A 143,821-nucleotide genomic window follows, 5' to 3' on the forward strand; every position below is an offset into this window, starting at 1 on the left:
AGCATTCCTTGTTTTCTAGATTGAAAAGGCCCGTGATGACGGACTGCCAGATTATATTTATAATAAAGAAAAAAGATAAAATCCTGTCAACTCTTGAACCCCAATGGCCATGGTGATTAAATTTTGGAAAAGTCGGGTGAGGTGTCCAGCGAGGCCATTCTTAACATCAAGGCCAGAATATTCCTTTTTCAACTAAGTGTTAGCCTTTGAGATGAGATTCTCACTAGTAAGCGTGGCGGACCTATTGGCATGGGTTGTCACTCATTTAGCAGCCTTATTACTGTTTCATCTTACCTCCTCAATATCAGTCTCCTATTCTACCACCCATTGGTTAGAAGCTAAATACCAAGAATTCCTGAAGTCAGGATAGTTTCCTAACGACTCCAGCTCATCTCACATTTCTCCAACCTCTATCTTGGACACCTGGCACCAGCATCTGAGGACATGTTCCATGGGTAATGATTACATTTGTCCCACTAGTATTTGATATGTACCTGCCTCACTGTACCATCATGGCACATCTGATCTTTATGCAGTAGATTTCTGCACTTCAATACTGAACATTGGAGTGATGGACAACCCTCATTGCAATCCAGCTGCAAGGATAGTTTGCACACACTGACTGGCATCCAGTTTACCCACTGGACTAAAGTGCATCTCTATTCTGCTCTCTTGGTTTCTAAAACACTCGTGTAGTCAACTTGGTGCCTACTTAGATGCTCACAGCAGCCTTGCCTTGTCATGTCCTGCCTTCTGTGCTTTAGCCTTTCAGCCAGGACTAACATGCTACTATCTTGCCTTGTCTTTAAGCAGAGACACAAAGTTAGACAGCTTGCCATGGTTTGTTAGCAGTTATCTGTGAAGGAGATGGCCCTGTTGCTTCACAGCGCCATTCTACATCAGTGTTACATACACCATGTGCCACTATATACACACATGTACTTCCACCAAATGACCATGTTTCAAAGTCTGTGAAGAGCTGTCTGCTGCCAAGTCCAGGAAGGCATAGTAAGGCTAGGACAGCCTCTAATATCAGTGCAGGGGCTTGGACACATTCAGTTAACCACTTGGGTCCAGTCACAGGCAGGAGATTGCTACACCTACAGTCTCGGGTGGAGTTGTGGGACAAGGGTCTGGGACTTGTACGGATATCAGTCAGGTTCAGATTACTCATTGTTCAGGGATGTCTGCCTAAGTCACTCGAGGGTCAGGGTCATTCTCTGGGATCCATCCACTAAATGTTGATGGCAGTGTCTTAGGGACCACTGCTACTGAAAAGAAGCTGTTAAGCTTAATTGTAGGGATTGGAGACAATTCTGGGATAGAGGGGATGACAATTGTGAATGGATTAACTTTTATATAAAAGGGGTGGAGACAGTAAACCATTGAAGGGGAGAAGGTAATGCAGACATTAGAGTCATTGGGTGGTAAAGCTTAATATCAAGAATGTTCTGATGAGTTGGATAAAGGAATTTCCTTGTCTTTTGAAGGATATATGGGCATGAGATGAGAGAATCTCTTTAAGAGAACATATGACCCAAACCTCACCCATTCCCAACTTGTGTCAAATTTCTGAATAGCTAACTAAGCTGTTTTATTGGCCAAAATGTACTTTAAAACTGCTCAACAACCAATTAAATCTAGACCAGATGACAAGGTCAAAGCACAATATTGATGGAGACAAAGGTGTTAGTATGTTATACAGTCTATTGTAAAAACATAAGTTGATATGTGTAGAAAGGGCAGGGAAAAATGACTTTGGTTATTTTAATCTTAATGAAGAAAATATGTTGCCCTAAATAACATCTTTACAGGTTTAGTTATTGATGAGTCAAAATACAATCAGTTATTGTAACACCAGCCAGACTTTATTAGTGTAAAGTCATGCAGTTTGGAATGAAAATGTACTAAAAACATTTCAATGATTAACCAACAGTCATTGAAAGATTATGGAGCTGTGTTCTATACATTCATTTGGTTGCGTTCAGCAAACCTGAGAGGAACATTTAAATAATTATAATGAATAGTTTGATCATGTACAAAAAGCCCATATGGGCTTCCATTTGTCTGTAAGTGGATTTGCCAAAGCAAAAGTGATATACTTAGGCCATGCTGTAGGACAAAGCTAAATTTCACCTAGAGAATCTACAATAAGCCTTTCTTGGATTTTCGCATGCCTGAGAGAAAATGTGAAATTCTGCAGTGTGCAGGTTTTATCAGAAATCCATTCCAAATCTCAACACTGCCCCTGGTCCCCTGATTAATTTACTAAAGAAGGGCAAAACGTTTTGGTGAACAAAAGAACATTAGAGTTCTTTAACAATTTGAAACCTGTGCTGACAACTACATGAGTTTTACCAGTGCTGAATTCAGAGGCTCTTATTGTCAGAGACATTGATTTTGATGCAATGTACTTACAGGAGGATGAGTTGGGAATGACCAGCCAATTTTATATCCAGTAAATTCAATACTGAAACATTCAATGGTAGAGAAAGAGATACTGAGCCAAATGTTGGCATTGGTTCAGTATGTAGGTTAGGTATCCAACAATTCCATATTTTTATACAGACCAGAGATTTTTGTTTTTTTTTGGACCTCCCACATTCTGTGACAAAAATCCAAAACTGTTGCAATGGAATTTACTACAACATGCATGCAGTTTAAAAAGATCATTAATGTATAAAACAATGGCATGGCTTACATTTATCAAGAGTAAATATGAGAAAACCAACATCTGATCAAAATTGACTTGTTAAAATATGGTTGTTATAAAAATCATTGTATCTTTTGTGTAAGTAAATTATCATTGTCAATGCAAAATAAAATTAATAATGAGAAATTTTGGTTAGGTATCTTAAGGATAACTGTTCATATTTTGTTTGAGAACAGTTGTGATAAAGGTATGTAATATATAATAATAATTATGGAATTTGGAATTTTAATATAAAGAATTCAGTTTTGTGAAGGCAACTGTTTAGTTTGAGATGTCAGGAAGCCATTTGGAGCAGTGAGCTAAATATTTTTCTTTTAACATGAGAATATGTGACTTAAGTGCTGAGCAAGACACCAGTGGAATTAATTGATGAAGTGTTTTTAAGTTAAACGTTTATGACAGACAGACAAACAAGCTAGGGGCCACTAATGGTTTGAGTTCAGTTTAGAATAATAGTTTCATACCAGCAGAAGAACAGACTAATTTGTGAAGTCTCTATGCTGTGAGGGTTTGGGTTGATTGTTTTCAAGCTGTTAGAACTGGAATAAGTTTGAGGCCATCGCAACTGGAAAGAGTCAGTGAAGTAAATATGTAAGAACTGATTTCTCACTGGTGTGTTGAGCATTGGTAAAGGATACTGCTGGGAAATGTTAAATCTTCATTTTGCTGTTTATTTTAAGATCTTTCTAAATTGTCTTAAAGATATTGTCTTTTGTATTTTTTTTGCAATAAACTTAAAGAAAACAATGTAAGAGTGAATACAGGATACGTTCAGTGACTGAACCATCATGGCAATCAATTGCAAAAGTTAAACTTATAATTTACCACTCCGGATGCGACTTTGGGATTTGGTTTCTTCAGTATTCCTATCAACTGGGAACATAAAACATCCAAGACATCTCTTATCCAGATGGCTTCTGTTTGTAAAGGCTTCCAAAATTCTCAACAGTTAATACCGTAACAAAATAAACTCTCTTAAATGTTTGGCAGGTGAACTGACAAAGCTGTTGTAAAAACAGAGCATTAATTAAAATCAGATTACCTTGAGGTGTTAAGGCCCCACAAAGTGCATCCAAAATGCTCCTTTATTCCTCTGGGCAGTTTCCTGAGCCTCAATGAGCCCGTGCTGAGGGTATTAAGTCCAAAAGGAAGGTATGTTCCCGTACAAATACTTTCATTTACATCCAATTATCAACTTAAACCATAAATACCTAACCAAATAAAAACTGAAAGAATTGTGCTTCCCTGCACTAATCATACCATCTGCTTACTCTCAGGCAGCTAAATACTCCTCTGTGAAACCTGAAATTCAGGATGTTGGAGCAGGATTGTGGCCAGGATTATTTGTTTTCTCATTAAGCTCTGGGCCCAACCCCAATTCACCTGCTCATACCTGTTCGAATTTACCAGTGGTCGTCAGTCAGGCATTTAGGTAGAATCCTGCAGAGTTAAGTTTAAGGTTTTAAGCCTTAAATGTTCAGTATATGGTGGAGCAGTTATTATTTTTGCAGAGATTGGTTCCAAATAATCTTTCTGTGCTGGATATGGCCTTCTCCCAGAGTTGATATATATTCTCGCTTACTCCACACACACAGCTCCTTCAGTGTCTGTGTTAATTTGTTTTCCCTCCCACCTAGGGACTTGGCTAGTGTTACAAATTCTGTGACCGAGCTCAAGCAAGCTTTTAAAATCAATTTGAGACCAAACAAATGTCCAGGGTATTCTGTTGGTCTAAAGTGGCCACAAACAGTAATAATTTCAGATCAGGTCTCAAATGTCCCTGGACTACTGAATTCCCTGGGAGCTGCCCATCTTTGAGTGGCTTCTTCTTTAAATTTAGCATGAAACTTTACAAATTAAAAATGATCAACTCCAACAAGAAAGCATCTAGCCATCACCTCTGGGCATTCAATGGCACTACGGTCACTAAATTCTCCTCTATTAATATCTTGGGGGTGACCATTGACCAGAAACTAAACTGGGAGAGCCATTTAAAACAATGGATCCAAGACCCGGTCAGAGGCCAGGAATACTGCAATGAGTAACTCACCTCCTCACTCCCCAAAGCCTGTCCATCATCTGCAAGGCATAAGTCAGGACTGTGATGGAATGCTCCCCACTTGCTTGGATGGGTGCAGCTCCAACAACACTCAAGAAACTTGACACTATCCAGGACAAAGCAGCCCACTTGATTGGCGCCCTACCCACAAAAAGTTCTCCATCAGCAATGCTCAGGTATTTGGGGGTACCATTTAAAAGATGCACTACAGCAATTAACTGCAGCTCCTCAGACAGCACCTTCTAAACCCATGACCTCTACCATTTAGAAGGACAAGGGCAACATGTGAACATTGCCACCTACAACTTCCCCTCCAAGCCACTCACCACCCTGACTTGGAAATATAAATAGGTCAGCAGCAAGCCTCCAAACGTCTACAGTAATATCCATTGCACAGTGAGCAATTTCTGCTTCCATACCTGGACCCAAATGATAATTGCACTTTCAGTAATACTGTTATCCAGCCTCCCCTTAGGGAGGGGATAAATGTAACTAAGTGAGGACTTACTTGTGTACCTCCTTCCCAAGATGAAGTAAATGTCAAAATTGCTAAAATGTCAATGAAGACAGAGGCCCATACAACAATGAAGCAATATTACTGAATCCAAGATGAAGTTAAGCAGCTTGGAGAAGACATGGAATCAGAACTGAAAAATATATTTCCCGGGACACTGATGGCATTTTTACGGCTGCTAGAATGGGAATTAAAGCCTTTAGAAGTGGGAGGCCACCTCTCCTGGTTGCTGTGAAGGTGATAGCCACTTTGAACATCACTGCAACTAGTTCCTTCTAAGTATTGATGGGTGATCTGCACGGTATCTCTCAGTTGCTCAACCACAAAATATATCGGAATGGTAACCAAAGCCATTGTGCTAGAGCACACCCATTCATTTTGCTTCCCCATGATGGGGGTCACTGCTGCAGCCCGGGCAGTAGGATTTGGGTCGTAGCTTCCCTCAGGTGCCGTGTGCCATCAACTGAGAGACCCATATCACAACACTGAGGAATTCATTCCATTGATGTTCAGGTGAGTTGTGATCACTGTTACTGCTTTCTGCCACTACACGACTCCTACCTCCTATAGCACCTGCTATGTACCTGCTGTATCCATGGACCTTGCAAAAGCTGGTCCCAGGGGATAAGGATTATCCCCTGTGCACATAGTCAGCAGACATTGGCATAAAACAAAGCCTTTTTCCCATTTTGACTCCCAGTGGTCTCAGAGTTGCATGTCACTTGATAGCACTATTTGTAACAATACAAGAATATTTTTGCTAGAAATGTCCTGAACTTCAGTGTAGCAACTTCGTATTTTAAAAATAATCATTTGCCTGTGTAAATAGCAGTCACAGGCCTGCAATCATCTGGATGGCAAATATTTCCTTAATCCAACACCCCGCTTTCCCTAAAATGTTGATGGATATGAATAGAAGATAACAAAGTGTAAAGCTGGATGAACACAGCAGGCCAAGCAGCATCTCAAGAGCACAAAAGCTGACGTTTTGGGCCTAGACCCTTCATCAGGCTCATCTAGGCCTGAAACGTCAGCTTTTGTGCTCCTGAGATGCTGCTGGGCCTGCTGTGTTCATCCAGCTCCACACTTTGTTATCTTGGATTCTCCAGCATCTGCAGTTCCCATTATCACTGATGGATATGAATGGCATGTTTTTATGATTAGATGTATCAGTTTTCTGCTCCAGATGGGCACTAACCTATAATGATTTGGGTTTTTGGTGCCTTCTAATAGCTCAAAAAATGCCACAATTTATATGTGAAATAAGACAGCCAATTAGTGGCCACTTCAAGCATGGGACTAAAAATATGAGCCTAGACAGCTTCTCATCAATGCAAGAAAATATTTTCACCGTGCTACACACTTTTTAACAAAGACCACGAGATGGCAATCAGAAGGTGCAACCTTGGTTATTTCTTTGACTTCCTCACACGGATGGCTGAGTAACCCGACTACCAAACTAGGCTGAGATGGCCATGTAAGTCTGAGAGTTAAAACTGAGGCCATCAGTATGTGTTGTTCCAGAAAGACACTGTCTTAAATAAATAAATCAATCAAAAATTTAATTTAAGAAGCAAATAGTTAACATAAATGAATCTGGGTGTGAGTTTGCTCGCTGAGCTGGAAGGTTAGTTTTCAGACGTTTCGCCACCTTTTTTTTGTTTTTTTGAAAAAATATACTTTATTCATAGAATGTACAAAAAATAAAACATTTATACACCTACCCAGTCATGCAAGCCACTCCGGGTTACCCGGGGGTACGTACACCAACTAAAGGAAAAAAAAACAAAACAGAGAAAAAAAAACAAAGCAAAGAAACCACCCCGGCAGTCGTCACCCCGCACAGTCCCAGTTGGTCCCCTGACCAGTTGGGGAAGGCACCAGCTGGGCCCAGTTACCAGATAGGATTCTTTTCCCTTTTCTGGACGAGGGGGCTCATACGGTGGTCTTTCCCCACCGCGCCTTGGCGGCGGCTGCCCCAAGCTTTAGCGCGTCCCTCAGCACGTGGTCCTGGACCTTGGAGTGCCCCAGTCTGCAACACTCGGTCGGGGTCAGTTCTTTCAGCTGGCAGACCAGCAAGTTGCGGGCAGGCCAAAGAGCATCTTTCACCGCATTGATGGTCCTCCAGGCGCAGTTGATGTTGGTCTCGGTGTGCGTCCCCGGAAACAGCCTGTAGAGCACGGAGTCCCGCATCACGGAGCTGCTCGGGACGAACCTCGACAAATACCACTGCATCCCCCTCGAGACCTCCTGCGCACAGGCACACTCCAGAAGGAGGTGATCAACAGTCTCGTCCCCCCCGCAGCCACCTCGAGGGCAGCGTGCGGTGGTGCAGAGATTCCGGGCATGCATAAAGGATCTCACTGGCAGAGCCCCTCTCACCGCCAGCCAAGCAACGTCCTTGTGCTTGTTTGAAAGTTCTGGCGATGAGGCATTCTGCCAAACGACTTTGGCAGTCTGCGTGGGGAACCACACGACGGGATCCACCCTCTCCTTTTCCCGAAGGGTCCTGAGGATACTACGTGCTGACCATTGCCTGACGGCCTTGTGGTCAAAGGTGTTTCCTTTCAAAAATTTCTCCACGAAGGACAGGTGGTACGGAACGGTCCAACTACTCGGAGCGTTCCGCGGCAACGAGGCCAGGCCCATCCTTCGCAACACCGGGGACAGGTAGAACCTCAGTAAGTAGTAACACTTGGTGTTTGCGTACTGAGGATCTACGCACAGCTTGATGCAGCCGTACACAAAGGTAGCCGTCAGGGCGAGGGTGGCGTTCGGTACGCCCTTTCCCCCATTTCCCAGGTCTTTGTACATGGTGTCTCTGCGGACCCGGTCCATCCTCGACCCCCAAATGAAGTGGAAGATGGCCCGGGTGACCGCAGCGGCGCAGGTCGAGGTAATAGGCCAGGCCTGTGCCACATACAACTGTACCGAAAGCCCCTCGCACCTGACAACGAGGTTCTTACCCGCGATGGAGAGGGACCGGAGCATCCACCTGCCCAGCTTCTGCTTAAATTTGGCGATACGCTCCTCCCAAGTCTTAGTGCATGCCCCAGGTCCACCAAACCAAACACCCAGCACCTTCAGGTAGTCTGTCCTGACGGTGAAGGGGATGAAGGAGCGGTCGTCCCAGTTCCCGAAGAACATGACCTCGCTCTTACCCCTATTGACTTTGGCACCCGAGGCCAGTTCAAACTGGCCACAGATGTCCAACAGCCTACTCACCGACCGACGATCGGTGCAGAAGATGGCGACATCATCCATGTACAGGGAGGTCTTGACCTGAAGGCCTCCGCTGCCTGGGATAGTCACGCCCTTCAGGCTCACGTCCTTCCTGATGGAGGCGGCGAAGGGCTCCACACAGCACACGAACAAGGCAGGAGAGAGCGGGCAGCCCTGCCTGACTCCAGAACTAACAGGAAAACTATCTGATTCCCACCCGTTGATCGAGACTGCGCTAATGATGTTGGCGTAGAGCAGCTGGATCCAATTGCGGATGCCCTCCCCGAACCCCAATTTGGAGAGGACGTCCCTCATGTAAGCATGAGAGACCCTGTCGAAGGCCTTCTCCTGGTCCAGGCTGACAAGGCAGGTGTCCACCCGCCTGTCCTGTACGTAGGCGATCGTATCCCTGATGAGCGCGAGGCTCTCAGCGATCTTCCTGCCCGGCACAGCACAGGTTTGGTCAGGGTGAATCACTGACTCCAGGACAGACCTGACCCGGTTGGCAATGACCTTGGCCAGGATTTTGTAGTCCACGTTCAAAAGTGAAATGGGACACCAATTCTTAATTTCTTCCCTCTCCCCCTTCCTCTTGTAAATGAGGGTGATGATGCCCTTCCTCATGGACTTGCACATTTCCCCTGCCCGAAGCGCACTATCGTACACCTCCAGCAGGTCCTGGCCGACCAGGCCCCACAGAGCAGAATACAGCTCGACCGGTAAGCCGTCGCTTCCGGGAGTCCTATTCCTCTGCAAGGACTTGAGGGCTCTGGCCAGCTCGTCCAGGGATATCGGCCAGTCCAGCTACTCCCTCGTGCCGTCGTCTAAGACCTCCGTGATAGACGACAGGAACGACTCGGAGGCCGTGCTGTCCATGGGCTTCATGTCGTACAGTCCGGCATAGAAGGATCTGCTGACCCTCAAAACGTCGGGCCGAGACGACGTCACCGAGCCGTCGTCCTCCTTCAGCCGGCTAAGCACAGAGCACTCTTTGTGCACCTTCTGAAAGAAGAAACGTGAGCATGTCTCGTCCTGCTCCACGGAGCGGACCCTGGACCGGAAGATTATCCTGGAGGCCTCCGCGGCAGAGAGCGAGGCTTGCTGGCCCCTCACCTCGCGGAGGTCCTCCGTGACATCGACCCCCATCAACTGCAGAAGGAGCAGGTTCTGCACCCTTTTCTGGAGTCGCGACAGCTTTCCCCGCCTCTCTCTTGCCTTCTGAACACCCTTGAGGACAAAGAACCTCTTGATGTTCTCCTTCACCGTCTCCCACCAGTCGCCTGGAGACTCAAAGAGGGGTTTCACGGTTCTCCAACTGGCGTACTCCCTCTTAAGCTCCTCGACGTTCTCTGGGGTCAACAGAGTCGTGTTGAGCTTCCACGTCCCCTTGCCGGCCGGCTGGTCGTCCTGTAAGTGACAGTCGGCCAACAGGAGGCAGTGGTCAGAGAAGAACACCGGCTCGACACCGGTGGATCTGACCGAGAACGTCCGTGACACAAACAGGAAGTCTATCCTTGAGCGGATAGACCCGTCTGGCCGCGACCAGGTGTACCTCTGCTGCGCTCCGTCTGCAGGGGTGCTGAAGACATCGAGCAGCTTGGCGTCCTTCACCGTGCCCATCAGGAATCTGGACGTGACGTCCAGTTGAATCCCCCCACCCGCTGTCCCCACGCCACATCTTCCATCTGCATCAATGATGCAGTTGAAGTCTCCGCCTAGGATGACCGGCCTGGACGTAGCCAGCAGGGGTGGAAGCCGCTGCAGGACGTCCAACCGCTCACTCCGTACCGCTGGGGCGTACACGTTGATCAGCCTCAGGGGAGCATTCCTGTAGGTGATGTCAGCCACTAGGAGGCGCCCCCCCACCACCTCCTGAACTTGAGACATGGTGAAGTTGTGCCCCCGCAGCAGAATAGCCAGGCCCGAGGAGCGACAGTCGTTACCCCCCGACCAGATCGAAGGCCCACAGGTCCAGGCGCCGGACCATTTCCCGTACCTGCCGAGGTGCGGTATCCCGCACTCCTGCAGAAACAGGAGGTCCGCCTTGATGGTGGTCAGGTAGGCCAACGTGGACACACATCTCGCGGTTGACTTGACGCTGCGCACATTAATGCTCGCAATTCGTACCCCCATTGTGGGCAGTGACCGCAGTACCCTCCCCAAGTCCAAGGTCCAGCCCCTCCATCTGTCCCTTCATGCCCATTGCCCGGGCTAACTGCTGGGTGCTCTCTGGGCTCAGGAAACCGTCCGTGCTGCCTTCCGGGTGGCATCCCCCCGTCAGGGGTGCGGAGGCAGGAGGGTCCAGCTCCGGGTCAGGCTGGGGACGTGCTGTTTCCTCCTTCCCGCCTGGAAGTTCCGGGGGGCCCTCCAGTGCTCCAGCGGCACTTGACTGGGTGTCGGAGTGAGCCTCAGGACGCCTCCCATCACCTGGAAGCGGGGTGCTGCTTTCCTTCCCCCTCGAGACCTTTAACTTCTGCTTCGGGTGCGCCCTCTCCGAATCCTCCTCGTCAGAGGAGCTCTTATAGCCCCGCTGTAGCTGCATCTTCCCGCCTGATTGTTGCGGTTCCTGGGCCCGTCGACGCACCTTCCTCCTCGCTTTCCGGACTGTTGTCCACTCCCCTGGGTCGCCTGTCGCCGCCTCCATTGGCTCCGGGTTGTCGGGGGGGATCGGAGCCTGCAGGGGTGCTTTGCTGGCCTTGGGCCCATCCTGCAGGGCTGGGCCCTCCTGCACGGCCTGGCCCTCCTGCACATTAGTGGGGTTCTTGCTGGGCCCTGGTGCCTTCCTCTCCTCCGGGGGGGCTGGCCCCGCATTTCCCCTGCTGGCGACCTGGGCGTAGGTGGTACCCCGCCGCGGGCATGCCCTATAGAAGTGGCCCGCTTCCCCGCAAAGGTTGCATCTTCTCTCTCGTGGGCAATCCTTTGCAAGGTGTCCCTCCTCCCTGCAGTTCCTGCAGATGGTGGCTTTGCAGTCGGCCGCCATGTGACCTGACCTACCACAGGCATGGCAGACTTTAGGTTGCCCTGCATAGGTCAGGTAGCCCCTGCTCCCGCCGATCGCGAAGCTGGACGGTGGGTGTGCGACATTCCCGTCTGCGCCCATCCTCAGCGTCACCTTGACCTGCCTCTTACTCGTCCAGATGCCAAAGGGGTCCACGATGTCAGTTAGGTCCCCTTCCACCTTCACATACCTTCCGAGGAAGGTCAGGACATCAACTGCTGGCACATGCGGGTTGTGCATGTGTACAGTCACCATATGGCTCCTCTGTGCTGGCATCACAAACAGTGGGACAGCGGTCAATACAGAGAGGGGGCCCTCACCTCTTCTCTCCTTGAAAGCCTCCAGGAAGCGCTCGCAAAGCTTGGCACTCCGGAAGGTAACGTCGTAAAAACCTCCTCCGGGGAAATCCTACAGGCAGTAAATGTCCGCAGCAGCAAACCCACAACAGTCCAACAGGACCCTCTTCACGAAGAAGGTGCGGTCCACAGGTGCACCTTCATCCACCTTCTTTACAGAAACACGGATGGTGTTCCGGACCCCCTGACCTGGGGCACGAGCACTTGCCGCAGCCATCGTTGCAGGTTGGCTGCTCCCCTGAACCAGCATTAGGCCAAAGCCAGCATTAAGATCCACTGGTCGCAAGGGTGCACAGCCAACCCGACGTCCTCCTTTCACCTCCAAGACAGCACTCTCGTCCTCTCGGTCCACAAGAGAGAGGGTCTTTATTGTGTTCGAGATGTAAGCTAGTTCACTGAGCTTGCCGGTTTGTTCCCAGATGTTTCGCCACCATTCTAGGTAACATCATCAGTGAGCCTCCAACAAAGCACTGGTGTTATGTCCCGCTTTCTATTTATCTGGTTAGGTTTCCTTGCGTTGGTGATGTCATTTCCTGCATTGGCGATGTCATTTCCTGTTCTTTTTCTCAGGGGATGGTAGATTGGCTCCAAATCAATGTGTTTGTTGATGGAATTCCGGTTGGAATGCCATGCTTCTAGGAATTCTCGTGCGTGTCTCTGTATGGCTTGCCCTAGGATGGATGTGTTGTCCCAATCAAAGTGGTGTCCTTCCTCATCTGTATGTAAGGATACGAGTGATAGTGGGTCATGTCGTTTTGTGGCTAGTTGATGTTCATGTATCCTGGTGGCTAGCTTTCTGCCTGTGTGTCCAATGTAGTGTTTGTCACAGTTCTTGCAAGGTATTTTGTAGATGACGTTTGTTTTATTTGTTGTCTGTGTAGGGTCTTTTAAGTTCATTAGTTGCTGTTTTAGTGTGTTGGTGGGTTTGTGGGCTACCCTGATGCCAAGAGGTCCGAGTAGTCTGGTAGTCATTTCGGAAATGTCTTCGATGTAGGGGAGAGTGGTTATGGTTTCTGGGCCCGTTTTGTCTGTTTGTTTGGGTTTGTTGCTGAGGGATCGGCGGACTGTGTTCATTGGGTACCCATTCTTTTTGAATATGCTGTATAGGTGATTTTCCTCTGCTCTGTGTAGTTCCTCTGTGCTGCAGTGTGTGGTGGCTCGTTGGAATAATGTTCTAATGCAGCTTCGTTTGTGGGTGTTGGGATGGTTGCTCCTGTAGTTCAGTATTTGGTCCGTATGTGTTGTTTTCCTGTAGATGCTGGTTTGAAGTTCCCCATTGGCTGTTCGCTCTACTGTGACATTTGGGAATGGCAGTTTGTTGTTGTTTTCCTCCTCTTTTGTGAATGTTATGCCAGTAAAGGGTAGTATTGATGGTCCTGAAGGTTTCCTCTAGTTTGTTTTGTTTAGTGATGACAAAGGTGTCATCCACATAGTGGACCCAAAGTTTGGGTTGGATGATTGGCAGAGCTGTTTTTACTGGCATAACATTCACAAAAGAGGAGGAAAACAACAACAAACTGCCATTCCCAAATGTCACAGTAGAGCGAACAGCCAATGGGGAACTTCAAACCAGCATCTACAGGAAAACAACACATACGGACCAAATACTGAACTACAGGAGCAACCATCCCAACACCCACAAACGAAGCTGCATTAGAACATTATTCCAACGAGCCACCACACACTGCAGCACAGAGGAACTACACAGAGCAGAGGAAAATCACCTATACAGCGTATTCAAAAAGAATGGGTACCCTATGAACACAGTCCGCCGATCCCTCAGCAATAAACCCAAACAAACTGACAAAACGGGCTCAGAAACCATAACCACTCTCCCCTACATCAAAGACATTTCCGAAATGACTGCCAGACTACTCGGACCTCTTGGCATCAGGGTAGCCCACAAACCCACCAATGCACTAAAACAGCAGCTCATGAACTTAAAAGACCCTACACAGACAACAAATAAAACAAACGTCATCTACAAAATACCTTGCAAGAACTGTGACAAACACTACATTGGACAAACTGGCAGAAAGCTAGCCACCAGGATACATGAACATCAACTAGCCCCAAAACGACATGACCCACTATCACTCGTATCCTTACATACAGATGAGGAAGGACACCACTTCGATTGGGACAACACATCCATCCTAGGACAAGCCAAACAGAGACAAGCACGAGAATTCCTAGAAGCATGGCATTCCAACCGGAATTCCATCAACAAACACATTGATTTGGAGCCAATCTACCATCCCCTGAGAAAAAGAACAGGAAATGGCACCACCAACGCAGGAAATGACATCACCAACGCAAGAAAACCTAACCAGATAAATAGAAAGCGGGACATAACACCAGCGCTTCGTCAGAGGCTCACTGATGATGTTACCTAGAATGGTGACGAAACGTCTGAAAACTAACCTTCCAGCTCAGCAAGCAAACTCACATCCAGAACATCAACCTGAGCTACAAATCTTCTCATAAATTAATCTTGAGAAGTAATTACATTACTACTAAATATCATCAAGATTGAATTGGCAAAATGCAAAAAAAAAACTTGCCTTGAACTGTTTACCCTCTTATTTCTTGATCTATTGCCTGCTCCCAATTGTGGGGGGGAACAAACACAATTGTTAATCATAATGAAGAGAAAAGGTCTGGATGATACAGTTGGTTGCAAAGCGCTATGTAACTTTTAGAACCTGGGCTTGAATCCAATGCAAGAAAATATCTTCAAGGCCCTTCTCTCTGATTGTTGTTAATCGCATTTATTAATTGAGATGGAGCTATCTCAATCCAGTGACTAAATTATATGAACACACAGAACTTAGCATAATTTGAAAAAGCTGGCCCTTATTTAAGAATCCTGTTGGAATACTGATATCAGGGATCAGACAGGAAAATAAATAATTGTGCTGTTTGTAATGGGTACAGATAGAGACTGAAGTACACAATGGTGATGAAGTAAAGGAGAATTTGTCAATGGTCAGATCCATTAATGAACTGTTAATAAATCATGATGCCAATAAAGCGCAAGAGAATGGAAAGGTTCATTAATAATTTGCAGATGAATTACGGGAATCTGTAATTTGATTAAGTGCCAAATCGTTTGAAGCATAGGTTTGTCAGGAAATTGGCCCAATTCCTGGCCTGTTTTCTAGAATTATCTTCATTTGCTAGAGAATAGTTTATCTAAACATTAATGTTTCTGACCATTCCTTTGGTGTTATTGAGGTAGTGTTTTAGAATGGAGCAGTGCATGTTAAATTGTTCCCATTCCCTATTTTAATGCTTGAATTAGAGGCTTGGGCATTAACATATTCGAATCCCAGAACTCCTGATTATTTTTAACTCAGAGGCTTCTCTGATTCCCCGCACCCATCTATAAGGTTAGAGGTTTCACTCTCAGCCAATGCCCCCTCTCACGGAATACCTAAAATCAGGAGACTCCATATGGTCTCCATCATTTAATAATGTGTTACATCAGACACAATAACAATGTGTAAATGCCATTTATTAGATTTATGGGTTATATACTAACCAGGGATGATATTCTTGCATCAGATTCTAGATATGTATTTCTGTAAAATATCTTTATATTTTCCTATATTTATCAAGAGGAACTCATGATTGATACTAGATCTGTGTCAAATTAGATAATTGCTCAGGCCAATGAGTTTAGGAGTTGGGACATCATGTTGAGGTTGTACACGATGTTGGTGCGACCACTTTTGGAATACTATGTATAGTTATGAGGAGAGGCAGGATAGGCTGGGATGTTTATCACTGGAGCATAAGAGATTGAGGGGTGACCTTATACAGGTTTATAACATCATGAGGGACATTGATGTGGTGAATAGCAAAGGTCTTTTCCCTAGGGTGGGCAAGTTCAAAGTGAGGGTGCTTATTTTTAAGGTGAGAGGAGTAAAGTTTAAAATGGACCTGAGGGGCAATTTCTTCAGAGAATGGTTCATATGTGGAATGAATGCCAGAAGAAGTGGTAACTAACATTTAAAAGACATTTTGACAGCTATATGAATAGGCAAGGTTTAGAAGGATATGGGACAAACATAGGCAAGTGGGATTAGTTTAGTTTGAGAAACTTGGTCAGCTTGAACTAGTTGGACTGAAAGGTATGTTTTTGTGCTGCATGACTCAACAGTTGTTGTAGCTCTTCAACTGACCACACAATTGACCTCAGTTGATTCTTGTTCATTTCCACGTGTATCTGTAATCCACAAACCAGTTAGAAGTGTGAGAAATGTGTTATTTGGGTGAAGAGAAGGTTGCATTCAGCAGTGTCTTGCTCACAGTCAAATAGCCTATTGTTAAGACTTGCTGCTGAAACCCCACCTGCAAATTGTGATTACTAATATGTGTAAGATATTAGAGAGCATGAGGTATTGTGGGTGTGTAGCATTCGAACAAAGTTACTAGATTAACAATCCAAAGGATTGATGCTGTTAGTTCAAATCTCACCATGGAATTCAAATTCAGTTTGTTGCATCTGAAATTAGTATCAGTAATGATGGCTATAAATGTGTCAGATTATCATGGCAAATGATCTGATTTACTAAATTCAGAGAATTTACTGTCCTAAAAATAATACCAGGAAAGAAAATGAAACATCCAGTCCAGTCTCTGTGATGGCATCCTAACTAGTACTCTGCAAACATCAAGAGAGTTTTTGTACAGGTTCATCAATAGTATGATGTAGTCAAGCCTTTCATTGTTGCTCCAAATCCCTACATCCCTAATACCCAACTTGTTGTGACTCATTGGTAAGATTATCACAATATCAGGAGGCGTGAATCTTAGAGACCTCAATAATGGCCCTGGAGCTGTGAATTCTTAAGGCATCAGGTCAAATATGGAGAAGGCTTATAACCACCTACCACCTTCTGTCAGCTGCTGAATCATTATTTCCTTATGTTGCACAACAAAGAGAGGAAGTACTGAAGGTAATAATGAATGTATTCACGTTGGGGGGTTTCAACGTCCATCACTGGGAGTGGTTTGGTAACACTACTACTTACAAATGTGGCTATGTCCTGAATAACATATTTACCAGCGTAACATCATGCTGAGATTAAAAAAAAAGTGCCCTCACCAATCTACGAGCCACAGTTCATTTTAACAATGATGGAAGTGACCACCGCACACTGAGGATACTTTTCACTTTGTCGTGTGGCACCTCCATTGTGTTAAATATGGATAAATTCAGATCAGATGTAATAGTTTAAACTAGGCAGTGAGGCTCCTTGGACCGTCAGCAGCTGGAGCAGAATTGTATTCAACTGCGGCCTGTCGTCTCATGCCTAGCATATTCCCCATCAAGTTCCACATTTTACCTACTTGTTCTCACTGGGAAAAATGTCACTCTTCCTTCAATGTTATTGAATCAAAATGCTCAGCTGTATACCTAACAGCACTGGAGACATTGGCTCTTTACCAACTTCCCTTAGGTAGTTAGGGGTGGGCAATAAATGCTACCTTGCCAGTGATATCAGCATCTCAGAAGTGAATAATAAAACTTGGAAGCATCATCACCAAATGATTAAATGCAATGTGGATAGAAGAGACCAGAGTTGTGAAATTGATACATCAGCAAATTTGGCTGCTGTTGCACCTCACTGTCTTTGAATTAATCTTGGCCTGAGTACCAGCTTAAATATTTTTCTTGTCTCCTTTCCTGAAGGTGTTGACTCATGATGCGATACAGATTTACATGCGTCAGGTAGTCTCTGTTACTACAAAGTAGATATTGGGTAAGTGTTGGTAGATTATAAACCACATTAAAGCTGAACTTTAGCGAGCAGAGATTCCGTTTTCTACCAGGAGTTGCTATTTAATGCCAAGAAATAGAAACATTAATGGATAATTTTTCATCTCTTGCCCAGAGAGATTGAGGCTAACCATATTTTGCTACTCTGACACCACAAACCCAATGGTCTCATGTGTGACATGTCTTGCAAGGTTAAAACATCTTCTAAATAAGGAAAAACTTCAGAAATCTGAAGCACAAAGGAACTGGGGGTCCTAGTTCAGGATTATCTTAAGGTTAACATGCAGCTTCAGTTGGCAGTTAGGAAGGCAAATGCAATATCAGCATTCATTTCAAGAGAGTTAGAATACAAGAGGAGGAATGTACTGTTGATGCTGTAGGTCAGACTGTATTTGGAATGTAATGAGCAGTGTTGGGCCCCATCTCTAAGGAAGGATGTGCTTGGGTTGTAGGGGGTCCAGAGGAAGTTTACAAGTCCTCCTGAGGATGAAGGGCTTGTCATATAAGGAGCAGTTAAGGATCCTGTTCTGTATTCGATGGAGTTTAGAAGGATGAGAGGTCATGTAATGGAAACTTACAGAACACCAAGAAGCCTGGATTGACTGGACATGGTGAAGATGTTTCCACTAGTAGGAGAGGTTGGGGTCCCAAGGGCACAGCCTCAGGGAGAAGAGAAAACCCTTTAGAACTGAGAGAAGGACCGATTTCTTTAGCCAGAGGGTGATTAATATGTGGAACTTGTTGAGCTTGTAAATAGGTTCTGATTAGATTAGATTCCCTACAGTGTGGAAACAGGCCCTTCGGCCCAACAAGTCCACACCACCCCTTGAAGCATCCCATCCAGACCCATTTCCCTATAACCCACACAGCCCTGAACACTATGGGCAATTTAGCATGGCCGATCCACATAGCCTGCACATCTTTGGGCTGTGGGAGGAAACCGGAGCACCCAGAGGAAACGCACGCAGATATGGGGAGAATGTGCAAACTCCACACAGACAGTTGCCTGAGGCTGGAATTGAACCCAGGTCCCTGGCGCTGTGAGGCTGCAGTGCTAACCACTGAGCCACCGTGCTGGGGGAGAACGACAGTTACAGGGAGAAGTCAGGAGAATGGGGTTGAGAAACATATTAACAATGATGGCCAGACTAAATGGGCCAAATGGCCTAATTCTGTTCCTATATCTTTATGGTCTGAAACACATTGTCATCTCATAATGATACAATTCTATTAGAATTTCATTAACAAAAGTCACATTGGATGTGAATAATCTTCTAAAAAATTAGCGGTGTTAATAGATTCGAAACACCATGTGGGGAAGTGTTTTGATGAACGCACCTACAACTAGATAATGATATAAGAAAAAAATCAGACTATTAATCTTACCTTTGAAATATCACTGGAAAAGAATTTTGATTAGTAGCATTCATTTGTTTGTTTTGGTTTGAGAAATTTGGTGCTATCATCAAGAGAATACTACACTGACATGATGGCCTGATTGTGGTTTGAAAGTTTTATTGAATTTAATCAGGCGCCAGTGCTTCACAGTACCATGGGTGTTCAGATAGAATCAATGCTGTCACAGACTTGTTGAAATTTTTGGTTGAATATGTCACATGGCCCACTAGTGCAACATCATAAACATTTCATATTCTATATACACATCCATACTTAATCTTCAAAAATCACTGTTTCTTGTACTAATAGAAAAGAATTGTGCTTTGAGGCTTTTGACTTTATTAGCTAGGACCTGATATCCCAAGGACTGCATCAATACTCAGGAAATTCTCCACATAGAACGATTTGAATTATTATTCTCTAGTTGACTGCGGCATTAAAGTTCCCCATGGATAAAATGTGTTGAGTGCACAATGATATGAAAGACTTGATACTAATTTGAGGAAACACATTTTGGAGGCATACTTATAGAAAGTTATTGAGTGGCTTAACTTGTTGTGATGGTTGCTGCATGGTACCAGTGCTGTTTACAGTGGCTGCAAGGTGGATAACCCAGTTTATAGCTCTAGCAAGGCATCCCAATAGATCAGTACTTTAGTGATAATGGGAACTGCAGATGCTGGAGAATCAAACATAACAAAGTGTGAAGCTGGATGAACACAGCAGGCCAAGAAGCCTCTCAGGAGCACTGTGAGCACTGATGAAGGGTCTAGGCCCGAAACGTCAGCTTTTGTGCTCCCAAGATGCTGCTTGGCCTGCTGTGTTCATCCAGCTTCACACTTTGTTATCTTAGATCAGCACTTTAGCCCGCTAGGAAAGAACTTGAGACAGGCTTTTGGCCTTAACCATTTGTGTCACCAGGCTTGGAGGCCTACAGTGCATGTGAACTTCCGGTATCTATGGATTAGCTGGCACAGCTCCACGGTTGTCTTTTCTGATGGATTGAGAACCTGTAAAACTACTCCGTTTCGTTGTTGCTCTCGGATCAGGTAGTTTGGATGAGGTGGTGGTATTCCCCCAGATGCTGCCAATCGGACAATGCTAGCAAGTGACGTTTGCCTATTACACCCCTACTTCTTCCTGGGTGGGAAGAGGGATTGAAAAAGCAGCAGCCATGTAATAATGTCCACAAAGCCAATAAAAGGTCAAACTGCATACCAGAGAGCTGTGAAAGCTGGAAATCTGAAACACGTTCTTTCTAGTCTGGCGTCTTCTTACCTACAGATGTCAGAGTCATGTGATCAGTTACATCATTGTGATGTATGTAAATCCCAGTATTAGACATGTACCATCATGTGTTACTCTGAAAATAGGGTATAAGATTTTAAGCGCACTTTAAAGCTTCTCATAGCCACATAAATACCCTACCACCTCTACATTACAAAGGCCCAACAGCTGAGGATAATGTGGAGGCACTGCATTTTCTCTGCTTAATATTCACCAAAAGTTAAACATTTCTCCCAGTGCTGCTCACATAGAGCCATATTAGGCTCTCCATGTTTTACTTTCAAATTCAGTAGTAATCTCCATACAGGTTATTTCTGAACTACGTTCCTCGAAGAAGGGATGACCTGCTGTGATTTACTTTTAAGAACATAAAACAGACTATTACTGTCACATGAAAGGTTTTCCCCAGATCTACAATACAAACTCCGGTGATGAAGCCAAAATAGCTGACTGAACAATTGCGTACATTTTGTTACAAAAGCTTAAAACGTAAAGACTAAAAGAGACCATTTCAGTTCAACTAGAGTTCTGAAATGGAAACGTGTTCACCAGCTTCTTGCAAGGAAGAAGCCAAAGCAATTATGTTTACCATTATCTTCACTGCTTCCCTGGAATCTCCAGAATGATGTACCAAAACATACATATTTACCCAAGCAAATCTACCAGGTTGATTGGCTACTTGGTGGGCAGTAGGAGAATTTAGCATTAAGTAGTTGGTTTCAGTTCAACTGCACTTCAACACAAATCGTTAAATGTGTGTGGCTTCATACAAAGTGCAAGTAGGATATTATATAAAATTCTTAATGGGGATGTTGTTCAAACTGCTATTTACGCTGTTATAAATATGAGAGACTTAGTTATTATTGAGAACATCTAAGTGTTGTGGAAATAATTCGCAAGTGCAAAACAAAAATGGGTGAATAATGATCTCTCAGTCAATACATCACACAAATTAATTCAAATGAAATTGCATATTATGAAAAGAACTGCCTTACGAATCATTTAAATATAGCTGCCATGGATTTGTTACCCATAATATAAGTGAATGATGTAACCACCAAATTGTTGCAAGGAAGAAGTGCCTAATTATTTTACTGCTTTGAGTAACACGTCAACATAAGTAACACATGAACTCACACATCCACTTGGATATTTACGTTATGAGACTGCATCACTCATTGAAAGAATCATCTTGTTCAATGTGCCTTTTAAATATTTTCACTATGGATTGATATTTCATATGAATGAATAAAATTGGATCATTATTATTCTTGTCCTTGATGTTAATAATTGATAAAGTGTGAGAAAAACGTTATTGTATCTGTGGACAATCAAGTTGCCTTTATGTGAATGCCCTCTACTGGAACTAGTGAGTGAGACAGACATATACTGCATATTCAAAGCAGGCCTAGTTTAAATAGAAATAATAAGCCATCAGTCCACTCAGACTCTCTCTGTTCAAAGGGATTGCTGATCATTGCACATTTTTGGGTTGGAATAAAGATGCACCACCCATGATATGGTGTTCATTTTATGCCTCTTGGCTAACTTATTTATTTTTAAAAGTAGTAGAGGATTGCTTAGGGTAGTATGGTTGATATTATGTATGTGAATTGTCGAAAGGTGTTTGATAAGTGCCATACTACACCAGAAAAGCTGAAGCCTTGGAATAAAAAGATTGATTGCAGCATGATTATGAAACTGATTAAGTGATAGGAAACACTGAATAATGGTGGATGGTTGCTTCTATGACTCGAAGCAGGTATAGAAGCACAGTATCACAGAATCCCTACGGTGCAGATAAAGGCCATTCAGCCCATCAAGTCAGCACCGACCTTTCAAAGAGCATTTCATCCAGACCCAGGCCCCCACCCCAAAATCACTGTGGCTAATCTACCGAGTTTGTACATCCCTGGACACTACCAAAAATTTAGCATGGCCTGGAACGTGGTTCCTCAGGGATTGATATAAGGACACTGCAGTAGAGATTTACTAGAATAGTTCCAGGGATGATGATAGATTGACAAAGTTCAGGTTAATCTCCTCAGGAACAAGAAGGTTGAGCAGAGATTTCATAGAGATATTCAAAAGCATGTCAGCTCTGGGCAGAGTAGATAGGGAAAAATTGTTATCATTGAAGGACACTTCAAGAATCAGACAACATTAATTTAAAGTGATTGGCAAACAAACCAGAGCTAAATGAGGGAAAAAAAGAAGGTAGATTCAATAACACTGTGGAACTGGAGGAACACAGCAGGCCATGCAGCATCAGAAAACCTGAGGTAACAAAGTGTAGAGCTAGATGATGTTGCTTGGCCTGCTGTGTTCATCCAGCTCTACATTTTGTTATCTCCGATTCTCCAGCATCTGAAGATCACATTAACTCTGATCAGAAAACGTGATACTGTGTTATCTCTGACTGCAGAATTGGCAGTTCTTATTATCTCCACGATAGATTCAATGGTGGCTTTCAATAGGGGATTGGATAAGCACTTAACTGAAAAACAATTCAGGGTAACAGGGAAAAGGCAGAGTGATAATGGGAACTGCAGATGCTGGAGAATCCAAGATAATAAAATGTGAGGCTGGATGAACACAGCAGGCCAAGCAGCATCTCAGGAGCACAAAAGCTGACGTTTCGGGCCTAGACCCTTCATCAGAGAGGGCTCTGATGAAGGGTCTAGGCCCGAAACGTCAGCCTTTGTGCTCCTGAGATGCTGCTTGGCCTGCTGTGTTCATCCAGCTTCACACTTTATTATTTTAAAAGGCAGAGTGGGACTAGTTGAGTTTCTCTCACAAAGGGGCAGCACCTGCAATAGGCTTAATGGCCTGGTCTGTGCTTTAGCCATTCTCTGATTCTACAAAGTGGTATCAACAAGATTAGGACAAGCTGTACCAAGATTGTGTCTCTAACAGAAATGATGGTGCACACATTTCAAAAGGATTCCCTCAGGCAACTTCACTGCAACATTTCTACTAAGAGACTGTTGACAGAAGGATTACAATGCATGAATGTATTCTTGGCCTGTTGTGAAACCAGTCTGGTCTGTTTAAAAATAGCTGTAATTTGTTCAAGTCTTCATCAGGACTATTTGTACATGGTTGTCTCTTCACCATCTGCCTTATCAAATAATATGCAGAATAATTGGAAGGGTTTATTAAATGTACAGTTTCCATATTGAATTTAAGCAGGGTGTTGCTGTCAGTGAAATTCCAAAGCTTGTCTCTTCCTAAATTTGAGGATTTCAGTCAAGGAAGCAATTGAATTGCCACATTTTGATTAAATGAGGGTAAAACTAGCCAGGACTTCAACTCCTGATCCCTATCCGATAATCCTGTCTGGAAACATGTGTATGCATTACAGATTTGGCTTGGTCAAATTACCTGCTGATTAACAAATAAATAACCAACCTTTGGTATTTCTGTATAGACCAGCATTCATTGCCCATCTGACGGTTAAGGGTCAACCACATTGCTATGGGTCTATATAAGCCAGACCATGTAACGATGGCAGATTTCCTTCCCTAAACGAATTTTTACAAAATTGGCAATGGATGCAACATTACCATTAGGCTGTGTTTTTATTCTGTGCATTTACTGAATTCAAACTTCACCACCTGGGATTTGAAACTCTGACCCTAGAACACATTCTCAAGCAAAGGCGTCACTGACTCAAAACATTAATTCTGTTTTCTTTCTACTGACGATACCAGGTCTGCTGAGTTTCTCCAGGAACTTCTGATTTTATTTCCTAGGCACTAGGCTGAGACTCTTGAATATTAATCTAGTAATATTACCACTATATTATCACCATCCACCTGTCTAGAATAGTACACACAGCTTTGGTCTCTTTATCTGAAAAAAAAATTTAACATTAGATGCCATTCAGAGAAGGTTCACTCAACTCATTCCTGCGATGAGGGATTTCATAGAATACCTACAGAGTGGAAACAGGCCGTTCAGTCCAATAAGTCCACACTGACCCTCAGTACATCCTACCCAGACGCAATACCCTAATCTACACATCCCTGAATACTATGGCCAATCCACCTAACCTGTACATCTTTGGACTGTGGGAGGAAACCCACACAGACACAGGGAGAATGTGCAAACTCCACACAGACAGTCACCCAAAGGTGGGATTGAACCCAGGTTCCTAGTGTTGTGAGGCAGCAGTGCTAACCACTGAGCCACCATGCCACCCAATCTTATGAATAAATGTTGATCAGCTTGAGCTTGTAGCCATTGGCGTTTAGAAGAACGAGGGGTATTCCTATTGACATGTACAAGATCCTAGTGGTACTGCATTGAACAAAGTATCTCCTTATAAGTTTGATGCACTTATGAGAGAAAAAAAATCATCTATCTGCAGAATTTTCTTACTCAGAAAGCAGTAGGGACTGGATCCATGAATTTGCTCCAGACTGATTGTTAAAATAAGAGAGTCAAGAGTTATGGGGTTCAAGTAAGGAAGGTAGAGTGAGGCCATAACAAACTCAACCACGATCTTACCAAATGGTGGAGCAGGTTTGAGGAGCTAATTGGCCTATTCATACTCCGTAGTCCAATGCTCTTGTACTAGATTTAACAGCCCTATTAAGTGCCAGAGTGCCTCGTGGATGGAGGATACAATGCTCCCACCCCTTTTCCAAAAGAGGGACACCCATCACTGAAACTGCGTTCTGCTCATTGTCTTCTGCCTTCACATTATTCTATGTTCCAAACCACTGAACATAGCTTTGTGATCTTGACACAAATACTGTAACGATTTCCATCTGCTATTTTCAACAGACTCCAATTAACCTAATGGGGAGGCAATGGCCTGGTATTAGCACTAGGCTATTAATCTAGAGACCCACATAATGTTTTGGGGGAGCTGGGTTCAAATCCTGCCATGGCAGAGACTGGAATTTGAATTTAATAAAAATCTAGAGTTAAGACTCTAATGATGATTATGAAACAGTTGCTGATCGTTGGGAAAAACCGATATAGCTCATAAATACCCTTTAAGGAGGGGAACTACTGTCCTCACCTGGTCTGGTCTACATGTGACTCCAGAGCCACAGCAATATGAATGAATGAATGAATGAATGATCGATCTTGTTGTTACATGTATTATAGTGAGAAACACAGCAAAATAGCATGATAAGTTTTACCACTGTCACAACTTCTGGCACTATTTTAAATAGTTTTAAGAATAAGTAAAAAAAAAGATATAACTTAAAGAGAGTTCATCAGCCTTGCCTGTGGCACCATCCCTCCTCTGCTGTCTACAGTGGACCCACCAACATCAAGAGTCAATGTCAATGTGGTTGTCTCTTAACTGCTTTCTGGGAAAGTTCTACAGAAAAAGCACAGAAGATTGAAGGTTTGGAGAATGGAAGAATAAAAGCATGTGGCAAACCAGTTGTCATGTGGAATACAGTGAAGAACTCTTTCAGAGGACCAGTCTTTGGAAAGCATGTTGAAGGAGATTGTAAACATAAACTGGAATAAGTTTAGGAAGAAGTCCAGGACAAAGATGTTACATTTTTAAGGAGTGAAGAGTCAATACAGATAAGAAGGATTGGGGAATTGCCCTGTAATTTTACTAGTCATAATGCCTCTAATGGAACATTGTTATTGTCATTCACAGGATGCGGGTGGCACTGGCTAGGCCAGCATTTATTATTCATCGCTAATAACAGTTGAGGTGGTGCTGGTGGTGAGCTGCCCTCTTGAACTGCTGTAGTCCACATGCTGTATTTTGATCCAAAATGCCATTGGGGAGGGTATTCCAAGATTTTGATCCAGTAACCACGAAAGAAGGGCGATATATTTCCAAGTGGATGGCGAGTGCCTAGGAGGGGAACTTACAGGTGGTGGTGCTCTCATGTAACTGTCACCTTTGTCCCTCTAGATGGAAGTTGTTGTGGGTTTGGAAGGTGCTGTCTGAGGATCTTCTGTGGATTTCTGCAGTGCATCTTGTAGATATTATACACTGTTGCTACTGAGCTGTGGTGGTGGAAGGTGTGGATGTTAATGGATGTGGTGCTAATCAAGTGGGCGGCTTTGTTCTGGATAGAAGCAAACGTATTAATTATTGCTGCAGCTGCACTCATCCAAGCAAGTGGGGAGTATTCCATCACATTCCTAACTTGTGTGTTGCAGATGGTGAATAGGCTTTGGGGAGCCAGGAGGTGAGTTATTCATTGCAGCATTCCTGGCCTCTGAACTGCTCTTGTAGACAGTGTGTATGTGGTGAGTCCACTCGAGTTTCTGGGTAATGGTAATCCCCAGGCCAGTCATAGTGGGAGAGTCCAATGACTTTACTTCAGAATGTTTCAAAATCAATTTTCAATTATGTTGTTTAAAAAAACCTTTCCAACATCTACTGAAAGAGGGATGCAGACTCAAAGCTGGTAAATGAATGAGTATTTGGTTGATTTAGCACAAATCCTGTATTCGCATAATATCTTAGCAATGAATGTTAACAATATGAGTATGAGACAATATCTCCAAATCATTGCTTCCCATGGAGTAATGAGCAGAGCAGGGACACATGGCACATACTGCTGAAAAATTACAGTTGGAATTGATTACACATGATTTTCAAGAATCACATCTTGTGACACTGGCACTAATGCTGTAACAGAAGCCTGGAGAATGGCTAATATTGTGCCATTGTTTAAGACAGGCTGTAAGGAGAAACCTGGAAACTACAGACCTGTGAGTCTGACATTGGTGGTGGTAGGTTGTTGGAGGTGATTCTGAAAAATAGGATTTATATGTATTTGGAGAAGTAAGGATTGATTGATGATACTCAACATGATTTTGTGCGAGGGAAATAGTGTCTCACAAACTTGAGTATTTTAATGACGTAACCAAAATGATTGATGAACATGGAGTGGTAGACATTGCTTACTTGGACATTACGAAAGTCTGTAATAAGATTCTGCATGTTAGACTAATTGGTAAAGTTAGATCAGATGGGATACAGGATGAACTTGCCAATTGGACACAGAATTGGCTTTATGGTAGGTAACAGAGTGCGGTGGTGGAGGGTTGTTTTCTGACTGGAGGACTGTGATCAGCAGTGTTCCGCAGAGTTTGGTATGCAGTGCACTTCTGTTTGTCAATTATATAAATGATTTGGATGAGAATATAGGAGGCATGATTAGAACGTTTGCAGGTGACACCAAAATTGGTGTATAGTGGACAGTGAAGAGGAACAACGAGAGCGAGAGAGACTTACAACTAATGTTTTAAGAGAATGGCATTTGATAGCCTATTCTTTTATTAATACTTTACAAAGAACATGTCTTATCAACTGCAATACTGAAAGGGGAGAAGTTTCGGTAACAATGTCATAGAAACATTAAAGTTGACAAATAAACAAGGTGGCAGATTATCTCTTGCTGTAGGAGTGAGCAAACCCTTGCATCAGAAAGACTGATCATATTTCTTCCAAGGAAATCATAATTTGATCTTACATTGGGTCTAAATATTGCATTGCACTGTATTAATATATTCAGTAAAATAATACGACTGATGAATAATTACAATTGCCAGCGAAGTCAGATCAGTTTGAGTCAAAAGTAACTGGTCTGGCAGTGACTTCAACTGCTCTTGTATCATCCACTGGTTTCCTTCGATGTTCAGCAGGAGGCCTTGGTGGGGGATTTGTGGGTGGCTGATGGATACTTTTTCCAACATGTCCTTTCTGAGACTGCAACGCCTGTATGGGTCTCCACTCCTCTTTTCGGAAGGCAGCCTAGATTGAGATATACAAGCCATTGTATTCTTTGAAAAATGATGCCATCATTGTCATTAGATTATCTCTCAAGCCAGATTTATGTAACCTGTTCTCATAATGTAACCCTTTACAGCCCTAGTATAATTCTGCTGAATTAGTATCTGCTCCCCAAGGCTAATATATTCTTTTGAGGTGTAGTGTCCAAAACTGAATGCACGAGTCACAAATCAGGATGCACTATTTCAAACAATATGCCTTTATAGAACACCTTTAGTACAACCAACAACCCCAAGGCAACTTTCAGGGACAACACCAACAAATGATTTTGGCACCAAGCTGCAAAAGATGATATCCAGAAGGATGACTAAGAGGTTGGTGAGAGTCATAGGTTAAGAAGAATTTTAAAAAGGGGAGAGAGAGAAGGCAGAGAGAGCGTGCGCACACGTGTGTGTGGGGCAAAAGAGGGAGAGAGAGAGAAAAAGAAAGAAAAATAAAGAAGAAGAAAACATTTAGGGGACACATTCAAATGTACAGAACAGAGGCAGCTGAAAATTACAGCCACCGATTGTGGGGAAATTTAAAACAGAATCCAAAGTTGGAGTACATAAAGGTTACAGAGATAGGAAGGGACAAGGCATAGAAGGACATGGAGGAGGAGTTTCAAATGAGATGGTCAAACTAGTATCCATTATTTCTGCACCGAGTAGAATGAAAAACTAGAATTCTCCCTCCCACAAGGGTTGTGAATAATAAATAAGAAGATACACAGACTTCACTGCACAAGGATATGAAGATTGATAAAAACAGAAACAGAATTGAGTGACATATCAATCATGCTCTGACTGCATGCTGGCAGGGTTCAGAGGCTGAACATCCTGTCCACACTCTTGTGAACACAAGTCAAAATTATTTTCTTTTATGAGGATTCCTTTTAAGATTCTTTCAAGGGATACTTTTTGACATTTTGCTAAGGGTACATTTTCCGTTCTCAGTAACTAATTTGCTGGTGATGCTGTGATGTAGTAACAATATGTTCCACATGCCTGTTGATACACGGTTTTTTGGACTCCCACAGAAACAGAATTTAAAAAATACATTCAATGTCCTCAATAATGGTCAACTCTCCATTAAACTTGAAAGCCATTATACACAATAAAACATGAAAATTCCTGAACACCACAGTGTTTAAACTGGCATAAGACAAAAGGCATAAAAGTTAACAAAAGTATTTTTTGTAAAGCTAATTGACGCACACTCTAATGCATGAAAAGCTATTGCCCTAAAGACATCTTCCATACACCGGTGACGGTCATAGCCAATGTTTTCCCATCACAGAAAGTGCCAAAACCTGAAACATTTTATCCAGGTCATTATAACTCTATTGACTGCATCTCAGAACTAGATCTCAGATTTAAATTTAACAATAGACAGTATTCATTTCATAGGATTGATTAGATTTTTTCCAAAAATATGAGCTGCTGAACTTATGCAGTCCTACAGAGTCCTTTTTTTTGCAAGGTATTAATTACTTCAATGATTTGAATTTTTCTTTGATTCCAGTTAGCTACTTCTTTCTGACAGATTTAAAGCTGTTTTCTCTGCTTGACAGTCACCCTGTTCCCCCAATACTTGGAACATCCCTCTCCTACATACCGCTCTTGCCGTCTCCTTCCAGCCAGCCACTTTATCCACCCACCCGTGCCCTCTCTGGCTGACTCTGAGGCCAAACCCAATGGATGGAATAGTTGGACTCAATAAAAAGCCTCCCCACCCTCAGCAAAAAGCCCAGTACCCTGGCATTCATCTCCCACTGCTTCTTGTCACACTGCTCCCAGACCTCACTATCTACCCCACCATTCCCCCCCAGTTTGCATGCTCTGTCCCCAGCCTCAGCCTTCAGCCCTTAAACCCTGGCCTGCAGCTTGGGCCCGCTCCCTCCCTGCAGGTACTGCCTTTCTTAACTGCTCACTGCTCCACCAGACATTAGCATGTGCTGCTGATCAGCTCAAACAACTTTTATTTGACAGGTCACACATTGCACCAGCGCCACCACTCATCCTCACCCCAACCCAAATATGAACTTTCCCAGGATTTGGGGACTTCCAGGGTTCGATCCCTCTGCTGTCCCCATGTTGCTTGAGCACTCACTGCGTCCTTTTTCACACTATGCACAGAGGTCTGCAATGAGGCATTGGACAGACATTCTCTGCAGCTCATACAAGTAGATTGTAGTTACTAACTTTATAATTGTATACAATTTGTGTAAACCAAACTTGTAAACCTAAGGTTATAACCTTAAATAATGACCAAACACAAATCTAATAAATACCACAATGTTTAATCTCATGTCTAGTTCTAAAGAAAAATGTTATTTAACAAAAAAGGTTTCTAACAGAAAACCAGCAAGGGGCTCTGGTCATGAAGATACTGCCCCCTACTGTTGCTTGTCTGCATGTGAAATTGTGGTCAGTCAAAACAAAAACTCCACGCATTAATTTTTGTCAAATTTCAGCATCTGCCTTGCTGTTTGATATTAGCATGCTATTTCAGAAAGACAATCAGACTATTACAATGAAACAGCGGCATGGTGTGCAACAGACCATGCCTGTATGCATTAAACCTCAGAATATATTTTTCTACCAGTTTCCAAGCAACAGGGGTGTAGTACAACTCAAGACATAAGGCAAACTAATTTCTCCCAAAGATAATGGGAACTGCAGATGCTGAAGAATTCCAAGATAATAAAATGTGAGGCTGGATGAACACAGCAGGCCAAGCAGCCTCTCAGGAGCACAAAAGCTGACGTTTCGGGCCTAGACCCTTCATCAGAGAGGGGGATGGGGTGAGGGTTCTGGAATAAATAGGGAGAGAGGGGGAGGCGGACCGAAGATGGAGAGTAAAGAAGATAGGTGGAGAGAGTATAGGTGGGGAGGTAGGGAGGGGATAGGTCAGTCCAGGGAAGACGGACAGGTCAAGGAGGTGGGAGGAGGTTAGTAGGTAGATGGGGGTGCGGCTTGGGGTGGGAGGAAGGGATGGGTGAGAGGAAGAACCGGTTAGGGAGGCAGAGACAGGTTGGACTGGTTTTGGGATGCAGTGGGTGGGGGGGAAGAGCTGGGCTGGTTGTGTGGTGCAGTGGGGGGAGGGGACGAACTGGGCTGGTTTAGGGATGCAGTAGGGGAAGGGGAGATTTTGAAACTGGTGAAGTCCACATTGATACCATATGGCTGCAGGGTTCCCAGGCGGAATATGAGTTGCTGCTCCTGCAACCTTCGGGTGGCATCATTGTGGCAGTGCAGGAGGCCCATGATGGACATGTCATCTAGAGAATGGGAGGGGGAGTGGAAATGGTTTGCGACTGGGAGGTGCAGTTGTTTGTTGCGAACTGAGCGGAGGTGTTCTGCAAAGCGGTCCCCAAGCCTCCGCTTGGTTTCCCCAATGTAGAAGAAGCCGCACCGGGTACAGTGGATGCAGTATACCACATTGGCAGATGTGCAGGTGAACCTCTGCTTAATGTGGAATGTCATCTTGGGGCCTGGGATAGGGGTGAGGGAGGAGGTGTGGGGGCAAGTGTAGCATTTCCTGCGGTTGCAGGGGAAGGTGCCGGGTGTGGTGGGGTTGGAGGGCAGTGTGGAGCGAACAAGCGAGTCACGGAGAGAGTGGTCTCTCCGGAAAGCAGACAGGGGTGGGGATAGAAAAATGTCTTGGGTGGTGGGGTCGGATTGTAAATGGCGGAAGTGTCGGAGGATGATGCGTTGTATCCGGAGGTTGGTAGGGTGGTGTGTGAGAATGAGGGGGATCCTCTTAGGGCGGTTGTGGCGGGGGCGGGGTGTGGTCGGGGTCATGTTCGGCCATGTTCGGTCCGCCTCCCCCTCTCTCCCTATTTATTCCAGTTCCCTCTCCCCATCCCCCTCTCTGATGAACGGTCTAGGCCCGAAACGTCAGCTTTTGTGCTCCTGAGATGCTGCTCGGCCTGCTGTGTTCATCCAGCCTCACATTTTATTATCTTCTAATTTCTCCCAAAATCTGGCCTATTGTACAAGAAAAGAAACTTCGATCTGACAGATCTGTTAATCATTCAGTTGAGTGACTGTTTGCAGCTCTTTATCAAATGTAGAGTGTATTTAATCAAATGTTTAGTCAGAGGTCCCAAAAATAGCTTAGTATCACAGTAAAACCCTACAAAAATATGCAACAGACTTAAATGAAAAAAATCTTCATGCCCATTATCAAGGTGTTCCATACATAGAAGCTAATCTCTGTTAACACTATCATTCGCAGTACTTTTATAAACCTTTCTGTTTATACTGGTGAAACTGGTAACAGAAATTCAAGAAACATTTGGTGACATTTTGCAGCCGAAAGGTAGTATTTACTGTAGGCATGAAATTCCCTCTCAAACACAGCTACCCTACACCTCTCAGCACAGATACAAAGCCAGTATCTATCGCCATCCATTGGTGGCCCTCACAGAACAATAGTCACTGGTAATTATAGTTAGAACATAGAACAGAGAACAACACAGCACAGAACAAGCCCTTCGGCCCTCGATGTTGCGCTGACCTGTGAACTAATCTAAGCCCATCCCCCTACACTATCCCATCATCATCCATATGCTTATCCAAGGACTGTTTAAATGCCCCTAACATGACTGAGTTAACTACATTGGCAGGCAAGGCATTCCATGCCCTTATGGCTCTATCCATATATTGGTCATCTCTGAAAACTACAGCTACTTTCATTTATTAGTGAACTAAAACTACCAAGCCAATATCTCAACATTATATTTGTGAACCTTTACACCTGAGTCTTTCTCGTTCAGCTATTCATTCCATGGTGTCTTGCTGAAGAGGCTAATATTCACACATGACCCCAAACAGTGTATATCAGCAGGTGATCTGATCTTGTTCTGAACTGAGGCTAATAAAGCATTAACTTTTAACAAATGCTTTCAAATAGGGCAAGACATTCAGTCTCTAACTCAGAGGTGTGGAAGAAAATGTCAGTGTACCCAATGCTACTCTGAGTGAGTTCAGCTATCTCAGCACAGGAACTAGATATTTTTCTGGCTAATGCCTCATCTACTAATTTGATTAAAGAACATACAAAAATACAGCACAGTACAGGCTCTTCATCCCACGATGTTCTGCCAACATATTATCCTACTAAAATCAATCTACCCTGCATTCCCTACAGTTTACTATCCTCCCTGTGCCTATCCAAGAGTCATTTAAAAGTCTCTAAAGTATCCGCCTCCACTGCCACTGCCGGCAGCGCATTTCGCACGCTCACCACTGTGTGAAGAACCTACCTCTGATATCTCCCCTACACCTTCCTCCAATCACCTTAAAATTATATCCCCTCGTAACAGTCATTTCCACCTTGGGAAAAAGTCTCTGACTATCCACTCTATCTGTGCCTCTCATCATTTTGCACACCTCTATCAAGTCACCTCTCATCCTTCTTCGCTCCAATGAAAAAAACCCTAGCTCCCTCAACATTTTCTCATAAGACCTGCCCTCCAGTCCAGGCAGAATCCTGGTAAATCTCTTCTGCCCCGTCTCCAAAGCTTCCACATTTTCCTGTAAGAGGTGACTAGAACTGAACACAATATTTCAAGTGTGGTCTAACCAGAGTTTTATAGAGCTGCAGCATAACCTTACGGCTCTTAAACTCAATATCCCTGCTAATGAAAGCCAACACACCATACACCTTCTTGACAACCCTATCAAGTTGGGTCACAACTTTGAGGGATCTACAGACGTGGGTCCCAAGATCCCTCTGTTCCTCCACACTGTCCAGAATCCTGCCATTAACCCTGTATTCTGCATTCAAATTTGACCTTCCAAAATGAATCACTTCACACTTTTCTGGGTTGAATTCCATCTGCCACTTCTTTGCCCAGCTCTGCATCCTGTCAATGTCCCAGTTGAATCAGCAGAAATAAAAACTTGTATTTGTATAGTGCCACTCATGAGCTCATTCAATAGTATTTTACAGCCAAATCAATAGTTTTCATCTGCACTCTCTATTTTGGTGTGGGACGGTGGCAAGGTCATACAAACAGTATGTCCTTAACAGCAGATGATTTGTTTCTGTGATGCTGATTGGAGAATAAATATTGGCTAGGTCATGGAGAAAAGATCCCCTCCTTTTTCCAAAAGTGATATCTTTTACAGCCATCTCAGAAACCCTACATGGTTTTGCTTTAATATCTCATCTAAAGAACAGTATCTCTCACAACGCAGCACTTCTTCAGTGTGCACTGGAGTATCAGCTGAGATTTAATGTGCCCTGATCTCTGGAGTTAGTCAGTAAAATCTCCCATTAGAATTTTAAAGAAAGACATTTAGTAAAATGAATCATTAATTATAGCTACTATACAAATATGCAGGGTTAACACCACAGCCTTATCTTTCTATTGCTAAGTAATGTACTTGAAAATGTATACCTATTGTGTATGGCTTCAGTTGCATGGTCACAGTTGTCTTTTTATTTATTTGGCAATCTCAAATACAAACAACAATCACTTTTGAACCCTATAAACAAATGGTTACTGTAAGAAATCGGCCAGTCTTACCCAGTTTGATCTACTTGTGACTCTAGACCCACTGCAATGTGACTGACTCTTAACTGCCCTCTTCCCTCGCAAGCAACACCCACATTCCACAATCAAATTTTTTTAAAAATTACATTTCTCATTTTATAAGAAAAAATTATTTTGAAGAGTACCATTTAGTATAATTAATCATTTAATGCATTAAGTCACAAAATAACCTCAATTAAAAAGGTTATGGTTCAGAGTATTTATACTCCAAATTCTATAAGAATAGGAACATACACTTACAAGTAGGTAGATGAGACTGGCAATGCCAAGGTTGACAGTGCCCAGGACTGTGGGCAATATAAAGCCTCCAGGTACTGCAAGGCTGGAGAGATTTAAAGTAAAACACCAAAATCCATTAGACAAACACCGGGCTGCAGCAACATCACCCAGACACAGTGAATTCATAAATACCTGAAGTTTGTATAAAATATCAATATTTTACATAAGTAAAGATGAAGTAGACTGAACACCAGCAAATAAATATATGAACTTACAAGAACAAAGATGCAAAAGCAAATTCATCCAATATCCCCTTCAGGAAAGCAACTGGGAATCTTTATAAATCTGAGTGTTCCTTATTATTTAATTAAATAGACTATGAGTAATTCAAGCCATTCATGTCCTCTCTATTCATTAAGTCCTCAGCTATTCTTTCTTTAAAAATCAATGAATGTTTCGTTATGTCTGAAATTTTGAATTCTTACGAAGAATCTGTATCTGCAATGTTAGCCATGTTTGCCTTTTACAGATACTGACAGACCTGCTGTTACTATAATTCACATTTTTACACTGCTATTATTGTTTTGGTTCTGCTGTGGCTGCTCAACTGTCACACTGAAGTAGATGGACAGTGACTGAAGAGCTCAGTTCAGTTATAGCTGAAGTTCAACTCACACTGCAAGTAACAAACTGTTGCATTAAACTAGACATGGCACTGTTCTTAGCAGCAGAATTCCTCAGTAAGTAGGTATAGCAAACAAATGAAACGGGCCAGGGCTGCATTTTTGGAATTGCTGGTGGTTACAAGGTGCATTTGGAGGAAAGGGATGGGTATATCCAACCCTCAGAATCTTTGTGGCACAGTTGGTACTTAGTTTTAGCTTCAAATTTTCATTTGTGATTATTAGTAAAGAAGAACATCAGTCAAAGCTTTCACTGAGATAAAGAATTCAAACGACAGGTTCAAATTCAAGTAATGATTATTTTGACGACAAAAATATGAAATATGAATCCTACCATGCATGTAGAATAGCACGGACATAGTAATTTCGCGTTAAAGGTCCAAACAATTTCACAATGGCTGCAAAAAAGCGCTGACCCCTAGGATAAAGCATGGGGATGAAATTAGCAGCAAATTGAAACAAAATATTGAAAATGCTCTTCAATACAATACTCTCTTCCTATTAAACAAAATAACAATTTGCTTCTTTTAGTTATTTCTCCTTCCCTTTATTCCGCAGTTTTATCCTTCTTTGTACCAACTGTACTCTGTTAAAACGAATAACGCATTTATAGGTAATCAACCACTTTTAAATCCAATACAACTTCTTTATCACACTCCGTTATCCATAATTACTTACGGTCTCTCCATTGTTGTTCCCTTTCGCCTTTTCCCTCTGGGATATTCCAACAACATCACAAAGACACCTGCAGCACTGAATATTTCAAGTTAAAGGAAAAGCAACAATTTAACGTCAGTATGAGTCAGCTTCAGCCAAATGTCTATGGGGCCAGTTCTTCAACTTCATAACCTGCTTCCATAACCTTCAAAAGTTATCAAGCTATAAACATTACTTTCATTACGGCCACTACAGTCTAAACAGCTGCCCGAACCCCAGCACGAATGTCAGTCACAAAGTGCACTCCACCAACCTACTGTAACTTTACATTTTATTCAGTGATTCCTTCCAGAAAGAAGAAAAATACTTCCGTCCCACCATAGGTTCAGATAAACTGATCAGTTGCTTCTTGTTAGTAAGATGATGACAATAAACCTATAAGTTGTTAAGCATTTTACCTTTTGAAATCTTCATCAGTTTAATTTCCACTCACTCCACATGCCACAAAAATAGATCAAATGAAAAACTAAACATCTGCTTCCAAAGCCTGAATATGATCCAAAGCTTCACCAAAGTTATGAATACATTGTCATAAAAAACATCTTCTGTTCTTATTAAGTCTATTCAATTAAAACAGATATGATCCAGACATTACATGCAGGTTCTTTACCATACATAGTATTGCCCATCAAGTAAAGAACTGCTGATATAACTGAAACTAGAGAATTAATAATGACTAATATATTCATCTTTGTCTCTGTATTGCCTCCCAGTTTTAACCAAGAACTCTGGATTCAGAAACCATCATATGGAAGAACTATTTCAAATATTTGAGCAAATATTTGGCTCATGGTTTAATATAGTATTGAGGGAGTTATGTATTGCTTCTCAGTGAAATATTAAATTGAAACTTAAATTTTTTAAAGAAAAGCATGTGAATTTTCCCCCCAATATTCTGCTTAGAATTTCACCCTCAACTCGTCTTAGAGTCTCTGGAATAGTATATCCAGTTTTGGTCTTCCTGTTATAGGAAGGATATTATAAAGCTGGAGAGGGTTCAGAAAAGATACAAAAACAAAGTTGCTGGAAAAGCTCAGCAGGTTGGCAGCATCTATGAAGAAAAAAGTCAGAGTTAACATTTCGGGCCTGTTGACCCTTCCTCAGAACTGCTCTGAGGATGGGTCATTGGGCCCGAAACATTAACTCTGATTTCTTCTTCACAGACGTCGCCAGACCTGCTGAGCTTTTCCAGCAACTTTGTTTTTATTCCTGATTTACAGCATCAGCAGTTCTTCCGGTTTTTATTTAGAAAAGATATACCAGGATATTGCTGGGAATGGAATGTTTGAGTTATAGGGAGAGGCTGGATAGGCTGGGACTTTTTTCACTGAGTGTAGGAGGCCGAGAGATGACCTTGAGATTTTTAAAATCATGAATGGTTTAGAGAAGGTGAATAGCAGGCATCTTTTCCATGAGGTGTAAGATTTCAAGACAAGAGGGCATACTTTTAAGGTGAGTGGAGAAAGATTTAAAGAGGACATGAGGGGCAACTTTTTTTTTTGCATGAGTGGCTCACATGTGTAGAGAACTTCCATTGGAATTTGTGGTTGCAGGTGCAGTTACAACATTTAAAAGACATTTGAATAAGTCCATGAATGGGAAAGGGGAATGTGGGCCAAGCTTAGGCAGGTGGGACTAGTTTAGTCTGGGATTATAGTCATGGACCGGTTGGATCAAAGGGTCTGTTTCCATGCTGTATAACTCTTTGATTTTATAACAACAAAAACACTGATCCGGTAATTGATCTCAGTGCCGTTTGCATGTGCAAATTGGAGGTTGTATTTCCTACATGGCAATAGTGCCTTGAAAATATCTCACTTGGCTGGGTTACGCCAAGTTATTTTCAGGTTGTAAACTCAAGTTTTATACAGATTAGAAATTAGTGTACAGACATAAAGCAGAGTGCAAAGGTAAAAGGTCTGAACTCCAATTGTGATTTACATGTTATGCTCTTCAGAGATCTGTAATGGGACTCAGCTTTGAGGAACTGTATGATAGGAAGCAGAGAGTAAATGGGTATTTTCATGCTAGATGAAGGTTTGTCTTGGAGTTCCCAGGAGTTAATGTTGGTTTTGACCCAGTGACAGTGAAGGAAGAGTGACATATTTTGAAGACAGGATGGTGAGTGGTTTAGAGGGAAACTTGCAGGTGATGATGCTCCCATGTATCTGTTGCCCTGACGTTCCGTTGCTCATCTGCCCTGAGATTTATATTTGACTTGATATTAAATTATTTTTGATAAAGCTTGTAAAAAGCAACCTAGGACACCACTACATTAAAAAGGACTGTATAAATGTTGAGTGCTGTTGCAATCAAAATAGCAATTTATGTACATTTTAGGCTCTGATTTACACAGATTAATGACCTTCCCACCTAAATCAGGTAAACATCCTGGCGAGCATGTTCTTGAAGGTACTGAGCAAAGTGTAAATGGGGCAGTAAATCCATCGCTGCCATTCTAACTGTCCTTCTATCCAGTTTCCATCAAACAGGTAATTCAACTCCTTCCCAACCTTCCTCCAGTCTTCAAATGAAGATGTATCTTCTGGACATCATCATTGTCATTTGAGGAAGGTTACCATTTCTTTAACCCTCTGTAGCTTGTTGTCACATAAAAGAACTCCACCCAAGAATGAACCCATTCCAAATTTGGAATTCTGAATTATCGCTAGGGTATCTGTGCACCTCACTCTCTGGAAGATACGATCAGAAACCAATTTCCTATATAGGTCCCTGATCTGAACTGACAATATTACTATTTTTTTAAATGAATGTATTTTCACTACATTTAAATATATTTATGAACATTTGCAACTGCTTCTTAGTCAAACAATTTGCCTTTAATATTGAAGCAATGGCATGTTAATGCAAGTTTTTAAGACTGGAAGTGGTGACTACAAGTTTGATCAAGGGAATAGGGAAACTGGCCGTAGAGAATGATGCTCATTTGAAGAGCTGGTGTAGACACGATGGGCCGTATGACTTCCTCCTGGGCCAGAACATTTCAGAGCAGATAAATTCACGGCACAAAAAGGACCATTCGGCCCGTCTAGTCCTGCTGTCAGCCATTGTTGTGGTTTACAATTATCTAGAGTAGAGCATTTTAGTTTCAAAACGTGTACAGAAAATATATTTTTCTAAAGACTTGAAGTTCTTCTTAAACCAGGAGTAATATTTTAGGAGCTCTCCACGCTGAAAAGGATACATGCCATAAGCAGCAAATTGCCAATCTCGGAATTGTCCAGCCACTCCAACCACGCCTCCAATAAGCAGAACTAAAAGGAGGAAATACAAGTGAAGAAATCAGCGGCAAATACTGCGGCAGCTCTAAATCATCGAAACTATAAAACCCCCCAAATGACAGGGGATGGCACGGTTTTCAAAAAGCATAAAAAGATACAACTTGAGGTTTCTGTACTACAGTCGATGCAGATTGGTTTTGAAAGCCAACAAAAATCAGTTTTACGGTCTAAAATTACGATCCTAGATGTCGTTTGTTATTCAAAAGAAATTCAAGCAGTAAGTGTACAATCGAGGCGATGGTGAGCAGGGAAAAGAAAAGCTCTTCCATCAGTTCCCAAGCGAAAAGTCTGATCCCCGAGAGTTGGCATTTACAGAAGTTTCACTAGTGCACCAGGAGGGAAGGATACATGGGGAGGTTTGGCAGTAGTTTGAAGGGTCTTTGTGTTACTCACTGAGCCCCGACGCCAGAGCTTGCTCATTTGCCCACATCGCCCACTCGATCTGGCCCATGATGTACACACCCTCCGCTCTGCTCTTCCCTCAATGCTCCGAATCTCTGAAACTCAAGAATTTCTTTTTCGGCTGAAAGTAAATCCGATAGACGTCACTTCCTCTTTTTCACTGACTACGTGACCATTGGCGCAGCTTCTGGGTCTCGATAGTTTCGACGACTGCAGAAAGAGGAAGTTCGGACGGAAGATGTTGCTAGAAGCATTAAGCAGAGTTGGCAGTACTAGTGGTAATAGGGACGGTTACTGTTTCCTCTCAGAGCTGGTAAAAGATAGATATGCAGCAGGTTTTGAGTAGGGGGAGAACAATGAAGATCTGTGATGGGGGAATATGAGAGATGAAACGACTGAACAGATAATGATAATGATGTTAGGTTAAAGGAGGTGATCAGGAGACGGGTAAAGACACACAGGAGTCTGGATGTAGGCGAGAAAGCTGAATTGTTGCCATTAGCTGCCAGTGGAAGTAATAGCAGCATTGTCTATGATCTTAAATTGTTGAGCAAAACATTGAGTTCGGAAGAATTGCTCAACCAAAATATGAGGCACTTGAACTTCGGTTGAGCTTCATTGAAACAACGCAGAAAGCTGAAGACAGGTCAGAGTTGGAGTAAGGTGGGGACAAAGAGTGACAGATAATCAGAAAAGCTCATCGACTGAATGGCAATATTCCATTAAGCAGTATCTCAAATGTAAATGATAAGGCATCTTGAACAGCAAATACAGTACACCAAATTGAAAGAAGTATGTGTAAATTATTGTTTCACCTAGAAACGTGCTCTGAATCTTTGGCGGTGGCAGCAAGGAACATAGAAGGACAAGAGATATATCTCCTGTGTGAGGTGTGATTGAGCTATGGTGGATAGTCCCTTTAGAGTTATGAAAGGAGAGGGAAGGCAAAGATGTGTTTGATGTGACTTAGTGCCAGAGTTGGCAGAAATGTAAAAATTGTATTTGCAGGCTTCTGAGCTGAATGTTAAGGAGAAGAACAACTCATTACTGGATTTGCGAGGAAGTGGAAATGTTGAAAGGAGAAGCACTGACAATAGAATGGACAGGGTCAAGACCCTGTCCTATTTGGGGAGAATCTGTTGAGGAAAGAGGAAGATATATTAGAAGCATGGGTATGAAATGTCTCAGAACTGATGTGATGGAAACTGAGTAACTGGCAGAATGGAGACGATTCCAAACAGGAAATGGTATGGCTAACACAGACTAGATGGACGAAATAGCCTACTCATGTTTCTATGTAGGCAAGATAGCTATTGGTGTTAGTGGGCTTATAGTGGTCATTTGTCATTGGCCGGTTGTTAGAAACGGAGTTAAATAATTTGAGAAAGCGAAGAGTCGGAGATCGAACATGTACAGGAGAGGGAAGGGTAGGAATTGGAAGCAAAGTTGACACATCCAGGTCAAGCTGAGAGCAGGAAATGGTATTGAAACAGTCATTGATGTATTGAAAAGATGTGAGGGTGGGGCCCGAGTAAAAGAGCAACAAATGTTGCATATATCACTCAAAAAGGCAAGCATAGCCTGCCATTGATTTATACAGCATTTTTTTAGAGGAAGTGAGTGGAGTCAAAAGGGCAAGGTGTTCAATATGAGAACAAATAGAGCTTGGCAAAATATTTCAGCCAAGGTGAAGGTCAGGTTTGGAAGCAACAATGAACCTGAACACAGATCATATCCGCTTTGGGCACAGCACATCTTACAAAATCAACTGTTGTATCCTACATTCTGACCACATCCGGAAGAAAATTATTTGTATTTGCTTCCTTGTTTTACTTATCACAAATCTAATTATGACTGACAGGTAACAATGCACTGCATCTGGTTTGACGATTATAGAAAGGCAAGGGTAAATCTCTAAGATTGCAAAATTTTCAGCATAGTGTGAAGTGATTCATTTTGGTGGAGGCAATATAAATAAAATGCAACAATTTAAAAGGGCTGCAGGAAACTGAAGCTCTGTGTACATAACTCATTGAAAATGGTAGAAGAAGTTGAAAGGACTTGTTAAAAAATCATAATAGCTCTTTTACTTCATCATTCAATGAATAAAACCGAAGAAGTTATATCACATAGAATATAGAACAGTACAGGCCCTTCAGCCCACGCTGTTGTGCTGTACTTTGTGCTGACATCTTTATAAAAATTTGCTATCCCTCAGCTGAAGTATCAGGTTCAGTTTTGGTCACCGCCCTTTGGAAGAATGTAAACATCTCAAGAGAGGGTGCAGAAAAAAAATACTAAAATTAAGTCAGGATGAGGAACCTCAATTATACATAAAGACTGGAGAAACTGGCATTGTTCTCCACAGAACAAGGAGAGTTAAAGAGGAGATTTAATAAAGGTATTCAAAGACATGAATTGTTTTGATAGAATAAATAAGGAGTAAAGGTCCAGATGGCAGAATGGTAGGTAATCAGAGGACTCATTGAAGATTATTGACATAGAACCAGAGGTATCATGTGGAAATTAAAAATAAACAGCTAACCTTGAACATGTCTTGCAAAGAGTCATAGTGTCATGCAGCATGGAAACAAACCATTCAGCCCAACTAGTCCATGCCATGTTCCCAAACTAAACTAGACCCACCTGGCTACATTTGGCCCATATCTCCCCAAGGCTTTCCTATTCATGTACTCATTAAACAGTGTAACTGTACCTGCATCCACCACATCCTATGGCAGTTCATTCCACTTACAAACCACTCTGACCAAAAAAATTCCCCCTCATGTCCTTTTTAAATTTTTCTCCTCCTGCCTTAAAAATATGTCCCCTAGTTTTGAACGCCCCTCAGGAAAAAGCACCTTGCTAATCACCTTGTCTTTGCCCCTCATGATCTGGTGAATTGCTATAAGGTCATTACTCAACCTCCTACACTCCAGTCAAAAAGGTCCCAGTCTATTTTTATAACTCAAATTCTCCATTCCCGCAATATCTTAGTAAGTCTTTTCTGAACCCTCTCCAGTTTAATAATATCCTTCCTATTACGGGGCAACCAGAACTGCACATAGTACTCAAGAAAGGCCTCACCAACATCTTGTACAATCTCAACATGACATTTCCAACTCCTACACTCAAAGGTCTGAGCAATGAAGGCAAGTGTGCTAAACATCTTCTTAACCACCCTGTCTACCTGTGATGCTAATTTCACAAGAATAATGTACCTGAACCCCGAGGTCTCTCTGTTCACTACCAATCCCCAGGGCCCAAGCATTTGTTGTATAAGTGCTGCCCTTGTTTGTTTGAGCAAAATGCAATACCTCACATTTATACAATTTAAATTCCATCTGCCATTCCTCAGCTCGTTGACTCAATTGATCAAGATCTCTTTGAGATCTTAGATAACCTCTTCACTGTTCACTTTACTCATTTTTGGTGTAATCTTCAAACTTACTAAGCAAGCCTCCTGTACTCTCAAATCATTTATATAAATGACAAACAAAAGTGGACCCAGTATTGATCCCAGATAACAAGGTGTAGAGGTGGATGAACACAGCAGGCCAAACAGCAACAGAGGAGCAGGAAAGCTGACATTTCGGGCCTAGACCTTTCTTCAGAAATGACCCTATTATCTCTGAAACAATTATAACCCCAGCATTGATCCCTGTGGAACACTGCTGGTCACAGGCCTTCAGTCCGAAAAACAACCCTCTACCACCAGCCTCTGTCTCATATCGTAAAGCCAATTTTGTATCCAATTAGCAATCTCACCCTGAATCTCTTGAGATATAACTTTACTAATTAGTCTACCATGTGGAACCTTATCAAAGGTTTTACTAAAGTTCAAGTAAACAACATTTACTGATCTGCCGTCATCAATCTTTATGATTACTTTCTCAAAAAAAATCAAGATTGTGAGACACGATTTCCCTCACACAAAATGTTGCTGACTATCCCTATTCATTCCTAGACTGTCCAAATGCATGTAAATCCAAATTTTCAGAAGCACCTCCAACAAATTACGCACCAGCAACATCTGACTCACCGATCTATAACTTCCAAGCTTCTCCTACGGTCTTTCCTAAATAAAGGCACAACACTAGCCACCCTCCTGTCCTCCGGCACCTCATCTGTACTTTTAGATGATACAAATATTTTTGCCAGAGGTCCTGCAATTTCCTCCCTAATTTTCCACAACATCCTGGGATACAGTTCATAAGATCCCAGAGATTTATCCACCTTTATGTTTTCTAAGACCTCCAGCACTTCCTCTTCTGTGAATTGTTTTCCAAACATCAGTATTTATTTCTCTGAGTTCTCTAACCTCCATTTCTCTCTCCACAGTAAAAAATAGCACATTCATTCAATATCTCTCCCATCACCTGAGGTTCAATACAAAGATGGCCTTTCTGATCTATAAAGGGCTCTACTCTCTTTAGTTGCTCTTAATGTGCTTGTAGAAACTCTTTGAATTATCCTTAACCTTATGGTGAAGGGTATCCCATGCCCCCTCTTTGCCTTCCTGATGTGCCTTTTAAGAATGTCCCTATACCGCTTATAGAGTCATAAAGATGTACAGCACAGAAATAGACCCTTCAGTCCAACTCGTCCATGCCAACCAGATAACCTAGATAAATCTAATCCCATTTGTCAGCATTTGGTCCATATCCCTCTAAACCCTTCCTATTCATATACTATCCAGGTGCCTTTTTAATGTTGTACTTGTAACAGCCTCCACCACTTTCTCTCATTCCATATACACGCCACCCTCTGCATGAAAAAGTTGCCCCTTATGTCCCTTTTAAATCTTTCCCCTCCCCCTTAAACCTATGCCCTCAAGTTCTGGACTCGCCCATCCCAGGGATAAGACCTTGTCTATTTCCCTATCCATGCCCCTCATGATTTTATAAACTTCTATAAAGTCACCCCTCAGCCTTTAATGATCCAAGGAAAAAAGCACCAGCCTATTCACCCTTTCTTTTATCGCTCCAATCCTGGCAATGTCCTTGTAAATCTTTTCTGAGCCCTATCAGGTTTCATAACATCCTACCTACAGCAGGGAGACCAGAATTGAATGCAGTATTCCAAAAGTGGCCTAACCAATGTCCTCTACAGCCACAACATGATCTCCCAACTCTTATACTCAATGTACTGTCCAATAAATGCAAGTACACCAAATGCCTTCTTCACTATCCTAAGTAGCTGTGACTCCACTTTCAAGGAACTATGAAGCTGCATTCCAAGGTCTTTTTTGTTCAGCAACACTCCCCAGGACCTTAGTATTAAGTGTATAAGTCCTGCCCTAATTCACCTTTCCAAAAATGCAACACCTCACATTTATCTAAATTAAACTCCATCTGTCACTCCTTGGCCTATTGGCCCATCTGATCAAGATCCTTTTGTACTTTGTCCGCTACACCTCCAATTTTAGTGTCATCTGCAAATTTACTAACCATACCTCCCACATTCACCACATCATTAATATAAATGACAAAAAACAGTAGACCCAGCACTGATCCCTGGCCACCAGCTTCGTCTGAGAAGCAACCCTTCACCATCGTCCTTTGTCTTCTACCTTTGAGCCAGTTCTGTACCCAAATGGCTAATTCTCCCTGTGTTCCATCCTTGCTAACCAGTCTACCATGCAGAACCTTGTTGAATGTCTTACTGAAATCCATACAGATCACATCCACTGTTCTGACCTCATCAGTCCTCTTCTCTCCTTCAAAAACTCAAGAGATTTATTTGATCCCAGTTGTCTATATCTAATATATGATTCTTCTTTATCCTGGACTAGAACCTCAATACCTTTATTCATCCAGTATTCACTAATCTTACCAGCCTTACCTTTCACTCTAACAGAAACTAGTGCCTCTGAACACTTCACCTGAACGGGCAATGCTCTTTGCTAGTGATTTCAAATAAACCTGTTGGACTATAACCTGGTGTCGTCTGACTTCTGAACTTATCCAGTCCAGTCCAACACTGGCACCTCCACATCTGAACTCTCATTATCACATTTTTGAAGGCCTCCCACTTATCAGTTGTCTCTTTACCTGCAAACAGTAGACTTTTGAAAGCCTTGACTCATATCAAAATTTGCCTTGCTCCAATTAACAACTTTAACTTTCATGGAAGATTTATTTTACAGCTCATTGAATTATGGTCACCAGTATTCCCCTACTAACATTTCAGTCACTTTCCTAGCCTTATTTCCGAAGAGAAGGTCAATTCTTGCTTCTTCTCTAATGGGAACATTTACATATTGAGAACTAGTTTTATGATTCTGTGAATAAATACATGTAGAAAAACAATGCAGGTCAAGGTGAAAGAACAAAGCAATGGGACCAATTGAATAGCTCTTAACTAAAAGGCATTAAATAAATTATCTTGAGAAAAAAGATGTACGGGTTTTAGGAAAATTCAGGAAAACAGGACTGGCTGATTTAATTTTGTCGAGAACTGCCCGCACATGACACCCAGAGTTGTATTCTACTGTGTTATAACCAATCTATAATTCCAAGCGCTACCGCAGTAAATGGCCTCCTTTTGTGCTCTACAATAGATGGAGAGGATGATTAAGGATGGAGAGATAATGGGAACTGCAGATGCTGGAGAATCCAAGATAACGAAATGTGAGGCTGGATGAACACAGCAGGCCCAGCAGCATCTCAGGAGCACAAAAGCTGACGTTTCAGGCCTAGACCCTTCATCAGAGAGGATGCTCTCTGATGAAGGGTCTAGGCCCGAAACGTCAGCTTCTGTGCTCCTAAGATGCTGCTTGGCCTGCTGTGTTCATCCAGCTTCACACTTTGTTATCGCGATTAAGGATGGAATTGTTTCAATAAGAAAAGACAAAAAGATAAACTGGCAGTGAAGAATTGAAGGGTAGCACGATAGAAATAGGAAAAGAATTAAGACTGCAATGAACGTTGTGCATATGTGCCCTGTCAATAGTTGTGAAGTGGTGGATTGTAGAAATGAAGATATTGGATAAAGATGCAGTGAGGCAGAATAGTTTTAATGGGTTTCTAGTCTTCATATAAACTGCAGTAATATTCCTAAAACAAGGAAAAGGGCATATCATGTTAAATCTAGTACAGTAACTTAACAAAAAGCCTAACAATGCATGCACATTTATTTAGAAGTCATTATAATTGATTTACAAAAGCATCGAGAATAAAGTGATGAACAACTTTTTCACTCAGCAAGTAGATAGGGTACGAAATGCACTGCCTGAAGGTGTAGCGGAGGCAGGTTCAATTGAACATTCTAAACAGATTGGACAATTATTTGGATAAAAAGAATGTGCAAGGCCATGGGGAAAAAGCAGATATTAGCATAAGGTAATGATGATAATGAGCTGGTGCAGACCCAATGGGCCTGATGGCCTTCTCTGTGCCATAATATTTCCGAGATACAAACCTCCCCCACAGAAACTTCTGGAAACACTCAGAGCAGCAGTGACCATAAGGAAACAGAAATCACATTTCATGCATACAGACTTTATTGGAATGCTGGAGTTTTGATGAAGCAGCTTCTTATTCCTTCTTTATACAGATGTAGACTGATGTCCTGTGTATCCCCATCAGCTTCTGGATTTCCTCTGGGTAACATATGCCTGTGAAAATACCAATAAAGCCAAGATTGTGCCAAAAAGCACACTCACTATTGAGGTAAACAGATAGGAATTTTCTATGCAAGATGCTGGAGTCTCTCTCTTCAGGGAAGGGTGAAGGAAGAGGGAGAGTTTGTAAATAAAACAGTTATTTGCTGTCTTCCCAGTAGCTGCACTGTTTTAAATTTAAAATAAATTGGACATACATCTTATATAAGCACTTGTGAAAAATTGAGCATTGCTGAAAAAATGGCATATTTGTCGTAGCTTTCTACATTGTCTTCTCCAGGACATTCACAAGAACACCTGTGTAAAGGGGAACAATATATAATGTATGTGAAGAGAGTCGATATATGTTAAAAAAAGGTTAGTCATTAACACATATAAAGCAGAATTCTTATTTTTCATGTTGAAGATGCTAATATAACAGGAGCCTTCAAATGTCCTATTCTTCATTTTTCCTGCAATTCCACCTTCATCTCTGGCTTCATAGAAGTTCTGAGAATGAAAGTTGACTAATATAGAATCCCCACAGTGAAGATAAAGGCCATTTGAATCTGCAGGAACCCTCCAAAAAGCATCCCAGCCAACCCACACCCCACCTTATCTCCATAACCCAACATTTCCCATGGCTAATCTACCTAGCCTCACATCCTTGGACACTGTGGGCAATTTAGCTTGGCCAATTCACCAAGCCTGCACATCTTTGGACTGTGGGAGGAAACTGCAGTACTTGTCAGAAGACCATGCAGACACTGGGAAAATGTGCAAACTCCACACAGTCACCCAAGGTTGGACTTAAACTCAGGTCCGTGTCATTGTGAGGCAGCAGTGCTATCCACTGTGTCACTCTTTATTGACTAAATGCACACTGTGTGCATTGTGAAGTCCCACAGTAAGCATTATATAGCTCAATGTATCCTAAAATTTCATTTAAAATGCTACTTTTGCAGTTTTATAAGTGGGTGTGACATTAGTGCCTTGCTTTAATTTAGTAGCTGGCCCTTTAAAATATAAAAAATGACATTCAAAATTAAGATGGACCGAAATTCATCTTGAGCACAAATGTAAAATAGGTATTGATAGATAAGCAACCCCATTATATTTCCCTCCTAACAATCTCACGAAGAATAAAAATTCAGCACGGCGTAAAACAGATGACCTTCATCAGGAAGATAACAAATTGGAAAACATAAGACAAAACCAGATATATGTATATTTAGAATAATTCAGATTCTCCCGTTGTGGCCAAGATTATTGTTATGTGTGCATGTTAATTCATTGGCTGACATTCTTTAGTTTTCAGGTTGTACTGGTTCTACCTTATGTAGTCCCGTCATCATGATCACATTCTGTGTTAAATAATCTGGATAGTTATTTTTCTGATCATATAGTGCTGATGGTAGACAGACTGTTAATGTTAGGACTATAGAGATATTTATTGATGGAAACTAAAAATCCATAGGATATAGGTACAAATTCCAGTCCAATACTAATATGAAACCAGTTTGATAAAATAAAATTAAACGTATGCAGATTATGAGTAACAATTTATTTTTCAAGAAAATGTCACACATAGCACTGTTTTAAATTAAAAATAAATTGGACATACATCTTATATAAGCACTTGTCAAAAATTGAGTATTGCTGAAAAAATGGCATATTTGTCATAGCTTTCTACCTTGTCTTCTCCAGGACATTCACAAGAACACTTGTGTAAAGGGGAACAATATATAACATATGTGAAGAGAGTTGATATTTGTTAAAAAAGTTTCATCATTAATACATTGATCAAGCAGTAGTAGTTTGTAAAAAAAAATTAATACCAAGAATTTATTCAATTCTGCTGCATAATGTCTGCGTCTCCTACATTTTATCAAAATTTACATACTGTTTGGGACAAATCTAAGGTTAGAAACATGTCACAGAGTCATGCATCAACAAAAGAGAATACAGAATCAGGGAAAAATGGAAGAAATTAGAATGAGGTTCAACAGGATGATCTGCAGTTAACGTGCACCAACTGAAGGGAGTATCTGGGTTCATAACCATGAATCCTCAGTTATAAATCTGAAATGAGCTGCACACAAAGTGGAGGGAACCAACTATCCACTAATGGTGTGATGGCATGGTACCTAATTCCATTTATTCTGCCATCCCAGTCTGGCCCCAATCCCAGCAAGATCAAAGTGACAATGTCAAACCTCCGAGATCAGGATGACTGATAGTGAGGAAAGAATTCAATGAACAAGGTACTTATATGATACCATAATTAGGAAGGTGATAATTCAAAATGCATTAAAAATTAAGCCAATATACAATAAAACTATGTAAAGATTTCCAGTTCCCAAATCAGATTAGAAAACATGCAAATACAATATATACTTCCACTCCAACGATAAGCCAACTAGCTTATATGTTCTGACAGTATTTGGTTATCCCATGTGAAAAATATAAAATGCTCATAGACCACCTTAATGTTATCTAATTATCTGAGATGCTGTGATTGGAAACATGTTTCTAACATGTAAACACAAAATGTTAGTATGCAGGTGCAGCAAGTAATTAAAAAGACAATGGGAATTTTGGCCTTTATTGCTAGGAGTTGAAGTTTAAAAATAAGGAAGTCCTGTTACCAACTGTTAATTACTGTACAGGTTGTTGGTAAATCTAGCCATACCTGGAATACTGTACACAGTCTGTACTCAAGAAATTATATACTAGCTTTGGAGATAGTTCAAAAGAGATTCACTAGGTTAATTCCTGGGATGAAGAGGTTTGACTTATGAAGAATGACTTCAGGCCTTTATTCATTAGCATTTAGAAGAATGAGGGGTCATCTTATTAAAACATAAGATTTTGAGGGGGTTGACTGTGTAATTGATGAGAAGATGTTTCCATTCATGGAGGAATATCAAAATAAGGGACATAGTTACCAAAAATGGGGACACTCATTCAAAGCTGAGGTGAAAAGGTATTTCGTTTTCCAAAGGCTAATGAATGTCAGGAATTCTCTACCCAAGAGAGTTTGAGGCTAGATCACTGAAAGCATTTTTAGAGCTAGACATATCTTTGAAAAACAGAAATTGATGGCTGTAAGGAACTTGTATGCAAGAGGAATTGAGATCTGAGAAGATCAGTTATGATCTTACCAAATAATGGGGCAGACTTGAGGGATATCATGTCCCACTCCTTCTTTCTTATGATACTTCTAACTTAGAATGGATCCCATATTTGAGGAAATGTAGTGTAATAATTAGTAGAATTATAGCAAGGTTCAGTGATAACATTCGAAAAAAATTACAAATCTATGGTATTTACAATTCAAAGATGCAAACTCCATATGCATTTGGTATCCACCACTGATATCAATGACACGTATTCAAATATACAAGGATGATATAGGATTTATAGGAATATTCTGTATACTAGTTTATTAAAACTTAAGAAAACTTCCACGTACTTCCAAACAACTTTGTTACTTAGTGACTTATATCTGGATGTAGCACCTTGTTTGTGAAAATTATGAGCTCTAGATTCAAATCTAAATCTGCACAACATTCAGGTTTTGATATCGAAATTTAAATGGAATATTATGAGAAGTTAAATTATGTTAAGCGATATAGGTAAATGGTAAATGTTGGTGAATAAACACTAGTACATATTACTGTACAGTGCAAGATTTTTTTTCCTTTTATACACAAAACTATACTACTAAGTCAATATCCAGGAACACATGAAATTGTATTATTAGGTCAGTTATACTGGTCAGTATAATTAAGTAGACAGCAGAGTCCAAACTATTCTGCAAATTTCTGCATTTACATGGCTTTAGCTCTTTATTCAGAATTCAGGCATCTTACGTGCCAAAAGCTGAAAACATGAACCTTTGCTGCTACAAACTGAAACCAGAGATGTCTGCATGTACAAATATAACTGATATAAACAAATGCCAAACTTTATTACAATCAGTATAAAGATCTTATAGCTCTCCCTCCAACTGCAGAAAGGCTTCTTTCAAGCACTATAGCTTGGGAAATCCATCCTCTCCAAGTTGGTGAAGGGTGGCGTCTTGTATCGACTGTGGGCCCGGTCCTATCTTTGGAAAGGAAATCCAGACTTTTAAAACAAATACTAAATTCTCAAAAGAACGTAAAGTGTAGAATGGAACAAAAAGCAAAATTGGCCATCAATTTTTTTTCCTAACAAAGCAATTTTTTAATCAGAACTTTCAAGCGCTTATTTCAATTCATGTAATCTCTAAGGGAAGGTAAATAACCACAATCTATCCAAGAACAGAAAACACCTAAATATTCCTTCCAATCCCACAGCAAAAGCAAACTAGCTCATGTATGCAATTTTAACATCATCCTGTTCGACTGGTTGTGTTTTATAAGAGGGCTAAAACAGGAATTAGAGTACATTAATGACAGGAAACAGTTTGTTTGGGAATAAAGCTGATAAATGTGTCAATGTCCAGGAAGAAAGCTGAAAATTAGTCAGGAAGCAATAAACACATTATATCCACAGGAGCTGTATCTGATTATACACCACTATTCAAATTAGAGGCAGTAGAGTTGGGGAGCAATGTTGATCCATTAATTTGACTACTAAAAAAGTGAATATTCATAAGGCATAGGCCAATTATGGAGAAATAGTGATGTTGCACGGAGGTTCCAGGTACGCCAATTAGCATAATAGCATTGCTGCCTGCATTGATTTACAGTCTTGAAAGCCGCTGCTGCATACAGACTTTGGATGCCTCTACAGCAGTGAAATAATTATAGCAAATAATGACACTGACGTAGTGGTTAAGTTAAAGGACTATCTATCCAGAGGCCCAGATCTAAGGATGTCAAGTTTCATAATGACAGCTGATAGAGTTTAAGTTCAAACAGTAAATATGGAATATAAGGCTGATGTCAGTAATGGTGATCATGACAACTATCAAAACCATGTCATTAAAATCCATCTGGTTCACTAATGTCCTTTGGAGAAAGAAATCTGTCATCCTAAACTGGTCTAGACTATATGACTCCAAAAATAGGAACAAGGTGGTTTATTGAAATGGCAAACAATTGGAAGATCCAGGTCATTTCTACAGACAGAGGAGAGTATTCTGCAAAGTGGTCTCCCAGTCTGCATTTGATCTTGCCAACGTAAAGGAAGAGCACATTGTGAGCAGTGAATGCAGTAGACTGGATTGAAAGAAGTACAAGTAAAACACTGCTTTGCTTGGAAGGTGTGTTTACAGCTTGAATGGTGGGTAGGGAGGAAATGAACGGGCTAATGTTGCACCTTCTCCAATTGCATGGAAAGGTAACGTAGGGGATTGAGGAAGTGTTAGGTGTGAAGGAAGAAATGGTACCTGCAGAATGCTGAAAGTGAAGGGCAAAGCAAGATGAGTTTGGTCATGGTATCCTGCTAAAGGTGGCAGAAATCAATCATGATTCTTTGAATGCAGAGACTGATGGATGGAAAATGAGGGCAAGGGGAACACTATCATTCTAGGTGAATAGGGAAGGGGTGAGGGCAGAAGTGCGAATGACGATTGAACATGGTTGGCAGGGCTATCAACCTCAGTGGCAGGAATCCTCAGGTGAGGAAAAGAAGAGGATGTTGAAGACAATATTCTAATGATAGCAATGCGGGAGAAGCACAACAACGAGCTAGAAAAAAAATGTAAGAGGCAGCAGAAGGGCAAATAAATCTGGAAGAATAGGCTGGTAGGTGGTGGATGTATTTTGACATGTAAAACAAATTACACTTTTGAAATAAAATATATATTAAATAGCAAAATTTATTAATGTAGTAAGGAAGCAAATAGGGACAAAATATAAAAAGTGAGTACACATCTTAAGAAAAACAAGATTAATGGGATTTTGGGGATTATAACAAGAGACATGGCATACAAGATCAAAAAGATCATGTGCAATCTTGTGCTTCTCGCTAAGGAAAGAGTAGGTGTGGAACAAGTGTAATCTTAGGGTTGTAGCAAAAAAAATACAATCTGAGTGACAAGCACAAAATTAAGGCAATTTGGGATTGGATTTTACCCTCCTCCGCTAATGGTTTGAAGGCGGGTATGTGTTAAATGCAGCAGAATCACTTACTGCCAATCCTACATTGCCCCCTACCAGAGTGGGAAAGGCTGTGAAAAGTTGCCAGCATGGCAGGATTCCTGTGAAGGGGGACAGGGGTGATGGTGAAGCTGGTGTGTAATTCAGCCCTGGAAGCAGGCAACTGAAAAATTGGTCAAAATGATGAAAGGAAAAGATGAGCTAAATATATATCTATAAATTTTCATTGGTGGGTAAGTCATCAACAAGGCCACAATCTCGAGATAAACAACAGGGAAGATTTTCATGCAAAGAATGGCATCATTAAGCAACACAGTTTTAAAAAAAGCCAATTTTCGGAAGTTATACGGAGATACTGTATTGAACATTTACCCGAGTGCTGATGATGTATTGAATTCCAGACTTAATTGAATCCATCTGGATGCTAGACTTCAGATGCTCTGACACAGATACTGTATTTACAGGCAAGCCTTTCAGGAACCTGGAAAAAAATACTAGACTGTTACAGAACAAAGAGAAATACGTGCAGTTTCTTAAACTTTTTTGTTCCCTCTTTCGTAATTATAAAGACTTCAACCATTTTTTAAGCACTCTCATCAGAATCAGTCATATTTTCTAAAATGAAATATCTAAAGAGAAGAATCAAAGCTTGAAGGAAGGTAAAAGCTGAATAAAAACATTTAAAAAAAGAGATCTTGATTTTATTTGTGAGAGGACAGCTTTGCAGGCATCCCAAGTATTGTAGCAACTAACATGCACACACCCCATCTTCCCTACCTCCCCATATGTAATGAGGCTAAGCTTATAAGACAATGGGTCTTTTGTTGAATGAATATATCAAGAACATCAAACAAAAGGCATTCTCAAAACAACATTCTTTCCTTAAGCCTCAAGTTAGTAATAGTTTAAGTGCTCTGTTATGAACATATTTATTAGTTTGCTGATGCTGTCAACCCTTTTTTGTATTAACTTCCACTCTGCCCTTAGCAACATGTAAGCTTAAATTCACGTTAAATCTAGAATCTAATGTTCATAGGATCTCCACAGTGTGGAAGCAGGCCATTCAACCCATTGAGTCCATACCGACCCTCTGAAGAGCATCCCACCTAGACCTTCCCACCCTATCCCCATAACCCTGAATTTCCCATGGCCAATCCCCCAGCCTGCACATACCTGGATAATTTAGCATGGCCAATCCACCCAACTTGCGCATTTTTGGACTCTGGAAAGAAACCCATGCAGATTTGGGGAGAATGTCTGTGTGAAGTTTCCACAGTCACCCGAGGGTAGAATTGAACCCTGGACCCTATGCTGTGGGGCAGCAGTGCTCACCAATGAGCCACTGTGCCACCCAATGTTCTAGGTTCTATAGTTTATTGAAGGGTGATAGACCTGAAATATTAACTCTTATCTCTCCACAGATACTGCCAGATCTGTTGAGCATTTCCAGCACTTCCTAGTTGAGTTTTAATTTATAAGTTAAAATTTAATTCCAGTGTTTGAACTATAGTTAGCACATCATCTTGTTTAATACAGCCCTCTACAGACACTCATCATCATCGGAACACTGTGTGCACAATGCCAAGAACATTCAAAGACAGAATGTGCCCACTACGTGCTGCTTCTCAAAGCATATCTTGCCTCCTCCTGCTATTTAATACATAAGAACAGTAGACCATCAAGCCCCTCAAGCCTGTTCCACCGTTCAATGAGATCATGGCAATATGTGGTCTGAATCCACGTACCTGCCTTTGGTCAATATCCCCTAATACCTTTGTTTAACCAAAAATTTTCTACCTCTGATTTAAAAGTTACAATTGATCTTGCATTCACCAACATTTATGGAAGAGAGTTCCGAACATCCACCACCCTGTCTGTAGATGTGCTTCATAACATCTCTCATGAATTGTCAGACCCTAATTCTCAGGTCCACAAGTGATGGAAACAGTTTATCTACTGTATTTTCCTGTAAATACCTTGCTTTGCTTTGGCCAGATCACCCCTTAAACCTCGAAATTCTAGAGAAAGCAGGCCTAATTCATATTGTCTCTCCTCATAACTTAACCCCTTAAGTCCAGGTATCATTCCTGTAAACCTATGCAGTTCTCGGTCCAAAGGTCAATATATCTTCAGTAAGATGTGATACCCAGATCTGCTCACTATACTCCAAGTGGGGTCTAACCAGGGTTTGGTATAACTGCAGCATAATTCCTGCATTCCTGTACTCCAGTCATCCAGATATAAAAGCCACTATTCCATTACCATTTTTGATTTTAGTTTCCGCACCTGTTCATGACATTTTAAAAATCTATGCATCTGAAGCTTTGGACACCTGTGTGTAACTTCATATCATCTGAAACATATCCTGAACTATTCTTTTTGATCTAAAATGGATAATTTCACACTTGCTTACATTGAACTCCATCTGCCACAGTTTTACCCGTTCACTTAGTCTATCAATTTTATCTTTGTAATTTTATGGTATTACCTTGACTATTTGTAATGCTGCCCTTGTGTCATCAAATTTGAACACGTGGCTTTCTATGTTTATTAGTAATTTTGATAACGGCAATGTGAATAATTGAGGCCCTAACTCTGATCCTGTTGAGGTTAATTTGAATACCGCCTCATTATGCCTATTTTCCATATTGGCATGAAGTGAAAGCTACAGATGGTGTGATCATGGGTCTCTTGCTTTTCACCCACTCGTTTCCACTTCTGCACTTATAACTTCAGGTACATATGAACCTCTGCATAGCCAGCCACTGCAGCCTAATGAGGAAAGATGAGAATGCTACACATCCCAGGACAAAGCACCATCATATGATTTGAATATCAAAGCCACCATCTCAGGTTCTAATACTGAACATTAAGCCTGAAGCCACACCCAGATTGTAAATATACCAACAGGAGACTTCATAGGCCTGTTCCCCAGCTCTGCTGCAGAGAGCTCAGATAAGAATTTTCCTGGACAGGGTACTGGAGAGCTGATAAGCACACATACTGTGGTGGTTGGTAGATGTGCAAGCCCAGCAAGCAGTGTGTTGTTTTTATCACGGAGAGACCATGATCCTGAGGCGCACGTACCTCATGCTATCCCTGTTCCCACCATTGTCACTACAATGCCTTTTCTGCTTCCTCCACAGTACAAGATGAAATTGAAAACACGTTGGTGAATGCTAGAGGGCATTTCCCAAAGCAAATCAGGCAGCAAAAGTTTTTACAGGCTGCCAATGGTTTTCTCCTTAATGTTCCTTGCAGCTGCATGGCACCTGTTATGGGTGTGTTGTCCTTGCATAGCTGGGTGATGGACAGGGGCCATTAATCAGATGTGAGGTAAGTTGGCCTTTTCACCAAACACTTCTGCTTCATCACAGGGCCCTAAAAGATGGTGAAAACGGCTGTGGGCCTGACAGTGAAGACAGCAAGACATCTGATGGTGCGCACTCAAACATGATCTGGCATTGTCACATATCAATGACTATTTGATGCAACAGTAGTTCTTGCAGTTCTGGTATATTTTCATGTTCACGTGTAGCTCACAATTCCTCAAACAAATTCCCATTCCTCATCCCTAAAATAACTTGTCTTGTTCAGATCTTCACTGCCCCTCACTTTAATTCTATAATCCAAAGTCAATTACTCATCAAGAATGAGCAATATTCTCCTTGTCGCTGCACACTCAGCATACTTTCCCAGTATAATTACTGTCATACCCTTCACAAATCCTCACAAACAAAATCATCTTCATCTGGGAACATCAAGTGACATCAACACAGAAAATGTTGCATGTACTCAACAGATCTAGCATCATCTGTGAAGGGAGAAACAGAGTTTAATTTCAAGTAACTTTCTTCAGAACCTGTCTTGAAACAGTGGACTGAGTTGTACCAGAATTCTCCCATTTTTTTTTTGGTAAATATTGGTGAGTCAGATGGAGAGATTCTGTCAATAAGCCCTGGTGAGATTTCTCATACTACTCTCTGAAACTCACCTCATCAGCTATGCACCATACCTCAATGGTACCCTGTTTATCCTAGCTTCTCTCTCACCAGAGGAGGGAATACTTGCCATTGCTGGAATTTCTTTGGATTCCTCATGCCTGCACCATTTTCAAACCCTAGCCGTACAGCAAGTCAAGTGATACCAGGCAGGAGTGTTCCTTAGTGCACTGAGTGGGAGGGAACTGAAAACAATAGTTGCTCAGGGCATACAGCTAACATCTCGCTGCAAATACAAATGCACATTCTCAGATCTATTGCTATTTAAGAACAGGCTTTCCAGCTAACCACTCCTTAGCCTCGTCCCATCTTCGAACCCGTCCTCAGAATCCTGAGGGAACCTCTAGCTGTGGCCTCATCAGCATGGTGCAAGTGTGAGACTGATGTGGAAAAGTGCCATACAGCAACATGTCTACCCCCTACTTTTATCCCCCAATGGCCTGTGTAGCCTAACATATTGTCATTGTTCAATGTAGGGCCATCAAGTACTGGAAAGCCTACTGATGGTTGAAATCTTTCTGTTTTATTCGTAACAGTCAATGTGAAGAATAAACAAACAAGCAGAAGCTGCAATTTCATCAGGGAACGAACAGGGGCTGCTTGCGAGTAGCAACAAATTTATCATGGATCCTCATCGCACCCAGCTCATCTCGTGGAAATGGGTGTCAATTACATCCCACCTGACTTGTTGCTTTTGATGATGTATTGCGCCACGTAGGTGATATTGGTCCTGCTCAATGTCTTTACCTTCCTCCTCAGAAGACAGCTGCCACTCTACCATTTTGTCAGACAACACTGAGACAGACAGACAATCTCTAGCAAAAGGACCTCATCAGAACCTCACCTTGTTTGCTCCATGATAGCCCTAAACAAAGAATAGGCAACATGATTGTTTTGCTTGGCCTTAGGCAAGAGGTTGCATAATGGATACATTAGCTTCGGTTGCAAAGGTTAGCTCTCATCTCCCAGTCACCATTCTTATAAGTATCCAGCCCTTAAAACAAAATAGGAATACAAGAGGTCCCAAGGATATAGGCATTATGGCAGCTCCTAAAAGGTACCCAGTGCAGACTAAGGTTCTGTACTGCTGATCATGGTCAACTTGAGCATTGATGGAGTTGAAGCCTTTTCTGTTCTTGAAGTCAACTGTTATGATAGGGCACTCTCAACTTGACAGGTGTACAGTCTATAGCACCTTGTCCGTGGGGAAAGCCAATATGCTGGTAAAGCCTACTGCCCAAGCTGCAGTAATGATGTCATCACTGGGAAACAAGATGAAGCAGTGTAAACTGAACCACATATTTGTGGTTCAAGGGGTGAAAGTCCCCACCAGTGATTCCTTGGAAGCAACCAGTTGCATAAGAAGTTAGTGCAGTTATCACCTTGATTACCACAAGGCAATGATGGCCACCCACACTTTCCTGTTGTAGGTCCAGCTCCAGTAGTTGCTTTAGTTCAATGACAATGTCCTGGAATTTCTTCAGTTTGCTGCAGCACTGTGCCTCTTTCATCCGAAGGAAATGGCATTGAGGGCGACAGACTTCTCTACCTCCTCAGAATCCTGAGGGAACCTCCAGCTATGGCCTCATCAGCATGGTGCATGTGAGATTGATGTAGAAAAGTGCCATACAGCAACATGTCCACCCCACTGACTGATCACTGCTGGGAGTCATGACAAGCTGTCTTGCTCTGTGGCTGCCCTAGAAGGGAAGGCAAGTTGGAGGTACTGTGAACCCCTGAGCTCTGACTGGTTGGGTGGGGGGTGTGGGGGGTGCGAAGTGCAAAAAAGCTAAGGCAAGGCAGAGAAGCTTTAACATCTAAGGAGCTCAAAGTGACTGAGTGCTAAGACAGGACAGGACAAACTCTAGTCGAGCCTATGAGTTGGCTGCCTGTCCCTGTGTGCAAAGAATCCTGACAACAGCATCACAGTGAAAGGTGCTTGTGCACTCTGAAATGCAGCATTCCAGTACAGATACATACTGTAAGGAGTGCTGCCAGTGGAGCATGGTCTCAGGATGTTGGTGATTATTGTCTGAGATGAAGGGCTGTAAACGCAAGTGTCGAGCTGGAGTTGTCAGGTATTCGTTCTGACTTTCACATCAGGAATTGTCATTGTCTAGTTTATGTTCGACAAGTGGCGAATGAAAAGACTGCACATAAGTGAGGTTAAATTCGATAATCATGACATGATAACAGGCCTCTCACTGCTCACTCTTAAGATTCTTATCTTGCTATTCAAAACTTGGTTAGGAACTTGGACCTTTTGCCAATCTCACCCTATTTTCCCAGCTAACTTCCCTTGCTGTTCAGGGGCAGGAAGATTTCACTCATTAACTCTGTTTCTGTCACTCAGATGCTGCCATTCCTGCTGAGATCTTGCAGTATTTTCTGGTTATTACCTTCATTTTTTCAGCATCAACAGCCTCATGTGATGTATTGCCTTATTAAAGGCCACTTCCTCTGAATCCCTGCAAGCAACATCATGGGAAATTCACAGATGGCTAATAGTGAGCCATTTCCCTAAGTGTTGCAATTACATCCCACAACAATTTACACATTGCACTTTGCTGAATTGATGGAAGAGAATGCCTTGTTCAGTCATTATCTATTGCAATTACACTAAATTTCTAACCTTACTGGAATTTTACTTCTCAATGCCAAGAATTTTACTAGATACTATAACATTATAAATACTTTGTAGGTGAAGGTGACAGAGACATGCTTATTAGGACAACTTCCCGACTGATCATAAGAAGGGAATCAAGTATGTTAAGACAAAACCACTGAGACATTTGAAATCAGACAAGCATTCAATTCCAGACGAATACGTGGAAAGGTTCTGCTTCCTGCCAAGTACTCCCTTTACGTGTAACAGTACAGTTTGAAGTGAGAGAGAGAGTTAAAAGATCAATATGCCTATAATATTTATTGGAAACCATCGATTTGAGCAAGAATGTTTTCCTGCTTGAAAATTTAATAGAGATTTACTTCATGGATTAACATTGATTTTGAGAGGATGCAGAAGAGATTTATCAGATTGGTTCCATGGATGAAGAATTTCAGCTGAGGTTAAGTTGGAGAAGCTAAAATTGCTCTCCTTGGGAAAGTTGGTACAGGTGTACAAGATTATTAAACTCGTTATATACACTTGTTCTAAAGGCAGACTAAGAAAAGCTGTTTCCCATAGCTGATGATATAAGAATGAGGGCAGCAAAGACTTAAAAGTTTTGAACTGGAGATGGAGGAAGATCGCCGGGGACCCGAGTTCAATACTGCCGACTGGCGATTGTCCATGTGAAGTTTGCACATTCTCTCCGCGCCTGTGTGGGTTTCCTCCGTATGCTCTGGTTTCCTCCCAGTCCAAAGATGTGCAGATTAGGTGGATTGGCCATGCTAAATTGCCCATAGTGTCCACAGATGTGCAGGCTAGGTGGATTAACCATGGAAAATGCAGGATTACAAGGGCAGGTGGTGGGTGGGATGTTCCTTGAGGGTCGGTGTGGACTTGATGGGCCATATGGCCTGCTTCCACACTGTAGGGATTCTACAATAACTTTCTATGCAGTAAGTAGGAATGATATTGATCTTACTTCCTATGATATCGATGAAAGCAGACAGTGATTTTTAAAGGAAACTGCATGGAACATTTGAGTAAAATAAGCTTGTAAGAATGGAGAAAGACTGAGGCAATGGGGTGGAATCGTTTGCTCTGCAGCAGGCCTATCTGTCCTGCCTTCAGTGCTCCAAATACAGGAAGTACAAATCGAATATTTTGCAAGGAGTGCGAGCGTGGGAGGGACTGGAGCATGAGTGAGAATGTACTTGTTTAGGATGTGGGAATGCAACATTGGGGGTGTAGTGGAAAGAAAGGCAAGTGCACGCACAAAAGTATGGGAAGAGAAAAGCGTGTGTGTGTGTGTGCGTGCGCGTGCATGGAGAGAGAGAGTGAGAGAGGGTGTGGGCCTGATGTGAGAGAGAGAGAGAGAGAGAGAGAGAGAGAGAGAGAGAGAGAGAGAGAGAGAGAGAGAGAGAGAGAGAGAGAAAAGGAAAAGTGGGGAGTGAGGGGATGTGGCTGTGAAAGAAATGGTGGGGGGGGGGGGGAGGGTGAAGTTGAGAGGGAAATGGGGGGTTTGATGCTGTGAGAGAAACAGAGGGGTGGGTCATGAGGCTGCACGAGAAATGGGGTGGGGTGGGTTGAGGATGCAAGAGAAACTGTGAGAAGGGGAGTGGTGAGCCTGTGAGAGAAAATCATTACCTTCTACTCTTCAACCCTGCTTGATCCTAAATGGCCCAGACAACGTTCAGTACCCATCAGCAATTCAGCAAATGAGTTATAGCTTAAAGTGCGATTCATAAGCACACATTTTAGTGAACAATCATCGTAGCAGCAGTACCAGTTATTCCCACAAACATTACATGATGCATAGTTTCAATGCTCAAAGATATCAAATGCAGGTAAACCATGCAGAAATAAATGGCTGGAGAAACTCAGTAGGTCTGGCAACATCTGTGGGGAGAAAGCAGAGTTAACTTTGACTCTGGTGGCTTCAGAGTTGGTTCTAGTTCTGGAAGCTATAAGCTTTAGACAGTCTGTTTTGTATCATGCCAGTTCACATGATGTCAGCTTTTCCAGGAAACAGCCACCTTAAACATCTAAGTATTTCAGCTTTTCCCCTTCATTTAAGACCAGACTGAATAGGCAGGTGAAGGCAGACAGGGTAAAAAGAATTGAGAACTGGGTGAGTAAATACAACCGGACCATTTATCTCAAAAAATGCAACACTGAGCGACTAAACAGTATTAATAGCTGCATTTGTACATAGAAAGTCCTGTTCCTCAACTTCACTTCTTCACTTCCAAGTCTCTTAATAAAGTTTGCTCTGTTATAATAAATCCTACGTAAAAATAAATAAATACATGACTTTAATTTGGCACAGTCACTCCACTTCACATGAATGTACTCAGCCTTGATGACTATTGTGCCACACTAAGGGCATGCAAATAGTTGCAATATGCAGTGTACACTGTGTTGGCATTTCAGGATTTTGATAGTTTTCCACAATGAATTTGCTTGCTGACAACAATTTAGAAATATTTTAAAATCAGCCATTTCTGAAGCTGGTTGGTCTTCAACCCTTCTAGCCCAGAAAAGGGATACTACCACTGTGTCACAAGAGCCCTAACAACAGTTGATACAATTGCTCATATTAAATTTTGATTAAACTCCCTGCTGTTGGTTTTGGCCCTATACAGACTGCATTAGAAAATGACCAACCACCTCCTTAAAAAAAGTACTGTAATATATAATTTTATTTTGGTAATCAGAAGAGGGAGGAATGGAGAGGAAACTGAAACATTCTTCGCAAGTATTAACAAAGTGCATGATTGCCACACTGTCATTATTTAAAGTATAGCTGATATGTACCAAGTAATTCTTAATTATGGAAAAAAACTGTCATACATTTTCATTCCATTTTAAAAGAATCAATGAATGCCGTAAACTCACTGATCACATGTTTTGACATTTTAAATTGACATCTCGACTTGGCAGCTGTCTTACAATTCGCATTTCTCAAAATTTGGTTTCTGTAATTTTTCACAATTCCTTCTAGTAGGGAATGATCTCGACTTACTTTAAATAATGCTGATCATATGTTTGTACTCTGGCATTTAACTGTGGAATTTTAAGTGGTAAAATCATTGAAGTATTAGGGCACCGTACAAATATTAATATTGGAAAACAGCACTGTGATAATCTGTAGTCAATGTGTGGAAATTAGAGTATATCAAGTGCGGAAAGCACATTATCATATTTGAAAGGTGGGCAAAGGGAGAGAGAGGGGAAGGGGGTGCGGGAAGAAGGGGAAGAGAGGGTAGGAGGGAGGGAAGAGGGGAGGAGAGTATGCACATGTGGGAATATTGGAGGGACAGGAGGGAATGGAGTCTGCAGGGTTGGAAGGGAGTGTTTGTGTGGAAACATGGTGGGGGGGAGAAGAAAGACGGGAGAGAGGCGAGAGGCGAGAGGCGAGAGGCGAGAGGCGAGAGGCGAGAGGAGAGAGGAGAGAGGAGAGAGGAGAGAGGAGAGAGGAGAGAGGAGAGAGGAGAGAGGAGAGAGGAGAGAGGAGAGAGGAGAGAGGAGAAGAGAGGAGAAGAGAGGAGAAGAGAGGCGAGAGAGGCGAGAGAGGCGAGAGAGGCGAGAGAGGCGAGAGAGGCGAGAGAGGAGAGAGAGGAGAGAGAGGAGAGAGAGGAGAGAGAGGAGAGAGAGGAGAGAGAGGAGAGGCGAGAGAGGCGAGAGAGGCGAGAGAGGCGAGAGAGGCGAGAGAGGCGAGACGAGAGGCGAGAGACGAGACGAGGCGAGACGAGAGACGAGAGACGAGAGAGAGACGAGAGAGAGAGAGACGAGACGAGACGAGACAGAGAGAGAATGAGATTAAAAATATAGCATGAATGGGGAAGTGTGAAAGGAAATCTGTGTGGTGATGGTGGACAGAGGGTATTGGGAGCCAAAGAGTGTCACATGGTATGGCAGAGAGAGGGTACATCTGTGTGATTAGCAGTGTGTTGGAGAGTGAGATAGAGCGCAAATCTTGAGACCTAGAGAAAGTCAGAAAATGACCCATCCTTCTACTTCCTTAAAAAAATACTATCCACAAAACGGATGAAAGGATTAAACCCTAAAGGCATCCAGGTTTCACCAGTTTTATTAGGATTCTGTTGAGGCTTGCTCAGAGTATATGCCACCAGAGACAAATGCACAGTCAGTGCCAGTTAAACTAACTGCTTTGCTCTGGTCTGGTCCTCTTGGTGACCATGACTTGGAGCCTAGTATGCTTCCTAACTTTTGTTTCTTACTTTTCCTACCTGGCACTTTTTGTTTTAAAAAATGGTCATACTTATTAATTACTTGTTTAGGACGGAGCTTGCTAGGACCTTAACCAAATATTCAAAACCAATTATGTCGTCATTTGGTTTCTGAAGCTGCTAGGCAGCTGAAAATTTGCAATAAAATGTTGATACCACAAGTTCTAGAAATACTTTTTCTCCTACTATACAGTTTAACAAAGCTTGCTAAAATTCAAAGTCATAAGTCACACAACACCAGGTTATTGTCCAATGAGATGATTTGAAATCACAAGCTTTCAGAGTGCTGCTCCTTCATCAGGTGAAGTGGAGGGAAACACACAGACTTAGAACATATAGGCAAAGAGATAATAGCAAGATAATTCCAGGTAATCAGCATCAAGCCATCAGATGAAGGAGAAGCCAACGTCATACAGACTCAAATGGACTACTGCAAAGAACTGTTCTGACGACTGATCAACCGGAACACGACAATTATCTGCTGATCTGACCAAAGAACACATCTATCAACTCAACAGACTGATCAAGAATAGTGACAATGGGAACTGCAGATGCTGGAGAATCCAAGATAACAAAGTGTGGAGCTGGATGAACACAGCAGGCCAAGCAGCATCTTAGGAGCACAAAAGCTGACGTTTCGGGACTGGACCCTTCATCAGAGAGGGGGATAGGGAGAGGGAACTGGAATAAATAGGGAGAGAGGGGGAGGCGGACCGAAGATGGAGAGAAAAGAAGATAGGTAGAGAGGAGAGTATAGGTGAGGCAGTAGAGAGGGGATAGGTCAGTCCAGGGAAGACGGACAGGTCAAGCAGGCAGGATGAGGTGGTAGGTAGGAAATGAAGGTGTGGCTTGAGGTGGGAGGAGGGGATGGGCGAGAGGAAGAACAGGCTAGGGAAGCTGAGACAGGCTGGGCTGGTTTTGGGATGCAGTGGTGGGAGGGGATGAGCTGGGCTGGTTTTGTGATGCAGTGGGGGGAGGGGACGAGCTGGGCTGGTTTTGTGATGCAGTTGGGGGAGGGGAAGAACCAGCCCAGCTCGTCCCCTCCCCCCACTGCATCCCAAAACCAGCCCAGCCTGTCTCGGCTTCCCTAGCCTGTTCTTCCTCTCGCCCATCCCCTCCTCCCACCTCAAGCCGCACCTCCATTTCCTACCTACCACCTCATCCCACCTCCTTGATCTGTCCGTCTTCCCTGGACTGACCTATACCCTCCCTACCTCCTCACCTATACTCTCCTCTCTACCTATCTTCTTTTCTCTCCATCTTCGTTCCGTCTCCCCATCTCTCCTTATTTATTCCAGTTCCCTCTCCCCATCCCCCTCTCTGATGAAGGGTCTAGGCCCGAAACGTCAGCTTTTGTGCTCGTGAGATGCTGCTTGGCCTGCTGTGTTCATCCAGCTCCACATTTTGTTATCTTAGACTGATCAAGAACTTTGATCCAGACATTCAGAGTATCCTATGCGCTCTCATCCCGTGTACTTCTCACGTAGGAGATATCTACTGGCTTCTGAAGGATGCACAAAGCCAAAACTTGTACAATCCATAGTATCAGGCAATGGGACCCTGTGTGAGAACCTTTCTGGATATGTCAAGGGCATCTTGAAACCCAATGTATATATGCCAAAGTCATGCACAAGTTCAGGCAAGACTTCTTCACTGCACAGGACTTCCAACCAACACTATACACTAGATACATCTATGACATTTTCTTCCTTTGGACTCACGGCAAAGAATCGCTGGAACGAACATGTTTCATCCTACCATCAGACTTACCATGGGCTTACTCTTCAGAATCAGTCTCATTCTTGGATACACGCATCTTCGACATGGACAGACACCTCAGTACTCCACTCTACCGCAAACCCACGGATAACCTCATGATGCTTCACTTCTCTAGTTTCCACCCTAAACACACTAAAAGAAGCCATTGCCTACAGAGAAGCCCTGTATACATGAGATCAAATGTGGAGGAAAGTGGCAAACACTTACTGATGCTAATAAGCATCCTCAAAAACGGGTACAATGCTCAACCCATCGATCAACAGTTCCAACATACCACAGCAGAAAACCGTAACAACTTCCGCAGAAAACAGACACGAGATATGACCGACAGAGTGCCCTTTGTTGTCCAGTACTTTCCCAGAGTGGAGAAACTACACCATGTTCTACGCAATCTTAAACATGTGAGCGACGACAACAAACATATCGCCAAGGCCTTCCCTACACCTCCTCTCTTGCCTTCAAACAGTCACCTAACTTCCAACAGTCTATCATTTGCAGCAACTACCCAGTCTTCAGGAGAACAGCAACCACGACACTATACAACCCTACCTCAGTAATCTCTGCAAGACATGTCAGATCATCAAAATGGATAATACCATCACACGCAGATACTCATATGACCCATGAGTATCTACCTCATACACTGCAGGAAAAGACGCCCTGAGGCGTGGTATATTGGTGAGACTATGCCGATGCTACAACAACAGATGACCGGACACTGCACAACAATCGCCAGACAGGAACATTCGCTCCCGGTCGGGGAACACTTCAGCAGTCACAGTTTCTGATCTTCAGTTAAGCTTCCTCCAAGGCAGCCTTCAAGATACACAACAAGGCAAAATCATTGAACAGAAACTGGTAGTCAAGATCTGTCCCCATGAGGACAGCCTCAACTCTGATATTCAGTTCATGTTGCACCACATGTAACACCACAACACCATTCTGTGTTTGTCAAATCTTCCTTACTGTTCTGTTTTAACACCATCTTTATAATTTATTATCTTAATCAGTTTGTACTCTTTTGGATTATTTGTTAATTTGGTTAGACCCTTAACATGCAACTCTGACATTTATCATGTTACTATAGCCATGTGGTTGGTCTCTAACACAATCCTATTTTAGAATTTTTGGTAATGATCTCTCTTCTTTAATTAATATTCTCTCTCAGCCGAAATATTCTGTGGCTGTGTGCCACTTTCCACTTCACCTGAGGTAGCAGTAGTGCTCCAAAATCTTGTGATTTCAAATAAACCCTGTTGGGCTATAACCTGATGTCATGTGACTTCTAACTTAGCCTACTCCAGTCCAACACTGGCATCCGCACGTCAAAAACGCAAGTGACGTACCTGTTTTTCTCTACAGGTTTAGACAGTAAAGATTGCAAATGCAACAGATTTCATCAGGTTACAATAGAATAAAACTGTGCTGAATTTTGCAGGACTCACTGTTCACCATTTTCTTCAGGAGGGAAGTAATGTTTCACAACTTCCACAAACTCATCCACATGCTGCTCCTGTACGTAAATAACTGCATTAGGGCCTGCATCAAATGTGTACGCTACCTAATGTAAACAAAAATGGAACAAAAAAAGAATGGCATTGCATCAAAAAGTGTAACCAGCTCAATTCAGAGTCTCTACATATTTTCAATACATCCTTAATTACTGTGCACATCGCAATACAGGTTATATTCCATTCCCTCAATTTCCACTGTACAATGAAGCTCATATCAATTCTGGTCAGGAGCTAAAAGGGTGAATGAGTGTGCAGATGCTGTTCATAAGCAGCGAGCAATTACTGTAGATTATGATGCATGAGTTGACCCAACGTATAAGATGAGCTCATTTTGTCAGTGCTAAAATGCATGTACAAGTTCGCCAAATTTTCAGCTAATAAATACATGCTGAAGGGCTATACACAAATTTGGAATTGGGCTCAATTCTTTAATTCAGGTATATACTCACCTTATAAATAAATGTGTGGGATTAAGGAGGCAATTTGACCGTGATTCCACGAAGATGGCTGGAAGTTTAACATAGAGCACAGAGCTCACTGTGCATGACGACTGATGAACAGAACTGGGCCCTACTACACCGGCACCAATGCTATATATTTTTTACTCAGCACAAAAATTGACCACCAATGTTAGAAGCACATTTTGAAGGTTCAAAATTTGATCCGAATGTGACAATCTACAGTAGTTTAATGTAATAACAGAAATATTCTATTAGATTTCTAACAGATACATTTTATTATGTATAACTAGATTGAAATGCCTAATACATTGAAATGCACACACACTTGGATTGTCAGTTCAGTTACTGAGAGTAATGTTTTTAAGCTACAAGGACAAACAATTCTTTTGATATTTTAGTGGCTAAGGTTTTGAAGAAGTTGCTTTGTTTCAGTTTTGCTACAGTTAAATAAGGTGATGCAATACCGAAAACAGGAGCCAAATTTATGAGTTACCATGAATTTACAAATTTCTTTGCGGCTAATCCCGGTAATGATAACCATAAATCTATTGTCGATTTTAGAAAAACCCATCACTAATGCCTTTTTACAAACAGAAGGAAAACTGTTGTCCATTCTTGATCTGGTATACATGTGCCTCCAGATCCACAACAATTTATTGTCTTTTACCTGCCCTCTGTCACTCAATTCAAGGGCAGTTAGGGTTGAGTGATAAAAGCTGGCCTTGCCAACAATGGCCACTTTGTCTACTGTTATGATCTTTGACCTTCACCCTTGGTTCAAAATAATTGCCCTACCTCTTTCCATCACTTTTTTCCTTAACCCATACTCCTTAAAAACTACAGGATGAGTATTCCCACATTTAGGCTAAGGGTCAACTTCAGGGATTTTTATAAAGTGTTTCCCACTGTAAGCCATGGTGACTTTTCTCATGTAATTCTTCACTGATCACTCCAGTGATTATGTATCTAACCCCAACAAGATTACTCTTGCTCTGTCATTCAGCAGAGGAGGAAGTGGTCCACTGAATGCAAGAGCCATATTTATACTCCAGCTACAGACCCAGCTCCAGCTAAATACTGCAAGTCAGGAATTGCCCTGCAAAATTCCAACGTACAATGCTGAAAAAAGGAAGTTGCCACTTTAATTTGCTGACCTGGAGGACCTGGTGAAAGAGGTGGAGGAGAGGAAGGCTGTTCTCTTTCACCAGGACTGACAAAGGAGACCATGCACCAGACGCTGTAATGGCAGCAAGCTGGTCAGAAATTGTACTGAGTTGGAACCAAGATATTTTTATCAATTTTCCAGCAAAAGTTCATGCATCACATAGTGTTTGGAAAATTATTGGAAATTTGAATAGCTGTATTTACATCTTTTATCTTGGACACAATTTTTTGCATATATAGTAATACAGATCTTACCCGTGTCTCTCCAAAGTGGGAGTTGTAACTATGTACCAGGTTAATTACGTGTTTGGAAATATCATTGAGATAGATGATTGGAGGGAAGGTGTCAAGACAAGTTGCATGAAACTGATTACTGTCCTTCATTGTTAGTTGTCCAAAGGTTTCAAAATCTTGCTGTTTGATTGCATCAATCATTTCTTTCATTCGTTTTGGAACGATTTCCGAACGATACTGGAAACAGAAAATGTACATTTCCCATTCTGTTATGAAATGGCTTGAAAACAATCTCTCTCTGAAAAGTGAGATAACAAGGTGTAGACCTGGATGAACTCAGCAGGCCAAGCAGCAGAGGAGCAGGAAAGTTGATGTTTCGGGCCTAGATCCTTCTTCCTGAAATGTCAGCTTTCCTGCTCGGCCTGCTGTGTTCATCCAGCTCTACATCTTGTTATCACAGATTCTCCAGCATCTGCAGTTCTACTATCTCTCTCTGAAAGGTGCAAAGTTTTAACTAATGCTGACCAACAATGAAACAAACTCAGATGTCAATGTAGTGTCATTGTTACAACTATAGTTATTACAAACATCAATCATCAATGGTTCCTGTTCAACGTAAGACCATAAGACATAGGAGCAGAAATTAGGCCATTTGATCCATCGAGTCAGCTCCGCCATTCAATCATGGCTGATAAGTCCCTCAACCTCATTCTCCTGCTTTCTCCCTGTAACCCTTGATCACCTTGATAATCAAGAACCTATTTATCTCAGTCTCAAATGTACTCAACGACCTGGCCTCAACAGCCTTCTGTGGCAGTGAATTCCATAGACTCACCACTCTATGGCTGAAGAAGTTTCTCCTTATCTCTGCTCTAAAAGGTCTTCCCTTTACTCTAAGGCTGTACCCTCAGGTCCTAGTCTCTCCTACCAATGGAGGCATCTTCCCAACATCTACTCTGTTCAGGCCATTCAGTATTCGTAAATTTCAATTAGATCCCCCCTTAACCTTCTAAACTCCAATGAGTGCAGTCCCACAGTCCTCAAACGTTCCTCATGTGTTAAGTTTTCCATTCCCGGGACCATTCTCGTGAACCTCCTCTGCACCTGTTCCAGGGCCAGTACATCCTTCCTGAGATATGGGGCCCAAAACTGCACACAATACTCCAACTGTAAGATAACAAAGTGTGGAGCTGGATGAACACAGCAGGCCAAGCAGCACCTTCAGAGCACAAAAGCTGACGTTTCGGGCCGAGACCCTTCATCAGAAAAGGGGGATAGGGAGAGGATTCTGAAATAAATAGGGAGAGAGGGGGAAATGGACTACAGATGGATAGAGGAGAAGATAGGTGGAGAGGAGAGTATAGGTGGGGAGGTAGGGAGGGGATAGCTCAGCCGGAGAGGACGGACAGGTCAAGGGGGCAGGATGGGGTTAGTAGGTAGGAAATGGAGGTGCGGCTTTAGGTGGGAGGAGGGGATATGCGATAGGAAGAACAGGTTAGGGAGGCGGGGACGAGCTGGGCTGGTTTTGGGATGCTGTAGGGGGAGGGGAGATTTTGAAGCTGGTGAAATCCACATTGATACCATTGGGCTGCAGGGTTCCCAAGCAGAATATGAGTTGCTGTTCCTGCAACCTACGGGTGGCATCATTATGGCACTGCAGGAGGCCCAGGATGGACATGTTCTCTAAGGAATGGAAGGGGGAGTTAAAATGGTTCACGACTGGGCAGTGCAGTTGTTTAGTGCGAACCGAGCATAGGTGTTATTCCGCTTGAGAACCCTGTAGCCCAATGGTATCAATGTGGATTTCACCAGCTTCAAAATCTCCCCTCCCCCTACAGCATCCCAAAACCAGCCCAGCTTGTCCCCGCCTCCCTAACCTGTTCTTCCTCTCACATATCCCCTCCTCCCACCTCAAGCCGCACCTCCATTCCCTACCTACTAACCTCAACCCACCCCCTTGACCTGTCCGTCCTCCCGACTTATACTCTCCTCTCCACCTATATTCTCCTCTATCCATCTTCGGTCCGCCTCCCCCTCTCTCCCTATTTATTTCAGAATCCTCTCCCCATACCCCTTTTCTGATGAAGGGTCTTGGCCCGAAACGTCAGCTTTTGTGTTCAAAAGATGCTGCTTGGCCTGCTGTGTTCATCCAGCTCCACACTTCGTTATCTTGGATTCTCCAGCATCTGCAGTTCCCATTATCTCTGATCACAGCCTCAGCAGTTCATCCCTGCTTTTATATTCAAGTCCTCTCAAAATAAATGCCAACATTACATTTGCCCTCCTGACTACTGACTCAACCTGCAACTTTATCTTGACAGAATCCTGGGCTAGAACTCCCATGTCTCTTTGCACTTCAGATTTCTGAATTTTCTCCCCATTTACAAAATAGTCAATGCTTTTATTCTTCTTACCAAAGTGCATGACCTCACATTTTCCCACATTTTACTCCATCTGCCACTTCTTTGCCCACTCTCCTAACCTGTCCAAATTGTTTTGCAGCCTCCTCCTCAATACTACCTGTCCCTCCACCTACCTTTGTATCATCCACAAACCTAGCCAGAATGCCCACAGTTGAGATCATTGATGCACAAAGTGAAAAGGTTGTGGCGCAAGCTGACCCTTGCGGAACACCAATTGTCACTGGCTGCCATCCTGTCAAAGACCTCTTTATCCCCACTCTCTGCTTTCTGCCAGACAATCTCCTATCCATGCTAGTACCTTGCCTTGAACATCGCGGGCCCTTATCTTACTCAGCAGCCTGTGTGGGACCTTATCTAAGGTTTTCTTGAAGTCCAGGTAGATAATATCCATTGGCTCTCCATGGTCTACCCTGCTCATTCCTTCCTCAAAGAATTCTAGTAGAATTGTCAGGCATGACCTCCCCTTGATGAAACCATGCATGACTGAGGTTAGGCTAATCGGCCTGTAATTTTCCATCTTTTGCCTTACTGTCTTTTTTAAACAAGGGTGCCACATTAGCAATTTTCCAGCCCTCTGGAACCCTCCTTGACTCTAGAGATTTCTGAAAGATCACCACTAATGCTTCCACCATTTCTTCAGCTATCTCCTTTCGAACTCTGGGGTGTAGTCCATCTAGTCCAGGTGATTTGTCCACCTTCAGGCCAATCAGTTTTACTAGCACCTTTTTCTTGGTGATGGCCACCATACTCAGCTCTGCCCCCTGACTCTCTTGAATTTTTGGGATTTTACTCATGTCTTCCACCGTGAAGACTGACGCGAAGTAATTATTCAGTTCCTCAGCCGTTTCCTTGTTCCCCACTATTATCTCTCCACCATCATTTTTCAGTGGTCCAATGTCCACTTGTGCTTCTCTTTTGCCCTTTATATACCTAAAGAAACTCTTAGAGTCTTCATTTATATTCCTGGTTAGCTTACCCTCACAGTTAATCTTCTCCCTCCTTTTTTTTGTCGCCCTCTGTTGGTCTTTGTAAGCTTCCCAGCCATCTGGTTTCTCACTGCCCTTCACCATGCTTTCTCTTTTGCTTTGATGCTATCTCTGACTTCCTTAGTCAGCCATGGTTGCCTCATCCTCCCTGCACCATGTTTCTTTTTCCTAGGGATGAAATTTCGCTGCGTCTCCTGAATTACTCGCAGAAACTCCTACCATTGCTGTTCCCCTGTCTTTACTGCTAGGTTCCGCTTCCAGTCAATTCTGCCCAGCTCCTCCCCCATACCTCTGTAGTTGCCTTTGTTCGGCTGTAATATACTGCCACTTTACCATGTGTTACGTTCAGGTCTCTTTCAAATGGTCCCATCTTAAATGAAGTCATTTACATCAAGTCTCCTTTTAACTTATTTTTTAACAGACAGCACTGTAAGACTTTGGAATGCCTGAAGCTGAGGCATTTTCACATTTAAGCCTAGATTAGATAAGTGATTGAAGAAAATTGGGAAATAAACCACATGGAAACATAGTGCAGATGTGGTATTACGACTACAGTCTGTATGCAAGAGTAGTACTGATACAGACTGATGGAGATGAACGGATCATTTCTTTGTTGCAATTGTTGTGGAATTCTAAGTTTCCAAATGCTTGCTAATATTTCAAGTGAAATAATTTCATACCTTCAGCAATGGACTGGTCTTGACACTGGTTTGCATCCCAGCAGTACTACCAATGGGCTTCTGTTCTGCACTGACCTAGAAAAGAAGAAGCTTTTTTCATTACCGCAAGCAAAACACTTTAAAGCAAGCTATTTAGAACAAGTTAGAATCCAAATATTTTAGACTAACATAGCTTGTTCTGAGTGTGACAGCACTGGACTACTTTTTTAAACCAGAGTTTAGTATAATCATGATTTCCACTAAAAGATTATAATGAAGGTAAAGAATGTAAGTGCATGGAAAGTGATAGCTACATGAGTTTCTTTAGTGTATAGATTTACGGTGATCTTTACATGTTAAGAGGTCTTACCATGCAAAGAACTCTCAAGGGTAACAACAGCTTTTCTATTTCAGCAATGAAATAACTATTGTGCTGATGACACTGACAGCCACAAAGCAGAAATACATACCTATTGATAGTAGGAGCTACTTAGGGCCAAACTTAGACTGTTGAGAGAGGAAAAAGGAGGCAAATTGTAAAGTGCAAAGCTCTGAAAGGCTTTAATGCCAAAATAATTTGAGTTGTTGTTTGAAATAGCTGATTTTCATATTTCTTTAATTCTGTAAATAAAAATCACCATATAAAAATATCATATTAAACTATAATTTTTGGGGTTGCTTTCAAATATCCAGGAATAGCAACGATTTTAATGTGGCATATTAATCAATATAAAGTTTATCGAGTTGAGATGATGAATGTGAAGCAGTATTTTTAATGATCCAAGGAAATAACCATTAGCATAATACAACACTCTGTAAACAATGTGCTATCCTTTGCAAATAGAGGAATACACAGAAGCAGCCTTCTTGCTCCTTTATCCCTCTCAAAATATGATCAGTGTTACTGTATCTTTTCTATCTAGTTTTGAAGGTTTACAGGAAATTATTATTATAACACTTTCTTATAACATGCATCGTGAAACAAACATGCTGCATGTTATAACAACAAAATGTTCAAGAAATTCCATATTGTTACTACTTATTACAAAGCAGCCAATGCCACTTGCTCAACAACACACTTTTTCATAAGAATTATTACACACTATGAAAACAATAGCTAGCGAAGTCCATAATACAAGTTTTTCTCTTCGTCATCACTACTTATTACTAGGCTGCCATTTCCAATCCACTCCTCTACAATAAACAGTATCACTATATATTTTATTACTCTTGTTATTGTTTCTTTTTTCCTCATCTTTCCTACCGGTCATTTAATCATCTGTTCTCAGACTAAATCATGGATCATTATTTATTATCTCCCAGCACCCTCTCCTCCACTCTCTTTCTCTTATGAGTTGTTCATCTCTCAAGTTGGGCAAAAATTTATTGATTGGAAACATTGCACTATCTTCCTCTCTTCAATCACGATGTCTGATCCACTGAGTCTTCCAAGCTTTCCCTGTTTAAATTTCAATGCCTTTTACATACATTTCTGACACGTTGGATGAAAAGCTTTATATTTTTGCAGAAGGCACAACTGTTCACAGCCTACCCAACATGGTCAGTAAAATTAATAAATAAGATGCAATCAAAGTGAGAAAAGAATGTATACAAACACAAATACAGCCTCTTGTTTGGGTGGGGCCAAGAGTGATTCCTTTCAAAAGTTTATCTTCAAGGACTCAATTTTCTGAGTGTAAACAATGTGGTGATTTGCCAGGCAGTTAGTTTTCCAAGGTCTGCAAGCTCCAAATACAGAAATCAGTTGGTTGTGGTAATGTTTGCTTTATTACTTAAAATGTGTTTTACTGTTTTAAATAAACTAACCTATTGAATCCCTGAAGAGCTAATGATTATTAGGCCATTGTCATTACCATGATAGGACTGAATCTTGAGAATGGCTCTGTTCATGTTGCCATGGACTCACCACTAATATAAGGACCCGAAGCTCTGGCCAGTGAGATTCTGGCTCAATTTGCTGCGCTATACTATCGCTTCCATCTTCTTTCAGTCCCATCATCCACTGCACAAAGCCTCCATACATGCTTCTGCAGGCACTTCCTGACCCTTGGCGAGCAATCTCAGACAGCTCTCCTTCTAAACCATGTAGCTTGGCAAGTGCGTACACTGCAAAAAGAACATCAGTTAAAGGCAAAAACATAGAAAATGAGGCTTACATTTCATAATGACCACACATCCCAATGCATATTACAGCTAACAATCACTTTTGAAGTGGTCACTGTTATAATGTCAGAGAGGTGTCAGCCAGTTTGCATACAGTAAGTGCCCACCAACAGCAAAAATGTAATGCCAAATAATACGTTTAAATCATGTTGGCTGAGGAATAACTATTAGCCAAAACACCTAAACAACTGCCCTTCTTCACAAGCCTCATAGGACCTTTTAAACAGGGCCTCTGTTTAACACAGGTAACAAGATATACATTAGATTAGATTAGATTCCCTACAGTGTGGAAACAGGCCCTTCCGCCCAACAAGTCCACACCGCCCCTTGCAGCATCCCACCCAGACCCACCCCCTACAACCCACACACCCCTGAATACTACGGGCAATTTAGCATGGCCAATCCAACTAGCCTGCACATCTTTGGGCTGTGAGAGGAAACCGGAGCACCCAGAGAAATCCCACGCATACACGGGGAGAATGTGAAAACTCCGCACAAACAGTCGCCCACGGATGGAATCAATCCCTGGTCCCTGGTGCTACAAGGCTGCAGTGCTAACCACTGAGCCACCCTGCTGCCTATTTCTGAAGAAGGATCTAGGCCCGAAATGTCAGCCTTCCTGCTCCTCTGATGCTGCTTGGCCTGTATTCATCCAGCTCTACACCTTGTTATCTCAGATTCTCCAGCATCTGCAGTTCCTGTTGCCTCTGTTTAACATCTCATTTGCACCTCTAACAGTGCAACACTACATCAATACTCGGGTGTCTCGGGTTTGATTTTTGTATTCAGGTCCTGGAGTTCTGAAGGGTCACTGGACCCAGAACGTTAACTCTGATTTTTCTCTAAATGCTGCCAGACCTGCTGAGTTTTTCCAGCAATTTCTATTTTGTTCCTGGAGCAGGATGGCATTTTAGTGCAATACTGCCAGAATGCTGCAGCTAGAGGTGCTGTAGTACCTTGGAGAAGTTTGTATCAAAGGATTAAAAGTAAAGCAAAATTCAAACTCTTCCAGTTAATTATCTGAGCTTAGACAGCTACCAACTACAATTGAGGCTATAAAGATGTAACTAAGACTCAAGGTCTAATTTCTGGTGAGCCTCAGGATTCCCTACTCTCATAAAATTATGAGTCTCCCTATTTCAGACCAGTTTCATTCTTACCCCATTCTGTCTGGTGTGCATGTTTCAAAGATTTAGGTTCACCTGTCATCTTGCTTACCCAAACAAGCATAACCAGCTGCAGAGGATGCCAGGCCTGCTGCTGTAGGGAAGTTATTTACAGAGCAGATGTGAACTTTATGGTGGAGTGATAATGTGTTAGAATTTCTATCACCGCTGGTTCTTCTTTTTCTTGCTAGACGACGGACTGGGAGAGAAAATTCAAATTTCCTGAGTGTTTGCAAATTTAAGTACTTCTGCAATTACAGATCACACTTCATTCATTTTAGAGTCATGCTATAAAGAAGTCAGTCAATCTTTTTAAAAACAAAACAAATACTACCATATATAGTTTCAACAAAGGCAAGAACCATTATTCAGTTTTAATACTGAATCCTTCAACTGAAATATAGACTTCCAATTGAAGTTGAGTATTTTTCCTGTTGCTAAGGGAAAAAACGTGATTGGCAGTGTGCTAAGAAAATGTAATAACATATGAATTGACAAAGATATATTTTCAAATGGAGTCTTGTCTGTTGTGTGTTTACAGAGTCATAGAGTTATACAGCATAGAAACATACCTTTTGGTTCAACTCATCCATACCAAACAGATATCCCAATCTGATCTAGTCCCATTTGCTCATATTTGGCCCATATCCCTGTAAACCCTTTCTATTCAAATACCCATCCAGATGCCTTTTAAATGATGTAGTTGCATGTGTCTCCATCGCTTCCTCTGGCAGCTCATTCCATACACATGCCACCCTCTGCACGAAAAAGTTACCCCTCAGGTCCTTTTTAAATCTTTCACCCCTCACCTTAAACCTATGTTACCTAGTTTTGGAATCCCCTATCCTAGAAAAAGAGACCTTGGCAATTCACCCTATCCATGCCTCTTATGATTTTATAAAACTCCGTAAGTTCACCCCTCAGCCTCTGATGCTCCATGGGAAAAAAGTTCTATCCTGTTTAGTCTCCCTATAAACTCAAACCCTCCCGTGCCCCACAACAGCCTTGTAAATCTTTTATTCACCCTCTCAAGTTTAACAACATTGTTCCTGTAGAGTGGTGACCAGAACTGTATACAGAATTCTAAAAGTGCCTCACCAATGTCATGCACAGTGCAACAACTTCTTCACCACCCTGTTTACCTGTGACTCCACGTTGAAGCAACTATGCACCTGCACCCCTAGATCTCTTTATTTGTCAAGACTCCCCAGGGCCCTAACATTAACTGTATAGGTCCTGTCCTGATTTGCCTTATCAAAATGCAACACCTCACATTTATCTAAATTAAACTCCATCTGCCAACCCTCAGCCCATTGGCCCATCTGATCAAGGTCTGAGATAACCTTCTCCATTGTTTACTACCTATTTTGGTGTCATCTGCAAAATTAGTACATTCACATCCAAATCATTTCCACAAATGGCAAATAGCAGTGGACCCAGCACTGATTTTTGTGGCACGCTGTTGGTCGCAGTCTGAAAAACAAAACAACTCTCTACCACCACATTCTGTCGCCTAACTTCAAACCAATTTTGTATCCAATTGACTAGCTCTCCTGGATTCCATGAGATCTAACCTTGCTGAACAGTCTACCATGCTGAAGTCCATATAGACATCTACTGCTCTGCCTTCCCAGGCACAAAGCCATGCTGACCTAAATCAGTCCTCACCTTTCCAATGGATGTAAATCCTGTCCCTCAGAATCCACAACCACCCCCCCCCCCCCAACCCCTGCCCCCAACAACTTACACACAACTCTGGGCTCACTTGTCTATAGTTCCCTAGCTTCTCCTTACAGCCTTTCTTAAATAATGGCAGCACATTAGCCAACTTCCAGTCTTCCAGCACCTCAACCGTGACTATCGATGATATAACTATCTTGGCAAGAGGCCCAGCAATCTCTTGCCTAGCTTCCCACAAGGTTCCGGGAAACATCTGATCAGGTCAAGGAGATTGATCTACCTTTAAAGATCCCTAGCACCTCCTCTTCTTTATGTGGACTCTTTCAAGATATCTTTATTTATTTCCCCAAATACACTAGCTTCCAGTGTCCTTCTCCACAGTAACTACAAGGTATTCATTTAGTATCTCCTATATCCCCTGTGGTTCCATATATAAACGGCCATATTGATATTTAAAGGAACCTATTCTCTCCCCAATTACATTCTTGCCTTAGTCTACTTATAGAATCTCTTTAGACTCACCTTTACTCAATTTGACAAAGCTATCTAATGTCCCTTTTTTGCCCTCCTGATTTCCCTCTTCAGTGTATTCTTATTGCCCTTCTACTCCTTGAGGGATTCACTCGATTCTGTCTATACCTGATACATGCCTACTTCTTTTTATTGACCACAGCCTCAATTTCTCTTGACATTCAGCACTCCCTACACCTATCTGCCTTGCCCTTCACGCTAACAGGAACATACCAAGGATTGCCACATTAACCGTAGGCAAAATTATAAACTGATACAAGATCTCAAAAAAGTTAATTTACACAATGCTGAGGTCCAATATGAAATGAAATAGACATCAATTTCAGTACAATTTGTGTATTATAATTTCTGATAGCTTCGTAAACATTATGCTCAGCTGAAAGAGTTCACTAAGTTTCAAGTTTGTATCCTTTAACTACCTGGAAAAAAAAATTTAAAACATGCACTGTTGCAGCACCTTCATCATCAAAGGATGCCCGAGGCTTTTTACAGCCATGAGGTACTTTTGCAGCATAATCACTATGTAATGTAGGACTAAAGGCTGAACACTAATATTTCTCCATTTTCTGATATGTAAATCGTACAGGCTGTATTTTCTTGAGAAATTGGGGTATTATTTGCCCATTGGATAGCCTGTCGAAGACCCTTGCTGCCTTTGCACATGAAGGTCTGCCGAACCTCAAATAAATCAAGCAGTGTGAGCCTTAATCTGGAATCAAAGCCCGCGAGTGAAAGACTCAACTACCAAGCTCCCAGCAGAAGCCACAGCTCCCATGTTCAGCAAGTTCACTGGGAAGGTCATGGTTGCCACAGGAAGACAGGTCCTGGAGTCCCACGATTGTAACCCAGGCCAGAGGTAATTAATACGGAGAATGAAAAAGTGGGCTTGTGAAGAGAAGGGAGGTGCAAGCAAGGGGCAGTAGATCTGCTTCAAGGAAGATTTTGACTGATGTTGAGGTTAGGGATAGATGTTTGATTACTCTAGATCAAGTCAGAAGTGGGGTGGGCACGGGGGAGTGTTGGGTATTCTAAAAGGCATCAAGGTGGACAAGTCCCCAGATCTGGATGGGATCTATCCCAGGTTACTGAGCGAAGCAAGAGAGTAAATAGCTGGGGCCTTAACAGATATCTTTGCAGCATCCTTGAGCACTGACGAGGTCCCGGAGGATTGGAGAATTACTAACGTTGTTCCTTGTCTAAGGAGAGTAGCAAGGATAATCCAGGAAATTATAGACCGGTGAGCCTGATGTTAGTGGTGGGGAAGCTGTTGGAGAAGATACTGAGGGATAGGATCCATTTACATTTGGAAGAAAATGGGCTTATTAGTGATAGGCAGCATGATTTTGTGCAGAGAAGGTCATGTCTTACCAATTTGATAGAATTCTTTGAAGAAATGACAAAGTTGGTAGATAAGGGAAGGGTTGTAGATGGCATATACATGGACTTCAGCAAGGCGTTTGATAAGGTTCCCTATGGTAAGCTGATGGACAAAGTGAAGTCGCATGGGGTCCTGGGTGTACTAGCTAGGTGCTTAGAGAACTGGCTGTGCAACAGGAGACAGAGTTGTAGTGGAAGGGAGTTTCTCAAAATGGAGAACTGTGACCAGTGGTGTTCCACAGGGATCTGTGTTGGGACCAGGGCTGTTTATGACATACCTAAATGATCAGGAGGAAGACATAGATGGTCTATTAGCAAGTTTGCAGATGACACTAAGATTGGTGTAGGAGCAGATAGTGAAGGGGACTGATGGAGAATGCAGCAGAATATCAATAGATTGGAGAGTTGGGCGGAGAAATGGCAGATGGAGTTCAATCCAGGCAAATGCAAGGTGATGCATTTTGGAAGATCCAATTCAACATTGACCTATACAGTAAATGGAAAAGCCCTGGGGAAAACTGATGCACAGAGAGATCTGGGTGTTCAGGTCCATTGTACCCTAAAGGTGCTACGCAGGTCGATAGAGTGGTTAACGCAGCATACGGCATGCTTTCATTCATTGGATGGGGTATTGAGTACAAGAGTTGGCAGTCATTGTTACAGTTGTATAGGACTTTGGTTCAACCACATTTGGAATACTGCATACAGTTCTGGTCGCCACATTACCAAAAGGATGTGGATGCTTTGGAGAGGGTGCAGAGGAGGTTCACCAGGATGTTGCCTGATATGGATGGCGCTAGCTGTGAAGAGAGGTTGAGTAGATTAGGATTATTTACATTAGAAAGACAGAGGTTGAGGGGGGAACCTGATTGAGGCCTACAAAATCATGAGAGGTATAGGCAGGGTGGATAGCAAGAAGCTTTTTCCCGAGAGTAGGGGACTCAATTACTTGGGGTCATGATTTCAAGGTGAGAGGGGAAAAGTTTAAGGGAGATATGCGTAGAAAGTTCTTTACGCAGAGGGTGGTGGGTGCCTGGAACGTGTTGCCAGCGGAGGTGGTAGAGGCAGGCACAATAGCATCATTTCAGATGTATCTAGACAGATACATGAATGGGCAGGGAGGAGAAGGATACAGATCCTTGGAAAATAGGCAATAGGTTTAGATAGAGGATCTGGATTAGAGCAGGCCTGGAGGGCTGAAGGGCCTGTTCCCTTGCTGTAATTTTCTTTGTTCTTTGTAAGGAAGCTACAGGAAAAGAGGGACGTAGGCTTTGAATTCCAGATCATGAGGCTGAGAAGCTGAAGGCATCTCTGCAAACACTGGGATGAAGAGGAGCTAGTAAACCAGCAGGATTCATTGAAATGGTGAGTTTATCACAATTATACAGTCTAGGATATAAAGACTTCAAAAAGGCAGGCTCATCACAGAATAATTTGATGGACACTGATGCTTTATGGCAAGCAAGATATCCCAAGAATAACATGGGATGTATTCCAAATGTAAAAACCAATGAGTAGGTGTCAAATTCTTCCTCATTTGTAGAATAAGACTTTACATTCTATTAGTCTAGCATTTTATCTGTTATAAACCCCACCCGATAGAGATTTTAAAAATTACAATTAAATTTACAAGTTCATACAACAGATTGGCAAAAAAATTTGTTTAGAAAGCAGCTTATGCTAATCAGAATCCATCTGTCTAACAAAATTAGCTGTAATGTGAATACCAGAATATTTAAGAATAATTTGAGAGTACAGCATGATTCTATCTTGTAATCTTGGCCATGAAACATCCGTCATCCACTTCCACTGACATCCAGCTGGTTAAATACCAAAAGTGTGCATTACTACTCAATGGAATGAACACCTAACATCGATCAGACTCCGACAGAACTTTATCTACTGCTACAGTGCCATTTGCAGTAACATTGCATGGATTGTCTCATGGATACACACTTTCTCGTAAGCAAGTCTGCAGTCTTGGGTGGTTGATGTTTTCTTCTTTTCCATTTAGCCATATTCTGTCCTCCTTAAAATCCTGACTTGCAGCAACTGTTGTTGTACTCTTTAACTGAAATGACAAAACAAAAACTGGCAGTGTGATATTGGTAAAACTCATTACATGAATGCCAGTTGGACTACATAAACAGAGACATCTTTCTTAATACAGTTAGATACAGAAATAAGGACTTCCATACATTTTTGTGTTTATTCATTCACGGGACATGGGCATCACTTACTGGGCTAGCGTTTATTGCCCATCCCTAAGTGCCCTTGAGAAGGTGGTGGTGAACCGCCTTCTTGAACTGTTGCACTCCACTTGCTGCAGGTAGACCCACGAGGCCTTTGGGGAGGACATTCCAGAATTTGGACACAGTGTCACTGAAAGAACAGCAATGTATTTTCAAGTCAGGACGGTGAGTGGTTTGGAGAGAGATTTGCAGGTGGTGGTCGATCTGCTGTCTTGTCTTCTAGATGGTAGTGATCACGGGACTGGAAGTGCTGCTTAAGGAGCTTTGGTGAATTTCTACATCTTCTACATCTTTAGGGTAGCCAGGGAGAGGGTTCGCCCGCTCAAGGACAGGCAAGGGAATTTACGTGTGGAACCAGAGGAAATGGGTGAGGTATTAAATGAGTACTTTGCGTCAGTATTCACCATAGAGAAGGACTTGGTGGATGATTAGTCTGGGGAAGGGTGTGTAGATAGTTAGTGTCATGTTGAGATTAAAACAGAGGAGGTATTGTGGGGTCTTGAAAAACATTAAGATAGACAAGTCCCAAGGGCCTGATAGAATCTAATACTGAGAGAGGCAAGGGAGAAAATTGCTGGGGACTCGAGGGAAATCTTTGTATCCTCACTGGCTACAGAGGAGGTCCCAGATGATTAGAGAATAGCCAACGGTGTTCCTTTGTTTAAGAAGGGTGGCAGGGATAATGCAACTAATTAAAGGCCAGTGAGACTTACATCAGTGGTAGAGAAATTATTGGAGAGAATACTTTGAGACAGGATTTACTCCTACTTGGAAATAAGTGGGCGTATTAGGGAGAGGCAACATAGTTTTGTGAAGTGGAGATCGTGCCTGAATAAAACTTGAGTTTTTTGAGGAAGTGACAAAGATGATCGATGAGGGTAGGGCAGTGCATGTTGTCTACATGGACTTTAGTAAGGCCTTTGACAAGGTCCCTCATGGCAGACTGGTACAGAAGGTAAAGTCACACGGGATTAGAGGTGAGCTTGCAAGATGGGTAAAAAACTGGCTCAGTCATAGAAGACAGAGGTTAGCAGTGGAAGGGCGCATTTCTGAATGGAGTGCTGTGACTAATGGCATTCCTCAGGGATCAGTGTTGGGATCTTTGCTATCTGTAATATATATAAATGATTTGGAGGAAAATGTAACTGGTTTCATTAGTAAGTCTGCAGATGACACAAAAGGTCGGTGGAATTGCAGATAGTGATTAAGACTGTCAGAGGACACAGCAGGATACAGATCGGTTGGTGACTTGGGCAGAGAGATGGCAGATGAAATTTAATCTGGAAAAATGTGAGGTAATGCATTTTGGAAGATCTAATCCAGATGGAAAATATACAGTAGATGGCAGAACCCTTAAAAAGAGTACTGATAAGCAGAGGGATCTGGGTGTACAGGTACACAGATTACTGAAAGTGGCAACACAGATGGAGAAGGTCATCAACAAGACATACGGCATGTTTGCCTTCATCGGCCAGAGCACTGAGTTTAAAAATTGTCAAGTAACACTACAGCTTTATAGAACCTTATACGCCACATAAGGAATATTGTGTTCAATTCTGGTAGTCACACTACCAGAAGAATGTGGTGACTTTGGAGATGGTAGAGAAAAGATTTACCAGGATGTTGTAGGGTATGGAGAGCATTAGTTATAATGAGAGATTGGAGAAACTTGGGTTGTTCTCACTGGAATGAGAGGGGTTGGGGGTGACCTGATAGAGGTCTACAGGATTATGAAGGGTATGGACAGAGTGGACAATCAGACGCCTTTTCCCAGGGTGGAAGAGTCAGCTAGTAGGGCCATAGGTTTAAGGAGCGAGGGGCAAGGTTTAAAAGGTGATGTATGAGGTAAGTTTTTTTTAAATGCACGTAGCAGTTGGTACCTGGAACTTGCTGCTAGAGAAGTAGTGGAAGCAGATATGATAGTGACTTTTAAAGGGCGTCTTAACAAATACATGAATAGGATGGTAATAGAGAGATATGGTCCCCAGAAGGGTAGAGAGTTTTAGTTGCGACGGGCAGCAGGCTTGGAAGGCTGAAAGGCCTCGTCCTGTGCTGTAATTTTCTTTGTTCTTTTAGATAGTACACACCACTGCTGAACACCAGTGGTGGAGGGTATGAATGTTTGAGAATGCAGTGCCAATTAAATGGGCTGCTTCGTCTTGCGTGCTTTTGGAGCTGCATTCAAACCAAGAAAGTGGGGAGAATTCCAATACACTCTTAACTTGTGTCTTACTGTTGGCAGATAGACTTTGGAGAGTCAGGGGGCAAGTTACCACTGTAGCATTCAAGCCTCTGGCCTGCTCTTATAGATGTGTTATTTACATGGCTGGTTCAGTTCAGTTTCCAGTCAATAAAAGTCTCGGAGGATGTCAATAGTGGGGGAAATTCAGTGATGGCAACTTTGATGGCTGGATTTGCCCGTATTGGATTTAGTTATAGCTTGGCATTTGTGTTACTCATGGATATTATTTGCTACTTTTCAACCCTTCCCCGGATATTGTCCAGGTCTTGCTGCATTTGGCCGTGGACTACAACAGTGTTGAACATTGAACAATTAGCAGCAAATATCCCCACTTCTGATCTTACGATGGAGCATATGAGGTCGACATTGAAGGAGCTGAAAATCGACTGAGCCTTGGACACTACAGAGGAACACCTGCAGGTGCCAGAACTGAGAACACTGACCTCCAATAACCACTGACATCTTCCCAGGTATGATTCCAACCAGCGTTTTACCTGATTCCATTGATTCCAGTATTGCTAAAGCTCCTCAATGCCACCCTTGTTCAAATGCAGCCTTAATGTCAAGTGCAGTCACTTTCATTTAAGGAATTTAGCTGTTTTGGTCCTTGTTTGAATCAAAGCTAGAATGAGGTTACACAATGAATGCTCCTGATGGAACCCAAACTGGGCAACACTAAGCAGCTGCTGTTTGATAGCACTATCGACACCTTCCACCACTCTACAATGAGGCAGTAATTAGACAGTTTGAATCCCACTTACCCAGGCAATTTTCCACTTTGTTGGATAAATACCAGTGTTGTAGCTACTGAAACAGCTTAACTAGGGGAGCAGAAATGGAGGCTGAAGCACACCATCAGTACTACTTCCAAAAAGTGGTCAGGGCTCACATCTTTGCAGTCTCCAGTGCCTTCAATTATTTCTTGACATCACGAGGAGTGAATCAAAGTGATTGAAGACTGGCGCCTATAATACTGGTTACCTCTGGGAGGACGCTGAGATGTTACATGTAGGAGTAAATCACCATTAAAATTTTCTCTCAGAAGGTTGAGTGTCTTCGGAATTCCATTCCTCAAAATGGTGTGGATGCAGAATCTTTAAATATTTTTAAGGCATAGGCAGTGATTGATTAGCAAGGGGATGAAAGTTTATCAGGGATATACAGAAATATTACGGTTAATATCAGGTCGGCCATAATGTTATTAAATGACAATGCAAACTCAAATGGCTGAATGGCTTACTCTTGTTCCTTCTTTGTAAGTTTGTAATATTGTAACTAGAAAATAGTTCAACTTATTGATCAACACTTCCTCAATATGTTTTATTGTGCCAATTCCATAGTTAAAAGAAAATGATAAATTCACATAATGTCTCATCTGTCAGAACATCCCAATGTGCTTCACAGCTGATTAAGTCTTTTCCAATTGTCCCTGCCATAATGCACGAAATGGGGGAGGGAAACTGCGGTGGTGGTATTGCAGCAATGTCACTGGTTTGGTAATCTAGACAACCATGTTCCAGAGATATAGGTTAAACTTCTCCATGGCAACTAGGAAAATCTGAATTCAATTAAATCTGGAATTAAAAGCTAGGCTAATAGTGACCATGTAACCAAAAGCCCATCTGGTTCATTAATGGCCTTTAGAGAAGGAAATCTATCATCCTTGCCTGCTCTGGTCTACATATGACTCCAAATGCAAAGCAATGTGGTTGACTCTTAATTTCTCAGCCATTTCGAAAGGTATTTAAGTTCATGGGCAACAAATGTTAGCTTTCCTAACTCTGCCACATCCGACAGGGGAATTAAAAAAGTAAGAAATACAGCACCAATTTTAACAGCACCTAATAGGTTAACATTGGAGACAAACAAAATTCGATCACAAATGTTGTCTTCACTCTTGTTGACATACCTACTTTCTTTTGCAGGAGTTCATTGTACAAATGATTTAAAATGCATGTGACAAGGCTTAAACATAAGATGGACTTTTAAATTATCGATCATATTCCCAAAATGAACATATTTAATCAGCCTGAATTCAAACATTCCCATTCAAACAAAACACACTACAGTGTCAACTATCACTACCAAAGCCACTGACAAGCTAGTGATGGAAGTGAAACATTAAACTAACCTTCTGAAATTAAGTTTCAGCCTTTGCTAGGAAATATTCAGCTTGAGGATGGAATTCAACACTACATCAAGCCATACCAACATGACATGATAATAAAACATGAGGCTAGATGAACACAGCAGGACAAGCAGCACCTCAGGAGCACAAAAGCTGACATTTCGAGCCTAGACCCTTCATCAGAGAGGGGGATGGGGTGAGGGATCTGGAATAAATAGGGAGAGAGGGGGAGGCGGACCGAAGATGGAGAGAAAAGAAGATGGGTGGAGAGGAGAGTATAGGTGGGGAGGTAGGGAGGGGATAGGTCAGTCCAGGGAAGACGGACAGGTCGAGGAGGTGGGATGAGGTTAGTAGGTAGGAAATAGAGGTGTGGCTTGGGGTGGGAGGAAGGGATGGGTGAGAGGGTGGGAGGCAGAGACAGGCTGGGCTGGTTTTGGGATGCAGTGGGTGGAGGGGAAGAGCTGGGCTGGTTGTGTGATGCAGTGGGGGGAGGGGACGAACTGGGCTGGTTTTGGGATGCGGTGGGGGCAGGGGAGATTTTGAAGCTGGTGAAGTCCACATTGATACCATTGGGCTGCAGGGTTCCCAAGCGGAATATGAGTTGCTGTTCCTGCAACATTCAGGTGGCATCGTTGTGGCACTGCAGGAGGCCCATGATGGACATGTCATCTAAAGAATGAGAGAGGGAGTTGAAATGGTTCGCGACTGGGAGGTGCAGTTGTTTATTGCGAACTGAGCGGAGGTGTTCTGCAAAGCGGTCCCCAAGCCTCCGCTTGGTTTCCCCAATGTAGAGGTAGCCACACCGGGTACAATGGATACAGTATACCACATTGGCAGATGTGCAGGTGAACCTCTGCTTAATATGGAAAGTCATCTTGGGGCCTGGGATAGGGGTGAGGGAGGAGGTGTGGGGGCAAGTGTAGCACTTCCTGCGGTTGCAGGGGAAGGTGCCGGGTGTGGTGGGGTTGGAGGGCAGTGTGGAGCGAACAAGGGAGTCACGGAGAGAGTGGTCTCTCCAGAAAGCAGACAAGGGCAGGGATGGAAAAATGTCTTGGGTGGTGGGGTCGGATTGTAGATGGCGGAAGTGTCGGAGGATGATGAGTTGTATCCGGAGGTTGGTGGGGTGGTGTGTGAGAACGAGGGGGATCCTCTTTGGGCGGTGTGGCAGGGGCGGGGTGTGAGGGATGTGTTGCGGGAAATGCGGGAGACGCGGTCAAGGGCGTTCTCGATCACTGTGGGGGGAAAAGTTGCGGTTCTTGAAGAACTTGGACATCTGGGATGTGCAGGAGTGGAATGCCTCATCCTGGGAGCAGATGCGGCAGAGGTGGAGGAATTGGGAATAGGGGATGGAATTTTTGCAGGAGGGTGGGTGTGAGGAGGTGTATTCTAGGTAGCTGTGGGAGTCGGTGGGCTTGAAATGGACATCAGTTACAAGCTGGTTGCCTGACATGGAGACTGAGAGGTCCAGGAAGGTGAGGGATGTGTTGGAGATGGCCCAGGTGAACTGGAGGTTGGGGTGGAAGGTGTTGGTGAAGTGGATGAACTGTTCGACATGACTGACAATCCTGATGATGCAATCTACAATTGGCATATAGTTATCAATTCCATATGCTACATGAGGCTGCAGTATTATTTTCCGCACCACTCCAGTCAACGTGTTCTGTTGTAATAGTACTAAAATTTCCCCTCCCCTCAAGGCAGAGCCTTTCTGTGGCGGAATTGAAGGAGCAAAGGCAGACCATTTGTCACAAATAAGTCATTAAGCACACAGATGCAGAATCCAGTGAGCGCCAATAGATAAACCAACATGAATGGAAACCTGTTTGACTTGTCCTTCAGAGATAATGGGAACTGCAGATGCTGGAGAATCCAAGATAACAAAGTGTGGGGCTGGAAGGACACAGCAGGCCAAGCAGCATCTTAGGAGCACAAAAACTGACCTTTCGGGCCTAGACCCTTCATCAGAAAAAGGGAGATGAGGAGAGGAGTCTGAAATAAATAGGGAGAGATGGGGAGGCAGACTGAAGATGGTTAGACGAGAAGATAGGGGGAGAGAAGAGTATGGGTGGGGAGGTAGGGAGGGGATAGGTCAGTCCGGGGAGGACGGACAGATCAAGGGGGCGGGATGAGGTTAGTAGGTAGGAAATGGAGGTCCGGCTTGAGGTGGGAGGAGGGGATAGGTGAGAGGAAGAACAGGTTAGGCAGGCGGCGACGAGCTAGGCTGCAACAGGGTTAGGGATGCAGTGGGGGAGGGGAGATTTTGAAGCTGGTGAAATCCACATTGATACCATTGGGCTGCAGGGTTCCCAAGCGGAATACGAGTTGCTGTTCCTGAAACCTACGGGTGGTATCATTATGGCACTGCAGGAGGCCCAGGATGGACATGTCGTCTAAGGAATGGGAGGGGAAGTTGAAATGTTTTGCGACTGGGAGGTGCAGTTGTTTATTGCGAACTGAGCGGAGGTGTTCTGCAAAGCAGTCCCCAAGCCTCCGCTTGGTTTCCCCAATGTATAGGAAGCCACACCGTATACAGCGGATGCAGAATACCACATTGGCGGATGTGCAGGTGAACATCGGCTTCATGTGGCAAGTCATCTTGGGGCCTGGGATGGGGGTGAGGGAGGTGGTGTGGGGGCAGGTGGGTAAGTGCTGGCTGTGGTGGTGTTGGAGGGCAGTGTGGAGAGGACAAGGGAGTTACGGAGCATGTGGTCTCTCCGGAAGGCAGAGAAGGGTGGGGTGGGAAAAATGTCTTTAGTGGTGGCGTCAGATTGTAGATGGTGGAAGTGTCGGAGGATGATGCGTTGTACCCGTAGGTTGGTAGGGTGGTATGTGAGGACGGACGGGGGGATTCTCTTTTGGCGGTCATTGCATGGGCGGGGGGGTGAGGAATGAGGTGCAGGAAATGCGGGAGACACGGTCAAGGGCGTTCTTGACCATGGCATCAGTTGTGGCCCTTGAAGAATGAGGACATCTGGGATGTGTGGGAGTGGAATGCCTCATCCTGGGAGCGGATGCGGCGGAGGCGAAGGAATTTGGAATAGGGGATGGAATTTTTGCAGGAAGGTGGGTGGGAGGAGGTGTATTCCAAGTAGCTGTGGGAGTTGGTGGGCTTGAGATGGACATCAGTTTGTAGGTGGTTGCCTGAGATGGAGACAGGAAAGTAAGGGATATATTGGAGATGGTCCCGGTGAACTTGAGGTTGGGGTGGAAGGCGTTGGTGAAATGGATGAACTGTTCAAGCTCCTCTTGGGAGCATGAGGCGGTGCCAATACAGTCATCAATGTAACGGAGGAAGAGGTGGGGTTTAGGGCAGGCGTAGGTGCGAAAGAGGGACTGTTCCACATAACCTACAAAGAGGCAGGCATAGCTTGGGCCCATGCGGGTACCCATGACCACTCTCAGTCTGTAGGAAGTGACTTGTCCTTCTTCTTGCTTAGGGGATGAGATAATTTCAATTAATGCCTTGGTTGTGCTCAGGTGATGTCAACCCAGGTCAGGGATCCAAGTGCTAAGCAAAGCTTTGAAACACTACACCCATGGCATCAGTGTTAATTAAGCCATTTGTGGATTGCAGTGGATTTCTTTAAGTAGAGAATGAAGCAAACAGCAAGCCTAGAACAAGAATGGGATTCAGATTTGAACATCAATCTTACCTTAACCTTTTAAGATCTTTATAGCTTCGAGCCTTACCTGATCTTGATGTAGTGTTACACTCAGTGAGGAATTAATTGGCAAAATCAGTTCTTCATTTCGTTTTCCCCCTACACACAAGAAGTAAAATAGCTTAGATTCTCATTAGATCTGATAACATTGAGTCTTTTCTGCTATCTACTACAAAGTCGTTTTTCACCAATTTTAATTTTTGTCTGACAACTTTATTCCTATCTTACTTTGAATGGATAGTGGGGGTTATATATTTTCACTATAAAACTCATTGTTGTTATCTGTTCCTCTTGCATTTTGAACAACCCAAGAGGCAGCAACCCCAAATACTCTACAGTATTAGTATTGGCCTCCACCCCACCTTATAATGCCTCTGGGGGCTGACCTCACCAACCTGCTTCTGGTTTCAATGACCCCAATCATTAATATCCCCATGGAATCTGCTAGATGAGGTCTAACTATCCCTTCAGAATGTATTTATTTGTCAGTAAAACTTTTCTCATCCAGAGTTTTAGCAGGGATGACTGCATCGATGTTCTAACTATATATGAACTGCCCACTTGTCACAGTTGTTGTGGGGCCCAAATCACACTTCTACCAGCCACTTTTGTCTTCATGCTTTGGCAACTTCATTATGTTCTACACCCTTATGTTTCCTATTTCCTTCTCACCTGAATAAAGTCATTGCCTTTCCTCCACATAAACATTCTTAAGATATTTAAAGCCAGCCCCCTTAATCTTAAATGTGCTGATGCCCATTATTTCAATCAGAAGCCATTTCTAATCCTATTTCCCCCACCATTCTCTGTTCTTATTCCCTGTTCAAACTCACCTTCTCCCATTTTTACTGAAAAGAAATCTCCTCTGACACTTCCGCCATCTACAATCCGACCCCACCACCCAAGACATTTTTCCATCCCCACCCCTGTCTGCTTTCCGGAGAGACCACTCTCTCCGTGACTCCCTTGTTTGCTCCACACTGCCCTCCAACCCCACCACACCCGGCACCTTCCCCTGCAACCGCAGGAAATGCTACACTTGTACCCCCACCTCCTCCCTCACCCCTATCCCAGGCCCCAAGATGACATTCCACATTAAGCAGAGGTTCACCTGCACATCTGCCAATGTGGTATACTGCATCCACTGTACCCGGTGTGGCTTCCTCTACATTGGGGAAACCAAGCGGAGGCTTGGGGACCGCTTTGCAGAACACCTCCGCTCAGTTCGCAACAAACAACTGCACCTCCCAGTCGCAAACCATTTCCACTCCCCCTCCCATTCTCTAGATGACATGTCCATCATGGGCCTCCTGCACTGCCACAATGATGCCACCCGAAGGTTGCAGGAACAGAAACTCACATTCCGCCTGGTAACCCTGCAGCCATATGGTATCAATGTGGACTTCACCAGTTTCAAAATCTCCCCTTCCCCTACTGCATCCCTAAACCAGCCCAGTTCGTCCCCTCCCCCCACTGCACCACACAACCAGCCCAGCTCTTCCCCCCCACCCACTGCATCCCAAAACCAGTCCAACCTGTCTCTGCCTCCCTAACCGGTTCTTCCTCTCACCCATCCCTTCCTCCCACCCCAAGCCGCACCCCCAGCTACCTACTAACCTCATCCCACCTCCTCGACCTGTCCGTCTTCCCTGGACTGACCTATCCCCTCCCTACCTCCCCACCTATACTCTCTCCACCTATCTTCTTTACTCTCCATCTTCGGTTCGCCTCCCCCTCTCTCCCTATTTATTCCAGTTCCCTCTCCCCATCCCCCTCTCTGATGAAGGGTCTAGGCCCGAAACGTCAGCTTTTGTGCTCCTGAGATGCTGCTTGGCCTGCTGTGTTCATCCAGCCTCGCATTTTATTATCTTGGAATTCTCCAGCATCTGCAGTTCCCATTATCTCTCTCTCTTTTTCATGAGATGTCCAACTGTACCTTCAAACTGCCTATGTACCAAGTCTTTTGCTGTTTTCGGCAGCACGTTGGCTCAGTGGTTAGCACTGCAGCCTCACAGCGCCAGGGACCCGGGTTCGACTCCAGCCTCGGGTAACTGCGTGCGCGGAGTTTGCACATTCTCTCCATGTCTGCGTGGGTTTCCTCCCACAGTCCAAAGATGTGCAGGCGAGGTGGATTGGCCACGCTAAATTGCCCGTAGTGTTCAGGGGTGTGTGGGTTATAGGGGGATGGGTCTGGGTGGGATGCTCCAAGGGGTGGTGTAGACTTGTTGGGCCAAAGAGCCTGTTTCCACACTGTAGGGAATCTAATCTAACTACTATAATATTGTGTATCTCACCCCTAAGTACACCAACCTAACCTGCTTCTTTGATGCTTGTCAGGCTAAAATTTTCACATTTCCCAAGTGTGGCCTCACTTTCACTCCACTGTGAACAATGGGGTGCAGAATTAAACATCTCTGTTGGACAATTGGCCATGCATCACTAGTGTTTTTGACCCACAGCAGCAACCATAAACAAACCTCACTCTTCGAAAACAATCCAGTACTTCAGAATCACCCTGTACAGCGACAACAATCACCAAGTAAAATTAAATAAATAAATCCCTAATTTCCTCCCTCTTTCCCTTCTGCTTGTGGGTGAGGGAAACAATACCTTTCCTCATGGATTTGCACATGGTATCATTCAGAAGCACACCTTGTACATCTTCACCAAGTCCTGGATGGTCAAGTCTGACATTACAACTCAACTGGTAAGATGTCACTTCCAGGTGTTTTACTTTTTGAGGGTCTGAGTCAACTCACCTAATGGCTTGAAAAGAAAATGCTTTGTAACCACTAACAGAGGCAATATGCAACGCTGAAATAACACTGATATTTGGCAAATCCATGTCCCTGTTCCACAGCATTCTCCTTGAAGTTATGCACATGGGATGTAGATACTATTGTCTGAAAGGAATTAATTGCTCACTAGTTTTTTCACTAACATTAAAAATTAGACAAATTAAACAAAAAAAATGACAAGTTCATTTTGAATCAGTTGAAATAAGAAGGATCCTGTACAACATTGGCAGAGTCCCTACCCCTGGTCCATCAGGTCTGGGTTCAGTTCCTATTTGTCATCAGATGGGTGAACAGGTTGTATAACACTATCTACCCACACCCTCCAGCAGTGAGACTGCTCTCACATCATGCAGCAGAACTAACCTCAACGTTCTGCTAATTTACACCCTGGGAGAGACACAGGCAGTGCGGTGCTAGCAGCCTATAAAGCACCGTACAGCACGGGAAGAGGCTATTCGGTCCATCGTGATTGTACAAGCTCTTTCCCAATTTAATCGCACACTCGGCAGTTACCACTCCTGGCACAACAGAATAAAGTGCGGGATCTTGAATCTGTCGCTGGTTTCAGCGTCAATACTCACAGTATTTGATGACAGCGATGTTGACAGGGGCCGTGCAAGTCACCATCCACATCCGGCTGCCCTCAACCATCATCCGAGAGCGGTTACTACCGTCTACAAAACGGCACCGGCCTCCTGTCACACCACGCACCTGCCTCTCCACCACTCCACGTTGATTGGCCGGAGCTTCGGAGCCGGTAAACGATCCGCCAATCAGAAAATCTACCGTCACCCGCGGTGACACCGATTAACCAACCAGAATTGTGGCACTATCATCACATGTCGTGACGTCACTGCGCACGTTGGCAAACGGGATATTTGGTATTGTCCCGGTCCCTTTCAGTGCGGGCGGACCAACGGCGGAGCTGAGGGGCGAAAGTCGACGTAGCACAGAGCAACAACAACGTCAGCTGCGAGCTGGCGCCATGTTTGTGCGGGGCACGCTATCAGTGACGATGCGCTGCCGCTGGGTGTCGCTGGTGGACAATCTGTTTGTTGACTGGTGGTTCGTACTGAAAAGAACACAACGCTGGAGATGGCAGCAAGGCGGGCAGCATCCACGGACAGAGAGCAAGCTAATGTTTCAAGTCTAGATGACTGTTCATCAGAGCTGGTGAAGTGTGCAGGGGACGGCATTATGCCAGAGTGGGGTGAGAAGCAGAATGCTGTTGGAGAACAGATGTTGATAGTTCAGATTAAGTGAACGGAATGTGAGAATAGCATTAACAATGGTGTGCCTAACTGCTAGACCGGAAAGAGAAGACAGATTCACTGAGATGGGGTGAAGAGAGAAAGGACATGATAACAGAATGTAACAAGCTAAAAAAAAGGCATCTAGACTCGAAACGTTAGTTTGCTGTCTCTCCATGGATGCTGTCCGACCCGCTGTGGTCTCTAGCATCAGAGATAATGGGAACTGCAGATGCTGGAGATTCCAAGATAATAAAATGTGAGGCTGGATGAACACAGCAGGCCAAGCAGCATCTCAGGAGCACAAAAGCTGACGTTTCGGGCCTAGACCCTTCATCAGAGAGGGGGATGGGGGGAGGGAACTGGAATAAATAGGGAGAGAGGGGGAGGCGGACCGAAGATGGAGAGTAAAGAAGATAGGTGGAGAGGGTGTAGGTGGGGAGATAGGGAGGGGATAGGTCAGTCCAGGGAAGATGGACAGGTCAAGGAGGTGGGATGAGGTTAGTAGGTAGCTGGGGTGCGGCTTGGGGTGGGAGGAAGGGATGGGTGAGAGGAAGAACCGGTTAGGGAGGCAGAGACAGGTTGGACTGGTTTTGGGATGCAGTGGGTGGGGGGGAAGAGCTGGGCTGGTTGTGTGGTGCAGTGGGGGGAGGGGATGAACTGGGCTGGTTTAGGGATGCAGTGGGGGAAGGGGAGATTTTGAAACTGGTGAAGTCCACATTGATACCATATGGCTGCAGGGTTCCCAGGCGGAATATGAGTTGCTGTTCCTGCAACCTTCGGGTGGCATCATTGTGGCAGTGCAGGAGGCCCATGATGGACATGTCGTCAAGAGAATGGGAGGGGGAGTGGAAATGGTTTGCGACTGGGAGGTGCAGTTGTTTGTTGCGAACTGAGCGGAGGTGTTCTGCAAAGCGGTCCCCAAGCCTCCGCTTGGTTTCCCCAATGTAGAGGAAGCCGCACCGGGTACAGTGGATGCAGTATACGTGGTCTCTAGCATTTTTTGTTTTCAGTACGGATTCCAGCATCTGCAATAATTTGCTAGAATACACCTCCTCCCACCCACCCTCCTGCAAAAATTCCATCCCCTATTCCCAATTCCTCCGCCTCCGCCGCACCTGCTCCTAGGATGAGGCATCCACTCCCACAAATAAAAAGGACCGCAACTTCCCCCCCCCGCAGTGGTTGAGAACGCCCTTGACCGCGTCTCCCGCATTTTCCGCAACACATCCCTCACACCCCATCCCCGCCGCAACCGCCCCCAGAGGATCCCCCTCATCCTCACATACCACCCCACCAACCTCCGGATACAACGTATCATCCTCCGACACTTCCGCCATCTACAATCCAACCCCACCGCCCAAGACATTTTGCCATCCCCGCCCTTGTCTGCTTTCCGGAGAGACCACTCTCTCCACGACTCCCTTGTCCGCTCCACACTCCCCTCCAACCCCACCACACCCGGAACCTTCCCCTGCAACCGCAGGAAGTGCTACACTTGCCCCCACACCTCCTCCCTCACCCCTATCCCAGGCCCCAAGATGACTTTCCATATTAAGCAGAGGTTCACCTGCACATCTGCCAATGTGGTATATTGTATCCACTGCACCCGGTGTGGCTTCCTTTACATTGGAGAAACCAAGCGGAGGCTTGCGGACTGCTTTGCAGAACACCTCCGCTCGGTTCGCAACAAACAACTGCACCTCCCAGTCGCGAACCATTTCAACTCCCCCTCCCATTCCTCAGACAACATGTCCATCATGGGCCTCCTGCAGTGCTACAATGATGCCACCCGAACGTTGCAGGAACAGCAACTCATATTCCGCTTAGGAACCCTGCAGCCCAATGGTATCAACGTGGACTTCACAAGCTTCAAAATCTCCCCGTCTCCCACTGCATCCCAAAACCAACCCAGTTCTTCCCCTCCCCCCACTGCATCCCAAAACCAGCCCAGCCTGTCTCTGCCTCCCTAACCTGTTCTTCCTCTCACCCATCCCTTCCTCCCACCTCAAGCTGCACCTCCATTTCCCACCTACCATCTCATCCCACCTCCTTGACCTGTTCGTCTTCCCTGGACTGACCTATCCCCTCCCTACCTCCTCACCTATACTCTCCTCTCCACCTATCTTCTTTTCTCTCCATCTTCGGTCCGCCTCCCCTCTCTCCCTATTTATTCCAGTTCCCTCTCCCCATCTCCCTCTCTGATGAAGGGTCTAGGCCCGAAACATCAGCTTTTGTGCTCCTGAGATGCTGCTGGGCCTGCTGTGTTCATCCAGCTTCACACTTTATTATCTTGCAATAACTTGCTGCTGTATTTAATGGTTCTTCCCAGATGCGATGAAAGACAAATGCCTATTCTGTTTAGAAACACTGTCAATCCTCTACCAATGATAATTAGACAGGTCCTAAACACATTACAAATAAATGGGGGAAGGGGGTACTCTGGTGCAGTAGTAATGATCATACCTGTACGCTGAGGGAAAACCAAAGGAACTGTGAAAGTTGCAAATCAGGAACAAATGCAGAAGTTGCTGGAAAAGCTCATCTGTAAGCTGTGAAGAAAAAAAATCAGAGTCATAGATGCTGCCAGACCTGCTGAGCTTTTCCAGCAACTTCTGTTTTTTTCCCGAGACTGAGGGGCCCAGATTCAAGTCCCACTTCTCCAGAAGTGTGTAATAACATTTCTGAACAGGTTGATTAGGAAAAATAGGTACAAATAAAGGAGGATGGTGACAGTTATCTACCTAAATCAGAGGCTTCCAGAACTGCAGACAGAATTCAATCAATTGCTCCTTACCAAGTGCTGAGTTCCCCTTCGACCCCACTGGCTCTCTAATGAAGCCAGGCTTCCTACAGCTGCCCTGTTCATGAAGGGACAGGTAACCCACATGCCAGCATGATATTTTCAAGGATCCCACCTTTATTTCTAACTTTGGTAGGGTAGTCCTAAAAATTCAGTTCAAACATTCATGTAGGGTCATCTTTCATCAAAACTGGCTCAATTTAGAAATGTAATATGTGTTGGTAGGTATTAGATTTTGTTTGTTTAAAATTTCTTATATCTCTAATTGTAACCATCCGTGCCTTTTCTGTTTGTACTTTGTCCTGGCTTTCAAATAGGAGTGAAACTAAAAAAAAGTTTGGAATTAAGAGTTTAAGGATGACCATGAACCCACTGTTGATTGCTGAAAATATCCAACTAGCTCATTAATATCCTTTATGGAAAGAAATCTGCCATCCTTACCCGGTCTGGCCTACATGTGACTCCAGACACACAGCAATTTGGCTGACTGTTAACTGCCCTCTGGCAGGTAGGAATGGGTTACAATGCTGGTCTACCCAGTGATATCCATGTCCTATGAATGAATTTTAAAAAACCCAAAAATTTGATTTAGAAGGCTAATACTGACTGGTCACAGAGGCAGTTATGTATATAAAAGTTAAAGTTGCCCTAAACCTACCAGACCCGTTCTTTCAGGCTCTTGAAAGAGAGATTAACTGGTTTGGTTTGCTCTGAGCGTCACCGCACCTCAGACAAGGGGAGAGGTCTTCACAGTAACCTCAGCCAGCATGGATTTGTCGGCATCATGTTGACATCATTACAAATCCTTTGTACAGCCAACTGAGCTAACCAACACCATATGTATATAGGACTTATGGAAAAGTTACTTCAGGAAGAGTAGATTTCACTAATGCATTGACTTAATTTTTATCATTATAATTTTCCACAATTCAATTATACTTACTGGGCTGATTTACAACTGAGGAGGACTGACTCTGATATATTTACACATCACATAGAAACAGCGCTGGCTGTTCACCAGAACCATCCAGCTGACTTCTTTCCTCATAGTCTTGCAATTGTTTTTCACTCAGGTTGTTCTTTCCTCTATTCTTTCATGGGATATGAACAACACTGACAGGCCAATATTCGATGCCAATTCCCAATTACCCTGAACAGAATGGCCTTAAACAGAGTGCACACATCTAGGTCAGACCAGGTAAGGATGGTGCATTTCTATCTGTAAAGGACATCACTGAACAAGCTGAGACTTACAACAATCAATGAGAGTTGATTACTGTAATTAGCTTTCAATCCCTTATTTATGACATTGAATTCAAATTCTAACAGCTGCCACAGTGGGATTTGAAGCAGTGTCGGAACAACAACAGCCTGGGAGATGTTGTGTCATTTATGACATCATCACTATGCCCACATAGATTAAGACTGGTCAGTGTTGTATTCAGCTCCTGCCTGTTCTACTGGCTGGGTAATGATGGAAAGAAGGTTAGAGGGGAGGGGTAATTAAATCTGCTCCTGTTAAATGTTTCAAATAAACTCCATCAGTTCATATGAAAGAATATTTACTTCTCATTGTTCAAAAAACAATGACAGAAATTCAAACAAGTATTCATGTTGCAAATAGAGCAATAGTTAAACACTGTGGCTTTGAATTGCAGGATTGTTCCCATCACGATGTTTTAAATTCCTGATATTCGTTACAAGGTTAGGAAAATACTGCAACCAAAATGATCAACTCCTGACAAGTGACCATCAAAAATCAAGCCATAGTACATTGCCATGGGAAAGCTACAGGAAGAAACTTTTCCCCTTGGTGGGGAGATCAATGACCACAGGGCATATATGTAACATAAGGGGCAGAAAGCTTAGAGGGGACTTGATGAAAAATGTTTTCATCCAGAGGATGGTGAGAATCTGAAACTCCCAGCCTATAAGGGTGATAAAGGCAGAAACCTTCGTAACATTTAAGAAGTATTTTGATGTGCACTTGCAATGTTATAGCTATGGGACCAGTGCTGGAAAATGGATTTAGAAAATTTAGGAGATTGTTTTTGTCTGGCAAAGACTGGATTGTTTAAAGGCCCATTTTCTGTGCTTCAGGCCTCTTTGATTGTATGACCTGATAGAGACCAGCTGTGGAAACAGACTATTGCACTTGTTGAAAAACATTTTATTAAGTGAGAAATAAAAACAACAAATAAGAATTGATAGCTTATTTTGACTCAGCATTTAATGCTGAATTAAAAATATTAAAGCTTAACAGTTATAAATTAATTTATTGTCCCCATTGTTTGTGCAGTTTTCTCAGCTGTATCAAATCAGGGCGCAAGCACAGTATTCTGTTTAATTTGCAACATTTAATTTTTATACTTTCATTCAAGCCTTCATTACCTCTAGATTTAAGTATTCCAAAATATTGTCTGGTCTCCCACATTCTACCCAGGTCTTAAATCCAAGTCTGTGTAGATGAACACAGAGATCTCGGTGTCCATGTACACAGATCCTTGAAAGTTGCCACCCAGGTTGACAAGGCTGTTAAGAAGGCATACAGTGTTTTAGTTTTTATTAATAGAGGGATCGAGTTCTGGAACCAAGAGGTTATGCTGCAGCTGTACAAAACTCTGGTGCGGCCACACTTGGAGTATTGTGTACAGTTCTGGTCACCGCATTATAAGGAGGATGTGGAAGCTTTGGAAAGGGTGCAGAGGAAATTTAATAGGATATTGCCTGGTATGGAGGGAAGGTCTTATGAGGAAAGGCTGAGGGACTTGAGGCTGTTTTCGTTAGTGAGAAGAAGATTGAGAGGTGACTTAATTGAAACATATAAAATAATCAGAGGGTTAGATAGGGTGGATAGGGAGAGGCTTTTTCCTAGGATGGTGATGGTGAGCACGAGGGGGCATAGCTTTAAATTGAGAGGTGAAAGATATAGGACAGATGTCAGAGGTAGTTTCTTTACGCAGAGAGTAGTAAGGGAATGGAACGCTTTGCCTGCAACAGTAGTAGATTCGCCAACTTTAGGTACATTTAAGTCGTCATTGGATAAGCATATGGAGGTACATGGAATAGTGTAGGTTAGATGGGCTTCAGATCGGTATGACAGGTCAGCACAACATCGAGGGCCGAAGGGCCTGTACTGTGCTGTAATGTTCTATGTTCTAAGTCCCAATTCCTCTATCACCCCAGTGCTTGTTGACCTGCACTGGGTCCTGCTATCCCAACCTTTAATAACCAACTGCTGGAGATTGAGTACAGTATCTAAGAGCTTAACAGTTCTTGTCAAGCTATGTCTTGATTTTAAACTTCTCATCACTGTTTTCCAGTCCTTCCACATCACTCCCTATCTCTGCAATCCTCACCAGCCCTAAAACTCTCTGAGATATATTTAATCTTTTTGGTTTCCTGTGCATCCTTAATTTGAATCGCACACGCATTTGTAACCAGTGACCTGGTGCTAGAATTTAGTCCATACACGTCTCCACCTCTCTAACTCCCTTTCCTCCTTTAAGATGCTCCTTTAAACCAATTGTCATTTAGTTATCAGATTTGATATGTCCTTATGTGGTTTGGCATCATAGGTGGTTTTATACTACTCCTGTGAAGTAACCTGGGGTCATTCTTTATGTTAAAGGCCCAACATAAATGCTGTTATTGGACAAACGTGAACTCAAACTGTAAAACCTACTGGAAAAAGTTCCTTATTTGATCAATTAGCAGTTGAATAACAACACAATTACTTCAATTCCCTAAAAAAAGTTGAATTTCCAGTTGATAGTTGAAAAGATATGTAAAAAAACAGACAAAAAGTACTGTTGACTAAATACTATTGGTGTAGGCAACTTTAACTTTAAACTACAAAGAAATTTCTGAAATCTAGAAGTGACTTTGTCCAAGCATTCCAGACTGGAGAACTTACAGTATATGCTGTGAGTAGAATCTTTGCTATTCTTCATTTTTGGGGCCTATTCCAGGACTTTTGCCCTCAATGATTATAGGTGAGCTTGAATATGTCTTCAGCTGGTATCCAAACACATGTAATTCTAGAACTCACCATCCAGTGGGAATTCTGGTTCAACTTTCCATTCCACAAAGTGTGAACAGAGGCCATGAGGTCCACTTATAACTCATCCCTGAAGGGTGACAGTTCAAACAGAATTGCAGGCAGCGAGAAGTCTCACAAAAAAAATGAGGAGCAATTAGACAAACTAGATTTGTATTTCCTGAAAGGTGAAATTATTGAGATATTTAGGATATTGATATGATTAAATTAGATTAGATTCCCTACAGTGTGGAAACAGGCCCTTTGGCCTAACAAGTCCACACTACCCCTTGGAGCATCCCACCCAGACCCATTCTCCTATAACCCACACAACCCTGAACACTACGGGCAATTTAGCATGGCTGATCCACCATGGCTGCACATCTTTGGACTGTGGGTGGAAACCGGAGCACCTGGAGAAAACCCACGCAGACATGGGGAGAATGTGTAAACTCCGCACAGACAGTTGCCCGAGGCTGGAATCGAACCCAGGTCCCTGGCGCTGTGAGGCTGCAGTGCTAACCACTGAGCCACCGTGCCGCCCCAAGGTAGAGAAAACCTTTTGCTGTTGTTGAGGAAGACCAGGACGAGGAGATATGAATCAGACCACCGGATATCCAGGACAGAGTCAGGAAACTCTTCTTCACTCAGAAGATAGTAGATACATGAAACTGCATCCAACTAAAAGCAGCACATGCTAGCTTAATTTCAAGTTTGAGTTGTAAAGTGTTTTTCTTGCTAGCCAAGGACAGGAAAGAGTAAGGAACCAAGATAATTTGCTAAAATTATATCATAGATCAGCTACATCACCATTGAATGATGAAACAGTCTCAAGGAGCTGAACAACCTACCCCTGTCATTGTGCTGAGGCCTACTTTAAACAGGCTGGTCAGTCTCATTATTGAGGCTGAATTTGACATTACAACAAGGCTTGATGGGTCTCCTTTAGCAGGCCTAATCTGCTACTAACTTCAACCAAGTCCGGAAGCGGTTATTGTGATCGGGATTCTCTTCCTAGAGCCACATATTCACCTAAACTTGCACTGTGGACCATTCTTGCAAATCCCAGGCCACAGCTGTTGCTCTCACAATCACCCCGTCCACAATTCATCACAGGTTAAAGGCAAGGGTGGGGCTCTGTTTTGACTGGAATCAATAGAGTTGCTCCTCCCCAAGCAATGTCAAAAAGTTGCAAAAATCCAAAGGATAACATGCCACGTGTAATGGGTGGGGGGGAGGGGGCGGGGAATGGGTGGAACAGTGGGTGGTGCAGGAATCAGTGGTGCAGGTATGGGTGGTCATAAATTTTAATTCCTTTGCTGATATCTTTTCCAATGAAATGAGGCTACAGACATTCATTGTTCGTAAAATTAAGTTAAATGTCTGCATCTAATGGTTAAAAGTGCGGTTGAATGAGTGAATTATTAGAGATAAAATCTGGAGCCTTTCTGGTCGACATGAGCTACACATGGTGGTGTATTCAACCATTTAATAATTTGGTTCTTAATTTGCATCTGAAATACTTAAGTCAGTCCTTTGGTTCCCCTACTCCTTGTCAGTCAGTATTTTTTTGTATCTTCATTTCCTTTGTATGTAATCAGTGCAATCTAGAACCCTTTGTATTTCACATGGCATTGAGGCTTCTATACCAAGTAAATAAAACATCGATCAGATCACTTTGCATGCTATCTGTTTGGGCATTGTGTTGATTAGAAAAATAATCAATGTTTCATGAAAAGTGTTTTTGCAGAACATTTCTCCCAGGATTCATGTGATTCTTTTTAAAAGGAATACACCATTGTAGCCAAACCTAGCTTGCAAATTGTAAGCTTGCAATTGTAAATTATTGAGTCACATTCCATACGAGGAAAGCTCTAATTATAAGATGGTATGGCAGAGAAAGGTCATTCAGCATATAGTAGCGACACTCAAACTCTTGTATATTTTAAAAGCCCTTATTTTCACTGGAAACCAGATTAAGGAGCTAAAATGTCAATCCAAATGTTGTGATACATGGGCAAAAAAGTGAAGTTTAGGCCAAATCAGGTCAGTCACGATCTCATCAATGGCAGAGTAGACCCATGGCTCTGAATGATCTACTCCTGTTGCCAACTCATAGGTTTTTCATGTTGTATTTAGAATATGCACTTATTGAATTGCTGGACAATACTAATTTTTAAGATATGCCAACCTTTTCTTATTACTTCAAGGAATGTGGACATTGCTAGCTGTGCCTTTGTTCCCTATCTCAAATTGCCCAGATGCCAGTTACAAGTCAACCACATTGTGGTTGTGTGTTGTTAGTCATTTGTTTCCAGGCCAGGTCAGAATGGCAGGTTTCCTTCACTAAAGAATATTCATGAACCCAATGGATTTTTATAAAAACTAATAATTATTACTAGGTCACTATTAAAGTCTCTTTTTATTTCAGATTCTTATTAAGTTAAAACTTCATCAGCAGGCAGTCTGGGGTTTGAAAATATGCCAGGGGTTGTAGGATTACCTAGTCTGGTGACATTGCCACTATGCATTGCCTCTCCCTAAATTCTGTCATTGACAAACAGACAATCAAGAGCAATTGTAGTTGGCTGATAGCACATAATAACCAAACTGCAGATCAGTCAAGACATCCGATGCAGTCCAGACAGAGTTCACTTGGCTCATATGAGGTATGGAGAGACTGCCTTAGAAAGAGAGGTTGAGTAGAATGAGGTCCTGTAATCATTGGAATATAGAAGAATGAAAGATAAATTTATTGAAATGTACAAGATTCTTAAGGGACTTGACAGGGTAGATTGGAAAGTGCTCTTTCCCCTAATGAAAGAGTCTAGGACCACAAAGCATAATCTCAGAATAAGGGGTTGCACTTTTAAGACACAGAAGAGGAAGAATTTCTTCTGAGGGTAGTGAATCTGTGGATTTTTTTCATCTCAGAGGGATTTTGATGCTAGGTCACTAAGTGTATTCAAGATGTGAGGTGCTGGTGCTGGACCGGGTTTGGATAAGGTCAGAAGTCACATGACACCAGGTTATAGTCCAACAGGTTTATTTGAAATCACAAGCTTTCTGAGTGCTGGTCCAAAGGGGCATTGCTCCGAAAGCTTGTGATTTCAAATAATCCAGTTGGACTATAATCAAGTAATTTCAAGGCTGATGTAGGCAGATTTTTAATCAATAGGAGAATCAAAGAATAGGACCAAAAGGCGGGTAAGCGGATTTAAGGATTATCAGATTATAAATAGAAAGCGGGACATAACACCAGCGCTTCGTCAGAGGCTCACTGATGATGTTACCTAGAATGGTGACAAAACGTCTGAGAACTAATCTTCCAGCTCAGCGAGCAAACTCACATCCAGAACCTCAACCTGAGCTACAAATCTTCTCAAAACACGATTATCAGATTAGCCATGATCTGATCAAATGACAGCACAGACTTGATGGGCTGAATGACCTACTTTTGCTTCCACGTCTTATGGTTTTTATGGAATATCATCTTAAAAATGCCAAAGGATGAACAAGGGTATGAAGTTTGTTATGGGAACCAAATACAATGGTTTCAAAGTTCCTGATGATTTAATGTTAGGTAATTGTGCTTATCACTTCTCATCTGAGTCAGTCTGATTAGGTCGCACAAAGAGGTGGGGCAGTCAATCTGTGGAGTCCCATTTAATAAAGGCATGGGGTTAGGGGAGTTGCTGCTCCAGAAAGGGGACTGAGGAACATAACTTGCGAGGACTGGGGACTGCAGTTTGGAAGACAAGGGAGGTGATACTTGCGAACTGTAAAGGTGAAGATGGTAAAGCATGGATGGGAAGATGTGAGGTGTAGGACTGCCTCTGTTGTGGATGGCCCACGTGGCCACTAAAACAGTGGATATGCCATAGAAACCTGCAAAACACAATACAGAAAGCGCCACGGTCAAAAGTTAGATGTTGTGTGCAATGAATGAATAGTGGCAAGAATACAGGAGCTGCATTAAAATTAAGAATGGTATTTATTCAGTTGGTGTGATGTGGTGTGATATTTCTGCTGGAATGGTCCCAGTCTTCTCCTGCAAAGGCCAGATTCCTCTCATCATAGAAGGTAAGGAGCCCAAATTAAGGTACATATTAGCCATCCTGGCCATTTTGGCCCTATTATGTGCTGTTTTCTCCTGGAATGAGAGAAAAGGAAGAATTGAGAGAGATGGAAGTGGATGAAAATGGTGAACTGTCCTGAGGGAGTGTGCACAAAGAGCATTCAGGGTCAGTGCTGAGGGGATCATAGAATCCCTGCAGTGTGGAAACAGGCCCCTCAGCTCAACAAGTCCACACTGACTCCCAGACCCATCTGCACATAATCTAAACACCCCTGAACACTATAGGCAATTTAGCATGGTCAATCCACCTAGCCTGCATATCTTTGGACTGTTGGAGGAAACCCACTCAGACACGGGCAGAATGTACAAACTCCACACAGACAGTTGCTCAAGGGTGGAACCAAACCCAGGTTCCTGGAACTGTGAGGCAGCAGTGCTAACTAGCGAGCCACTGTGCAGTGGTTGAGAATGAGTGGGGGAGATAGTGCAAGCAATAGAGAGAGTTTAGCGGTAGTGCATGAAACTAGTGGGAAGAGGGTGCAGCAATAGAATGAGTGTGAGGCAGCAGGGCAAAGATGGTGATACTTACCCTGGCACAACAGAGATCCTCTGCACCGTGGGGCCTGCACCAACTCTTGTGGTGACCTTACACAAAGCTGGCAAGGTCTTGTGTTAGTGTGCCCTCTGCTGGCCCTGGGGATACATGACACCTCATCTATTCACCATCCCATTAACCAGATCAACCAGGTCCTTGTGCTCAAACTAGGTGCCAAATTTCTCTCTTGTCGAAGTTGACACTTAGCCAAAACATGGTAAAATGTATCTATTTTTAGCAATGTTTAAACAATTAAGTTCCAGATGTAGACTTGTAGTGTCATGGAGAACTCCCCTGCTCTGCCTTGAAACATTGTTCTCTGGTCTTTTAAATCCAACTGAGAGATCAGCTGGGGATTCAGTTTAATGTTTGGTCGAAAGATGGCACCTTTAATAGTCAACCAAGATTTGTTGTGGTCAAATACAGAAATTAATAAGCAATGAAGACAGAAACGGCAGGATCACAATTTCATGCTGCCAGCTGCTGTGTTGGTTTGCTGGCACCATTATGCTCCCATTTGGTTTCCCAGAAGAGGCATTGGAGCAGAAAGACTACGTACCTCCAAGCGACTGGTAGCCAAGTAAAGGAAGTAAAATCCCAATTTTAATTACCAAAGGCTGACCGGAATCTTCCAGCCCATCTGCTGGATCCCACGGCAATGGGGAACAGACCCACTGCCTGGAGCTGGCTTCCTGGCAGCAGATCAGAGGGACATCACTCCAGTTAGTGTTTGACATTCCTCCCTGCTGTAGCTGCCCTTTCAGTTCGCCTTTGAGAAGGGTTTCCTGTCTACAATGGCAGACTGTGGCCATTTTGTAATTCATAATTTCTTAAAAATGTTGAAAGAAATCTTCAAGGTGGAGGCATCCTCTCCTCCCCTGACCTGCAATGGCAGGTTGCAAATTCATCCATTCAAGAAGGCCTCCTATTGGGCCTTCAACTTTGGGAGACCACTAATTCGAATTTCAGTGTGAGCATGCTCTCTCACCGAGAGCTGACTGAATCAGTGGAATACACTGTTGGGTAGCAGCTTGCAACAGAATGCAGGTCGTGACCTAAATTTGACACTAATACTGGGACCCTAACCCACAATCCGAAATTCTGCCCCACATCTCCTGAGTGGGTCTTGAGCCATAACCTTCCAAGTCAGAAACAAGTGTACACAGCTGCCACGTATTTTGCTTCCTGTACCTAATTTAAGATTGGAATTATTATTCTATCTAGCACTTGCTGGCCCAGATGTTGCATTTCTCATTCAATCTGATGGTTAATGAGGTTCAGAGTTCCATGCCCTATTCAGAGGTCCCAGCTTTCTGTGGAGGATGCTGCACTGTTTGATCTCTCAAAATATATAAATGCAAGTCTAACAAGTGGCTTGAGCTGTTCGTTCATTATTTAGAGTAAGATGCAACCCAAATGTTCTGCAATCTTGATGAGCAGACAGTTATAGAAAAGCCTTCTATCATTCAGTAACCTAATATGATCAAAGTACGAAGCAATTCTGCTACTGCGAGTGTTGGTTTCTTGCACACTGAATGATTACAAGCAAGTGATTATGAGTAATGAAATTGCCCTGATCTCAGACTCCGTAAATCAATTTGTATCAAATTTAACAGAGATGATTCAATTGTTTACATAAATGTAATTTATTTCCTTAGAAATTGAACTCAGAAAGACTGATGATATTGAACCTTCCTCATACATTGGGTGTTCTAATAAATTGGTGATTTTACACATAAGAATCTCTCACACTGTGCTCACATTGGTGGCAAATGTAGGAAAAGTAGTTTTGGTTCAGCTCTTGAGTTTAGTCACATTGCTAAAGAATATATATTCTCACCCAGAAAGAGAACAACAACAGGAAATTATTTCAGGAACAATGACATGTCTTTTTAAAATATTTGAATTAATATGCATTAGATCTCAAACCCACATATTAAACCATGAATGTGACAAGAAAAATTGTGACAAAACAGAAACTGCTGGGAAAAAGTCTCAGCAGGTTTTTTTTTAAGATTATCTACAGTGCAGAAGCAGACCATTCAGCTTATCAAGTCCTCTGAAGAGCACCTCACCCTATCCATGTAATCCACCTAACTCATACATCCCTAAACATTATGGGGAATTTAGCATGGCCAATCCACCTGACCTGCACATCTTTGGGAAGTGGGAGGAAACTGGAGCACTCGGAGGAAATCCAGACATGGGGAGAATGTACAAAATCCACACAAACAATCACCTGAGTCTGGAACCAAACCCAGGTCACTGGCACTATGAGGCAGCCGTACTGACCACTAAGCCACCGTGCTGCAAAGTCTAGCAGCAGGTGTAGAGAGAAAGCAGAGTTAACATTTCGGGCCAGTGATCCTTTCTCAGAACAAAAAAATTCAGAAAAAAAGTCTGCAATCTTACCCATGGGCATTTTAATTTGCAGCCTTTTTTTATATACTTACACAAATTACACATTTACATACTGAATTGTAAAGACTGAAGATATAAAGAATTTATTAGAAAAAGTTTAAAGTCTGAAAACTAACTTTTTTTGGTAGCCATTAGCTGAAAAATTGTGCAAGCCACTACTTGTATTGGTATCTAATACAACTCACACAAACTAGAATGGTGATCACAATACAGTGTCAGCTATTTCACTGGATGATAAGTACCATAGGATCACATTCCCTCTTTAGCTAAATTATAAATAAAAGACGAGTAATTTCCAACAACATTAAATGAAAGCCAAAAGAACTGTGAATGCTGTAAATCAGGAACAAAAGCAAAGTTGCTGAAAAAGCTCTGGCAGAATCTTTGAAGGAGAAAACAGAGCTAACGTTTCAGGTCCGGTGACCCTTCTGAAGCTGGTTCATACCTATTTGTATATGAAGCAATTTTTCTCTAACTTGCTCTAGTTTGTTTCCCATTCATGAAAGAATCTACTTCTTTAACAAGTCAGCTCCATACTGGGCTACAAAAGTTGCAAGCAGAAGTTCAAGACGTCATTTTATAGGTACTCATTATATAACTATAGTTTCAAATAAAGTGTCACATGAACACAGTTAAAAAATGCAAAGTAAAGTACAAGAAATCTAAAATACTTTCACTATTTGCAGACGTGCTAGCATTAAATCTATCATTTTATAGAATCTGGCACACACTGCTGGATTTGAAATGTTAATTCTATTTCTCTCCACAGCTGCTGTCTGTTCTGCTGAGTTTCTTCAACGTTCTCTGTGTTTATTATAGCTTATCATTGTGGGGCCCAGAGAAGCAGAACTTCTCTTCCAGGTTCCACCAAAAAGATTATCCATCTGCCATTCAAGATTCTCCCACATGCTGCCCCATTAACATGTGAAACCCCCCTGAGCCCAGGCCCTCATTATTTCCTTATGTGGTGGCTGCTCGGCGACCTAACTAAAGCAGACCCACAACATCAGATTAACCCCGCAGCTCATCCAACACTTCACAAGTGGCCTTCATATTGGTCCCACCAGATTCCCACCTGGGAATGAGGATTCCTTCAATTTCATTCATACATTACATAAATACTGCACCAGTCCTGTTTACTAACTGTAATAACTTAATGTATGTGCCTACAGAATCCCCTTTCTGTATTTACATCACACATTCTTCCATGTCCAAGATAATAAAATGTGAGGCTGGATGAACACAGCAGGCCAAGCAGCATCTCAGGAGCACAAAAACTGACGTTTCGGGCCTAGACCCTTCATCAGAGAGGGGGATGGGGAGAGGGAACTGGAATAAATAGGGAGAGAGGGGGAGGCGGACCGAAGATGGAGAGTAAAGAAGATAGGTGGAGAGAGTATAGGTGGGGAGGTAGGGAGGGGATAGGTCAGTCCAGGGAAGACGGACAGGTCAAGGTGGTGGGATGAGTTTAGTAGGTAGCTGGGGGTGCGGCTTGGGGTGGGAGGAAGGGATGGGTGAGAGGAAGAACCGGTTAGGAAGGCAGAGACAGGGTGGACTGGTTTTGGGATGCAGTGGGTGGGGGGGAAGAGCTGGGCTGGTTGTGTGGTGCAGTGGGGGGAGGGGACGAACTGGGCTGGTTTAGGGATGCAGTAGGGGAAGGGGAGATTTTGAAACTGGTGAAGTCCACATTGATACCATATGGCTGCAGGGTTCGCAGGCGGAATATGAGTTACTGCTCCTGCAACCTTCGGGTGGCATCATTGTGGCAGTGCAGGAGGCCCATGATGGACATGTCATCTAGAGAATGGGAGGGGGAGTGCAAATGGTTTGCGACTGGGAGGTGCAGTTGTTTGTTGCAAACTGAGCGGAGGTGTTCTGCAAAGCGGTCCCCAAGCCTCCGCTTGGTTTCCCCAATGTAGAGGAAGCCGCACCGGGTACAGTGGATGCAGTATACCACATTGGCAGATGTGCAGGTGAACCTCTGCTTAATGTGGAATGTCATCTTGGGGCCTGGGATAGGGGTGAGGGAGGAGGTGTGGGGACAAGTGTAGCATTTCCTGCGGTTGCAGGGGAAGGTGCCGGGTGTGGTGGGGTTGGAGGGCAGTGTGGAGCGAACAAGGGAGTCACGGAGAGAGTGGTCTCTCCGGAAAGCAGACAGGGGAGGGGATGGAAAAATGTCTTGGGTGGTGGGGTCGGATTGTAAATGGCGAAAGTGTCGGAGGATGATGCGTTGTATCCGGAGGTTGGTGGGGTGGTGTGTGAGAACGAGGGGGATCCTCTTAGGGGGGTTGTGGCGGGGGCGGGGTGTGAGGGATGTGTTGCGGGAAATACGGGAGACGCGGTCAAGGGCGTTCTCGATCACTGTGGGGGGAAAGTTGCGGTCCTTAAAGAACTTGGACATCTGGGATGTGCGGGAGTGGAATGTCTTATCGTGGGAGCAGATGCAGCAGAGGCGGAGGAATTGGGAATAGGGGATGGAATTTTTGCAGGTGGGTGAGTGGGAGGAGGTGTATTCTAGGTAGCTGTGGGAGTCGGTGGGCTTGAAATGGACATCAGTTATAAGCTGGTTGCCTGAGATGGAGACTGAGAGGTCCAGGAAGGTGAGGGATGTGCTGGAGATGGCCCAGGTGAACTGAAGGTTGGGGTGGAAGGTGTTGGTGAAGTGGATGAACTGTTCGAGCTCCTCTGGGGAGCAAGAGGCGGCGCCGATACAGTCATCAATGTACCGGAGGAAGAGGTGGGGTTTGGGGCCTGTGTAGGTGCGGAAGAGGGACTGTTCCACGTAACCTACAAAGGGGCAGGCATAGCTGGGGCCCATGCGGGTGCCCATGGCCACCCCCTTAGTCTGTAGGAAGTGGGAGGAGTCAAAAGAGAAGTTGTCGAGTGTGAGGACGAGTTCAGCTGGGCGGATGAGAGTGTCGGTGGTCTAGGCCCGAAACGTCAGCTTTTGTGCTCCTGAGATGCTGCTTGGCCTGCTGTGTTCATCCAGCCTCACATTTTATTATCTTGGAATTCTCCAGCATTTGCAGTTCCCATCATCTCTTCTTCCATGTCCAGTTCACTTTTGCAACATACCATTTTTACGTTATTCTGAAAACTCTTATGCAGATTACAAAATTTTAACTTGTGAGACACTTATCCATATTTATAACAAATGAAGGACTCTTTAGAATTATTATTAGAATGACTTAAAATGTCTTAAATCGACATGTCAACTTTGGATATCTACCTAATTAGGACAAAATTGTCACTTGGAGGTTGCAAGAACTGCAGATGCTGGAGTCAGAGACAATACAGTGTGGATCTGAAGGAACACAACAGGTCAGGCAGCATCAGAGGAGCAGATGTTATGGGGCCTAGCCCCATCATCAGGACTGGGTGGGTGGGGAGTGGGAAGGGAGCTGGGAAATAAATAGCGGAAATGGGGTGGATCTGGAGGAAAGTAGGTGGGATGGCGATAGGTGGATGCAGGTAGGGGATTGGTCATTGGGAACGGTGGGACAGATAGGTGTAGAAGGAAATGGGCAAGTAATGTCAGGTCAAGGAGGCAGGGATGAGGAGGAATGTTGGACATGGGATGAGGCCAGCGGCAGGTGGGAAGATTTTGAAACTGGAGACCTCCCATCCATAGCCTCCAACCTCATCATTCCCTAACTCTGCACCGCCCGTATCTGTCTCCTTCCCAAAATCCACAAACCTGATTGCCCTGGCCAAACCATTGTCTCTGCCTGCTCCTGCCCCACTGAACTCATCTCTGCTCACCTTGAATCTATCTTTTCCCCCCAGTCCAGGAACGCCTCACCTACATTTGGGACGCTACCCATGCCTTCCACCTCCTCCAGGACTTTTGATTCATGTTCACTATGGACATCCAATCCCCGTATATTTGCATTCCCCATGCAGATAGCCTAAAAGCCCCCTGTTTCTTCCTTTCGCCCAGGCCTAACTATGCCCCCTCCACCGACACCCTTATCCACTTAACAGAGCATATCCTTATCCTCAACAACTTCTCCTATAACTCTTCGCACTTCCTACAAACCAAAGGGGTGGTCATGGGCATCCATATGGGTCTGAGCTATGCCTGCCTCATCATGATCTCCTCGTGAAGTTTGTCACCCAAAGGCATTCAGTGCCTGATTGAAAAACCTGCCACACCACCAAACCCCCTGCCCTATCTTCCAAATTCCTGACACACTCCTGGACAGTGAACCTCCCTCCATGACCCCTAGCCATTTAAAAAAGAAAAAGAAGTTAGAAAACCAGCCCAGCCTGTCTCTGCCTCCCTGGCCTATTCTTTCTCTCACCCATCCCTTCCTCCCACCTCAAGCCGCACCTCCATTTCCCACCTACTACCCCATCCCGCCTCCTTGACCTGTCTGTCTTCCCCGGACTGACCTATCCCCTCCCTACCTCCCCACCCATACTCTCCTCTCCACCTATCTTCTTTTCTCTCCATCTTCAGTCCGCCTCCCCCTCTCTCCCTATTTATTCCAGAACCCTCTCCCCATCCCCCTTTTCTGATGCAGGGTCTAGGCCCGAAATGTCAGCTTTTGTGCTCCTGAGATGCTACTTGGCCTGCTGTGTTCATCCAGCTTCACACTTTGTTATCTTAGAAAATGTACAATTGTTTTACCATTCTAGAGATACTTAACATTCCGTGAGTATAAAATTAGGTTTCAGGGCTGGCATAGGTACTTCACAATAATTCTGAAGTTAGCATGCTATTGAAAACCCCATTTGCACTTCACTTAAAAAAGTGTAATAATTCCAAGGTTTTTGTAGTGAAACTAGCAGTGATGGAAGTGAATATTGATTCTCAATCATGATAGCAATAGAGATTGCAGTCAATTGGAATCCCTAAGGTACAGCTTACTGAGAAGCCTAGGCTCATTGACTAGACTGGACTTCTGGGTTTCTACTGTATTCTGCACATGTCCAATATCTTAAGCTTGCTCACAGTTTCACTAATCCTGTCACTGTCATTACCACAGCAAAATACAGGCCAATACACTGTAAATCTAATTATAACGTAAGCATATTTTAATAACACCCATTCCAGGGTAACTTTAAAAAGCATTTGATTTGGAAGCCACAAGTGTTTTTTAAAGAATGTAGTTTCTATCCAGTCAAATTGTAGAAACAGTAAACTCAAACCTGGATAACAATACAATGTTAAGCATTGTCAGAAAGCAATCAATTTCAGAACTGCAGCGTACTGATATCTCTGTTCAATAAGTCACTCAGTAATGCTCAATCGGCTACCTCCTGATACTCTGGCTCTAATGTATCTTTGGTCAAGATGATCAAGACTTAATTAGGTAAAGCTTTGAGAAAACAGGTATTTAGATCTGTGATTAATTTGCAAATGTTCTTTGTGGTCTGGCTTATTAATTACCCTGCACTGGATTAAATTTGCAAATTTCTTTTTTTTTCTCTGTTATACATGATGTAATGAAAATAATACTCAAAAAGATTTTGTAAATGGTAATTCCGGGTGAACTAAGAGCATCGAGGCAAAAGCTGAAGCTGCTCTAAGTATGTCCAAGGTATCTACTCCAAAGGCAGCCAGGGCTCAGAAGAGGATCAAGTCACGGGGTAACTTTTCAGGATATAAATCAGAGCTCCAATTAACTAACCACAACTTGTTAAGAAAAATGCAAATATGCTAAAAGTCTCAAAAACTCTAACATTATTCTTAATCATTCCCCCCCGCACGCACAATTTTTTGTACTTTTTTCTACTCACCAACTGGAAGTTCGAGGGGAATTAATGAATACAAGACATTTTTAAAGGAAGTTTGAACTCCAAATTAAGCTATCTCTGTCAAAAAAAAGGATAATGTCAGCAGGTGCAATATCCAATAAAAACCTGTTTGTTTACAGTTGGATTTCCTCTTCTCATTTGTAATTTAGTTAAAGTTAAACACCCTGGGATAGTCCAGTGGAATATAAAATGATCCTTTGTGGCTCTAATTATTTGACAGCCAGGGTCCTTTTCCCTGCCCTACTCTGTCTCCACATCTCTGTCTTTGTCAAAAATTAGCATAACCTCAGAACCTCTCAGTGTTTAGGCATGAAAAGCTCCCAGCAGCAGTGCATTGATGGTGCATAATGGGCACAAAATGGTTGGATTTCTGCATGAAATAGAACAGTTTGCACAAAAGAGCCTCAATGCATAGTGAAGTGAAATACATTGATGGGCATTTTCCCGACATTAACGTTGAAATGGGACAAAGTTGAGATTTTAGCCTTCAAAATTATTTATTTCATAGTCAGGAACTTTATTTTCATTTTGTTTGTGATGTTTCTTTTTTCTGTATTATATTTCTCAAGTACTATTTCCTATTTAAGGACTTCCACTGAAATGCAGGGTCATTAGTATTCCTGTCTATATCCAATTCAGTGCATCGACTGACATTTACAATTTACCATCCGCTGGAAGATAGAACATGTCAATCTGAGGTCACCTGAATACTAGATATAAATGTTCATGGCTTGGTGGTTATAGGACAATTGATGCGGAGGGCAAAGGGACAATATTAATAATATGAGCAGCAAAAGAGCAGTAATATTGGCCATCTCTCTATAACTTAATTCTAATGCTAATATGAATGTAAGAGAGTAATATGATGGAAAACAATATAGGTCTGAGTGTCAGAATTAAGTTATGTTCAGAATAAACAAATCTAATGTGTGGAAAAAGTTGGGGGAGTCTGTGTTTGAGATTTAAAGAATAATGCCATTGGTTCCAGGATATAGATTTTAACAATACCAGTGAAAATACCATATCCCTTAGCACACAATTAAATGGTTATATTACTCCCTCAACAAAAATAATTTCTACAGTAACAATGCTTAACTAAATGGTCACTTTATGTGTAAGATACAGCTAAAGCAATTATTTCATGTTGTAAAATGTGGAACTGCATTATGATGAAAAACAGAAATTGCTGGAGAAACTTAGCTGGTCTGGCAACATCTGTGGAGAGAAAACAGAGTTAATGCTTTGGGTCCAGTGACCTTTCTTCATAACAGACAGTCAGTTAACTCTGCTTTCTCTCCACAGATGCCGACAGACCTGTGAAGGTTTTCCAGCAATTTCTGTTTTTGTTTCTGATTTCCAGTATCCTCAGTTCTTTGTTTTTTGTATAAACTGCACAACGATCCTGCCATTTCTAAGAATGTAAATACATATATAATTAAATCTTACAATTTCTTTTAACAATATTTCACAATTTTCCTTATGTTGCAATGCCTTCTTTTATTAACTCAGTGCCATTATTCAATTCAGGAGATTCATACATAGAGAAGATTTTTCCAGTGTCATTAAAAATGTCTTGTCATAGTGTTCCATCCTTGATGATATTTTTCTTGTTTACTTCTCTGAGGTGGGAGCATTGAGCTGGGTCCATGCTATTTTCATCCATTGTGTCACGGCATGCTGCTTTTTACAAACATTCCCATTCAGACACATGGGCATGAAATTCTTTTGTGAAATACCAGTTTTGTGGGGCACTCTGCCTGGCTGCTTGCCAAACAATCACACTATATTATGTGAGGAGAAGAGCACACATTGTGGTGTGATGCCAGTAAAGCAAATCAGAACCAAGCAATATCGTTGTAGATCACTATGCAAAATACCCTGCCCTGCCATGGGATGGGGTCTGCACTAATGTTAATTAAAGGGCCAGGCACCCTGGTTATGATAAAGTCACTTTAATACATCTTGTACTGCAATTAGCACAGAAGTATTCTGGAAATGTTTTCAGCCTGTTCTTGTGGTTTCCTCGATTTATCAGAGAATGTAGAAGGATCATGTCAGCTATGACAAGGTAGAGGGTGGCCTGTCCACAGAAAATTTGCAATGACTATGAGGGCAGCAATTGCAGTACCTCTGGGTCTACAGGATAGCAGAAAAATGGAACAAAGGCTATAGAGAAGACAAGATCCACATTTGTCCTCTGCCAAATAGTCTACTCTGTACTTCCTGAATGATGGGAGGTTGCCTGGCAGACATGTCAATGCATTTTATTGCAACTGTCAGCATTCTCCTTCATACCACCTCATTAATCTCCATCTGAGCCCCCTGCATCAGGGATCTCACCTTCTACTAGTCTGGCACACAACACCCCCTTTCCCGTTGCAGCCCACTTGTGCCAAGGAAATCACCATGGGCTAATTCCAACTACATTTGCCTTTAAGGTACCAAAAGCATCAATATCTGAACTAATGGCTGGAAGTATCAGATCCAAGTGTTAAGACATCTTTATCAGTGCACATGCTCTCCATCTTCCCTCTGAGGACCCCTGTATGATGACAGATTTTGTTTCTTCAGGAGCTCAGGTAGGGTAGGGTTGGGTGAGTTAAGGGTATTCGGGTGAGAAGCAAGTGCACCTTCTGTAGTTTGCACATCGTGCTAGGCGGCAGGAAGGCGGGACTGCTAGGGTTTATGAAGGGACCTGGAGCAGGAACATACCCTCATCCCCAGCGTTTTCAGTAATGCCCAATATGACAGGCGCTGTCTCACATGATGAAGACAGCAACCTCCTCCTTAAATATCCCGTAGGAGCTGAGGGTTTTGCCATGTACCCTACTCTGTGTGTCACTTTGTCCTGCAGGGAGAGAGAAATAAACAGCAGAATGTCAGTGATTGCACTACCTGATTGTGCAAAGTCCTGTGCCCACTCATGGCATGATTGAAGGCATCCAATCAGGAATGGGCAAGATAGGAAAATAGCACCACCACATCTCCATACTGATATGGAGGTTGGTGGTGAGAGGCCTGTAGATATGTTGGGGTTGTTTGCTGTCATCCAGGGAACTTCCTTCATGTCTGATTAAGGGACCCAGCATTGGAAAATGAAAGGTGCCCTCTGGGATGACATTCTGCAGATGCCCACCCCTGAAAGCTGCAAGATATAGTCATACTTTAGGTCTCCCACATTCTCAAAGGCGATTTTTCTATTTTATCATTGATATTGCAGAGATGTTCACTGACAGTATACGCTCTACATAACGCTGTACCATTTTGGTTTCTCACTACTGCCCTGTCATAATTGGTTACTGATACATTGTTTATGGCTTTTTAGCTAATGGAAAAACTATATAGAAAATGTAAAAATATGCCAATTGACACAAATATTCTAAAATGATGATAATATCGCTTTATTATTAAGATACAGTTTATAACTAGATAAAAAGTAGGGCCCCTAAATCAGAGTCAAGAAGCACAGGTGCAAGAAGAGTTTTTACTGAAGCTATGATAAAGTGTGGAAATGTTTGGGGAACAGAGTTTTAGCGCAATAGAGAAAGAGTTCTGAGATATTGTTGCTCTGCACTTTCCAATTATAATATTTATTACTGGCACAATATTTTACAAAACCTTTTACAAGCACGATGATGCAGACATATATATCAAAAACAGTACAATTGAGTATGGCAACTATGGCTCTAATACTTTAATTTTAAAATTTTGGGTTAAATTTTGCCAAACCTCAGCAAAGTGTCAACCTCAGGGAGTTTTGTGGAGGGTTTCTGCCTGTGAGGTCTTGCAATTTTTCTAATGTATGTCTTCAGTGCTCACCTGAGGAAATATACACCAGGCCTCTATAGGGCAATTTGTGTGTTACCTTGTGGTCAGCAGCAGAATGCTGGCTGGTGTTGGGACTTTCAGGTATTCACATCATGTGCAACATAATTAACCTTCAACTGAGTACTACTCAAAAGTTGCCTGCCTGGTCTGAATCAGCCACCCGGTCAACGCAGGGCCCACAGGCTAGAGGATTGCACAGCAATGTCACAAGAAAGTTAATGGGCTTCTGCATTCAATATCAAGTTCAATAGCTTTAGGGCCTGAACACCTTCTCCCAAGTCCTTACCCTAACCCTCACACACCGGGCCTTGACATCACATGGGCTGCTACCACTAATAACCCACTGTCAAATGTCAACTGTCAACTGTCAACATATGGGGGAGGCAATAGCCTAGTGGTCTTATCACTGGACTGTTAATCTAGAAACCCGGATAATGTTCTGGAGAAATGGGTTCAAATCCTACCATGGCAGGTGGTGGAATTTGAATTCAATAAATATCTGGAATTAAGAATCTAATGATGACCATGGATCCATTGACAATTGTCAGGAAAAACCCACCTGGTTCACTAATGCCCTTTAGGGAAGGAAACTGCCATTGTTACCTGTGACTCCAGACCCACAGCAATGTGATTAACTGTCCTCTGAGCAATTAGGGATGGGCAATAAATGCTGCCTAGCCAGTGATGCCCTCATCCCGTGAACAAGTAAAGAACTACATTAGCAGCTACTGAAACTCCCAGGTTGATCTTTATCCAATGATTTGTCGCCCAACAGTTTTCCTTTATCTCTGGCCTCCAACTCCATTCTTTCCCCCTCCCCCATCCCATATTCAGCATTTACATCAACCTTTTCTTAACCAAATTCAGTTCTGAAAAAGGATTGCTGGACTCAAAATGTTAATTCTGCAGCAATTTCTGATTTGTTTCTGATTTTCAAAATCTGCAGTTGTTTATTTTAAGCTAAAGACCTTCTCCCTCTTTCACAGTAAGGGCCAGCATCTTGCCTCTGGCTACTTCACGCTCACTTTAACTCTGCCACTACACTCACCTCTCACCAAGGCTCATGATCTACCAATGTCACATGGCATCTTCTCTCAGTGCTCTCAGCCATGCCACCATGCCAAACTGCTAACCCCACCACCCCAAACGACTCACCCTTCCTGCTGTCTGCTCTTCCTATTCACTCACTTGGGACATATCACCACCTTTACTGACTGACAAAGGACCAGACCCCTGACCAGCCATAGTCTCCCTTGCCAAACATGTCAAACTGTCTGTCTGTGCCAAAACACGATAGGACTGGGCAGAGATTATGTGGGAGCCCAAGAATGTGAGTACTAAGAAAGCAAGCTAACAACATTAAGATGCACCTTTGTTCTGATGAATGAGCTGGGTACCTGTTAAAGTTGATGGAAAGTACCAATGGAGCATGCCCTGAGATGTTGGGAATCCTGACGAAGCTGGATAGCCAGGGAAAACACCAGTGAGTATGGGCGACTAAGTACCCACACAGGTTTTCATGTTGGGATTTGTCACCATCTATTTTCATTCCACTGCATGGGAAAGTAGCAAACTGCATATAAACCAGGTGAAATAGGTAATAATATGTTAATGGTGCAAATATGCTTTCCAATGCTCACCAGCAAGATTCCTGCCTTGCTGTTAAAACCTTAGTGGAAAATAAGAATTCTTTTCTTCCTAAAGTTGAGAATCTAACTCTTCCATTCTTGCTGTATTTTAACAACTGACTCTCCTTTACCCACGTTTCAGTGCCTGGGAAGCCTCCACCATTTATCTTCATTTGGGTTCATGCTGTAGACTCCTCATTATAAGTCAATGGGGGCTGAAATTAACTTTATTGGAAAAGAACATTGCATAGAGTGCAAAAACAACTTGTTGTCACCAATTTTGAACTACTACCTGAGGTGAATATTAACCCTAATAGATTTATGATCTTACTCAGGGATTTCTTGTATTTGTAAAAATGAACTGTTACACCTATATCGATATGCACTTACATGTTGATAAATGGAAAATTATAATGTGAGAATTCTAATGTGACAGGATATGCTGTATATATCCTGATGCAGAATATAATGAGAAAGTGGAGATGAAAAACAATCTGTAATATGGGCATGGATGTAAAATATTAGAAATTTAGAGCAGAAAGCAGGAGCAATCCATTTAATGCAGAGGTGTGTGAGATTATGAAATGATAGGTTGGTGATTAAAATGGAGACCATTTAATAGGTTGTTGAAGGGAAATTGGATAAGGTATACAGGAGTAGTGCAGTGATATGTGCAATCGGGACTGCTGTTTAAGTGGAGATTTAACAATAATGTAGACTCTTGGGCCAATCAGCCTGTTTCCATATTGCAATTTCCATGTAATTCTCTGGCTGTAAGAGAATGAATAAATGGAAGCAAATTGGGAAAGAATTAGTGTAGAAAGACAGAACTAACATCATAGATGGACGAAGAGGTGTCAAAAAGAGTGCAACAATTTATGATGGGGATGGGTTTCCATAGGGTTTTGAAATAAATAAGATGGACAAGAGCAGAAATGCTGCAAGAAATTCTGCACATGGGAACCAGCACTTTGATGAAAGGGGTGAGTACAAAGCTACATTCTTTCAAAATTGGGCTTCACTTCATAGTGCCCTTGAGTTTCCCTTAAAGGCTTTAGCATATCAACAACTTTTACTTCATTAAGCATTGCAAGTCCATTGTGTATGTGATGGGGAGTCGGGGCAGCCAATGGCTGGTGTTGTACAGCTTAATTATCTGCAGTGAATAGGCTCTGAGAGACTGCAGGAACCTCCATTCTTTTCCATTCCACTTAGAGAGAGCCACAGCAGTGCAACCTTGGCCAAAGAATATAAACAAATAGCTGTTACCATGGCAATGGCTCTCTCTAAAACTCTTTTTTTTTGGTGGCTGTATCTATGCACACTGAAAACACTTAATGCCATAGAGATGGAGGGAGATGAGAAAGCATGCACGATCTGATAAACTTTGTACTGACAGTCACAGCTACAGAGCACCTGCAAACAGGGACGTCTCAAAATTGTACTTTCTCTGGAATGACTGAGATGAGAAGAAACAATGTCAAAGGGACGACAGATAGATAAAATATAGTTTAAAAACATATGCTTAGCTGTATAAAATAGGGCCTTTATCAAAAGTAAATTGATATAAAAACCCCACTTCTAAAACCATTCCATGTTGGGAAGCCCGAAATTCCAAAGACCAGGCTTTTAAAAATTTTATGCACAGGATGTTAGCATCATCAGCAAGGTCAGCATTTATTGCTCATCCCTAATTACTATGAAGAAGATAATGTTAAGTCAATGCCCTGTAGGTATACCACAGTGCTGTTAATAAACTCACTTCAGGAATTTGTATCAATCACAGTGAAGGAATGGCAATAAACTTCCAAGTCAGGATGTTGTGTGGCTTGGAGGGGAATCTTCAGGCAATGGTATTCCCATACATCTGCAATGACTGCTCTTCAAAGTGTTAGAAGTTACATGTTTCAAAGGTGCTGTGGAAGGAGTCTTGGTGAGTTGCTGCAGGACATCTTGGTACATAATGCTGCCATTGTAGGTTCTGGTGAGGAGAATGAATGTTTAAGATAGTGGCTGGGGTGCTAATTAAGTTGACTGCTTTGACTTGTTGGAGCTGCACCCATTCAAACTGTATTCCGATTGTATTGGATTGTATTCCGTCACATTCCTGACTTGTGCTTTGTAGTGTTAGACAGCTAGGAGGTGAGATATATGTTACAGGGTTGCAAGCTGCTGGCCTGCTCTTATAATCACATTTGGTACATTGCTGGTCCAGTTACGTCTCTGGTAATTTTATACCCTCCAGGAAGTTGATGGTGGGAAATTTAGAGACGATAATGCCATTGAAGAACAAGGGTGGATGGGGGTGACGGGAAGTGGTGACAGGGTGGGTGGAATTTGGTTGAATTCTCTGTAGCTGAAGAGGTCAATACTTGTTACATGTTATTTACCAATTAGTAGTTCAAACCTGAATGTTGCCCAGATCTTTCTGCATGGAGACATGGACTGTTTCACTGCATCTGAGGAATTATGAATAGTGTTTTTCACTGTACAATCATCAGCAAACTTCCCTCCTATACCCTTACATTGGAGTGAAAGTCATTGATGAGGCAGCTGAAGGCAAATTTGTATAAGAAACTGACCTGAGGAATTCCTGAAGCATCAAAGGATGCAGTGGTTTGTCCACCCAAAACCAGAAATGGTCTCCCATTTGGCTAGCTATGTAGCCAAACAGTGGAGACTTTTCCCCTGATTCCCATTGACTCCAACTCTGCTGGTGTGCCTTGATGCTACACTTAGCCAAATGCTTCCAAGATGTCAAAAGTGGTCATTCCTGCCTCATCTTTTCATTTGAGCACATTTTAATAGCACATATTTAGATCCAAGTTATTAATGAAGTGAGGACTGGATAGCCCTGCTGGAATCCAGACTGAACATCAATGAACAAGTAATTGCTGAGTGGGTGCCAGTTGATAGAACTGTCATTTATTGCACCCATCATTTTGCTGATGATTGAGAATGGTGGATGGTAATTGGCTGGTGTGAATTTGAGCCCTTCTTCTGGACAGTACAAACTGGGTCATTTTCCCACATTTCTGGATATTGCAACTGAACTGCAATTTAGCTAAGCTTGTAGGTATTCCTGGCGTGCACACTTTCATAATGCAGTTGGAATGTTGTCAGGGCCCACAGGCTTCACAGTGTTCAGTGCCTACAACCATTTCTTAATATGATGTGGAATGATATGCATTGACTGAAGGCTGGCTACCATCATGATTGGGATCTCTGGAGGAGGCCATGATAGATTATCCAGTTGGTATTTGTGGCCAAGGGTGGTTTCAAATGCTTCAGTGACATGTTGGGCACCTCATCATTGAGTATGAGGATATTTTTGGAGACACCACCCCCTCCTGTTAGCTCGTTAATTGTCCATCATCATTCACAACTGGATAAGACAGAATGGCAACTCTTTCACTGAGCTATTGGTTGTGGAATCACTTGGCCCTTTCTATTGTATGCTGTTCCTCTGCTTTGCATGTCTGTAGCACTATATTGTAGTTTCAAAGATTGGTACCTCATTTGTAGACTTGCCTGGTGTTGCTACAGTAATGGTCTCCCACATTTCTTATTAAATCAGTGCTATTCCCTTCCTTGATTGTAACGGTAAAGTGAAGGAAATGCCAGGCCATGAGGTTACAGATTGTGATTGAATACAATTCTGTTGCTGCTGCTAATGGCCGTCAACACATAACAGGTAGCTGGTTATGTACTGCTAGATTATCTGGAGATCAGCCTATTTAGCATGGTGGTTACGCTTGTATTTTTAGACCCAGAAAAAAAAAATGCATCGGCAAGAGGTTACCTTGCTCATGTTTGATCTGACGCCATGAATTTTCATGATGGCCGAGCACAATGTTGAATTCCCCCACATCCATTCCCTTTCTAAGTGCTGTTTGGATTGTATATGCCTGCGATAGTGAATGGTGGAGTCTGGGATTTGGTGAATATGAAAATATCAGGCTGTTCCTTTGTTAAATTGTTGGACAGATCTCCCAAATTACGCAAGCCTTTAGAGGTTACTGAGGCAGACTTTGCAAAGTCCTCTAGGGTTTGGGTGAGTGGTTGACTCACAACAGACATTTCAGTAGCGGGAGGGAGTCAAGGAATATGCTGCGTCCCTTAAAACCCACCCCAGTATCATCATGATTTGTTGACATGCTAGTGTTGACACTTTCTATTATAAAGTGTTTATATGGCATGTTTTCCACTGTAACATGTTCATGTGGTAGTTGTTCATTATAGAAATGTTATTAAAGAAATAAGGTCAATGTCTACAGAAAGTGTGCACCATGTGCAAGAGTTTTGATAATTTATAAATGTATTCTCATAACCTACACTTGTACAATTAAATATAATAACAAATCCAAATAACCGTTTGAAGGAAATCATGTACATTGCAATTGGCTGAGGCTTTTGAAACTGTAAATCTTTTAAAGATTTGAAATAATGCCTTCTTGTGCAGAAAACAAAACCTTTATTATAAAAGTAAAAGAATTTTTTTAAAAAACTGTCAGGGCATTCACAATATGGGATATATTTCCTTTCTGGACATGGTGTTTTGAAAATCAGATGGAACTACAAACTTGAGTGCTTTATATAGCAGAACATTAATAATCCCAAATTTTGGCTAAGGATCATTTTGATTGAGTTTTATGGAGGAAGTCTCTCTGTGAAGTCCAGAGATGTCTGGATGTGAGTTTGCTTGCTGAGCTGGAAGGTTAGTTTTCAGACGTTTCGTCACCATTCTAGGTAACATCATCAGTGAGCCTCCAGTGAAGCGCTGGTGTTATGTCCCACTTTCTATTTATCTGTTTAGGTTTCCTAGGGTTGTTGATGTCATTTCCTGCATTGGTGATGTCATTTCCTGTTCTTTCTTCTCGGAGGAAGGTAGATGGGCTCCAAATCAATGTGTTTGTTGATGGAGTTCCGGTTGGAATGCCATGCTTCTAGGAATTCTCGTGCGTGTCTCTGTTTGGCTTGTCCTAGCATGGATGTGTTGTTCCAATCAAAGTGGTGTCCTTCCTCATCTGTATGTAAGGATATGAGTGATAGTGGGTCATGTCATTTTGTGGCCAGTTGATGTTTATGTATCCTGGTGGCTAGCTTTCTGCCTGTTTGTCCAATGTATTGTTTGTCTCAGTTCTTGTCACCGTATTTCTACAAAATACCTTGCAAGAACTATGACAAACACTACATTGGACAAACAGGCAGAAAGCTAGCCACCAGGATACATGAACATCAGCTAGCCACAAAAGGACTTGACCCACTATCACTAGTATCCTTACATACAGATGAGGAAGGACACCACTTTGATTGGGACAACACATCCATCCTAGGACAAGCCAAACAAAGACAGGCACGAGAATTCCTAGAAGCGTGGCATTCCAACCGGAATTCCATCAACAAACACATTGATTTGGAGCCCATCTACCATCCTCCGAGAAAAGGAATAGGAAATGACATCACCAACCCAAGGAACCCTAAACAGATAAATAGAAAGTGGGACATAACACCAGTGCTTCGTCGGAGGCTCACTGATGATGTTACCTAGAATGGTGACGAAACATCTGAAAACGAACCTTCCAGCTCAGTGAGCAAACTCACATCCAGAACCTCAACCTGAGCTACAAATCTTCTCAAAACTCGCTAGTCCAGACTTGTGATTGTTTGAAACTGTCTTAATAACTACCTATACCACTCCTATGGCAGCCATCTTGTCCACCAATTCTCTCACTCACCAACACATTCATCAGCGACGTGATACCCTGGCATCCCTGGAGTTACTGCCATATTCAAAGGTCAATGCACACCCAGTTAAGTGCTGGTACCCCAGAGCTGCCCTGCATATTGCAATCATTTGCTCTGCACATGGCAGATAAGGGGTGATTGGTGCCCACTTTCTGTTCCAGGATTTAGACATCCCGCTGAATGGGGTGGTGCAGAAGGAGGGGTATCCTCTCCCCCAGAAGCAGTAGTAGAAGCCATGACAGCAGACTCTGCCAGGCTTGTCTGAGTCTGACAGAATGCGCAGCGGTGCTGCAAGAAGGCTCAATGACCACCTCTGCTCTGCCAGATTCCCTGACAACTGCTTCTCTCTGTTTCCTTGGTTATTAGCTACTCAGGCAGCTTTATCTCAGCTACTGCACCAACTTTCCACCAAGGCTCATGTTCTACCCACTCTCACTCACTATTGTGGTCTACAACTTCCCTCAATTGATCTCAATCCTCTGTCCCCGCACAACACTGATCCTGCATCACATCGGAACTGCTCATCCACCTTTCCCCCAGCTCCACGAGCACTAACAACTACACCACGTTTTTTAACTTCACTTAATCTCTCCCTTTCTCTCATTCCAGAAGAAAACAGTCTATAATCAGGCAGAAGGAATTGCATTAGCTTTATGGTCAAGTGCATTCAAATGAGTGCAGCGAAAAGTTTGCAATGCTGCTGCTTGTGGCGCATTTAGGTACAAGATACCGAGGTACATTACTGAGGTACAAGAAAGAAAGAAAAGTAAATAATAAGCCCAGCATAAGAGTAAAAAGGAAAATAAATGTTTCTCAATTGACAGCCCTTCAGCCCTACTCCATGTTGGCATCAAGCCTCCAGACCGCACTGGGCCAAGCCTTCAGATCGCACCAGGCTTCAGAATTCAAGGCCTTGACTCCCCGCACCGGCCTCCAGACCGAAACTCTTCTGCCAGTGACAGCCTCTGGACCAGTACTCTCCTCCCCACGTCGTCTTCAGGTCCGGGACTCTCCTCCTGGTGCTGGCCTCCGGTCTGGAACTCTCCACCCCCATGCGCATGCCTCCAGTCCTGGACTCACCTCCCCAACCTGCACCAACCTCTGGACCGGGACTCACCACCTCCCTGTGACAGTCTCTGGACTGGGATTCGCCTCCCCGCCATGCCAGCCTCCCGCCTGGAACTCGCCTTCCCCTCCCGCTCCAGCCTCCCATCTGGGGCTCACCTCTTTCTCTGAGCCGGCCTACAGGACTCGCCTCCCCACCTCTGCGCTGGCCTCCAGGACTCACCTCCCCACCCCGCGCCGGCCTCTGGGACTCACCTACTTCCCTGCGCTGGCCTCTGGACCAGGACTCACCTCCTTTCCCTGTGCTGGGACTCATCTCCTCCATTCCCATCCAAGTAAGTTTAAAAAGTTAGAAGTTAGAAAAGAAACACACAAACCGGAAAAATGAACAAAGCAGACAAGCTCTAGCACTGGATCCGCACTCTGCTGCCATGTTGGCCAGAAGAACTGAGGTGGTTGGTGGAGTGCCCAACATTCAGCTCCTCACCCGCCATGAGGAGTGGTTCCTAACCGCGACCAGCCCAAGCAGCCACATGATCACCCCTGGAATGATATTGGAATCTGCTGTTGACTGCCTGTGCTGGGAAACCCTGACTTGACTTGATGGGGGATTGCTTCCCTTCGGCTTTGTGAAATGGTTGTTTGTTTTACATTGGGTTGGTCACATACACAACTGGTACATGGGGCAGGTACGAGAATGATGGAGCAATGTGCCATGTGATTTTTAATCTCTTGTATCCATGGATGTGGAGAATACCCAGCTACTTTTGAAACAGAAGCCAGATGCTAAAATAGAAAGTGTGTATCAGCAATTTCACAACATTACTGGTTTAACACTTGCATTTGGAGCTTATGTTGCCTAATGAAACTGTGAACGATGAGAGTTTTGCCCTCCCATTGCACATACACTTAAACACACAGTACACAGACAGTATCTGATTCCATTCTAACCAGTGAACACATGCTCTTCATTCATTCCATGCCTGTCAGACTGAGCTGCAGTATTTTTATACACTAACACACACAATGGAAAGTATTCAGCAAGTGTGAGTGGCGCAACCGAGCTCATAAATAAATGTATCGTAGTAAGTTTCACCAGGTTCTGGGTATTTATACCACCCTACTTCTGCTTGAGATTGGGGATCAGGTTTACCCATCTGAACATCACAATCAGATTTTCCAATCTGAAGCTATGAGTTACATTTACCTCTATCTAATAAACAAAATATCAGTTACTGTATTCTGAGAATTTCACAAAACCTCATATCGCACATGACTGGTTACACCATCTCCTTTTTTTAAAGAAATCCGTAATGAATTTCAAGGATACAGCTTTTTGACCGCAAATGTTTTCTTCTAAAATTAGAAGCAAAATTCTAATATGAAAAGTCACAAGGAATGTTAACACAATTTTTCATTTTTCAGAGGTTTTCTCTGAACTCCTGAGTACTCCAAGCATTTTCTAATATGAGTGATTATATTTCTCTCTAATTTGTTAAATTCAATGACATGGAACAGTTGACTACAACTAGCTGAGAAAGGGTCATTTCTGTGGGGTGAAAATGGATCTGGTCCAGGTAAATTGAAATCAAAGTGTGGCAGCTCAACTTACTGCTGATAACTCGCTGCGACCTTACATCCAAGGATATTGGGCCTTAAGGATGGAAGTTGTGGAGGTGCTAGTCAAAAGTTACAGCTCTTTTCAGAGACAGCAAAGGTCCAAAGGCCTGGACATTTGCAAATGTTAGGGCCTTGTTCAAAAATAGATGCAAGGATAAATTCAACAATCTTGTCAGTTCAACCACAGTGGTGGGAAAGCATTCTGAAACAACAGTCCAGGTCAAAATTAATAGCCACTTGAACAGATATGGTTTAGTTAAAAAAATCAGTCTGGAATTTTTCAAGCAAAATTGACCATCAGTAACTTGATTTTCTTTCTGTTGAGGTAACAGAGAATGTTGTGGAAAATGTAATTGATATGATGTAGTTCCAAACAGTGTCTGATAAAATGTCACATAACACACTTGTCAGTAAAGTTAAAGCTCATGAAATAACAGGGACATAGGCAGCTTGAATATAAAGTTGTCTGACCGGAATCAGAGAGAGGTGGTGAACAGTTGCTTACCAGACTGGGCAAAATAAACAATTGAGTTTCTCAGTAATTGATATTAGGATCACTGCTTTTTTTGATCAATATTTGCAATTTGAACTTTAGTGTATGGGCATATTTTCAAAATTTTGTGGATGACATAAAACTTGGAAGTCCTGAAGACTAAGTGTGTGTGTGTGTGTGTGTGTGTGTGTGTGTGTGTGTGTGTGTGTGTGTGTGTGTGGTGGGGCAGAGCAATGCTGATGACGGTGTTGGTGGATAATGCTAAACTGCATAAGATCAAGACAGGTAGGCAGGAGTATACAAAATTTAATGCAGAGAATTGAGAAGCTATACATTTTGGACAGAAGAGCAAAGACAGATGTTACATATGAAAAAGAGATCTGATTCAAAACAAGGTGCAGGAGCAGAAAGAACGGGTGTATGTGTACACAATTAGTTGAAGTGGTTAATATGGCCTTTAGTCTGCCAGCTTTTATAAATTATGGCATGTAAGGAAGTTACAGTGAATCTTTATAAAACACTGATTCAGCACCAACTAGAGTATTATGTCCAATTCTGGCCATCAGAATTTCACAGGGATATAGAGGATTAGAGAGTGTGAAGAAAGGGCCCATGAGAATGGTTCCAGGAATGAATGTCTTCAGATTTGTGGATAGTTTGAGAGAGTTGGTGTTGTTCTCCTTAGAGAAGAGAAAGTTCAGAGGAAATTTGATAGGATTATCCAAAATCATGGGGGCTCTGGACAGAGTAGAATGAGTGAAACTCTTCTTGTTAATGAAAAGTTGAGAACCACATTCACCTAAATGGCAAAAGAACAAAAAGCAGTATGAGGAAAACAGTTCGTGGTTAGGATCCAGAATGCATTGCCTATGAGTGCTGGGGGTTGGAAGTGGGAGCAGATTTAGTTATTGCTTTCGAAAGAAAAGTCAGATTAAAAATCTGAACAGAGAAGAATTGCAAAGTTCTGGGGAAAGTATGGGGTATGGAATAATCGAGTTACTCTTAGAGTGAGCTGGCATGGACAAGACATGCTGAATGGCTTCCTTCGATACTGTCACCATTCTGTGATTTTATGATTGCATGCTATCTTGGTTAAATGATAGCACTCAACTGTATGTAAAAAAATCCCTTCCAAGTCTCATTAAAAAAAACCTGATGCTGATGTTTTATTGCAGTACCAGCAGCTGCACTTTTAGAACTGTTATCTTTTCACACATAATAAACTGATATTCCATGGTCCAGTTGTATTATTCAAAGAAGCACATGCAAGTTCTCCCTGTTGCTTTATCTACATTATTATTAAATATTCTATTCAGTTATTGGACATTTCCAACATTTGTCGCTCAATGAACAAAGTGAAAAAAAATTTAGCTGGTTAAAACCAGAATAAAATTGGCCCTATTAGGTCAAATCAGCATCTGGAAAGAGAAAAATCATAATCATCTCACATTACAATTTTGTGGCGTAACCAAATTTTGAAAGTGAGTGTAAATGTTAGCTATAAGTAATAACATCCTTAATATGATATTCGTGGTCAAGCTCATTCTTTGGTTGAAGAATAAAACACACGCTGTTTCCTGTTGTACAATCACCAGGTGATTTTAATAGCTTCTAAACACATGAAAAGTTTGAAAAATATGTACCTTATATAGATCCGCATAATTTTGGACAAATTTGGTCACGTTTGGTGACTGAGTGAACAAATGAACATGAGTCTTTCTAAAAAAAAAGTGCTGCTTTTGTGGCTGTGGGATATAGTAACTGGAAAGAATGCGGCTGGGATCGAAGTGCTCCGAAATAATGTTGCAAAAAAAATTGCACAAATGCATTGTTGACTTTCAAAAATGACTTGCCAGTGATTTAACAACAAAGGTTTATTTTAAAACTGAAACAAATCCTTAAATGAATAGAAGTGATAGATTTGAAGGTTTGTTGGAGTGTTACAAATTTATAACTTGGAATGCTGAATATATTTATTTACTGGTGATTTTACTGCATTGTTATATAATGTTTATGATGTAACTGTAGATTTTTTAATCTAATAATGAAAATAATATAAGTAATAAGTGTTTTAGTTCATAAGTCTGACATATAATGGTGATTAAAAAGAACATACTGGAAAGTAATACTCTGGATACTTGTTTCTGTTGGTTGCACTGAAGTGAATGCACTGGTATCTATGTCCTATCCTATCCAGTGGAAATTTCCTCTGTAATTTTGTAATAGCAGTTTTCATTGACACTGACAATAAACAATTTTTGCACCATTCTAAGAGCACAGAACTGTATAATTCCTAACACAATGCTATTGAGCCATTTGAAATCATTTTTAGGGGACACACTGCATCTATTGATAGCTATTTATGATTTGTATTACTGATTTTCGTTGAGATATTTTTTGTTTGCAGTCAAATGCGTACCAACATTGGAGACATTGGCTCTTCACACAGGTGCTTTATTGACACAACTCTTCATTTGCCCTGGAAGGCGCCCATGGTTTCTGTAAGGGCTAGATTTTACAATGCTGTGCTGTTGTATTTGCAAGCAAGCGTGCTCATACAATGTAGGTGCATGGCCTGGCTGTCACATTCCCAACCACTCCCGACCTGTCTCCAACTTTAGGGGAGTGGTTGAGACATTGGCAGCCCAGGCCAAGCTGGTACCCTGGCAGGTTTTACTGGGCAAACTGGTGTCAGGTATGAATATAAGGGACCCCAATGTCTTACAGATTTTTCCCCTCCCACAGTCAAATGCCCTTTCTAAAATTTCCACCTCTCAAGCCTAGCCCTGCATCCACCTCACTCTCTTTGTTAGGGCCTGGCTGCCAGCATCCATGACTTGCTTTGTTTTCAGGCTGCAGCCTCTGCTTGAAATTTGTGCTGCTTGGACCACAAGCTTATGGATAGACAAATTAGCCAGCAGCTTTCTACTAAGTGGGAATTCCTCCCCGGCAGGGGTCTGAAGTTTCATCTAGAGCAATTGAATCCCCTCTGAGCGTAAACCAGGTGAGGGGCAGCTGGCTTTTTTTGTGGGTGAGTTTACAATTAACATTTTAGTCAGGGAACATGGTCACCTCTTAAAAGCTAGCCTAACGTTTTATGCACTGCAGTTAGTCAGATTTATTATTTATTTGGTTAAAGTTTTCTGGGAAATGCTTTTGAATACTGTTAGGAATTATACAGTTCTGTGCTCTTAGAATGGTGCAAAAATTGTTTATTGTCAGTGTCAATGTGTAAGGGAACATCTCCTTTAGTTTAGCATCATTCTGTCACAGAACATCTGTGGATCCTTTCATTTCAGCATGTAGCATGAATACAGGCCAGGGACCATCAACAACAGGTTGTGAGAGTAAGAGCCAAGTTTTTAGTGTGGATAAAGTTGGTCATTGATATCTTATGACAAATTGTAGGCATCGGTTCATTTGGCATCTTTTCTCAAGTAGTTTAAGCTCTTACTTCATATTCTTTCTGCAAGTTCTCCGTAACTTACTGTGTTGGACAGATAATTATTTTCTTTAGGTGACTATATATTGCATAATATTATGCCTTGTTAGAAATTGGGATTACCTCCAGACTTTCAAATGCATTAGAATAAAGGTAAAATTATATATGGGGATATCTTCACAGGTCAAACTGACTCTACAAGTCCAGCATCAATATAACCTCAAAACCACATGCCATTCACAACCTCAAGCTCTGGTCCAGCTCAATCTTCGGTAAAAATTGAGGGCAAGATTTCAACAAATGAACCTTGGACAGCTTTTTGCTCACTAAGGGAGCTTTGCATTCAGAACCTAGATGACTGTGCTGCTATCTATATAATAGCCCAGACAATGGAGCAACTCCAGTCCAGGCTCAGCCATCTGTAAAAGCTAAGACGTTGTTCAAGCTACATGTCCAGCTTATGATCCAAGCCATAACCTTTTGAAAAGAAGTATTTCCCTAGTAGAGATGATAATCAGAGCTGGATTTTATTCTTCTGAGTCCTTACATTAATTAACTGAAAATGACCATGTAGGTCCAATAAAAACCTGAGAATTTCACTTGCATCTGAACATGTGTCAGTCTGGACTAGGCCCTTTGAGCCTGCTCTGGTATTCAATAAGATTGTGACTGATCTAAGCATGGCCTCAACTACGCTTGCCAGCCTATCCTCAATACCCTATGATTTCCTTTTTAGTCAAGAATCTATCTCAAACTGCCTTAAAAAATACTGATGACTCTGGCGCAACTGTTTTCTGAGGAGAGTTCCACAGATCTATGGCCCTTTGGAAAAAGAACTATCTTCATCTCCATCGTAGTAGGGAGACCTCTCATTTTTTAATCTGTGACCCTTACTTCCATTCCCTCCTACAAGGCAAAAGTTGTTAATTTTAAATCTAAGATGTTAGATTTTTGCCAACCAAGTGTTAAGAGGTATTGGGAGTGAGTGGGTCTGTGGAGTTGGGCCACTGAGCAGCCAAGATCTCATTGAATGCAAAAACTAAAAGACCTAGTACTGTTCTTTTATTTTCTATCACAAATTCAGGTCTGGCTTGAGATGGGCCAGGCATTAGTGATAAAGGCTGCCTCCAGCAAAATAATTGATCTCCTTCTAGTTTCCTGCTAAACGAGCTGACTAGACTACTAGATAATAAAATGTGAGGCTGGATGAACACAGCAGGCCAAGCAGCATCTCAGGAGCACAAAAGCTGACGTTTCGGGCCTAGACCCTTCATCAGAGAGGGGGATGGGGGGAGGGAACTGGAATAAATAGGGAGAGAGGGGGAGGCGGACCGAAGATGGAGAGTAAAGAAGATAGGTGGAGAAGGTGTGGGTGGGGAGGTAGGGAGGGGATAGGTCAGTCCAGGGAAGACGGACAGGTCAAGGAGGTGGGATGAGGTTAGTAGGTAGCTGGGGGTGCGGCTTGGGGTGGGAGGAAGGGATGGGTGAGAGGAAGAACCGGTTAGGGAGGCAGAGACAGGTTGGACTGGTTTTGGGATGCAGTGGGTGGGGGGGAAGAGCTGGGCTGGTTGTGTGGTGCAGTGGGGGGAGGGGATGAACTGGGCTGGTTTAGGGATGCAGTAGGGGAAGGGGAGATTTTGAAACTGGTGAAGTCCACATTGATACCATATGGCTGCAGGGTTCCCAGGCGGAATATGAGTTGCTGTTCCTGCAACCTTCGGGTGGCATCATTGTGGCAGTGCAGGAGGCCCATGATGGACATGTCATCAAGAGAATGGGAGGGGGAGTGGAAATGGTTTGCGACTGGGAGGTGCAGTTGTTTGTTGCGAACTGAGCGGAGGTGTTCTGCAAAGCGGTCCCCAAGCCTCCGCTTGGTTTCCCCAATGTAGAGAAAGCCGCACCGGGTACAGTGGATGCAGTATACCACATTGGCAGATGTGCAGGTGAACCTCTGCTTAATGTGGAATGTCATCTTGGGGCCTGGGATGGGGGTGAGGGAGGAGGTGTGGGGACAAGTGTAGCATTTCCTGCGGTTGCAGGGGAAGGTGCCAGGTGTGGTGGGGTTGGAGGGCAGTGTGGAGCGAACAAGGGAGTCACGGAGAGAGTGGTCTCTCCGGAAAGCAGACAGGGGTGGGGATGGAAAGGTTCCGGAGGTTCCAGCCCACCGACTCCCACAGCTACTTAGAATACACCTCCTCTCACCCACCCTCCTGCAAAAATTCCATCCCCTATTCCCAATTCCTCCGCCTCCGCCGCATCTGCTCCCACGATAAGACATTCCACTCCCGCACATCCCAGATGCCCAAGTTCTTTAAGGACCGCAACTTTCCCCCCACAGTGATCGAGAACGCCCTTGACCGCGTCTCCCGTATTTCCCGCAACACATCCCTCACACCCCGCCCCCGCCACAACCGCCCTAAGAGGATCCCCCTCGTTCTCACACACCACTCTACCAACCTCCGGATACAACGCATCATCCTCCGACACTTCCGCCATTTACAATCCGACCCCACCACCCAAGACATTTTTCCATCCCCACCCCTGTCTGCTTTCCGGAGAGACCACTCTCTCCGTGACTCCCTTGTTCGCTCCACACTGCCCTCCAACCCCACCACACCCGGCACCTTCCCCTGCAACCGCAGGAAATGCTACACTTGTCCCCACACCTCCTCCCTCACCCCTATCCCAGGCCCCAAGATGACATTCCACATTAAGCAGAGGTTCACCTGCACATCTGCCAATGTGGTATACTGCATCCACTGTACCCGGTGCGGCTTTCTCTACATTGGGGAAACCAAGCGGAGGCTTGGGGACCGCTTTGCAGAACACCTCCGCTCAGTTCGCAACAAACAACTGCACCTCCCAGTCGCAAACCATTTCCACTCCCCCTTCCATTCTCTAGATGACATGTCCATCATGGGCCTCCTGCACTGCCACAATGATGCCACCCGAAGGTTGCAGGAACAGCAACTCATATTCCGCCTGGGAACCCTGCAGCCATATGGTATCAATGTGGACTTCACCAGTTTCAAAATCTCCCCTTCCCCTAATGCACCCCTAAACCAGCCCAGTTCGTCCCCTCCCCCCACTGCACCACACAACCAGCCCAGCTCTTCCCCCCCACCCACTGCATCCCAAAACCAGTCCAACCTGTCTCTGCCTCCCTAACTGGTTCTTCCTCTCACCCATCCCTTCCTCCCACCCCAAGCCGCACCCCCATCTACCTACTAACCTCATCCCACCTCCTTGACCTGTCTGTCTTCCCTGGACTGACCTATCCCCTCCCTACCTCCCCACCTATACTCTCTCCACCTATCTTCTTTACTCTCCATCTTCGGTCTGCCTCCCCCTCTCTCCCTATTTATTCCAGTTCCCTCTCCCCATCCCCCTCTCTGATGAAGGGTCTAGGCCCGAAACTTCAGCTTTTGTGCTCCTGAGATGCTGCTTGGCCTGCTGTGTTCATCCAGCCTCACATTTTATTATCTTGGAATTCTCCAGCATCTGCAGTTCCCATTATCTCTCAAGTAAAGAAGACCAATGTCTTTCCACTGGCCTGTGCCAAATTGTATGCATCAAGTGTATCATCAACCCTAGTGATATTAAGAAAGGGTCAATCTCCTGATGTTACTGATCAGGCTTATTTATGAAGGCATCATCTTGACTGAAGTAAACTGCAAAGGCTACAGTTCCATTTATTCCCGTAGACTGTGAAGTGTTGAAATCTGCTGCTGTCCAACACAGGTGCTCTCTCTGGAATTCAGTTCATCTGCACAATCCACATTTGGAGTATTGGAAACATGTGTGGTTCCAGTCAGGGTTCCCAGCATTTTATTCCTAGATATAGTAGCCTGGTTACATTGGTTATGGTATAATTAGCAACTGTGGAACTATTTTCAAACTTTTCACTCTAATAACTACGGGGCTACATTTCTCTAGTTCCAAAAGAGGGGTATTTTTAGCAACTAGTAGGAGCTATTCATTAAATACAGACCTTAGAGTTGACTAAATACTGGCCATGCCTCAGTATTTGCCACACAGCTGGCTACTATGCATTGCCAACCTGCATACACCAAGGCCAAGAGTCACTATTAATAGAAATTTTCCATAGTAAATTATATGTGAACTGTTTGACAGACAAAGATTGAGATCTATTTTTGTTTAAATGTCAGGAAGATTTGTTATTGTTGCAAGAATGCACAGGACATTTCACCAACTTGAAAAAGATTTATTTAAATTGTAATTCATATAAAATCAACAATTAGAAATATTAGATTATTTCATTCATAACCAGCATGAAATGATTGAAAATGCTTTGAGCTTCAAATATAATTATTACTCCATAATTTAACACCATAACAGAAAATCACAGAAAAAGAGAACGATTTATATTTACAACGTGCTTTTCATGACCACCAGGAATCTCTAAATACAATACATGTAGTGAAGTTTCATCACTACTGTAATGTAGAAAACATGGTGTGAACAGCATTTTGATAACAGCTGGATAATATATCCTTGTAATGTTGATTCAGGGACAACCATTGATTAGAACACCAGGGATAATTCCCACAGACTTCTTCAAATGATCTTTACATCCAGCCAAGCAGGCAGGCCCAACCTCAGTTCAACACCAATTCTGAAATACAGCACCGCCAACTTTGCCAAACTCCCTCTGTACTGCAATGGAATATCAGTTTGGATTTTTCTGTTCAATCCCTGAAGTAGGACTTAAATTCAGAACTGTGTCACTCAAAAGCAGGAGCGCTTCCAACTGAGCCATAATGAACACAAAGGTAAGAAAAGATCGTTCAGCCCATTGACACAACTGTTTAGTATTCTGAATCAGAAATATATTTTGATACCTGTTGTTAACTCGACTAGTTTGCCTAGATTATTAACACTATTATTAATACTATTACACTAGATTAGTAACAATCACATTTTTGTAAGGTTTATGTTACATTTATGTTAAGACTATTCATTGTGAATAAATTTTATACAAAAGAAAAACAGGAAATTCCTATGTCTAATATATGAATGGGAGTGCAGACTGGGTTGGCTCCACCCAGAGATCAGGAATTATAGAAGGTTTGACTGCAGGGTTTTGTTTTGGTTTAAAATTATGAATGTTTTTTCTTTTATACAGAGAGTGCAGACTATATTCTGGACAATGTTCATCCTATTTACTTAATTTCACTCAGCACTGCTGGCAAAAGGCAGCAACAGTCTCTAACAAAAAAAAATTGCAGATTCTGGAAACCTGCAATGATAACAGAAAATAATGGAAATACTGGACTGGTCAACCATTCCACCTTTTCATTACAGTAATAGATTCAATGTTAATCTCGTAAACAGAACCACCAGCTTCTCATGGCAACTAAGGTCAAACAATAAATGTTGGCGGGGCAAACAAAGCACAAATCCCATGACTGAATAAAAAAAAAAGCCCAGTGTGGTATCAGGCATCGACTTCAGAGATTAAAATGTAGCATCAGACTGAGATGATTGTAATGCTATTAAGGTAAGCTATTGATTTGGTTTTTATTCTTTGACTCACCATTTCTTTTCTATTGCTAGTTTAACATCAATACAAAACAATTTCCCATTTGTACCATTTCTAATCTGGCTGTATAAAACAATAAACAGGGCCTCCAATGAAACAAAATCAGATCTCTTGAGAAGGAGGGGTTGAGTGTAGTCCAGATTATGGTTTGTACCTCACAGAGGGGTAAATTCATTGGTTACCACTGAGTATTCAATTGACCTACTTGAACATTTAATCACTTAGAGAGTTGAGATTCTCTTTTACCCTCCTAAACATTTTCATTTATATATGATAGAAGAGAGTTCTGTCCATATGAGCATCTAGCCATGTGTGGAATTTCTCTTAAACAGGTCCATTAGACATCCCAAACAGGAGCAAAGCAATGTAAATAATGTCCTCTCTGGCTGAAATCTGAACTGATACCACTTTCACACTTGTAGCTGCAAAGTTAATAACTAACTACATTTTGGAATCAATGTACTCAATGACAATTTATTTTTTATTTAGCTTCTTTATTGTAATGAAATGTGAGATGATTGATTTGGTCAGAATGTATGTTTTAAGGAGCTTTGTAAAGCAGTGAAGTGAAATGGAGGGTTTAATCAATGAATTTAGTTTCATCATTAATTTCATATTACATCATTATGTAGCATTTAATTAGCTCCTTTACTGCGTTTCACAATTACTAAACTAATTTAAACCTTAATTCAGTGCTGACTGCAATTAATAATTGACACGTATTTCATTAAATAATTTATATAAAGTATTTCATTATTTATTATATTAGCAAATTTAAATAATCTAAAAATCAATAATTAAAAAGGAAGAATTGTTGACTTAAATTTGACAATTGTTTTAGATTGAATTTACTTTCTAACTTTATGAATTTGTATAAATTTAAATCTTTGATGCAAGAGTTATGTTAATGCATCCTGTTTCTGTATCTCCTGATTGCCTGAATGTTCCAATATTTCCATCTTGAGTATACTTATTAAATGAGAATCCACAGTTTTCTAGAGATGAGAATTCCAAATAGTCACAATGCTCTGAGTCAAGATATGTCTCCCAATCTCATTTCTAAATAACTGATTCTTACCCTGGAAAGAAATCAACCATTCTAATCAAAGCAACTTAATATATTAATTCAATAGTCTCAGGGTAAATGTGGCCCAGGTATTGACTAGACAATCTTGTCATCATATTTTCAACATAATAATTTTGACAACATAGTCATTGCACTGTTCCTTGTCTTTTCACTGTCTCAAACTATATAAAATAAAATGTGGGATAGATGGCGGAGTTGCTTCTGACCATTTTCCTTATTACAGTTATCCCCATGTTACAAAATTTCCTCAAACATCCCAACTCCATTGCATGGAACAAGCAACTTCTCTCAACACAAGTTATTTATTCAATGACAAAAATGAAAACATTCTTTATTGGTACATATTCATGCTTGGCAATTTAAGGTGAGTATAATTTGGAGGAGGGTTTAAAGATTCATTTGTTAGTACTTGTACACAAACTACAAACTGCAAATGAGGCATATCTCCACTTTTGGTGCAAATGAAGCAGACATTAAAGAAGCTGCTTTTGTATCCATTTGATTTTGCAGAGGTAATCATACCTTTATGGTGTTTTTTTCACCTGTACGTCCATCTCTTGTTCAGCAATCTTCAGCAGATACAAGCCTAGCCTGTCTAACCTTCCTTCATGAGACAACCTGCTCATCCAGTTATTATTCTAGCAAACGTTCTTTGAACCACTTATAGCACATCTATATGTTTGCTTAAACAAGAAAAGCAATACTGTACACAATTCTCCACATGTTGTATCGCGATGCCCTGTATAACTGAAGGGTAGCCTCCTTACATTTTTGTTCAATTTCCTCCACAATAAATGAAATCATTCTATTCGCTTTTTCCTATTTACTTGTAGAACCTGCAAACTAACTCTTGGCAAATTCATGCAGTAACACTGAGATGCATTTGGAGGAACCTCACCCCATTTAGAAAATATGCTTCTTTTTCATTCTTACTGCCCTGGAAGCTTGGACAATTCCATATTTTCCCATGTTAAACATAGTTTGCCAGATCTTTGCCCTCTCACTTAAATAAGCTGTATCCCATTCTAGCCTCCTTAAGTCTTCTTCACAACTTTCATTTCTACCTACCATTTTGTGATCAATAAATTTAGCAATTACAACTTTAACCATTCATCCAAGTCATTTATATAAGTTACAGGAAGTTGAGACCTCAGCACTGATTCCTGTAGCGCACGATTCGTTATATCTTGTTAACCAGAAAAACATTCCATTTATGTCTACTCCCTGTTTCCTGTGTTAGCTAACCAATTTTCTGTCAATGCCAATATGTTAACTGCCACACTATTAGTTTGTTTTATTTTGCACAATAATTTTTAATATAGTATCTTATCAAATACCTTCCAGGAATTTTTACCTATCAGGTCCCTTTATCTACAGTACAAGTTACTTCCTCAAAGAACTCCAACAAATTGGTTCAACATGATGTTATCTTTTACAAAATGATGTTTTCTCATCTGATTACCTTAAACTTTACTAAGAGACTGTAGTATCTTTTATAATAAAGCTTCTAACAACTTCCTTATGGCAGATGTTAAGTTAACTGAGCTGTAGTTTTTGCACTCTTATCTGCCTCAGCTTTTGAATGAAGAGTTATATTCACTATTTTCCAATCTGATAGAACTTACCCCAAATCTAGAGAATTTTTGAAGATTACAACCAACACATTAGCTATTTCTCTAGTGACTTCATATATGACCCAAGGACTTGTCAGGCCCCAGCTCTAACAATTTTCACAGTACTAATTCCCTGGAGATTGTAATATTCTTGAGTTCCTCTTGCTTTCATTTCCTGATTGACACTCATTTCTGGAATATTACTTGTACCCTTTGTAGTGAAGGATGATGCAAAATATCTGATAATTTTGTTCACCATCTCCGTACATTCTATTACGAATCCCCAGACTCACTTTCTGTTGGACCAATGTTCACATTGTTTACTCATTTTCTTAAAAAAAGAAACCCCTGTAATCTGTTCTTATATTTCTAGCTTACTTTCTCTTGTACTCTAATTTTACCTCAGTACTTCTTTTTGGACATTCTTTGCTGGTTTTAATATTCTGTCCAATCTTCTAAATGTCAATCCATCTTTGAACAATTATATACTTTTTCTTGAACTTTTACACTGTTCTTAACTTTTCAGTTACCTGTAAATGATGGAACCTTTTTCTCACTGGAATTTTATTCTATGTATTTGAAATATCCCTTTAGATGGCTGTACTGTGCCTTTATTGATCTATTCTTTAACGAAATTTGCTGGTTCACTTTAACTAGTTCTGCTTTTGTACCCTCAAAATTGCCCCTTTTTAGTTTAAAATGAATCTCCCTGAAAGTGAATGCAACATGCAACCATGTTATGGTCACTGCTTTCTTCACTATGAGCTTGTTAATTAATGCCATCTTGTTACACAGTACAGGGTCTAGTATAGTGTTCTCTAGTTAGTTCCAGACCATGCTAGTATAAGAAACTATGCTGAAAACAGCCTATGAACTCATCCAGGCTACCTATGGTGATCTGATTTTTCCAAACTATACATTGATTAAGATATCCATGATTTTCACCATGTCATTCCGAGAGGCTCCTATTATTATACCCCATCCCACCATGTGTTTAGTATCAGGCAACCTGTACACAATTCAGCAAGTGAATTTGAGCCTTTATCATTGCTTTTCTGAGCTTTCTGACCTTCCTACACGTCATGCACCCTTCAATGTTCTGTTCCTGATCTATATCATGCAGTAGTGATATCTCAGTAATGACTACAGATTGTACTTCATTATTTCTATTTGAGTTATCACTTTATCTGTTTTATTTCAAATATGATGCACATTCAGATTCAAAGATTTTAGTTTCGTCCTTTTAAGATTTTTGTATCCTGTAGCTTTGTCCATCAATTTCATACTCACTATCCCTTTTCTGTCCTGATCTGTTTATCACTTCCCATATTAATATCCTTCTCTCTTCCCTGCACCATGTGTCAATTATGTGTAGACATGGGGCCGATCAGTATGTAATAAACACACACTAAACAGGGATGATAGGAAAATGAGCCTTCTTCACATCTCAAAATTTCAAATACATTAAAAATATCATTTAAATGTTCAATAAACATGATATCCTAACCGCAAAATGTGCTATCAAGTATTCCTGGTAGGTGCTTTGATAAGTTAGGCCATGAATCTGCATCATATTAGTACTCTAATCCAGAGAGGTTATATGAAAGAGTTATCTAACCTAACCTACTGTCTGATGAGTTATTGAAATGATTGCTTGCAAATGCCTGGTCAGAAACAACCAGAGCCTGAACAGGGGAAGGCAGGATCTGTGACAGAGAAGGGATCCACCCAGAGTTCAGGGGTTAGGCAGACCTGGGATTCACTCTGGTCAGTTAACTGTCAAAATTATCCCTTGTCCCCAAACCAGAGGAAATCAGAGCTTGCCTCAAAGTCAGAATCCGACTGTCACCAGATGAGCTGCTAGAACCATCTCTACAAGCTACTGTCTGTTGCCAGATGATTTTTCACCAAGATGCACCAGTTTAGAACAGCTGACTTTTTAAAAGATCACTCTGTTGCTAGTGATATCTTCCAGTTGCTGCCTGGTGACCTCATGTATCCCTTCAGCCCTGGGGGCTATGCTGATTTGAGTGTAATTGCTCTATACGCATAATAAATTGAATTGGTAAACCCTTTGAAACCTTCTCTCGGATGCTGGTTGTGCACCCCTGGATGAGTTATTGATAATATTCATTCATAAAATTTACCAAGTCTTTAACCTTGATATGTACTTATATGTTTGTGTATTCGTTTGCTTAAAAATTTACTGGGCAGTTCAGCAGGATGTACAAGAATTCAAGAAATATGTACATTCATTGGAAAGCTAAACTTGAGATTTGTGACTTTTTAAATATAGTCATGAAAGTGTAAAATATTGAGGTAACCTTTATTATAAAGTTATATTACTGGTTTGTTATTTAAAATTGTCTATCAATAATGGCCAAATTATGGTTATTTCCCTCTCTGCATTCTCCGGCTACTTCCCTGGATTTTACAGTGAACTTACTAACCGAATAGTCAAAATTTTACATTGAGTCAACAGAACAAACCTAGATTTGGAAGTCAGTGCAGCAGAAATGTGAGGAGATTTTTACAAAGCAAATGCGTTATGTAGGAATTAATGAACAACTGTATTCTTCCTTGGCTTTAACATTAAATTAAATTCTGTTCATTCCTTGAAATGTTACTGGAATTTTCACCTTTGTTCATAATATTTATTTAACCTTTGCAAACATATTCCTTGTGACTCAATACCATTGTATTTATCTTATTATCAGGCGAGATAAGTCATTTGGTGATTGACATTGATCATTAGTGAAAGGAATAAGTGGATAAAACTTGCGCAACATAAAGATTTTAATTAGAATGTAACAATCTCCAGAGCTCAATGCATTTGAATGAAGTTCACAGTGAAATGTGAATTCACTTGTCATAGCTTTTGCTTATGTAATAGCTCTTTGTTGCTGGATATATTTACCTGATCTTTTAAGCTTAAAATTTCTTGAAATCATAGGATGCATTTCGTCAATCTTACTTTGTAGCAGTAATGAA

At 42.5% G+C, this 143,821-nt stretch overlaps 2 protein-coding genes across 2 annotated transcripts; both read right to left on the reverse strand.

Annotated features, from left to right (window-relative positions):
- Positions 1 to 27,572: 27,572 nt before the first annotated feature.
- Positions 27,573 to 40,185, reverse strand: LOC125459611 (cytochrome b-245 light chain). The gene is made up of 6 exons (XM_048546197.2): positions 39,989 to 40,185; positions 39,499 to 39,568; positions 36,255 to 36,329; positions 35,911 to 35,994; positions 34,915 to 34,996; positions 27,573 to 28,088 (listed from the first exon to the last, which is right to left on the reverse strand). The coding sequence occupies exons 1-6, from the start codon at positions 40,044 to 40,046 to the stop codon at positions 27,897 to 27,899; spliced, it is 561 nt and encodes a 186-aa protein (XP_048402154.2). The 5' UTR covers positions 40,047 to 40,185; the 3' UTR covers positions 27,573 to 27,896.
- Positions 40,186 to 49,186: 9,001 nt separating this feature from the next.
- Positions 49,187 to 94,522, reverse strand: mvda (mevalonate (diphospho) decarboxylase a). The gene is made up of 10 exons (XM_059651721.1): positions 94,376 to 94,522; positions 91,025 to 91,095; positions 82,669 to 82,783; positions 77,177 to 77,323; positions 75,702 to 75,901; positions 73,796 to 73,870; positions 69,728 to 69,943; positions 67,779 to 67,894; positions 54,065 to 54,173; positions 49,187 to 51,711 (listed from the first exon to the last, which is right to left on the reverse strand). The coding sequence occupies exons 1-10, from the start codon at positions 94,446 to 94,448 to the stop codon at positions 51,637 to 51,639; spliced, it is 1,197 nt and encodes a 398-aa protein (XP_059507704.1). The 5' UTR covers positions 94,449 to 94,522; the 3' UTR covers positions 49,187 to 51,636.
- Between the last annotated feature and the right edge of the window lie 49,299 nt (positions 94,523 to 143,821).

Source organism: Stegostoma tigrinum, chromosome 16 (genome assembly GCF_030684315.1).
Source record: "Stegostoma tigrinum isolate sSteTig4 chromosome 16, sSteTig4.hap1, whole genome shotgun sequence".
Taxonomy (NCBI): Eukaryota; Metazoa; Chordata; class Chondrichthyes; order Orectolobiformes; family Stegostomatidae; genus Stegostoma; species Stegostoma tigrinum.

Coding starts and splice junctions, on each gene's coding strand:
- LOC125459611 (XM_048546197.2), bottom strand. CDS start 40,046: ATGGGCCAGATCGAGTGGGCGATGTGGGCAAATGAGCAAGCTCTGGCG. Junction 35,995..36,254: donor GGAACAACAATGGAGAGACC/GTAAGTAATTAT, acceptor GCTTTATCCTAG/GGGTCAGCGCTTTTTTGCAG. Junction 34,997..35,910: donor CGTGCTATTCTACATGCATG/GTAGGATTCATA, acceptor AAATCTCTCCAG/CCTTGCAGTACCTGGAGGCT.
- mvda (XM_059651721.1), bottom strand. CDS start 94,448: ATGATGGTTGAGGGCAGCCGGATGTGGATGGTGACTTGCACGGCCCCT. Junction 67,895..69,727: donor CCCACTTTGGAGAGACACGG/GTAAGATCTGTA, acceptor TGTTTACATTAG/GTAGCGTACACATTTGATGC. Junction 51,712..54,064: donor AATACATCATCAGCACTCGG/GTAAATGTTCAA, acceptor TCCTTTCCAAAG/ATAGGACCGGGCCCACAGTC.